This window comes from Globicephala melas, chromosome 17 (assembly GCF_963455315.2).
Source record: "Globicephala melas chromosome 17, mGloMel1.2, whole genome shotgun sequence".
In the NCBI taxonomy this organism is placed as follows: Eukaryota; Metazoa; Chordata; class Mammalia; order Artiodactyla; family Delphinidae; genus Globicephala; species Globicephala melas.
Genome location: NC_083330.1, coordinates 44,086,137 through 44,230,315, shown reverse-complemented (window position 1 = coordinate 44,230,315; position 144,179 = coordinate 44,086,137). Strand labels below are relative to the sequence as shown.

Below are 144,179 nucleotides of genomic sequence, written 5' to 3'. Positions count from 1 at the left end.
AACAGTGACAGACGGAGACATGTACAGGTGAGCTGTATGGTACCTCTAATACCATTAGTGACATTACCACTGGTGATGTGATACCTGAAATAGTGAACAGCCCTTGTTAAAATTCCAAACAAAAGAAAGTACAATTTTTCCCTCACTTTACACATGGTAGCATTCATGGACAATTCAGTGTATATTAAAACTGTACAGCAATGGGAATATATGTATACATATAGGTGATTCACTTTGTTATACAACAGAAGCTAACACAACATTGTAAAACAATTATACTCCAATAAAGCTGTTAAAAAAAAACCTGCACAGCCTATCTAGGGGCCTACCAATGTGCTCTCTCGGGACGGGGGCCAGGGTACTCTATCTTTGCTCTCTGTTCTTCTGCCTCTTTCCAGGTCACCAGTATCTCCCAGAAAGGAGCTTATATACCCTTCTGGCCTGTGATTTTGGTGGTTGCCATCCAGGGGACTTCTCTAGATCACCTGGCTCTGGTGGCCAGTGGGGTTTATGCTTGTGGGCCCCATAGAACTGTAAAAATGAAGAGTTCTTAACTGGCTACCACTCCCAGGGAGAGTAGAGCAGCAGAGACGCGACAGACTGAGGAGCCCAGTCTTTCTGTGAAAGAGGCCTATTAGCTTATTTTCATAGCTATGACCTGAGGCTCAGGATTCTAATCAGACACACACCTAAGGCCATCCGTAATCCTCTCCAAAGGCCTCAGAGTGTGGGTGCTATCTTTGCGTTAAGTTCTCTGCCATGCCTCAGAGTGCAGGTACTCTTGGCAGTGCCCCAGTTTTTACATCTGTTACCCTGGTTTTTGTGGTTGCCACCCAGGGGACATGCCTATATCACCTGTCTGTGGTGGCCAGCAGGGCTTTTGTTCACAAGTTAAATAAGATTGTAGCAAATAAAAAAGCTATTCTTAACTGGTTATAACCCCAGGGCTCAGTGCAAAGGGAGCAGACAGAAACAGCCATCTTAGTCTTCCCCCAGAAAAAAAAATTTACATACTTTAAAAGCTGCAGCCTGAGGATCTACTCTTCAATCAGCTTGAATCTAGGTGCTGACTGAGGTCATCTCCTCTGAGACACTGACAGGTCTTTGCACACTCTCAACTACTAGGAGCCACTTAAAAAAAAAAAAAAAAGGCTGCACAAAGGTTTGAGGACAAAAAAGAGCTAGGCAGGGTTGAACAAAAAGGCTCACCTCCAATACGAGGTTATTCCTTTAAGACTGGAAGTGGTGGTTGCTTTATCTAATGCATAGAAACCAACACAGAGAGTCAAAGCAAATGAAACAGAGGAATATGTTCCAAATGAAAGAACAAGATAAAACTTCAGAAAAAGGCCTTAATCAAATGGAGATAAGTGATTTATCTGATAAAGAGTTCAAAATAATGGTCACAAAGATGTTCACCTAGCTGAGGGGAAGAATGGATGAACAAAGTGAGAATTTCAAAAAATACATAGAAAATATAAGATATTACCAAATATAAGTCACAGTGCTGAAGATACAATAACTGGACTGAAAAATACACCAGAGGGGTTCAACAGCAAACTAGATGTAGAAGAAGAAAGGATCAGTGAGCTCAAAGAAAGGGCAGTGGAACTTACCCTATCAGGGTAGCAAAAAGAAATAAACAATGAAAAAGAATAAAGCAAGCTTATGAGACTTATGGGAAAACATCATGTGGACAAACATTCACATTATATGTGTCCCAGAAATAAAAAAGAGGGGAAGAAAACTTATTTGAAGAAATAATGGAGAAAAACTTCCCACACTGGGGAAGAAAACAGATATCCAGATTCAGGTATCCCAGAAAATTCTAAATAAGGGGAACTCAAAGAGACCTACATGAAGATACATTACAATTAACATGTCAAAAGTTAAAGACAAGGAGAGAACCTTAAAAGCAAGAGAAAACAACTTGTTAAGTATAATACAAGGAAACCCTCATAAGACCATCAGCAGATTTTCTTTTAGCAGCAACTTCACATACCAGAAGGGAGTAGAACAATATATTCATTCAAGTGCTGAAAAAAACAAAAAGCCAACCAAGAATACTCTACCAGGCAAAGTTGTCATTCAGAATTAAAGAGATAGAGTTCTCCAGAAAAGCAAAAGCTAAAGGAGTTCATCACCAGTAGACTGGCCTTAGAAGTTAAAGGGACTCCTTTAAGCTAAAATAAAAGGGTGCTAATTAGTAACAAGACATGTGAAATTAAAAATCTCACTGGTGAAGGTAAATATTAGTAAAATTCAACATAATCTAATGTTGTAAAGGTGGTGGGTTAATCACTTATAAAGTGTGAAGGTTAAAAGACAAAAGTAGTGAAACTAATTATAATAATTTAAGGGATACACAAGAAAAAAAGATGTAAAATGTGAAATTAAAAGCAAAATGTAGGGGTGGGGAGTAAAAATGTAGAGCTTTAGAATGTGTTCAAACTTAAGTTATCAACTTAAAATAGATTGTTATAAGTTGTTTTCTATAAGCATCATGGTAAACACAAAGCAAAAACATAGTAAATACACAAAAGAGAGAGGGGAATCTAGCATACCACTATAGAAAATCATCAAATCACAAAAGAAGAAAGCAAGAGAAGAAGAAAGGGACAGAGGAACAACAAAACAGCCATAAAACAATTAACAAAAAGGCAATAAGTACATGCCTATCAATAATAAAATATAAATGACTTAGATTCTCCAATCAAACAACAGAGTGGCTGGAGCAGAAGCAAGAAGAACAGAAGCAAGAAGAACTACAGAAGCAAGAAGACAGCAGAAGCAAGAAGGATTACAATCCTGCAGCCTGTGGAACAAAAAACACATTCACAGAAAGGTAGACAAAATGAAAAGTCAGAGGGCTACGTACCAGATGAAGGAACAAGATAAAACCCCAGAAAAACAACTAAATGAAGTGGAGATAGGCAACCTTCCAGAAAAAGAATTCAGAATAATGGTAGTGAAGATGATCCAGGACCTCGGAAAAAGAATGGAAGCAAAGACTGAGAAGATGCAAGAAATGTTTAACAAAGACTTAAAAGAATTAAAGAACAAACAAACAGAGATTAACAATACAATAACTAAAATGAAAAATACACTAGAAGGAATCAATAGCAGAATAACTGAGGCAGAAGAACGGATAAGTGACCTGGAAGACAGAATGGTGGAATTCACTGCTGCAGAACAGAATAAAGAAAAAAGAATGAAAAGAAATGAAGACAGCCTAAGAGACCACTGGGACAACATTAAATGCAACAACGTTTGCATTATAGGGGTCGCAGAAGGAGAAGAGAGAGAGAAAGGACCCGAGAAAATATTTGAGGAGATGATAGTCAAAAACTTCCATAACATGGGAAAGAAAATAGTCACCCAAATCCAGGAAGCACAGAGAGTCCCATACAGGACAAACCCAAGGAGAAACATGCTTAGACAAATAGTAATCAAATTGGCAAAATTAGAGACAAAGAAAAATTATTGAAAGCAGCAAGGGAAATCAACAAATAACATACAAGGGAACTCCCATAAGGTTAACAGCTGATTTCTCAGCAGAAACTCTACAAGCCAGAAGGGAGTGGCATGACATACTTAAAAGTGATGAAAGGGAAGAACCTAAAACCAAGATTACTCTACCCAGCAAGGATCTCATTCAGGTTCAATGGACAAATCAAAAGCTTTACAGACAAGCAAAAGCTAAGAGAATTCAGCACCACCAAACCAGCTCTACAACAAACGCTAAAGGAACTTCTCTAAGTGGGAAACACAAGAGAAGAAAAGGACCTACAAAAACAAACCCAAAACAATTAAGAAAATGGTCATAGGAACATACATATCAATAATTACCTTAAACGTGAATGGACTAAATGCTCCAACCAGGCCTGCTCCACAGGCTTGCTGAGTGGATACAAAAAGAAGACCCATATATATGCTGCCTACAAGAGACTCACTTCAGACATAGGGACACATACACACTGAAAGTGAGGGGATGGAAAAAGATATTCCATGCAAATGGAAGTCAAAAGAAATCTGGAGTACCAATACTCATATCAGATAAAATAGACTTTAAAATAAAGAATGTTACAAGAGACAAGGAAGGACACTATGTAATGATCAATCCAAGAAGAAAATATAACAATTATAAATATATATGCACCCAACATAGGAGCACCTCAATACATAAGGCAACTGCTAACAGCTATAAAAGAGGAAATTGACAGTAACACATTAATAGTGGGGGACTTCAACACCTCACTTACACCAATGGACAGATCATTCAAACAGAAAATTAATAAGGAAACACAATTAAATGACACAATAGACCAGAAAGATTTAATTGATATTTATAGGACATTCCATCCAAAAACTGCAGCTTATACTTCCTTCTCAAGCACGCACAGAACATTCTCCAGGATAGATCACATCTTGGGTCACAAATCAAGCCTCAGTAAATTTAAGAAAATTGAAATCATATCAAGCATCTTTTCTGACCACAATGCTATGAGATTAGAAATCAATTACAGGGGAAAAAATGTAAAAAACACAAACACATGGAGGCTAAACAATACGTTACTAAATAACCAGGAGATCACTGAAGAAATCAAAGAGGAAATCAAAAAATACCTAGAGACAAATGCAATGAAAACACGATGATCCAAAATCTGTGGCATGCAGCAAAAGCAGTTCTAAGAGGGAAGTTTATAGCTATACAAGCCTACATCAAGAAACAAGAAAAATCTCAAACAAACAATCTAATGTTACGCCTAAAGGAAGTAGAGAAAGAAGAACAAACAAAACCCAAAGTTAGCAGAAGGAAAGAAATCATAAAGATCAGAGCAGAAATAAATGACATAGAAACAAAGAAAACAATAGCAATGATCAATAAAACTAAAAGCTGGTTCTTTGAGAAGCTAAACAAAATTGATAAACCATTAGCCAGACTCATCAAGAAAAAGAAGGAGAGGACTCAAATCAATAAAATTAGAAATGAAAAAGGAGAAGTTACAACAGACACTGCAGAAATCCAAAGCATCCTAAGAGACTACTACAAGCAACTCTATGCCAATAAAATGGACAACCTGGAAGAAATGGACAGATTCTTAGAAAGGTATAACCTTCCAAGACTGAACCAGGAAGAAATAGAAAATATGAACAGACCAATCACAAGTAATGAAAATATGAACAGACCAATCACAAGTAATGAAATGTGATTAAAAATCTTCCAACAGACAAAAGCCCAGGACCAGATGGCTTCACAGGTGAATTCTATCAAACATTTAGAGAAGAGCTAACACCCATCCTTCTCAAACTCTTCCAAAAAATTGCAGAGGAAGGAACACTCCCAAACTCATTCTATGAGGCTACCATCACCCTGATACCAAAACCGGACAAAGATACTCCAAAAATGAAAATTATAGACCAGTATCACTGATGAATATAGATGCAACAATCCTCAACAAAATACTAGCAAACAGAATCCAACAACACATTCAAAGGATCATACACCATGATCAAGTGGGATTTATCCCAGGGATGCAAGGAATCTTCAGTATACGCAAATCAATCAATGTGAAACACCATATAAACAAATTGAAAAATAAAAACCATATGATCATCTCAATAGACGCAGAAAAAGCTTTAGACAAAATTCACCCATTTATGATAAAAACCCTTCAGAAAGTGGGCATAGAGGGAACCTACCTCAACATAAAAAAGACCATATATGACAAACCCACAGCAAACATCATTCTCAATGGTGAAAAATAAAGCATTTCCTCTAAGATCAGGAACAAGACAAGGATGTCCACTCTTATCACTATTATTCAACATAGTTTTGGAAGTCCTAACCACGCAATCAGAAAAGAAAAAGAAATAAATGGAATACAAATTGGAAAAGAAGAAGTAAAACTGTCACTGTTTGCAGATGCCATGATACTATACATAGAAAATCCTAAAGATCCCACCAGAAAACTACTAGATCTAATCAATGAATTTGGTAAAGTTGCAGGATACAAAATTAATGCACAGAAATCTCTGGCATTCCTATACACTAATGATGAAAAATCTGAAAGAGAAATTAAGGAAACTCTCCCATTTACCATTGCAACAAAAAGAATAAAATACCTAGGAATAAACCTACCTAGGGAGACAAAAGACCTGTATGCAGGAAACTATAAGACACTGATGAAAGAAATTAAAGATGATACCAACAGATGGAGAGATATACAATGTTCTTGGATTGGAAGAATCAATATTGTGAAAATGACTATACTACCCAAAGCAATCTACAAATTCAATGCAATCCCTATCAAATTACCAATGGCATTTATTTTTACAGAACTAGCACAAAAAAATCCTTAAAATTTGTATGGAGACACAAAAGACTCCAAATAGCCAAAGCAGTCTTGAGGGAAAAAAATTGAGCTGGAAGAATCAGACTCCCTGACTTCAGACTGCACTACAAAACTACAGTAATCAAGACAATATGGTACTGGCACAAAAACAGAAACATAGATCAATGAAACAAGATAGAAAGCCCAGAGATAAACCCACGCACCTATGGTCAAGTAATCTATGACAAAGGAGGCAAGGATATACAATGGAGAAAAGACAGTCTCTTCAATAAGTGGTGCTGGGAGAACTGGGCAGCTACATGTAAAAGAGTGAAATTAGAACACTCCCTAACACCATACACAAAAATAAACTCAAAATGAATTAGAGACCTAAATGTAAGACCGGACACTATAAAACTCTTAGAGGAAAACATAGGAAGGACACTCTTTGACATAAATCACAGCAAGTTATTTTTTGATCCACCTCAGTGGATCAAAGAGTAATGGAAATAAAAACAAAAATAAACAAATGGGACCTAATGAAACTTAAAAGCTTTTGTACAGCAAAGGAAACCATAAACAAGATGAAAAGACAACCCTCAGAATGGGAGAAAATACTTGCAAATGGATCAATGGACAAAGGATTAATCTCCAAAATATATAAACAGCTCATGCAGCTCAATATAAAAAAAACAAACAACCCAATCCAAAAATGGGCAGAAGACCTAAATAGACATTTCTCCAAAGAAGACATACAGATGGCCAAGAAGCACATGAAAAGCTGCTCAACGTCACTAATTATTAGAGAAATGCAAATCAAAACTACAATGAGGTATCACCTCACACCAGTTAGAATGGGTATCATCAGAAAATCTACAAACAACAAATGCTGGAGAGGGTGTGGACAAAAGGGAAGCCTCTTGCACTGTTGGTGGGAATGTAAATTGATACAGCCACTATGGAGAACAGTATGGAGGTTCCTTAATAAACTAAAAATAGAATTACCATATGACCCAGCAATCCCACTACTGGACATATACCCTGAGAAAACCATAATTCAAAAAGACACATACATCCCAATGTTCATTGCAGCACTATTTACAATAGCCAGGTCATGGAAGCAACCTAAATGCCCATCAACAGATGAATGGATAAAGATGTGGTACATATATGCAATGGAATATTACTCAGCCATAAAAAGGAAAGAAATTGTGTCATTTGTTGAGACGTGGATGGATCTAGCGACTGTCATACAGAGTGAAGTAAGTCAGAAAGAGAAAAACAAATATCGTATATTAACACATATATGTGGAACCTAGAAAAATGGTACAGATGAACCGGTTTGCAGGGCAGAAATTGAGACACAGATGTAGAGAACAAACGTAGGGACACCAAGGGGGGAATGTAGTGAGGGGTGGTGGTGGTGGTGTGGTGAATTGGGAGACTGGGATTGACATGTATACACTGACGTGTATAATAAAATGGATGACTAATAAGAACCTGCTGTATAAAAAAAATAAATGAAATTCAAAAATTAAAAGTTTGCCCCCCCCAAAAAAGAGTGGCTGAATAGATACAAAAAAAAAGACTCATTACATGCTTCCTACTAGAGCTTCACTTCAGATATAAGGATACACACATGCTAAAAGTGAAGGGATGAAAAAAGATATTCCATGCAAATGGAAACCAAAATAAAGCTGGAGTAGCTATACTTAGACAAAATAAACTTTACGATAAAGGCTGTAATAAGAGACAAAGGGCATTACATAATGCTAAAGGTATCAATCCAATAAAAAGATATAACATTTTTAAATGTTTATGCACTCAACATAAGAGAACCTAAATATAGAATATTAACAGACCTGATGAAAGAAATAGATAGCAATACAATAATAGTAGAGAAATTTAATACTTCACTTTCATCAATGGATAGATCATCCATACAGAAAATCAATAAGGGAACATTGGTCATAAACAACACGGTAGACTAGATAAACTTAAACACTTAGAGAACATTCCATCCAAGTAACAGAATACACATTCTTCTCAAGTGGATGTGGAACATTCTCCAGGATAGATCATATGTTAGGCCACAAACAAGTCAATAATTTGAGAAGATTGAAATCATGTCAGCATCTTTTCCAACCACAATGGTATGAAACTAGAAATCAATTACAAGAAAAAAACCTGGAAAATTCAATAGTACGTGGAGATTAGACAACATGCTACTGAACAACCAACGGTCAAAGAATAAAAAAATACCTTGAGATAAATGAAAATGGAAATACAACATACCAAAACCTATGGGATGCAGCAAAAGCAGTTCTAAGTGGGAAGTTCACAACAATAAATGCCTACATAGAGAAACAAGAAAAATCTCAACTAAAACATCCCAATGTTGTATCTTAAGGAACTAGAAAAAGAACAAATGAAACCCGTAGTAGAACTAAGGAAAAAACAAGGATCAGAGTGGAAATAAATGAAATAAAGCCTAAAAAGACAATAGTAAATATAAAAAAAACCTAAGGTTTTTGAAAAGATAAAACTGACAAAACATTAGCTACGTTCATCAAGAAAAAAAGGACTCAAAATCAGAAATGAAAGAGGAGATGTTTCTACTGATACCACAAAAATATAAAGGATCATAATTACTATGAACAATCATACACCAACAAATTGGACATCCCAGAAAAAATTCCTAGAAACTTACCAAGATTGAATGATGAAGAAATAGAAAATCTGAACAGACCAGATAGTAATAAGGAGATTGAGTCAGTAATTAAAAACTTCCCAACAAAAGTCCAGGACCAGGTGGCTTAACTAGTAAGTTCAACCAAACATTTAAAGAATGCCAATCCTGGGCTTCCCTGGTGGCGCAGTGGTTGAGGGTCCGCCTGCCGACGCGGGGGACATGGGTTCGTGCCCTGGTCCGGGAAGATCCCACATGCCATGGAGCGGCTGGGCCCGTGAGCCATGGCTGCTGAGCCTGTGCGTCCAGAGCCTGTGCTCCGCAGCGGGAGAGGCCATGACAGGGAGAGGCCCGTGTACCGCAAAAAAAAAAAAAAAAAAAAAAAAAGAATGCCAATCCTTCTCAACTATTCTAAAAAATAGAATGTACACTTCCAAACTCATTTCATGAGGCCAGCATTACTGATACCAGAATGAGACAAGAACACCACAAGAAAAGGTCAATATCCCTGATGAACATAGATGCAAAAATCCTCAACAAAATATTAGCAAACTGAATTCAACAATACATTAAAAGTATCATACATGATAAAGTAGAATTTATTCCAGGGATGTAAGAATCGTTCAGTACCCACAAATCAATGTGATACCACATTGATAAAATAAAGGATAAAAACCATATAATTATCTCAGTAGATGCAGAAAAAGATTTGACAGAATTCAACATCCATTTATGATAAAAACTCTTAACAAAGAGGCTATAGAGGAAATGTACCACACATATATGGTGCATTTAATAAAGGCCATATATGACAAGCCCATAGCTAACATCATTCTCAACAGCAAAAACCAAAAACCAAAAACCAATAAACCAAAAAAAAAAAAAAAAAGTGAAAAAATTTCCCCTAGAATAAGAAACAAAACTTTTCCCCTAAAATCAGGAACAAAGCAAGAATCCCCACTCTTGCCACCTCTATTCAACATAATATTGGAAGTCCTAGCTACAGCAATTAGTCAAGAAGAAGTAAAAGTTATCCAAACTGGAAAGGAAGAAATAAATTGTCATTATTTGCCGATGATACGATATTATGTACATAAAATCTTAAAGATACCATCCAAAAACTTGTTGGAACTAATAAACGAATTCAGTAAAGTTGCAACATCTATACACTAATAATGCACAGTCAGAAAGAGAAATTAAGAAAAATCCCATTTAAAATAACATCAAAAAGAATACCTAGGAATGCATTTAACTAATGAAGTAAAAGACCTCTATACTGAAAACTATCAGATATTGATGAAAGAAACTGAAGACACAACTAGTTGCAAAGATATTCCATAAGAATGGATTAGAAAAATAAATATTGTTAAAATGTCCATACTACCCAAAGCAATCTACAGTTTCAACATAATCCCTATCAAAATTCCAAAGGCATTTTTCACAGAAATAGAAAAAATTCTAAAATTTGCATGGAACCACAAAAGGTCCTGAGAAAGAAGAACAAAGTAGGAGGCATCATGTGCTCTGATTTCAAATTATATTACAACGCTCCAGTAATCAAAACAGTTTGGCATTGACATAAAAACAGACACACAGATCAATGGAACAGAATAGAGAGCTCCAAAATAAACCCACACATATGTGGTCAATTAGTTTATGGCAAAGAAGTCAAGAATATACAGTGGGGAAAGGACAGTCTCTTCAATACATGGTTCTGGGAGAACTGGACAGCCACATGCAAAAGAATGAAACTGGACCACTAATTTACACTATACCCACAATTAACTCAAAATGGATTAAAAACTTAAACATAAGACCTGAAACCATAAAACTCCTAGAAGAAAACATAGGCTGTAAGCTCCTTGACATTGGTCTTTGCAATGAATTTTTGGTTGTGACACCAAAAGCAAAGACAACAAAAGCAAAGACAAATAAGTGGGACTAAGTCAAACTAAAAAGCTTCTGCACAGCAAAGGAAACCATCAATAAAATGAAAAGGCAACTTACCGAATGGGAGAAAATAATTGCAAATCATATAATCTGATAAGAGGTTCACATCCCAAAATATATAAAGAACTCATACAACTCAAGAGCAAAAAGAAAAAAATCTGATTAAAAAATGGGCAGAGGACATTCTTTTCCAAAGAAGACATACAGATGGCCAACAGGCACATGAAGACATGTTCAACATCACTAATCATCAGGGAAATGCAAATCAAAGCCACAACGAGAGATCGCCTCACTTCTGTTAGGATGGTTATTATCAAAAAGACAAGAAATAGGGCTTCCCTGGTGGCGCAGTGGTTGAGAGTCCGCCTGCCAATGCAGCGGACACGGGTTTGTGCCCTGGTCCGGGAAGATCCCACATGCCGCGGAGTGGCTGGGCCTGTGAGCCATGGCTGCTGGGCCTGCGCGTCCGGAGCCTGTGCTCCACAGCGGGGGAGGCCACAACAGTGAGAGGCCCACGTACCGCAAAAAAAAAAAAAAAAAAAAAAAGACAAGAAATAAATGTTAGTGATGGATGTGGAGACAAGGGAAGTCTTGTGAACTTTTGGTGGGAATGTAAACTGGTTCAGACACTATGGAAAATAGTATGGTGTTTCCTCAAAAATTAAAAATAGAACTACCATATGAATCTGGCAGTTCCACTTCTGGGTATTTATCCAAAGGAAACAAAAACATTAACTTGAAAAGATATGCACTCCCATGTTCAATGCAGCATTATTTACCATAGCCAAGACATGGACGTGTCCGTCAATGGATGAATGGATAAAAAGATGTGGTGTACACACACACACACACACACAGAGGAATAATATTCAGCCTTAAAAAAAAGAAGGAAATCTTGCCATGTGGCAACATGGATGGGCCTCGAGGGCATTATGCCAATGAAATAAGTCAGAGAAAGACAAATACCATATGCTTTTACTTATTTACGAAATCTAATAAAGGATAAAAGCCTGAGCTCACATATACAGAGAACAGATGGTGGTTGCCAGAGGCAAGGGTGGAGGGTGGACAAAATGTGTCAAAAGGTACAATCTTCCAGTGATAAAAAAGTCATGGGAATATAATGCGATGGTGACTATAGTTAATACTATATTGTATATTTGAAAGTTGCTAAGAGCATAGATCTTAAAAGTTCTCATCACAAGGAAAAAATGTGTAACTATGTGTGGTGATAGAAATTAACTAGACTTATTGTAGTGATCATTTCACAGTATATATAGGTATTGAATCATGTTGTAATGTTATGTCATTATGTTATATACATCTCAATTAAAGATAACCCCATTATATATATAAAGTCATTTGCAGAGTCTAGACTCAGTTCATTATAGATAGGCTTTCCACTGACATGAATGTCCAGTGGGATGTTAGAAATTTGTGTAGAACATGAGAATTCTTCTTTGTATAGGAGTGCCCCGTACTCTGCAGGATGTGTAGCATGAAACTCAAGCACTAGCTCCCCACCAACTCCAACCATCCCCACAGATTTCCAAGATGACTTCTGGGGGGGTGCTGCTGCCCCCCACCCAAACTCCTCTCATTGAGTAGCACTGTTCCAAGATGGTGAACTTTACGCTAGGGCTGCCTGCGGTCCTCTCTCCCAGCTTCATGGAAGCAGCCATTTGTGGAAGCTACATATGAAGCCAACGTGGAGAGGATGGCAGAACAGAGAGGGGGCAAGAGAGAAAGGCAGAGTCCTCAAGATATTATTTGAGCTCCTGGATCCAGCTATGCCTGAAGGCAGTCTAACATCTATACTTCCCCCTTCACATGAACATTAAATGTCCTTTATGTTGCGTTTGGTTTCTGACATGTGCAAACAAAAATTTACTCTAACACATGCTTCAAAAGGCAGTTGTAGACCAACTTTTTTTTTTGCTTGTTCAGTTTTATTTTATCATTACTACTGACTTATTTTTTTTCTCCTGCAAAGTAGGAATAGAAAGGGAAGGGGAACTCTAGGGTGTTACGTTCCACTAGGTCAGACTTAGTGAAGCGTGTGAGCAAGTGACTCTACCTTCACTTTTTCTCATGGAATTGATCTACACCCCGCCCCACACCCCCCCCCCACACACACACATGAACTCTAGCAGGCATATTCATACACTATGGTCACGTTCTCTGGGTATAACTGATTGGACCAGGGATGCACCACTCAAATTCCCTTTCCCTGGAATTTCAACCCAGGGCCTGGTGGACTGAAGCACTGTCTCCACGGCTGGAACTCTTACCAGGTAACAATGAGCACTAGGGTCGGGGAGGGGGAGAGCTATAAAGCAGCTTTATTCTGCCAGGTGACTTCGGGAAATAGGGGAAACTGATTAGCAGATACATAGAAAGAAGAAAAGAGACAGTTTCAGGAACGTTCTAGTTCCAAGATCCACTGCTTCCCAAGATCCAACTCTAGTCTGCTCTTGGGCTCTTTAAGAAGCCCTGTATCTTAAGTGGATTCACTTAAGTGAATTTCCAGTCTTTGTTTACATCTCCAGTGGGTTTCTATTACTTGTCTCTAAAGAATTCTAATCTAACACTTTATTCTTATAGGTATTCTAAGTTCTCTCCTCACATCAAATCAGATCACCAGGAAGCCACACTGCATGGTGAGGGTAAGGGGGTGGGTCGTCCCTGCAGAACCAGGGGGTTGGGAGAGGTGGTGGGGAGCTAAGTGTTGCCCTTGGCTTTATTTTTAATTTTTTTTTCAGAGTTTCTTTCATTTTTTTTTAAAACATCTTTATTGGAGTATAATTGCTTTACAATGGTGTGTTAGTTTCTGCTGTATAACAAAGTGAATCAGCTGTATGTATACATATATCCCCAAATCTCCTCCCTCTTGCGTCTCCCTCCCTCCCACCCCTCTAGGTGGTCACAAAGCACCGAGCTGATCTCCCTGTGCTTTGCGGCTGCTTCCCACTAGCTATCTATTTTACATTTGGTAGTGTATATATGTCCATGCCACTCTCTCTCTTCGTCCCAGCTTACCCTTGGCTTTAATCAAAGGTCAACACAAGAAACAACCACAGGCTTTCACAATCAAATCTAGAAATCCAGGCTCTGAGCCTCATCAGCTGTCTCTTTGGGTAAGTTACTTAACTCCCCTGATCTTTAAACTTGGGCAATAATGACAACCTACCTCCCAGGGTTGCAATGGCAGCTCAGTGAGATGAAGACAGAAATGTACTCAGCACAGTCGTCTGTGCTCAGTAAATATTTCTCCTACGTCCTCCCCTTTCCTCTTTGCCACCTTGCTCTTAGCTGTTAACCAGTTCCTCAGTGTCGGCACAACAGGTAATACCTCTCTTGCACTTGAATTTTAATCTGAAATTCTGACAAAGCACAGAATGATAGAGGAGGACTGGGTCTTAAAGGTTATCTAGTCCAATCCCCACCCTGTTTAATTTAAATTTTTTTTAATTTTTAGAAGGTTAGAGTTGCATATAGGTTAGAGAGTCAACTAATTCTATAAGGCTTATGAAGGCGAACAGCAGTCTCTAGACCTCACCACCATCTTACCCTCCCTAGAGGCAATCTTTCCTTGTATCTGGCTGATAACCTCCATGCCACCAAATACCACGCTTGTAATGCCACATGTTTTTCGGGATCAGGCATCCTCTATTGACCTCTCACTATAGAAAATGAGGATCTGCTCCCTTATGTTGCAGATCAGGAAGCTGAAGTGGTTCAAGACCAGTGACTTGCCTAAGGTCTCACTTAGATAATTTGAGGTTGAGGTCAGAATTGTTTTTTTTTTTTTTAAAAGCTTCTAAGCATTGTCTCACACTCGATGCAAGTTTGAGAGTCGCTGCCAAGGCAGTGACAGCTTCGGAGGTGGAACTTCAGCATTCAAGTCTTGGCTCGGATGCCTCTGGCTATGTCCTCTTGAGAAAACATGTTCTGAGCCTCAGTTTCTTTATCTCTAAAATGGGCACATTTTTAAGGACTTACAGGAATAAAGGGGGACGACATGGTCAAATGCTGTGTGAAGATGAGTGATGATTGCGAGTTCCAGCTACCAAAGCATAGGCACAGTAGGGGCTTCCCAGAGCCTCATTTTCCTCATCAGCACAATGGGCCTCACCTGGCCCCATCTTACCTCCTGCTCCTTCACTCCAATTCAATGGCCTTATTTCTGTTTCTCCAACCGAACTAAGGGCTTCCTCACACTTGCCCATTTTTCTACCTTAAACACTTCTCTTTCTCACTCTCTTCACAGGCTCTTCATCTGACTAATCCTGACTCACACCTCAGGTCTCAGCTAACTGTCCGTGGTTCAGGGAAGCCCTAGCCTTTGCCCCTGACTCAGGGATGACCCCCCCCCACCCTTCCCGGACCCCATGCATGCTCTGTGCTCTATGCTTGTCCTGCATAGAACAGATCGTGCTTAGAATCTATTGTGTTTTTTTCTTGCTGAATGTCTGAGACTGTATGAGCACTGAAACAACATCTGCACGATTGCCAGGTACCCACAGCCCGGGCACAGGGCAGACACATGGTAGGTCTCCACTAAACATTCTCTCTCAGCTGAATACCAGTCCATCTTGCTGGACCAGCTCACTGCTGGAACCACCAGCTCAACCTTGCTCTTTCAACTCCCCGACTAGAGATGCAGAAAAGCTGGTTGTCCTCAAGTTCATGTTTATTTCAACAAAAGCTGAACAGGAAGACAGGCTCAGCAGGCAAGGCATACCCAGGCAGGTTATTGTTTACAGGGTGTCCTGGTCTGGCTGGTAACGCACTGCCTTCATCGCCAGCCATGGACCTGTGGCTCTCATTTCCCTTGAAGGAACCAAATCTTCTTTATATGACTCCTTAAACAATAGAGGGTCAAGTGGCAGGGAGAGCCCAGCTCTGCTGCAGAGCTGCGGGGCATCACTGCAATTCACATAGTATCCTTGCAACTGAGGAACGCGAGCCAAAAAGAATCAAAAGCAGCAACACAACTTTTCCGAAAACGCATTCCAAGAAAGCCCTGTACCCTCAGAAAAGGGTGGCTTGAGTCATTTCCAGTTGTACTGTTGGGAAAAGAGTTGTCTTTTTAAACTTTCAAATACAAAGATACTATTCAGTGGCAATCATGTGTTCCTGATTTTTGTTGATTTTCAGAAGTCAAAAGTATTCTTTTAAAAAGATAAGGCCAACCGTGTTATGATATTCTATCATTGGAACAGAAATTGCTAGTGCTAAACAAATTCATACCTAGAAATATTTTCCATTCAATGAACACCTGAAATAGATGTTGTAAGGGGACTTAAGCAGGTGGTAGGACCATTTAGATGACAAATGATGGCAGTTATTAAAAGCCTGGGCACTGGGCCTCCCTGGTGGCGCAGTGGTTGAGAGTCCGCCTGCCGATGCAGGGGACACGGGTTCGTGTCCCGGTCCGGGAAGATCCCACATGCCGCGGAGCGGCTGCGCCCGTGAGCCATGGCCGCTGAGGCTGCGCGTCCGGAGCCTGTGCTCCACAACGGGAGAGGCCACAACAGTGAGAGGCCCACGTACCGCAAAAGAAAAAAAAGCCTGGGCACTGAAATACAAGGTACAAGTGCCGTATCCCCACCCCGACATATGACAGGGGTGGCTAAGTTTTGGTAACAGTTAAGCAGGACAGTTGAGAATATTGGCTCTAGAATCACGCTGTCTGGGTTTGAATCCGGGCTCTGCCCTTTAACACCTGCAAGACCTTGGGCAGTTTACTCAACCACATAGAGCTTCAGTTAGCTCATCAACAAAGGAGGAGCAGAAGAGCACCTGCCTTATATTGTGTGATTGGCTGAATGACTAAGTGATTTGAGATATATATATATATATATATATAAAGCACTTAGAAGGGTGTTTGGCCCAAAGTAAGTACTCAAAAAATAGTAAGCTCTTAAGTCAAAAACTAGACACAACCCATGTGCCCATCAGCAAGCCAATGGATACATTGTGGTATATACATACAATGGAATACCACTCAGCAATGAAAATACAAACTATTAACACACACAAGAAGCTGGATGAATCTCCAAATAACCGTGCCGAAGGAAAGAACCTAGACCAAAAAAACTACATGATTCCATTCACACAGAACTCGTGAAAAAACGAACACATCTATAGTGACAGCACATCAGAGGTTTCTTGGGACTGGAGAGGTGGGAGGGAAGAAAAAGGGGCACAAGGGAGCTTTTGATGGTGATGGTTATGTTTACTGTCTTGACTGTGGTGATGGTTTCAGGAGTGTATGCATATGTCAATACTGATCAAATTATACACTTTAAATGTACGGCTTGTATGTCAATTATGTCTCAATAAAACTTCTTAAAAAGAAGTCAGCCATTACAATTTCCCACTAATCCCACCCTTGCTCACACAGTGCCCCAGGTGGTCACTAATGGATCAGAGCCACTCAATTCTAGTCCTATTTGTTACCCCTGGTTTAGATGAGCTTTTCTGATTCTCTCCTACTTTTGAGAATTTACGATTTTGTAACTTACTAGTGCTCTGACCTTAGACAAGTCCCAAACTCTGAGCCTCTGTGTTTTCCATCAGGAACATGGAAATTATATCTACCTGCCTGTCTGGATAGTTGTGAAGGTGGAATGTGGAAATGTTCATCAAAGTGCTCCAAAACACAGTACAGTGTTAGGCAAACACGAGGGACTGACACGTGCTGTATCCGTTTGAATATCTGATGTATTTGCCAGGACTTGCTCTGCCAGCAGAGCTGGATACTAAGCACCTCTTAAAGCAGTCCTCTTTACAAATACTACTTGGATTTATGGTTTTTGTATGAATACCATTTTAGCTCATTTTTATGTTACTCATCAGGCTGTGAAGAGGAGGGATTCAGAGGTGTCAGAGAGTCTTGAGGGACCCAGGCCAGGCCACCTGGAGAGGTATGGCCAGTGTTAGCTGGATCATCTGATACAGGAATTTTCCAGGTGGAGACTCTGCTACCTATCAAAGCTTATTCCTTCTGGCCAGGGCCCCTTGCCCTTTGATGAGTTAAAGTTGGCTGCTGAGTGGTGTAGCAGGGCCTGGTTTGATCCCCTTGTGTTAGAAAAAGACGATTGTTTAGTGTCACTCCAGAGAGCCTGCAGGGGTGTTTGCAAGAAACAGCACTTGTTAGAAGACCTCATTTTACGGGTGAGAGGGAGTTTATAAACCGGGAGTGAAAAACACTGGAAAGATGCAAACTAAAATTGTACCAAGTATGTGCCAAGAGGTATAAACAAAAACACTAACGGTGGTTACACTTTGACTTAGGGTTAAGCTTTTTACTTTCTTCTTTCAGCTTAACTGTATTCTCTAAATTTTCTACGAGTGGACATCACTTTTTCAATAAGAAACTTAAAAAAAGAGCCAAACCAAAGTATTTCTGGTATGGAATTGCTACCTTTGTTCAGAAAAGGAAGAAACATTCTTGTTACCTCTAACCAATAAAGATAACATCAGCTGTAAACAGAAAAAGAATTAAAATGCCTAAGTGTGATCTGTCAGCTCAGACATCCGCCTCTGAAAGCTGTACCACTGGGTAGTTTCAGGAAGGTCCTGCTATGCCCCTTGACACCCAAATGAAAAAGATAATGCTGTCCCCAAGCCTCCTTATGTCCCTTAATGCTAGATCTTGCTCTGTAATCCACACGTAAATCTCAATTCATCTTGAACCCACATGTTTTCTACCTGTATGACTCAGCTTGAGACTAATCCTATTGTATCCTGAATTCCCCCAAGACTATTAGTCACTGGGTCCCACCAAGAGTGATGAAACGCTGTCACCGGTTCATGGCCATCCCTGCTCAAACCGAGACCAGAAGCCACCACAAAGAACTTTCTAAAAAGTATGGTCATCCCAGGAGCATTTCATGTGTCCACTTTGGCTATGCCCCACCATTGTCCTTTTGGTCTTACATTTCACTGCAGAGCCCAAACAGTCGAATTACAAATCCTGGGATTTACCAGCTGTGTAACTTTGGGTGAGATACTTAATTTCTCTGTATCTCAGTTTCTTTACCAGTAAAATGGGCACAATAATATCTCTTTCTTAGGACTGGTATGAGAATTAAGTGAATTGATGTTGAAAGTGCCCTGAGTAGCGCCTGGCACACGGTAAGTACTCATACATGTGAACAATTTTTGTTCCTGCCCAGAGCCTCTGCTCAGCTTTTGAGCATCCACTCACCTCCCTCAGTAGGTCCCCAGCAGCATGGGAAGCGAATCTTCATTCTGCAGATGGATGAAAAAAGACTTTGAACAAAATCCCAGGCGATGCTTCACAGACTTCAGTTTTATCTCAGCAAGCAGCTTGGGTGAAGCTCTTAATGCAGCCTCCTAGGTAGCCGTCTCTTCAAGACTAGACATCATCTTGCACAAAGCAAGTTGGAGCCAACCTCAACCTTCAGAATCCTAAAAACCTCTGAGGGGCTCTGACTGTAATGGCTTTTATTCACCCTCCCGTAACGTTCACACCTGGGAAGTTTTAAAAACCGGATGCCCACGATGTATCCTCCAATCAGGATCCCTGAAGGTGGGACTTAGGCTTCAGGATTACAAGCTCCCCAGGTGATTCTTCTAATGGGCAGTCAAGGCTGAGAAGCGCTGCCTGGGTCTAAACCAAATGTCATGGGTTTATGAATGTTTTCACAGTAGTAATGGGTCACAGGTGGTGATTAATGTGTGTTGATATTTAAAGATATGCGATGCTAATAAACTGGCAAGATTGGGGGCAGAAAAGGTTCAGGAATGGAGCCCTTTAATGAGACAGGCTGGGACTTGGGAGCCTTTGCTGCAGTGCTTGCACCTGGACAGACAACTCTTTGAGCAACAAACTCCATAAGATGTTACGGATAAAACCCGAACGAACGTTTTGGCCAACCCAATACAAAGACACTATAAGGGACTAAAAATAGCTGCCTGAATGCTCAGTTAGGGCAAATTATGAACAACAGATACAAAAAGACAAAAACCCAGCTTCCACTTCTGAGGAGCTAAAGCAGGGGCTGCGCAGGATCCCTGCACACGGCACCACCTGGGGGCGGGCAGACCACCTAAGCCGCCCCTCTGGCCTGACCCACCAGTCCTCCCCCACCCCCCCCAATTAAGGGACCAGCCCACCCCGCCTCGGGGGGCAAGCAAGGGCACCTGTTACTGGTTTTCCCTCCCTCGTGCTGCAGCAGGAGTCCCAATAAAGCCTCGCCTGAAATCCTCATCTGGCCCCTTAGCAATTTCTATTGATTAAAGGGTCCAAGAACCTAGATCAGTAACGTTAAGATGTCAAAGCTCCATAGTATTTGATCTCCTTTTCAAAAGATGCTTGGTTTGGGGGATCCTCAGGTAGTACTGCTTGTATTCTTGTAATTTACAGCGCTTTAGGGGAACAGTTCCCTCTTGTTTGCTAACACCTGTCCTGCTCTCAGAACCTCCTACGTGAACCCAAAGGCAGGGCTGGGCAAAGGCAAAGCTGAGCCTCGCACTTCTGACATGGCCCTCACGGAGGAGAACTGATGTATAAAGGGGAAATGACCAACCCTCCCGCACATGCTGAAGGTGCAATGGGAGCTGCGCCTGGAACATAGAGAGAGGGGGCTATGGAGAGCCTCTGAAGAGGTGAGAGGAGGCTGGAGGAGGCCATGAGGGAGGGACGAGGGGTGTGTGTCCCTAAGAAAGTTTCTCAACCACACTGTGCCTGTTTCTTCAAAGGTCAAATGGGGATAATAGCATGTATCTCAGGGTCACTGTGAAGACTGAGTTAATACCGTATATGGAAGGTAGATAGTGCTTGGCACTGAGAAAACCCTTACAGGTTTAGCTGTGCTTATTATTATCATCAATATTAAGTAGCAGCGGTTATTCAGACTCTTCTACAACCTGGATTAAGTTTTCCTTTGAGAAACTTTTGAGAGGCAGCAAACTCCTTTCCATTGTACCTTTTGGGTCATGCTTTGGATGGTCTTTGAACTCTGATGTCCAAGGTCTGTGTTTGTGTCATAATCATGGTTGCCATCTACACCACCTGTAATAATTTAACAGTATGCTTTCACTTGATATCCCATTTCTCTCCAAAAGGTCATTTGTTCTTTATCCCTTTCATCAAAACATCTATCTTTACCCCAAAAGCTGCGCTGCCCTTAGGGACAGTTGCCAAAGTGCGTGCTTGTGGCCTGCCCCCTCTGGACCTCACACAGTGTCATGGCAAGCGTCTCCCATGGTCATCACGGGTGTGCCTGGTACCTAGAATTGGTCAGGCTCACAAAGGACATATGAACCAGGCTTGCAGGAGGCCGATGTACCAGCCAGGCTCTGATTTATTGAACTACCAGTGGGAGGCCACTTCTCGGTGATAGGATACTGCAGGCTGGGCTCTCCAGGGCACCGCCCCCTTGCTGGCAGCCCCAGAAACCCAAATTACTAATCAGAAGTTTGTGTGGTGACGTCAAGTCAAAGCAGAGGAAACTGGATGGTCTTGAGTGACACCTCGTCCTGTCTGTACAAAAGCCTGATAATTGTCCCCTGTCTCACAGCTCCAGCAATTAGGCTCCCCATAGGTACAGGATGTAAAAATCACTTCCTGCCCTTGACAGAACTTGAAGGAGGGACAGGAGCAGGAGGCTGGGCTTGTTGGCTGCTCTTCCACGAACCAGAGGCCTTAGGACTCTACATCCTTTTGCAGACACTCACTTCAGTACAATTGGCTAGGTTATAGCTCTAATTTCATTCATTCCAGAGCAAGTCTTCTAGGTGCCTTGACCATCCCTACCAGGTTTTTATGAAGTTTCCACGAGCCCACTTCTCACCCTCTGTGCCTTTACCAGGTGACCGCATCCTCTCCTGTGGCACTGGCCTCCACCTGTATTCCCATCTGTGGTCTCATCCCCCCTCTCCAGCCTGGATATCTGAGCCCTCTAACTGGCTCTCTCTCTCCAGCACATCCAACTCAGCACATCCAAACTCGACTTGGGCTTCCCCATCCCCTATCTGCTCTTTCTCCAGATGGCGGCCCCACTGTCCATCAAGCCTCGACCGCCCAAACCCCAAGGCAGTCTTGGGTCTCCTTTACCTTCTTTTCTTCACCTCCCATGCCCCATCAGTCTGAGTCCTGCAACTTTCCCTCTTCCCCCGCTGCCCACAAATTTTTTTTTTTTTTTGCGGTACGCGGGCCTCTCACTCTTGTGGCCTCTCCTGTTGCGGAGCACAGGCTCCGGACGCGCAGGCTCAGCAGCCATGGCTCATGGGCCCAGCCGCTCCACGGCATGTGGGATCTTCCCGGACCGGGACACGAACCCGTGTCCCCTGCATCGGCAGGCGGACTCTCAACCACTGCGCCACCAGGGAAGCCCCTGCCCACAATTTGACAGAGTATTGATTTATTGCAAGGTATGAGGTACACTGACATGCCATCCTTTTGTCTGGTGAGCATCACTAGTGAATAAAGCAAGTGTTGGATGTTTGCTCTTGTGCCTTCATTTCTTCAAAATTCAGTCTCTAGTTCATTTTTTCCATAGGCTTAGCTACCAGACTGGGACAGAGCAGGGTCACATCAGTGGATGGTTTTTAGAAGCAACCCTTATCCATGAAGAGAGGATCCAAGAGAAAGGAGATAAAAGCCTACAAATTCCTCTAAAATTTGGATCAAGTGTAACTAGCCAAACTTTGCAATATACTGTGAAAGGATGACAAAGCAGTTGAGGGTCAAATAAAAAGTTACCAGTGCCTTGAATGTATATCCCTTGGCTGCTTGAGAACAAGAGCCATTTCTAGCTAATTATATAGTTCGTGCTGTACTCCTTCATATCTTACATCTATCCCTGTGGACACTGCCCTGTCTTCTCTGGCACAATGACAGCATTTCCTGGGACATCAGCTCCTCAGCGTGCGAACAGGGAAGACCTAAAACAACTCCAGGTTCCTCTGCTGTAGACTTCTCAGAGTCCTCTCTACACTAAAGCACCATGTCAACAGCCCAGGAGGGGATTGTCACAGCCGTGTCACCCCAAACTCTTAAAGCGGGGCACCCAGGTTTTGAAGAGCACCTTACAGGACCTGAGATCTAGAATCTCTTCTCGCCAAAGACATCCTTGCTGGTCTGCCTGTAGTGGCGCAGTCACCAGAGTGATCCATCTGAAACACACCCACTGTACCCTCTCCCTGTTAACAAACCTTCAGTAGCTCTTCAGCTACAGGACACACTCCAAGCTTCTTGGCCCGATGGCTACGCCTTTCAAATCTCGCCTGCCTCCATCTCCAATTCAACACCTACCGCTTCGAGGCTCCCCATCACAATAAATTCCTTGTTTTGTTTTGGTTTAGTTGCTTGACTTGGCTGGTTTGTTTCTCCGGATCATCCTAGGTGTTTGCTGCTCCGCCTTCCTGGGATATTCTCACCAGTTAACTTCTCCTCATCCTGAAAGGACCCCGGCAAACCTCCTCTCCTCCAGGAAGCCTCTCCTAGCGTCCCCGCTCTCTTCGTGCTGTTGCTGTGCATGGGGCGTCCCTCTGTCCTTGAACTCACGACAATGCTGGTATTTCAGAGTTTGTGTGTCTGTCCCCTCTGACCAGGCAGCGAGGCCTCGCAGTCAGTCCCATCCCTCCGTCCATCCCAGCCCCTGACGCAGTGCCTGCACGGAGGTGCCGGAGCAGAACGGAGCCTCTCAGCAGCGCGTTCACAGGCCCCCTTGAGGCGCTTAGCTCTGCAACACCTGATTCCCAGCAGTTTCATATCCACAGGGTAATCTCTTCCTGATGTCAGTGCACGAAATCTGAAGGCCCTTGACTTTCTAGAGTTCCTTCCATTAGCAGGTCCCGACTGAAAAGTTATTTTGGTTTGGAGAAATGCTGGGGAGCAAGGGCTCTGGAGCCAGATCACCTGAGTTTCATCCTGACTCCACTCTTACAAGCAGTGTGACTTCAGACAAAGGTTAAACTCCTTGTACCTCAGTTTGGTCTCCTGTAAACAGCAGTGACAGTTGCACCAAGCTCATACAGTTGTTACAGGGGTTAAGTGAGTTTGTATGTGGAAACACGTAGAGTCACACCTGGCCCAGAGTGAGTGTCACTTAAGGGTTAGCCTGTGTTGTTATAATTTTCACAGGGAAATAGTTCCTCGCTTCTTCCAGTTTCTGGTGACCTCAGACATCCTTTGACTTGTGGCAGCAAAACTCCATTCTTTGCTTCTCTCCTCACATGGCCTTCTATGTGCATGTCTATGTGACCTTTTCCGTGCCTTGGAAGGACACTTTAATGGGATAAGCCACCCTAATCCAGAAGGATCTCATCTCAACTCTTACCCGAAATGCATCTGCACAGATCCTGTTTCCAAATAAGGTCACATTCAGAGGTTCCAGGTATACGTGAATTTTGGGAGAACACTATATCCAACTGATTACAGTCAGTCTCTGGGTTTAGGTGTTCCAGCTCAGAAAAGCACCCAGGAACCATGGATATTTCATAACTACCCATCAGTAAAATTTTGCAGCTCTTATGTTTTCTCAAGTTCCAAAGGACCCAAAACACTCAACATAGCCCAATACAGGTAGAGTCAAGACAAAGACAGACACACAGCCCAAGCTCTCCAGTTTACCTTTCTGACTCACCTGTCTGAACCTCAAAGGACTAAAGAGAATGCTGACAAATGAAGAAAAGTAGGGTGGGAAGATTTCATTCCACACCCCTTGTCTTATGCCTCTTATACCTTGGTATATTTGCTCAAAAAAGCTGCCCACCAAACCAGAAACTCTTGCATGTTTGCTCAAGTGCCTTTGTTCTCATGGCTCACGGCTTTGACTTCTGGAGCCCAAAGACTGGGCTATAAGAAAGGAGGGGGCAAAGAGCACTTATGCCCACACTGGATGGGTCCCTGCAGTGTACATGAGAGCACCAGCCATTAGGAACCACCCAGCTGGCTCTCTAGGGGACCCCACGACACTGCGCATCCCAGAGGCCCAAGGGCGTGAAGGACTCAGGAGAGGCAGAAAGCTAAACCTCATTATCCACACCCTCAAAAGGGTGTGGGTACCATACAGCAAAGGACCAAAAACTTACACAACGTAGATAAGGGGCTATATGCAAATAACATTTAAAAGGCTTAAAAAGCAGTAGACGGATTGCCACAAGCATGATGCCAAAACGAAAGAAGCAGAATCAGCAGCCGTCGACGCCGTAGCAGCAGTCCCCCCACCCCTCCCCACTGCCAGAGCAGGAAGAGCCGGGAGATGAGGATGAGTCCCATTGGACCCCCCCAGCATTTTAGGCCCTCCCCCAGGGCCAGTGGAAAGACCGGTGACCCCAAGTCAGACAAATTCGACCGCCCTGTCTGCCGACACTTTGCCAAAAAGGGCCACTGTCGATATGAGGACCTCTGTGCCTTCTATCACCCAGGCGTCAATGGGCCTCCTCTGTGAGACTGTGCCTTCCCATCCACACTGGAAGGAGCTCTCTGACCTAGCGGCCATATACTTCCCTGTGGCTACCGTGAGGCTGTTCCACCCGCCGTCCTCAGTCAGTCCAACCCCACCATCATGTCCCTTACTTGGGATCCAGAATCGTGTTCCATCACTGGTGCACGGTGTGCACCCTTTCTTCCGATCCGGCCTCTAGAGACTCACCTCCCGGACCCTATCTTTGCTCCATTCAACTGCCTCCTGGATCCTCTTCCCCCTCGCCAGCTGACTGTGGAACAAGAAACCTCTTTGGCGCCATGTCTTGTGCATCTATCCACCCAGCCCTCGGTATTGCCCTGGATTCCTAGAGCCCTGGAGCATTCCTACCATTCCCTTCTTCAAGCTGCTTGTTCTAAGTCCTTTTTATGTGACACCCCCTCCCCCCGCAATGTTGTCAGCTGCTCTGTGCCACTCACCAGGTTGTCTGACCTGGGGTCAAGTTGGGATGACTGGTGCAGTTACTCCTGAGAGGCCACGCTCCCTGCTTTTGGATTTTGTGGTTTCTGTGTCAGCAGCGTGATCCCCACCACTGTGGTCTGTGATCACTGTACCTTGTGAAACTGTGCATCCCCTCAAGGCCTTTCTCCTTGTCCGCGGCATTTCTGTGACTTCCCAACACTAGAGTAAGTTTGTCTGCCAAAATGCGTGGGGCTGTTAGTGCCCTCTAAACCTTCCCCACCTCCTGACATGGGAGAAGTGTGTCCACAAGACTGCCTCCCTGGTCCTCCCCATTCTCCCGGTGTCAGTTTCTCTGGGTTTGACACAGGCCCGAGAGAGGTCCTCTAAAAGCTTGGATGGGCCTACCCTATCTCCTCTCCAACCCATTTTAGTTAGACTACATTATTGTTAGGCCACCAGCCCTTTCATTTGAATTCAGTGAATCTCCACTTGGTCTTCCTGTGGGGGAACTTGGCGACAGTACTTTTGCCCTCTTCCAACCGTCTTCCCCTACATCCCTGGCACTGGTTATTTCCTGTGAAAATGGCAGTGAACAGCTTCAGTTTTGAGCTGGCCCTGATGAAATGTGTCGGGAGTTGTGTAGGCAAGAGGGAGGGATGAGAGCTGTTGGAGAACTGAGAATTAATTTTTTTCTTTTTAACATTTTTTATATTAGTAATAAAGGCAGTGGGAACAAAAAAAGAAGTAAATGGTGTATATGTTTGGTAATACTACGGATCACACTACAGAAATAGCCTTTAAAAAAAAAAATCTATAAACTAGGCTGTAGGTTCTATGAGGTTGGGATACTGAATCTGTCACGGTAGTGCCCAGCCTACAGGAGGCATTCAATAAATAGTCCTTGACTGAAGGAATGTTAAGCTTTTTTTGAATGCCTACCATGTGCCAGACACAGAGTAAATTAAAATACCCCTTAAAAATAATATAGAGTTGGGGCTTCCCTGGTGGCACAGTGGTTGAGAGTCCGCCTGCCAATGCAGGGGACACGGGTTCGAGCCCTGGTCTGGGAAGATCCCACATGCTGCAGAGCAACTAAGCCTGTGCACCACAACTACTGATCCTGCGCTCTAGAGCCTGAAAGCCACAACTACTGAAGCCCACGCACCTAGACCCCATGCTCCACAACAAGAGAAGCCACAGCAATGAGAAGCCCGAGCACTGCAACAAAGAGTAGCCCACGCTCACTGCAACTAAAGAAAGGCCTCACGCAGTAACGAAGACCCAACGCAGCCAAAAATAAAAAGTAAATAAGTTAATTAATTTAAAAAAAATGTCCATACAACTCAAAGCAATCTACATATTTAACACAATGCCTATCAAAATTCCCATGGCATTTTTCACAAAAATAGAACAAACAATCCTAAAATTTGTATGGACACACAAAAGACCCCAAAGAGCCAAAGGAATCTTGAGAAAGAACAAAGCTAGAAGCATCATGCTCCCTGATTTTAAACTATATTACAAAGCTGTAGTAATCAATACAGTATGATACTGGCACAAAACCAGACACACAGATCAATGGAACAAAATAGAGAGCCCAGAAATAAACCCACACATACAGGTGAATTGACTTACTACAAAAGAGTCATATAATGGGGAAAAAACAGTCTCTTCAATAAATAGTGCTGGGATAACTTGACCACTATCTTACACAGTACCTCCCAAATTAACTAAATATGGATTAAAGACTTGAATGTAAGACCTGAAACCTTAAAACTTCTAGAAGAAAACATAGGTGGTAAGATCCTTGACATTGGTATTGGCAATGAATTTTGGATGTGAAACCAAAAGCAAAGGCAGCAAAAGCAAAAATAAACAAGGGGGCTACATCAAGCTAAAAAGCTTCTGCACAGTGAAGGAAACCATCAATAAAATGAAAAGGCAACCTACCAAATGGGAGAGAATATTTGCAAGTCATATATCCAATAAGGGGTTAACACCCCAAATATATAAAGAATTTATACAACTCAATAGCAAAATTAAAAAATCTGATTTAAAAATGGGCAGAAGATCTTTTTTTCCAAAGAAGGTGTACAGATGGCCAACAGGTGTAAGAAAAGGAACTCAACATCACTAATCATCAGGGAAATGCAAATTAAACCACAATGAGATATCAACTCACTCCTGTTAGAATGGCTATTATTAAAAAGAGAAGAAATAACAAGTATTATTGAGGGTGTGGAGAAAAAAGAACACTTGTGCAATGTTGGCGAGAGTGCAAATTGGTGTAGCCACTGTTGAAAACAGAGAGTTTCTTCAAAAAATTAAAAATAGAACTGCCGTATAATTCAGCAATTCCACTTCTGGGTATTTATCCAAAGGAAACAAAAAACACTGACTTGAAAAGACAAATATGCCCCCATGTTCACTGCAGCATTATTTACAATAGCCAAGACATGGAATCAACCTAAGTGTCCATCAATGGATGAATGGATAAAAGAATGTGAAATGTGAAATTTGTAGTGAGTATTGGTGTTGATAGTGGTAGTTATATCATGGAATATTATTCAGCCATGAAAAAGAAGGAAATCTTGCAGGGGGTGGGGTGTTGGTGGGCACAATGGGTGAAGGTGGTCAAATGGTACAAATTACCAGTTCTAAAATAAATAAGTCATGGGGATGTAATGTACAGCATGATGACTAGAGTTAATAACACCATATTGCATATATGAATGTTGCTAAGAGAATAGATCTTAAAAGTTCTCATTACAAGAAAAAATATTTTGTAACTATGTATGGTGATGAATGTTAAGTAGACTTACTGTGGTAATCATTTCACAATACATATATGCAAATATCAAATCATTATGTTGTACAACTTAAACTAATGTAATGTTATATTTCAGTTATATCTCAATATATAGAATGGGCTTAAATAGATATTTTTCATAAGAAGATATACAAATGGCCATCAGGTACCTGAAAAGGTGCTCAACATCACTAATCATTATGGAAATATAAAACAAAACCCCAATGAGATATCACCTCACACCGTTAGAATGGCCGTTATCAAAAACAAAAGAGATAACAAGTGTTGGCAATGGTGTAGAAAGAGGGAACTCTTGTGCAATGTTTGCCTGAAGGTAAAGATATAGCTACTATTGAAAACATGGAGATTCCTCAAAAAACTACAAATAGAACTATCATATGGTCCAGCAATCTCACTTCTGGGTATAAATCCAACGAAAATTAAGTCATATCTCAAAGAGATATCTGTACCTCCATGTTCATTGTAGTATTATTTACAATAGTCAAGACTCGGATACAACCTAACTGTCCATGAATACACACACACACACACACACACACACACACACACACACACACACTCCATGGAATATTATTCAGCCATAAAAAAGGAAATCCTGCTGGTGCAAAAAACATGGATGAAACTTGAGGGCATTATGCTAAGTGAAATGAGTCAGACAGAGAAAGACAAACACTATATGATCTCACATATGTGGAATCTAAAACAAAACAAATTCATAGAAACAGAAAGTAAACTGATGGTTGCCATGGGCTGGGGCTGGAGGAATGGGTGGTGGTGCTCAAAGGTATAAATTTCCAGTTATAAGATGAAAGAGTTCTGGTGATCTAATGTACAGTCTGGTGGCTGTAGTTAATAGTCTGTACTATGTACTTGAAGGTTGCTAGGAGAGTAAACCTTAAATGTTCTCATGAAAAAAACAATGTAGTCCTATGAGGTGATGGATGTATTAATTAACTGTATTATGGTGATGTATATATGTGTATCAAATTACTACGTTGCACACCTTAAACTTGCACAATGTTATATGTCATTTATATCTCAAAGTTGGGAAAAAAATACTCTAGCCAAAAAATGCTCACTGGCAATGAGTGATTAAGAGCTGCCTGTCAGGGGCAGAGATCGGGGATGGAGGAGGGCAGGGACTTACACAGAGGCCAGTACTGTTTTAGTTCAGATTCAGGTGTGGCATTAGTTAAAGGAAGGAAATGGCCTTGTTTGGACATAGCCATGGGGTTGAGCCAGGGCCCAGCCCCTTCACAGGTAGAAGTAAGTTCCCAGGAGGAGGAGCCTGACCAGGATGCTCTGCTTTGCTGCCTGAAGACTGGACCAGATCCCAGAGCATACCTGATTAGCCTCTAGTCAAGGGGACACTCAGGGACACCCCTGCCTTGCTAGAGAGCGGCCCTCCAGATCAAAGATGGCCCATAGGCAAAGGATGGAATGAAAATCCTCTTGAAGTGGGTAGTGTGATTAACGTGATTTCATAGGAGGACAGTGCCGTTTAAGAATCCACTAACATGCCCGAGGCCCCTGAGCCAGAGGCCGCTGAACTGGGATATGAATTCCTGCTGCCATTCTCTTAGCTGCTGCCTTATACAGTCTCCCTAACTTTAAGGCCCTAAGTCTCGATTCCCTTTTCTGAAAAACCAGAAGAGTCGAAGTTTCCTAGCTCAGAGTTACTGGGGAAATTAAATGGCATCATGTACATCAGAGCCTGGCACCCAGCAAGCCTGTGAGAATGAATGGGGGGCTCAGCGGTGCTGTTCTCCTTCCCTCGTCTCAGATTCCCATGTCAGGCCCTCAGCTCTCACCCAGTGGTGACCTGCATCTTTAAGGACTTTCCATGATTCTGATGAAATCCTAGAATAAACTATTCAGACCTATGAAAAAGTGATCTGTGACCTTGGAAAAGTTACTCCACTCTCTGGGCCTGTCATTGGTAGGATGTTGCTTTTACTGTTTACCTGAAAGGGTTACAGGAGGATTAAAGGGCAGGAAGCACAGAGAGAGCCCAGTGCCTGCCTATGACGGACACACATGTGACTGCTGCTTCCCTCCAGCCTCCTTCCACCCTGATGACCACCGTAAGGCGGGAGGAACGCCATCTTGGTTTAACTAAAATAACAGAAATAGGATTACTTTCCACAGCAACTAAAAATGAGAGACTGTTGAAAGAACTTGGGATGGTTAGTCCAGAGAACAAAGGGTTTATATGAGCGCAGCTAACTGGGTGCTGACACCTATTTGAAACCAGGGCTCCTTGGGGATCAAGAGTTGCCCAAACCACTTCCAGTTGATGAGGTTTCTGATATATTAAGGGGAAAACAATTGTTGAAGTTTCTCGTATATTAAGGAAAAAAACGATTTTTTAAAAGGAAAAATATTTAGTATTTAAAAAATACTAAAGCAGGGTTATAAATGCTGCGGCATACCTTAAGTGTTACATTTAACAAATGTTAACACATAAAACTGAACCTAATAGAAATGTTCTAGTCATAGGGTAATTACTAGATGTATGCATATTTTGAAAACCTTAATTCACAGTGTACTGCAGGCAGTGTTGGCAGGTAATGGGACAGAAAATTTTTTCAACCCTGTCAGGGCACTGACTTGCAGAAAATGTTAACATTTTGAGTTTGAGGGTCGGTCTGAATGTGATCTGTCTCTGTCTCTCATGCCAGACCCAATGGAAGGCAGACTGGACATTCTGCAGGGCACAGAGATCAGAACGCGGCCGTGGGGCGGGCACTTGGAGAAGAGGGGCTTCTCCTCAGCTGTGCCTCCCTCACCCCTGACCCCCAGCAAGGAGCCTGAGCCGAGATGCTGGGGCAGTGTGGGGAGTAGTTAGTGAATTACTCATCAGGCAGGGGTACGGGACATCTATGCAGCTGGAGCAACGATTTTTAACTTTTGTGGGTTCGAGGAACCTTCTGAATATCCGACGAAACCCTGGACCTTCTCCCCAGAAGAATTCCATCACCTCACCCATCCACGCACAACTTTCCCCAAAGAGCCTCCAGGAGTCCATAGACCCCAGGGTGAAACCCCTGGCCCGAGGGAGGCACTGGCACTTTCTAGAGTCTCTCTACCCTGAATTGCGTCTCAGGCCCCGCCTCGCACCTGGGAGCACTGCCTGGGGCGCAGGCCTGCCTGGGGTCTGTGCACGGGGCCCCGGCCCTTGGCCGTGGCCGCGCTCATCTCCCTCCCTTCCCGGGACCCGAGTGGCGCAGCCGGAGCGGGGCGGCAACCAAGAGGCCGGCCCCACCTGCGGACACTAGAGGCGAGGGGGCAGCGGGAGCCCGGCCCCGCCCCGGACCGCGGGGCCAGCCTACTGCACCCAGCGCCGCGGGGCTCGCCTACTGCACCCAGCGCCGCGGGGCTCAGAGCAGAGCACCGCGCCGCCGCCGCCACAGGTCCGGCTCCCCCGCCGACTGCGGAGTCCGGATTCTCTAACGGCGCCGCCGCCGCTGCCACGGGTCGGGTTCCCAGCGCCGTTCCGGAGCCTCCGCCCAAGCCATGAAGATGCATTTCTGCATCCCAGTGTCCCAGCAGCGGCCCGACGCGCTGGGGGGCCGCTACGTGGTGCGCCGGGGGTCGTGGTCCGACTGGGCAGGGAGGAGGAGGCCGGTGCCAAGGCGGGGGCGGGAGCTCACCTCGCCCGGCTAATCCGGACGTGATGACTCTGTTTGCAGTTGTACTCGGTGTACCTGGACGGGTTCCTGTTCTGCAAGGTGCGCTACAGCCAGCTGCATCGCTGGAACGAACAGGTGAGCGTATCCGAGGCGGGTACCAGCCCGCCCACCTGAGGCAGGTGAGGAAACGTGCGCCCAGGGGGCTCTGGGTGCTTGACTCTGGCAGGACACTGCACCTCTTGAGGGCTTCGGGCTCTTAGTCCTGGTCGTAGTAACAATTAATTGTGAATTGCTTGGCACACAGCTCAGTGAATACATGATATCGCTCCTAATCACCTATAGCTGTGAAATGAGGGAATAGGGCGCAGGCAATTATCCCAACCCGTTCCAGCCCGGTGATCCCCACCAGCCCCACCTGGGCTCTGTCTCAGTGCCAGCTGCTCCCCCAGGACAATATCCCTGTTCAAAATGAGCAAACCAAGTCTAGATCAAGGCGTAGTCTTAGGAATCTTGTACATGGGTATTTAATCTCCTTTCTCCCAGAGTTTAATTTCCCCCTCTTTAAAAAGGTGTGTCTTTATTTTTGTTTTCAAACGAGGGTATTCATAGGTTTCAAACAGGGGCGGTCTGGAAACCCAGGAAACAGACGACTTATCAAGTCAGAAGGCCATTTCTCACTCTAGTTTCTCACAAGTCCTGATGGCATTTTCTTCCTGGAGGTAGACTGATTTGTTAGCCTGCCCTAATGGGTTTTATTTTCCTAATAAGGAAGTGTTTTAAGTCTTTAAAGTGGGTTAGAGGAGTACGTGGGAGTTTGAAATGAACTCCGCCCTTCCCCCACACTCATGCACAGTGTTTTTTTGGTTTTTCTTTTTTTAAGATTTTGTGTACTGATTATAAAGAGCACATACCTAAAGTTGAAAGAAAGAAAGAGAGAGAGAGAGAAAAAGAAAGGAAGAAAGAGAGAGAGATGGAGGGAGGGAGGAAGGAAGAGAGGAAGGAAAAGAAGATGCTTGCCTAGGCAACAGCCATTAACATTTTTGGGAGAGTCCTTTCAGACAATCCTGGTTTCTAGTGAGTAGATACATCACGTTTCCTTTAAGACCATTTTCTGTTGATAGACAGCTCAGTTCCATTGTTCTATTAAAAACATCATTGCAGTGAGCCTCCTTGCTCATACATCATAGTGCATTGGAAAAGTCCATTTTCAAGGTATGACTAAGTTTCTTTGGAGTCAACAAAAACAGGTGTAATGTGGTTGTTAGTTAATTTTTGTGCTTGTCTTTGAATCGGTAGCACCTAACACAGTGCCTGTGACCTGGTAGGTCCTCAGGAATGATTGTCAATGGCTGAATAAAAAGGGCATGGATTCAGACTTCTGAAGGATGACAAGCTACTTGTGACCGAAACATGTCTGGGGAGTTGGGAGGACTGCACAGGAAGGCAGATGCGGATCTCGAAGGAAGAGAAAGTACAGGTCGTTTAGGCATTTGGAGGAGGAATTTGAGGGTCATATCCCGCCCTCATCTGTCTTCCTGTGTGTGAGGTGTGATCAGGGAGGTGACTATCACAGGGGAAAAGCAGGAGACTGCCGGGAGGAGCAGGGTGGGCATGGGATTGACTGACCACTCTCTGGCTGGACACTTCACCTCTTCTCTGATCTTCAATTTCCCTTTCAGAAATAATCAGGTAATTGGTTATGGATGTCAACTTCACAAGGCACTTATGAAGATTAGGGTCCAGTTTCTCCCAGAGCGTGGCACATAGTTTACGTGCTCAGTAAACATTTACTGACTCAGATGCTTGGAGAATTCCTGAATCTGGTCCTTATTAACCAACAGACACAGGAAAATGCTTGTTTTCAGGAAAATTCGGACCTATCCAATCTTAGAAGGTCCAGAAGTGGAGATATAAAGCCAGTTCTTTTGACCTTCTATTTTGGAAACCATGAACAAGAAACTGTCTGTTATTCACTGCAGTGGACTTTTTTTTGGTTTTTCTTTATGTTTTTGGCTGTGTCAGGTCTTAGTTGCGGCACGTGGGATCTTCGTTGTGCGTGCAGGCTTCTCTCTAGTTGTCGTGTGTGGGTTTTCTCTCTCTAGTTGTGGCACGCAGGCTCCAGAGTGCTTGGACTCTGTAGTTTGCAGCACGCAGGCTCTCTAGTTGAGGCATGCGAGCTCAGTAGTTGTGGCGTGTGGGCTTAGTTGCCCTGCGGCATGTGGCATCTTAGTTCCCCAACCAGGGATCGAACGCTCGTGCCCCGCATTGGAAGGCAGATTCTTTACCACTGGACCACCAGAGGAGTCCCTGCAGTGGACTTTTACATATGGAATTGCCACAGCCCAGTGCCCTCTGTGAAGTATACAAGAGATATTGATGAATACTTCATATCTGTCCCAGGTTTTTCAAAATTCTAAAGCGGGGATTTCTTTATCCAGTTTCTAACTACCTTACACGTGTCATTGCTTCTCTTTTCTGTACGAACAACTTCATTTTAAAGAAACTATTTAGATCTTAGGAGGTGGCTATTGGTATTATTATTAATTTAAAACAATAACTAACATCAGTTACTCTGTGCTAAGGTTGGTGCCAAGAGCTTTCCATGTCATATCGTGTTTAAGTTTTACAACAGTCTTATGAGTTAGGATTATAATTAGCCCCTTTCAACAGATGAGGAAACTGAGGTACAACTTGCCCAAGGTCATACTGCTAGTAAGTGTTGGAGCCAGGATTTGATCTCTAGAACCTGCTCTAACCCATTACATTTTGTGGTTCCTTATCAAAGTTGACAAAATAAATTGCATCAGAAAAACAATTGCATCCTAAACTACCATCCTGTTAGGCATAACATAATAAAATTCCCCAATTTTATGTATTGTGTGATGAATTTTGATAAATGTTTACAATTACCACCACCATAATCAAGACAGAGAACAGTTTCCACACGCATAATGTTCCCTTGTCCCCTTGCCCTTGGTCCCCTTCCTCCACCTCTAGCCCCAGACATCTGATTTCTGTCATTAGAGTTCCAGGCACAGGATTTTATTCCACCTGTCCAGGAAGCCCCTGTAAGTTTGGTATTGCAAGATGAAGAGTCCAAGTAAGGTTGCTAGATTTAGCAAATAAAAATACAGGATCCCCAGTTAAATGTGAATTTCAGGTAAACAACGAACACTTTTTAGTATAAGAATGTCCCATGCAGTATTTGGGGTACTCTTAACTGGTCATCCTCTATTTTATCTGGCAACCCTAAGTCTGAGACTGAAGGGTTGGGTGACTTCTCCCAGCCACTTCTCAGCTAGTTTTTATTCTTCCTATTCCATGGAAGATGTGAAATGCCTCAGAATTCTTAATCTGATTTAATACTAAGCACTATAAAAAAGGGAAACAGTATAAAGGCCCCATCTGTGTTTATGTGTGTGTGTGTGTGTGTGTTATGTGTATGTTTGGTGAGTATAAGTTCATTTCCAATTGATTTTTTGGGAAGTTCTGCATCACAGTAGAACAGAAATTTCATCTTAATAGAATTAACTGATTTACTTAAGAATATTTACTAAGTACCTATTAAACACCAAGCACTATGTTAAATTAAGTGAAGACTCTGACTTTAGCACGTGTGATTTTTGGATTTACAAGTTGGATTTCTGTTTTGTATATTGGAGAACTCTGCAACGAAGGAGGAAGAACCTGGCCCAGGTGAAGTGGTCCCTGCTCCTCTCAGCCAAGCTGTGCGGAGGCTAATGCCCATAAGACTGACCTGAGGAGAGATGGGTGTGTTTCCCAGAGGTCAGCTGCGCCCTCTGAAGCCCTGTCCCCACTGAGGTTCCCTTAAGGTCTGGCGGCTCCCCTCGCTGCTGAGTGCTGCCCATCTCTCTGCTGTGTGAACTGCCTGACCTGACTGCTTTCTGTGCCTTTCGATGAATAAAACCAGTTTGATCTATGCCCTTGTCTGTACCACCTCCCTCAAGGGGACTTAAAGAGATCTGTAAAAGAAACCTTTAACTAGCTCATTTTGGCCATCCTGTGTGAGTGACGCTAGACTCTATGGAAAGGATGCTTGCTTCTTTGAAAACACCCTGCTAGTGCCAGACGTGGCAATGCAGACAAGCCATGGGAGCTTGTAAAGGATCCTTCAGTGGGAGAGGAGGGCTACGCACCGCCTCAGTCTTCCTCCCTGCCGAGTGCTGACTCAGCCTCGCTTCTTCCCTTCTTTCACCTAATCTCCCCTCTTTCCCCCACTCAGACCCTCTGTTCTCATCAAGCAGCCCATTGCCTCTGCCTGGCTCACTTCCCCCTTCTGGGAAGACCCCTGCTTTCTGGCCCATGGGTTAGGGACCAGCCCTTTCTCAAGGTTCACCTTAAGCCTCACCTCCTCTGGGAAGTCCCCCTTGATTGCACAAGATGCCTTTCTCTGATTCCTGTGCCACTTTATGTTTAGACCTTGTCACGTTCCTTTTGTGTGTGTGTGAAGATCTTGTTTCCCCTGTTTATTTAGTTGAAAAACCCAAGGCTGTAGGCATAGTGTATCCAGCACAGAATCCTGCTTTAGGAGATGCCCAAGAGATTTGATGGAGGAGGAAGATGGGAGGAAAAGAGGGCAAGGAGAAGGACAAAAGAGTAAAAAGACTGTGTCCAAGTTCTGCGCTGTAGGATCTTGGTTTAAGTCACTTCAGCTGCCTGAGCTTCAGGTTACTCATATTGTCAAGTAACCTTGTTGCCAAGGTGGAAGGATGTGAGATTGCCCTCGTTGTCAAGATGGGAGGATGACAATGTTAATGGCAGCGATGATCATCTACCTCACAGGACTGTTTTGAGGAAGAAATAGAATAATATGCAAGACTAGTGTTCTTTGGTACAGGATATCACAGTCCAGATTGCTTTGAGCTTGTGGCCCTTTATCTGGAGAATCTGAGATTTTTATTACCAGGGGCCTTGGAGAGGTGGGATGAATGAGTCAACAGTAGAAAAAGAGACTGTAAAAAGGACAGCATTTGTGACTGTAATTCTACTTGTCCCAGGTCACCACTGTGGGATAGGAATAGGGGGCTGTGAGTGCATGGGATGGGGAAGGAGGTGACATTTTCAATTGGCCGGTAGAGTTCTCTTCATGTTAAGAGGCAGAACTGTATGATGGAGAAATTAGAACAGGAGATTGTGCTGGGATTTAAAACATACGCTATCTGATCATGGTCTTTCAAAGCAAACAAACAAGCAAAAACACCTCATAATAAATGAACAGAAGAGGTGTGTTTTCCTTTTGATCTCTTGAAACAGTTTTTGAAAGAGTGATGGAGCTAAACTCTAATGCCAGATAATTCTTAGTATGTGAGTGCTTTTAATAGCTCAACTGTGTGCTATTTGAGACGAGTGGAAAAGACTGTATTTTGATAGAGTTGAAGAACTTGTGGAGTCGGTGATTGACTTTTGGTGGACTTAACTGCTCAGTTTATTGTGTGTTTATCTCCCCACTTAGACCAGTGCTCAAGAAAGGAGGGGAAAGATTCCTTGAGAAGTCAGCTCAGGTTGTAAAACCTGCTGGGAGAGTTTTTGCTCTGGGTTGGGTATTAGGACCTTAATCCTTGTTGACTTTTTCCCCAGCTCTTGGCCTTAGGGCTCCCCACTCCGGATGCTCCCCTGTAGATGGGTAACCCAGGCAGCCCTACTGGCTCAAGGCTGCTGTGATTCCAACCAATTTGGGAGCATCTGCTACATTTAGGAATACATGCCAAGGAAGACAATTGCCTTTTAAAGATCACTCCCCAGTTCATCAAGAAATAATTGCATGCAAAGAAGACAAATTTCTGCTTCTACTTCATAGAATTAGCAGAGATGGGGTGCATAAATTCCAGGTCGTTTGAGCAGCCCTGCCTGGGATGGTGCTGTAACTGGGGGGCCTTTGGACCATCTCTGTCACAGCAGGAAAACTTCCTTGAATTTAAAAGAAATGTATCATTGCTCTAATATTTTATACTACTAGATTTAGAGGAAAGATGGCAAACTAAATGGCTACTGGGGTCAGGCAGGTAATTTAAATGAGAGGCACGGATCAGGTGAGAGGCAGTGGTGGGTGGTGGGAACAGCCTGAGAGAATAGAAACTTGGTGATTCCAGACCTTCCGATTCTTCAAGAGAAGCCGGAACATCAGTTTTTCTTTTTTTAATAAACATTATTTTTGTGGCCCAATCTTAGATTTATTTTAAAAAATCGTGAAGATAGTACAGAGAGTTCCCATCTACCCTGCACCCAGTTTCCCTTGTTGTTTTCCATGAGTATTATACTTTGGTTACAGTTAATGAAGTATTGATACCATGTTATTTATTCAGACTTCTTTAATGTTTACCCAATGTCCTATTTCTGTTCCAAGATCCCACCCAGGTCCCACATTACATTTAATTGTCATGTCTCTTTAGGCTCCTCTTGACGGTGACAGTTTCTCAGACTTTCCTTGTTTTGAATGATTTTGACAGTTTTGAGGAGCGCTGGTCAGGTAGTTTGTGGAATGTCCCTCTATTGGAGTTTGTCCAATGTTTTTCACATGACCAGACTGGGGTTATGGTTTTGAGAGGAAAACCACAGGGGCCAAGTTTACCTTGGTCACCGGGCTGAGGTAGTGTTTGTCAGGTTTCTCCATATAAAGTTACTTTTTCCCCTCCTTTTCCACAGTGTGCTCTTAGGAAGGAAGTCACCATGCACAGCCCACACTTAAAGAGTAAGGATTTATGTTCCATACTTGTAGGACAAGTATCTACGTACTTGTGGGATAAGTATCTACGTACATTATTTGGAAATTTGTCTATTCTCTCCAATTTGTTTATTTATTCAATAATTTATTTATTTTTAAAAATACATTTATTTATTTATAGCTGTGTTGGGTCTTTGTTGCTGCGCGCGGGCTTTCTCTAGTTGCGGCGAGCAGGGGCTACTCTTCGTTGCGATACATAGGCTTCTCATTGCGGTGGCCTCTCTTTGTTGAGGAGCACGGGCTCTAGGCGCGGGGGCTTCAGGAGTTGTGCCTCGCGGGCTCTAGAGTGCAGGCTCAGTAGTTGTGGCACACGGGCTTAGTTGCTCCGCGGCATGTGGGATCTTCCCAAGCCGGGCATCGAACCCGTGTCCCCTGCATTGGCAGGTGGATTCTTAACCACTGTGCCACCAGGGAAACCCCTAAAATCGTAATTTTTTATACACGGGTTTTTAAGTCTTCATGGGAGGGATCAGCCTGCATTCAGTCTTAGCTTTTAAGGTAAGTTGATCAAGTGTGGGTCCCAAGAGCGGGAGGGCAAGTTCTTGCTAATTAACAATCATCATTTTGGTGAGTTAACATTTTTCTGGAGCAGTAGGAGGAGCAGTGAGGCAATGGATCAAGGGGCTTAGAAAGAGGAGCCTTAGGGACCAGGCCACGTAGGGCCACAGTGGACATTCTTAGTCCTTACATGTCCCTCACACTGCCCAGAACAGTGAGCAGGTCAACCACATAACAGGGCAACAGGGACATCCTGAGGTGGGTATATAAAGAAGATGGACAGGACATTGGAAACAAATCACTGCATATGGCAGTGGAGCCAGTGTCAAATCTGGGGTGACACCAATGACCCAGTACAGAGTGCCTGGCTTAGTGCTGCTGTCCCTGTGGAGAATTTCCCAAGCAGGAGGGTGTTTCCGGGAAATGTGTACTGGTAAAAATGAAGCTGGAGACCTGGTGGCGATGCAGATGTCAGGTGTGGGTAGTTCATGGTCAGGACACAGCAAATGGAGGCCCTGCTCGGATGGGCAGGAGAGAAGCCAGTGGACGTGTGCAGTGTGTAGATGAACCACTCTCATCAAAGCCCTGGCAGTAGTGACGCCTTGTGGAAGTCCCTCAACCTCTCTGAGCTGGACACCCCTCCTTTCATAAATGGCAATAATAATAACTGAATCACAGCACTGGTTTGGTTGGGTAGATAAATGGAGTCAGTCACAGGAAAGTCATCAATATTGGTTCCCAGAGAAAAGATAATCCTGTCCATCAGCACGGGGCTGGGGTATGAGCAGGGCTCCTGGTGTGGGGATCGGCTGGCAGAAGTGTCAGGATGGACAAGGTGTTCTTTCAGTCCCCAAACCTGGGTGGGGGGCAGGGAAGGAGTGAAGTGACCAGACTCCCGATATCCTGAACCAGGCAACCTGGCATTGAAGCCCAGATCCCTGTCCATTTCTGGGAGATCACAAACAGATGACACATCATCTCTGTGCCTCAGTTTCCTCTCTAGAAAGGGTCCATTAGCTGCACAGGTTCTTCTTATTCTCTTACCACCTGAAACTCCTCCAACATCACTGCCGGCCATATGTGTGATATTCATAAGGCCCTTTCTCCAGTGTGAACTCTCTGATGTTTAATCAAGTGGTACCTGTGGGTGAAAGATTTACCACATTCCTTGCACTCAAAAGGCTTTTCTCCAGTGTGGATTTTCCTATGGATGCAGAGGAGCTGTCTTTGCTTAAAGGCTGTCCCGCATTCAGTGCACTCATAAGGCGTTTCTCCAGTGTGAACTCTGTGATGATCATAGAGAGAGGATCGAGTAGTAAAAGACTGCCCACATTTACTGCACTCATAAGGCCTTTCTCCACTGTGAACTCTCTGATGACGAAGAAGGCTAGAGCTACCAGTAAAACATTTCCCACATTCACTGCAGTCATAAGGCCTTTCTCCACTGTGAACTCTCTGATGATATTGGAGGCCACTCCTAGCAACAAAACATTTCCCACATTCACTGCACTCATAAGGCCTTTCTCCACTGTGAACTCTGATGATACCAGAGGCTACTCCTGGCAACAAAAGATTTCCCACATTCACTGCACTCATAAGGCTTTTCTCCAGTGTGAACTCTCTGATGTGCAAGGAAATTGGATTTGCAGGCAAAAGATTTTCCACACTGGGTGCATCAATAAGGTTTTTCTCCAGTATGAACTCTCTGATGTTCAATTAAGATGCACTTTTGGATGAAAGATTTAGCACATTCCTTGCATTCATAAGGCTTTTCTCCACTGTGGATTTTCCTATGTGCTCTGAGGTGCTTCCTTAGGCTAAAGGATTTCCCACAGTCACTGCAGTCATAGAGCCTTCCGCCACAGTTAACTCTCTGATGTCCAAGGAGACCAGATTTACAGCTAAAATATTTTCCACAATGGCTGCATTCATAAGGCCTTTCTCCAGTGTGAACTGGCTCATGCTGAATAAAGTTACATGTTTGGATGCAGGCTTTCCCACGTTTGCTGCACTCACAAAACCCTTTACTAGTAAGGACTCTCTCATCCTGAACAAGTATTTATGTGTGACTGGAGGCTTTCTTGCCTTCTCCCCAGCTGTGATGACCTGTTCCACTGTGAAAAACAGCTTCACACTCCTTACTGTTCTGTTTCTTCCTGGTATTAGTGGCTGTGGCTGAAGTCCCATGTTGGCCACGAGGTCGTTCCCAATCTCCATGTAAGTAGGTAGATTCCCTATTGTGTGGATTGTGCAGCTCTTCCAAAATGAGGGTCTCCCCATGTCATATCACATGGGATTCTCTCTAATATGCGGCTTCTGGTGCTCTTGAAGGTTTACAGTGAAATAGAATTGTTTCCCGCATGCCCCACATATGTATGCTTTCTGCCCCCTATTTGTTCCTTGCTCCTCAGCCAAGTGCAAAATGTCTCTCAAGACTGGGGTGCACATCTTACAGGGCTGGGTCTTCTCAGGAGACAAACCTGCCCTGGGGGTCCTCATCTGTGACACTCCTTCTGCAGATACGCTCTGTTCAGAAGGTGTCTCTTCATCCTCAACTCCAGGAAAAGAACCTGCAGGAATTCCCTGGCAGTCCAGTGGTGAGGACTCAGAGCTCTCACTGCTTTAGCCTGGGTTCAATCTCTGGTCAGGGAACCAGGACACTGCAAGCCTGAATCCTTAGCTGCAACTTTGGGGCTACTGGTGTTAGGGCACTAAGGAGTAGGGATGCACTCTGGCTAGCCATAGTAACCACAGCACATGACCAAGCAGTTGAAGAAGAAAGCAGTATCCATGGTCCAGATGTGAGAATGACACAGCAGCCCCTAGGGAAAAGGAGAAAGGCAGAACCTAGCTCAGAGGATAGGGGTGGGTGTGAGGGCCTTACCCAGCATGCATACAAGTGCAAAGTTCTCCACCATGACATCAAGGTACAGGTGTATCTGAACCTCATCAAGAAGACACCATTCCTCCCAGGAGAAGTATACGGCCACATCCTCAAAGGTCACAGTGCCCTGAGGTGGGTCGGTCAGTGCAGGCGCCGCCATCAGATCCTTTGCGCGGAGCGGCAACAGTCCAGCAACTGGGTCAGACTTGGCATGGTTACTCCCCACCTATTCAATAATTTATATCTATGTAGACTCCTAGATATTTAATTTATACTTTAGGTTGTACTTCAGTAAGACTTTATTTTATTGTTCAAATTGTTCCAGCTTGTCCTATGGGAGCTCTTTCAGTTTGCTCCTGTGTTTCTTTGACATACCCCTATTGTTGACTTTTGTTTGTTTTGTCCACTTTCTTATTTTCTGGTGTACAAGATGCCCCAGGCTCACCTTGTATATTTCCTGCCTTGGTCCTAGAGTCAACCATTTCTCCCTGGAGCGCTTGTTGCTTTTTGGAGAATGATATTAGAAACCAAGATCTGGGCACCAGATGTGTTCCCTGCTACTGCAGTGTCATTGCTTCTAGCCCCTCTCAGCTGACACAGCAAGAAAATATATGTGTATATATGCATGTCTGTAAATACTTCTATGTGTAACCATCTGTATGTATATTAAGTTAAACATGAGTTCATACCAATATCTCTGACAATAATCCATTACCACATGGCTTACTCTAGCCTATTCCCTTTACTTACCTGAAAACTCTCATTCCAACAGTGAGAAACCTGACTCCCACTATCTGCCATCCATTTACTTAATTATTCCATTCTGTACACACATATAATGGTGTTAGAATTGTTAACCTGTACCTGTGTAGGAAACAACTTTATCAGCTAAAGCGCAATACTTCTGTACAGCTTCTTTTGCCTTTACTGTTACAGACTCCACTCATTTGCCAAGTGACTTAGGTCAGCACCTTTTCTCTCACCCCCTTCATTGCAGTTGTTTCATATATTTGTAATATAGTTAAGTTGTTTACTCACATTCTGCATTCCATCCTGGGTTTTTCCCCACTTCCTAAATGATTTTTTAATATATTTGGACACATTAAAGTTGTATTGTAAAGTTCAGTAGATTTGACAAATGCAGAGCCTCATGTATCCACAATGACAGTATCATACAGACTAGTTTCACTGCCCTAAACAATTCCATGTGCTTCACCAATTCAGTACCCCCATCCCAAGCTCCTGGTGATCATTGATGTTCTCACTCTCTCTATAATTTTGCTTTTTTTCAGAATATCATATAATTGAAGTCATATAGTATGTAGCTTTTTCAGACTGGCTTTTTATTTATCAATATGTATTTAAGATTCCTCCATGTCTTTTTATGGCTTGACAACTCATTTCTTTTTATTGCTGGGTAATATTCCATTGTAAGGATACACCAAAGTTTGTTTATCCATTCACATACTGAAGGACATCTTGGTTGCTTTCAGCTTTTGGTGGTTATGAATAAAGCACCATTTGTATGCCGGTTTTTATGGACATAGTTTTCAAATCTGTTGGGTAAATAACTAGGAGTGTGATTGCTGCACTATGTGGTAAAACTATGTTTACTTTGTAAGAAACTGCCAGACTATCTTCCAAAGTGGCTGGACCATTTTGTATTCTCTCCAGGGCATAACTTAAAAAAAATTTTAATTGCAAAAATAAATGTTGGCATCAAATGAAAATTCTTTAGTAGTCAAACAAACAACCTAGCAGACCAAACAAAACAAATCAGGGAGCTGTATCTTCCCTACAGGTAGGCAGTTAATAACATTTCTAGGTGTTAGATCAACACTGTCCAATAGAACTTTATGTGCTGGTGGAAATGCTCTATATCCTTTGTGTCCAATTCAGTAGCAACTTGCCACATTTCCAGTGGCTATTGAGTATTTAAAATGTGGCTTGTATGACTGAGGAACTGAATTTTAAATTTTATTTTATTTTAATTTAAGTAGTCACAGGCAATTAACGGACATCTTATCGGATGGTACAGTTCTGGGCCACTCTAAGGATTTTGACTTGTACTTGAGTGAAATGGGATGCCATGAAGGATTTTGCACAGGGAAGAGGAATGATCTGACTTACATTTTTAAGTTATAACCTCAGATTCTGTATTAGGAATAGACAGAAGGGGAGCAAGGGCAGAGGCAGAGAGATCTGTTGGAAGGCTACTGCAATAAACTGGAAGAGATGACAGTGGTTTGGGCCAGGGTGATGGCAGTGGGGGTGGAGAGATGTGGTCAGATTCTGGATGTATTTTGAAGTTAAGGCCTATGCAAGGTAAATATTTGCCAAACACACACTGTATTTTTGACAAAGGTCATGGAATGAAAGTTCTTATTTGTTTGCAGTCTCATTTCTATTAGATCTGCTTTCATTTTCTTTAAGCCACTGAGCCTTCCTGCTCCAGAGGTACCATGTTAAAATCTCAGTGGGTTTCTTACTGGTTTCCTTTCTCCTATTTTAAAGAGAATGTTGAGGTATCTTATCTTCAAGCTATCACTGTAAGCGTAAGGCTAGAATGAAGGAAGATGCATTTTTGGTTATCTTAATTTAAAAATTATTTTTGACGCATCCACTATGAGCTTGCATAAAAATAATTTCCGCCATGGTCTTGGGTCATATGTGGGTGGGGAGGAGGAAGGGGCCTGGTTGGGTTTCTATCAGGATCATATGTCAGCATTATAGGAATTCTAGAACCCAGCGCTGTCCACTAGAAATATAACGTGAGCCACGTATGTAATATAAAATTTTCTGTTAAAATTTTCACATGTTAAAAAGCATAAAAAGAAACAGGTGGAATTAATTTTAAGAATATATTTTATTTAATCCAACAGATCCAAAATATGATTTCAACAGGTAATCTATATAAAAAATTATTAACGAGATGTTTTGCATTCTCTTCTCTCTGTACCAAGTCTTCACAGTCTGGAGTGTATTTTACAATTACAGCACATCTCAGTTCGGACTAGCTGCATTGTCAGTGGCTACCAAATTAGATAGCACAGCTGTAAACATCTGCTGTTATGTTCAGATTGGGTGGGGGGCATGGTGGGGGAATTAAATTCCTAACTCTCATCATTGACATCACAGATACTATTGGGGAATTAATTAAATATTAATATTGTATGATGTAATATTAAGATTGTATTGTATGAATATTGTATGATGTGACTGGTGGGCAGTTTTGTAAAAACAAATGAAAAATTAAAATGTACACCATATCTATCAAACTCAGACTGGAGTTGTCAGTCCATGATATTTCTAATAGTGTTCTAGAAACCTTTCCAGAAATAAATTGCTCCTTAAGAAAATCGAGGTATCTCCTTTTGGGCACCAGGAAGGGTTCATTTTGAATAAAGTGCTGGAGAGAGACTTGCCCTAAGAGGAGGCTTTGGTATCTCACCAATCCTGAATTTCAGGCGCTTTGCCTTAACCGTGTGTTTTCTGGATCTTTCAGCTGAGGCGGGTGTTTGGAAATTGCCTGCCACCCTTTCCACCAAAGTACTATCTCGCAATGACCACGTCTATGGCTGATGAGAGAAGGGACCAGTTGGAACAGTATTTGCAAAATGGTATGTATTTGGATTTTTTAAAACAGATTTATCAGGATGTGAAAGTCACCCATTTTATATATTTACTCAGTGGTTTTTAGTGTATTTACACGATTGTGCAACCATCACCATAATCTAATCTGAGAACATTTTTACCGCCCTGAAAAGAAATCTTATACCTATTATCAGTCAATCCCTGTTTCTCTCCTCCACCAGCCCCTGTCTTTATATACTAATTTATGCCTTTATAAATTTGCCTGCTCTGGATATTTCATGTAAATGGAGTCATAAAATATGTGGTCTTTGTATTTGGTTTAAAAATGCTTTGTTTAGATTCACCACCCCGCAGCCCCTGCCCCCGGGGGCTCTGTGTTGGCTTTGATTGTAGAAGTCAAAGAAATATCTCTGGATTAAGACTGAACAAACGGATAAAATGAACTGCTTACGTGAAAGCTCTCAGGAGATAGCGGAGATGTTTACTGGCAGTGCCAGAGTTGGTTATTCCATCTCTGTCTTCCCCAGGAGCCATGCTAAGGCACAGGGATACTCGGAGGTCTGCTCTGGCCCTGTGAGGCTGGCAATACAGAGGTCCTGGCCCACTGCTGGGTTCCTGAAAAGTGTTGTGCACAACAGGACTGAGCTCTCACAAACAGAAGGGGATGGGGAGAAATAGAAACATTAGCATTCAAATATTTAAAGGTTTAAAAAGCGGGAAATGATATAGACATAAAATGTTTTAAAAATATAACCCGTCCAAAGAGTATAAAATGAAAGGTACATTCCCTTCCACCTCAGATCCCCAAGCCTCTAGAAAAAAACACTATTACAAGTTGCTTGTGTATTTCTCAGAAACCATCATGTGTATTCTAGTGTGTGGGTACATCCCTGCTGCTTAAACACAAATTGAAACTTACCTTATACACGTTTCTGTATCTGAGTATTTGAAACTTTTTATTCTGAAAGAATTTCTGATTTACAGAAAAGTTGCAAAATTGATGCAAAATTTTCTGTATTCTCTTTACCCAGATTTCCCAAATGTTAACATTTTATATTTGCTTTATCATTCTCTCTCACTTTCCCATGTCTCTGTTTGTATTATGAATGTGTGCATACATATATATTATATATAATTTTTTGAGATGCTTGTTTTTCATATACAAGCCAGTTTACCCTTAAATACATCTATGTGTATTTCCTAAGATCGAGGACAACTCTTCTGTAACTACTGTATAGTTATCAAAATCAGGCAATTAGCATTGATATAATAATGCTATCTAATATAGAGACCTTATTCAAACTTCACCAACTACCCCACTAATGTCCTTCATAACAAAAGAAAAAAGCTTTTTCTTCTATATGCTATTTTATTCCTTTTAAAATATTACTCTTACAGGTCATTCTAGGTGAGAGATTATAGATTTACCTCATTATTTCTCAGGGCTGCACATATTTTTTTAAACATAGTAAATAGAAATTCTAGAAGTCATTTATTTTCCATTCATCTTTTGTAGTGGAGACTATACCTCTTTTAGACCTGTTAAATAAACGCTTTCAAGCTCAAAATGTAATATCTTTTGAATTTTCATTCCTTCTTGGTTTGTGTTCTCATATCTTCATGAAATACTCCTTTTAACAGCTGACCTTTTCCCAAATGATCACACTGCTTAAAGGGTCACTTCTCCAGGCCTGGCCTTTATCTGTAGTCAGGATGCTTTGTGAATCCTCTTGGAAGGTAAAGGAAGGAGACAGTGCAGCATAGTGCTGTGACTGTGAACACAGGCTCTATTCAGACATAGAGTCAAGTCCCAGGTTTGCACCTCCCTGGCTGTGTGACCTGGGGCAAGACACTTACCTTCTCTGAGCTTCAGTGTCTTTATCTGTAAAATGGAGATACTATTTACTTCAGGCAATCTTCTTTTGTTGTGCAGATTAAGTGAGCTAAAATATACCAAGTGCTTTGGTAGTACCTGGTACTTAACAGTTGTACAGTAAATACTAGTTGGATGAACACTTTTTCAATAGCTTTCCCCATCCCCAATGATTATATTGATTAGTTTGCATACATGGCACACATATTCCAGAAAATATATATTTTCTGGAAATTATATATTGACAATTTGACAAAAAAGACACTCAATCCTTTGTCAATTATATATATATATTTTCTGGAAATTATATATTCCCCATCCCCAATGATTATATATCCCCATCCCCAATGATTATAATGATTAGTTTGCATACATGGCACACATATTCCAGAAAATAAGACAAGAGCTTCTTCCCCCTTTAGAAAAGAGGGAGTACCTTTTATAAAAAACAGTTTCTCCTGTTACAGAGACACTCTCTCTCTTAGTTACTTTATTTTGAAAAACATGGCATCGTTTGGGAAGCACTACCTCAAATGACCTCAGTCAGTGCTAGTTTTGAATGCTGGTAGAAGTTGTTTGACAAAATCAGTAAAACAGCACCAAAAAGAAAGACATTTAATACAGATTTAGAAATTGGATAAGTTTAGCTCAAGTGCAGGGTCCAGGAGAGGACTTGTGGGGAGGAAGATAAGAAGTGAGGAAGCCGCTGAGAAGCACTTCACGTGTGAGTGTGAGGTCCTCAGGGGAGAGCCTTGGCCCATCTGCTCGGGCCACAGCGCTGGGTATTGGTATCTGGAGCTTTAAAACTAAGGGGCAAATTGCTCTTATAAGTATAGAAGAATGAAATTTTAAATATCTGACAGCCTTATAATTGCTTTTTTTTTGGTAACCTCTTGAGAGCTCCCATCGTGAAAAGAGGTCCTCTTAATCAGTGTTTCTTGGTTGATTTAAAATTTTCAAATTACCAAGCATCCTGCTAAAGTGGGAGTCTAGGTCCAAGTTTTTAGATCTTATTGCTACCTCGTATTAACCCCATCATCCTTCTAGTAGGGGCAGCTAGATAGATATTGGGCCAGGGGTGTGCATGAACAAAGTAGGATTCCTGGAAACAGTCAGCCGGATTGGTGTGATGGGTTCATGCTGCCTGCGAGGCTGCCTGGAGGAGGCGGGCTTTGTAGATTTTCTTGAATTTGAGAAGTCACAGGCTCCATCGCCTTCAAGGAGGCAGCGGTGCACTGGCAAGGCCTGGAAGGCTTCCTGGAGGACAGAGCAGTTTAACAGAGCAGTCAACCCAGCCCAGTGGTAACCTGGCTCGCTGTCCCTGTTTTTCAGTAACCATGGACCCAAACATGTTGAGAAGTGATGTCTTCGTTGATTTTTTGAAACTGGTGCAGCTGGTAAGCTTGCTTTTCTTGACTAAGGTCATTATTTCACTGCAGAATATGTCTCCATGTGTGCTTTTCTGGTCATCAGCCCTACAGAGCCTGGATTCAGATAAAATACATTCGTTTGGAGTAACAGGAAAATGGTTCCTATTTTGTTGCTTTGGAAGTTGAGATTCTAGATGGAAAATTAAGTGTGTCACTTGACCTTTTGCCCACTTTATTTAAGCAGATACCTTTTTTCCTGTAGCTTAAGCATTGTGCATCTCAAAACTGGCCGTGGAGGAGAGAACGTTTTACCATTAAGGGCCCCCATGACAATTGTGGGACCCTACTTTTGTAGCTGGGACTTCCAAGCGTGCCACAGTGAAGACCTCAGGACAGCAGTAATAGCCATGCCAGCTATCACTTGTATATTCTCTGCTCCTGACTTTATCGTAAACGGATCATGGAGAAAATTCAGCCTCAACAGAATGACAGACAGCACCTCCCTTTCCTTTGTTGGTCTAAAGAACAACTGCCCTCTTGTCCCCTAGAGGCTGGAACTTGGCCAAGTACATTTGTTTAGCACGGCACCCATTCAGGTGGTACACATAGGAACATTTTTATGCCTGCATGTACATTCTTTTTTTTTAATATGTAGATTTAATTAATTAATTAATTTTTGGCTGCGTTGGGTCTTCGTTGCTGCGCGTGGGCTTTCTCTAGTTGCGGCGAGTGGGGGCTACTCTTCGCTGTGGTGCACAGGCTTCCCATTACGGTGGCTTCTCTTGTTGCGGAGCATGGGCTCTAGGCGTGCGGGCTCAGTAGTTGTGGCACGCGGGCTTCAGTAGCTGTGGCTCGTGGGCTCTAGAGCGCAGGCTCAGTAGTTGTGGTGCACGGGCTTAACTGCTCTGCAGCATGTGGGATCTTCCCGAACCAGGGCTCGAACCCATGTCCCCTGCATTGGCAGGTGGATTCTTAACCACTGCGCCACCAGGGAAGCCCTGCGTGTACATTCTTGACTGAATGGAAGAGCTTCAAAAGGATTGAAATTGCACAATGACGTGATATTACTGAACTGGCTCCTTAGGTCAGGGAGGAATGATACCTTGATCAGACGTGTAAAAACTGGGAGCAAATTTGCATTTACTCAGTTGTTCAAGTGTGTTGACAAACTTACTGGTCCAGCCAACTGAGAAATGCCCCTAGAGTCTCCCCTCCCATTGTATAATTGCTCGTACTTTCACATACACTTAATGGTATGTGTGTATATATATATGTACATGTATATATACTTTTCTTTTCTTTGAAAAGGTTGTTTTTGAGGCAGTGCTAGTGGTAACATTCCAACAGCACAAAAGGGTCTATGATGAAAGTAACCTCGCTTCCACCATGGGTCTCCAGGGCCCCCCCTCAGAGACAACTGTTGTTTACAGTTTAATGTATGTCCCTTCCACGCATTTCCATGCACATGCAAGCATTCCTATGTATGCATATCCTTTTTTGCTTTGCAGAGAAGCACACACTCTACCCACTTTCTGAACCTTGTTTTTCAAAGTTTACCTCTTGCAAATCATTCTATGCGAATGCATGGAGGTACAGTCGGCCGTGGTTCTGTCATCTTTGTGTGCATTATGGTTTTTACTTTCAATGCTTTCTAAAAATCATTCAGAGGGTGGCAGTGTTTTGGAGCTTTGTTTTGAGTGTCTTTTTTTCCTGATAATTTAAAGGGGTTTTTTTTTTTTTAATGTGTTTTTCTTTCCTCCTTTCTTTTTAATTGTGATATAGTTGTTTTACAATGTTGTGTTAGTTTCTACTGTACAGCGAATTGAAGTAGAGTTCCCTGTGCTATACAGCAGTTTCTCATTAGTTATCTATTTTATACATATTAGCGTATATATGTCAATCCCCATCTCCCAATCCAGCCCACCCCACCTTTCCCCACTTGGTGTCCATACATTTGTTCTCTACATCTGTTTTATTTGATTTTAGTGCTCTCAGTATTTTTGTATCGGTATAACTGCACAGAAACCTTTTGCCCCCGCTGCATTTTGCAGCGTCTCTTCCTGCTTCTTCTGATGAGATTTTCACTTTTGCAATGGCTTTATTTTTCGCTCCTGTTGCTTCCGTGAACTTGGCCAGCTTCCTTTCACGTCTATTCGCTTACCTCTTTTTGGAGACCTTGATCTGTTCTTTGAGGTCGGAGTTCAGAGAAGCCTTATTTTGATTAACACAGCCATTGTTTTCATCTCCTTGGTGGCCTCACTTTTGGGGGGGATATATTTTTCACCCTTAGTTGGTCATGTTTCTTTCCTCCTTTCTTGCGGGATTTTTGCCTCTCGTTCTCCCAGGTGATCCATCAACTTTGAAAGGGGTGCATTCAGTAAGCCAGCTGGCCCACGGTGTTGGAAGTTGCTGGAGCTGAGCTGGTAGAACCTGTCTGCCGTACTTCTGGATCTTGCCTCTCCATCTCTGAGGACTTTCCCACTAACACTTTGCCCCAGACCAGAGCGGCATGTCTGCAGTGAAACCCAAACCACAGTTTCTCTTATCAAGATCACATCTTCAACCATCCTGCTGACTAATCAGCCTCAGAACTGGCTTAGTGGTTAGGAGTGCAGGCTCAAAGTGAGATGGCCAAGGTTTAAATTTTGGCTGCCCTACTTTGGATTTGTGTTTACTTGGTCTCTTTGTATGTCAGTCTCCCCTTCTCTAAAATGGGGAGAATGGCTCCTCTCTTAGTGCTGTTGGGAGGATTAAGTGAGCCAGTGCTCTTAAGGCACTTAAATGTAATCTGGCCAATGTTATAACACTTATGTGGTCCTCCTGCTATTACCAATGCCAGTCCTTTTTCCTCTTCCCAGCCTGCTGAGAGATTGCTTCCGGCAAAGATGGCGGGCCAGCACATCTCTCCCCAGACACTAGGTGGTGTCAACTGGGCCCAGAGTTGTGCTCCCAGACCTGCCTAGTGCTTCCTGATGAACTGCTTTAACACAGCTTCTATGTGGCTTGAGTCCTGCCCGCTGCATCTTTGTACCTCTGCTTCCCTTCTCCCTGACCAGACCCAATTTTCACCAGAGACAGCCCCTCTGAAAACCCAGTTGTCCAGGCTTGGGACCATTTTCAACTTCTTCAAAGATGGCGAGGTGTGGGTCTGCCAGACCATTCAAGTAGCCCAAGGAGCAGGGATTGGGAAGTTTCCCCACCTCAATATTATACCGACCCCACCTAAATATTTTCACTGCCTTTGATAAGTGCCTGGCCTGCAGTTTCCCAGTGGTTATTGCCAAATAATCACACGCTCACGGGCGTGGCTCTCCAGGGCTCAGCAAGTACAAGCAGATCTTCCTGTCTCTGGGCAAGGACACACTGTGTGAGAAACGTGAATACATGTGACCGCGTAGGAGCCTTCCGAGGAGCCTCTATCAAGGATGGCCAAAGGCAAGCTGCAGTCATCAGAGGGGGTTGCCTCTACAGGGCATTCAGTCTGGGCCAGACCCAGTGCTTTCTGTGTGGTATCTCATTTATCCCTCACAACTTGTTGAGGACGGTGCTGTTAGTGTCTCTTTTTCAGGTTAAGTAATTTGTCCAAGGACCCACATCTTCATAAGTGGAAGCCCAGCGAGCCTGGATCCACTGACGTCATGAGATATTTCTAGAGTGGTGGCAGCCCCCCAGCCCCGCCCCCTGCCAGGTACCCCTTGTTGTGTGTGTCTAGCCTCCACCCCCCGCCCCTGTCCCCGACTTACCATGCTCTGTGCTTTTGCCCTGCAATTGCCTCTGAGATGAAGGGACTTTTGAAAAGGCAAAACCAAAGTCTTTAGACTAAAGACTTTTTATGTTCCTGGTTCTTAATCTAAAGTGTGGAAAGCATGTTTGAGAAAAAGGAGACTAAGAAGGTATTTGGAATGGCTTTTGTATACTTGGGAAGTTAGGGGCAATTTATGTATCTGGGAAGTGTTGCCCACCATAGCTCTGGGGGCTCTAGGAAATGACTGTTTCCCCATTTCCTCTTAAGAATGTTTTCCGTGTCCCTTGGAGTGAAATGATTAGGACCGATTATTAAGTATGATAGAAATTTAGAGGTTGGCGAGTCCAAATATGGATTTTCTTGGATAATAAAGCTCAGGATAAGCACCGCGGCTACCAGACATTCTTCTGCCTCAGAGCAGAATATCAGTAAAGCACACTGATGGAGCTTCTTCGATAAATTAAACAATTTCTCAGGGTGTTAAACATTCGATGTGAAAAGAATTAGCACATTTCAAAATGTGTTAAAGCAGCCCATGGTATTGGAGGATTTCGAGGTTTCTTAAAAATAAATGCATTCCGTTTACTACTGTGAATTGTGTGTTTTAATTCCTGATCTGCCCTAGATCAAGATGAGTTAAGTTTTGTTTTCCTACAATCCGAACCCACCACTTTGGTTTTTTTTCCTCTCATTGCGTTTTTGTATGGCTTTTACATTTTATAAATTATATATGTACAAGTAAAATTCAAGTATCGCAAATAGAGCCACATTCCTCCTTGATCACCACTCCAAATGTTTTATCTGTTGTTCACTTGCTTTTATTTCATAGTACAAAGGTTTTTCAATGGTTTATTTCTCCTATTTACCATATTGTTCTAAAAATGTTTATTTATTTTTATTTTTTTGCGGTACGCGGGCCTCTCACTGTTGTGGCCTCTCCCGTTGCAGAGCACAGGCTCCGGACGTGCAGGCTCAGCAGCCATGGCTCACGGGCCCAGCCACTCCGCGGCATGTGGGATCTTCCCAGACCGGGGCACAAACCCGCGTCCCCTGCATCGGCAGGTGGACCCTGAACCACTGCGCCACCAGGGAAGCCCCCTTTTGCCTTTTTAAATAAAATCCTCAAGTGTCTGATTTCAGGGCCATCTATAATCTGACCCACTCTACCAATGCAATCTGCTTCCTCACTTTTCTTTTGCAGAAGAATTTAATATGGATATGCGTTTCTATTATTTTAACTGTTTATATAATTTAGATATCTATTGGTCTGCAATATAGTTTGAGTTGGGAGTTGCAGTGAAGTAACAAATTAATGGTAATTTTTCCTTAAATCATATCCAAAGGCAATGACATCTTTCCGTTCATTTCAAGAGTGTTTTTCCTCAGAGGTAAGAAGTGTTTTTGAGGCCAGATACCTTTAAGAACCTAAGACCTAGGCAAAGGTATACCTAGAAAGGGACTATTTGCAACAGTTGCTCTGGGGAAACCCCTGACCCTTGACTACTCTGCTAGATATGGGGTCTTGGGAGCCCTACTGTTAGCAGTTATCATAACTGCGGGGAAGTGGGGAAATCTGCCAGAATTCCCCCAGGAAGGTAAAAGTGAAGAAAGTGTGGCTGAGGTTGTGTAGGGAGAGCTCAGGGCCTGTGCTATGGAGGCGGGAAACCAGTGCCCCTGACATGCTCTGGGAGGGCTTGGAGTGATTTTCACAGGATCCCAGGAGGTGGGTTGTCCCAGCACTGGATGCTTGAAGGGAAAACCTGGCAGGTGGTTGGTTTAGCATCTGCTGATTTGGAGGCTAGTACTGACAGGGAGAAGCCACAGGACTGTTTGAAAAGTGACCAACACAGTGATCAATAAGTGGCAGATTGACTCAGGCAGACAGACACTTACTGTACATGGAGGGGGCAGCATAACATGGTCCCTTATGCTGGTACTATGGTAGTAACGTGGCAGCCATATAACTTATCCAAACTCGGACACTTTTGAGAGTGGAGGCGGCACTCTGAGTGTTATGATACGTTAGTCTGCTCGGGCTGCCATAACTGGGAATCTTAAAGAACAGAAATTCCTAAAACTGTGAGAAATAAATTTCTTCTTTGTGCGTGTGTGCAGAGAGAGCAAGCTCTGTGGTGTCTCTTCCTACAAGGAAACTAATCCCATCATGAGGGACACTTAACCCTAATCACTTCCCAAAGGCTCCATCTGCAAACACCATCACATTGGAGGTTAGGGCACGAACCTGAATGGGGGAGGAGGGACACAAACATTCACTCCAAGGCAATGCTGGACCAGCCAGGAGATGAGTCCAACCTAGTTGAGCCCAGGCTGTAGAGTCTCGAGGAGCTGGCCTTGAATCCTGCCTCTGCCACCAACTAGCAGTGTGTCCTGGAGGAGTAATTTAACCTTCGTAGACTTGTACTTCATCTGAAAAAGGGGGCTTAATGAGTGTATATCCCTCATGGAGTTGTTATGAGAATTACACGCGCTACCCTCAATATATGTGAAGCAGTTAGCACAGAGCCCAATTATCAGTATCGTGATCTAACAATATATTTGTATGTAATAAATAGTATATTTACTCATAAATGAGATGCTATCTCTACAAGTTGCCTGTATGTGTGGATATAACACCTTCACAAACTGCTGCTTTTGTGGACGAACCCTTTGAATTTGGGAAGCAGCAGCATTTCTCTTCTAAAGTACTTAGGTTCAGAATCCTAGACATTTAGTGATTGTAAGTAAGTGGGTTCAGGGCAGGCGTGGTTAAGACGTAAAGTCAAAGCTTGCCCTTGGATAACAAAATTAGGAAAAAATAAGCCTGTTACTAACATGATGGACCTTTTGAGGTACTTGGGCAGTGCGATTGGGTTGTTGGATTTCCCGGTTCCCTACAAAGCCTGGTGCCTAATCCTCTGTGTCTGTGAATGGCAGGGGGTGGTCAGGAGGACTAAGGAGGGCGAGGTGCTGCCTGTTGAGGGGAAAGGGGTCTCACCCGGTCAGCTGACCTGAGCCCCAACCCCGTGATCTCCCAATAATCTTCTGATCAGTCATCAGGATCTTCCCTCCCCCAAACCGATACCAGGAAGGAGGTGACCTGGATGTAAATTTTCTGGTCACTAAAAAGAGATACTGCCTCTCCCCCCATCCCCCCCGCCCCCATCCCCACACACTGTGTTGCTAATTACTAATATTCTGGCTTATATAGCAGGCTCAGAACACAGAAAATGATCTGAATGGCTCTTTTCTCATTTCTCCCAAGGATGACACATCACTAGTGCCGTTCTAAATGCCTAGGAGAGAAGGGAACGCACTGCATGCAGAGGCTGCGTCAGGGTTTAGTCCATCGTGGAACCTGAGATGAGAACGCCGTGACCGGGATCCGCCTCCCAGAGACAAGCAGCTCTGTAGACTGACAGGGTCCCATTCAGAGGCACTGAGAACAGCCACCCCCAGATGCAGCTGCCCTGGAGGCCCGTGTGGGCAGCCACTGGCCCTGCCTCCCCGTCAGGGTCACTCTCTCTGAGGAAACTGAGTGCCGACCTCAGCCTCGTGCTTTCCTGAGCTCGGACGGGCTTCCCCTGTCTGTAGCATGTCTCTGACATCCTAGAATGCTCTATCCGAGAGGTTCACAGGTCCCCGGATTCGCAGTCCCCTCTGGCACACACGCATCCCCTCACAGAAGGCCAGAATGCGAGAGTGCAGGCAGGGCTGTGCTGAGCTGGGGTGTTGGCCCCTTAGCTGGGTGCCCATTCACCAGATAGAGACCTGATCCCCACACAGGCCTCAAAGTTTGCAGCTTCAGAGTTTTGCTGCAGCAGAACCATAAATTAGCGCATATTACAAATTTTTAGGGACGCCTGGTAATGTTGAACATAAGAGTTAAAATCTGGGATGGCCAAGAGTCACGTGGATGGTTTTCTCAAAAGCTTTTTCCCTAAGGCAGGTGCCTTGTTTATTGGGAAATTATTCAAGCTGCATGTCATTGCTTTGCCTGAGCTCCTCTCCACCCTCTCCTCACCCCCACCCCACCCCCAAAACCAGTCCCCCAAATCTCTGCACTTGGCTTGCATTTGCTTTGGATACTGTATGCCCCAAGGGCCCACCGCGAGGAAGATGACTGTCTCCTGCGTCCATGTGCCCCACGGAAGGGCGCCACAGCTCATTGTGCTTCCTTTTGCTTTTATAGGACACATTTAGCATCACTACCGAGAAAGCGTCTCTGGATATATTTCTGCCCGATGGAAGGAGCATTAAAGTCGAAATTCTAACATCAGATACTGCTGAAAGAGTCCTGGAGGTAAATTCTATCCAAATTCCAGCCCCAGAACTGAATTTAGGAATCATTCTGTTTGAAGGCAGGGACTAGGATACAGTTACCTTCCAGAAGCTTCCTGCCTATCATTTTACTCTGGATGACTTATCTGTAGAGATGCTGGCTTCTGCTGACAGACTGATGGAGGAATCTCAGCTACAGCCGATCCCCAGGGTCTCTTTGGGTTTTTTCCCCCCTCTGTGGGCATCAACTTTCCAGGTCCTTGCTAAGGCTGTTGTTGGTTCTCTGGAACTCAGCCAGGGATGTGTCCTGCACATATGCCAAGTGCTTTATTACGGGATATCCCTACTCGGGAGCAGGAAGGAGGGTGGAGCCCAGATGAGACTACCCAGGTGGGCTGGTGACAACTTCTGGCAGACAGTGACAGTGGGGTTGTCAAAGCCAGAAAGAGTGGTCCCTCCTCCCTCACAGGGGAAAACCCCTGAAACCAATGCCCAGCACTTCTAATCCTGGGTCCACAGGACCAGAACCGAGTTCTGGTCAGTTCTCTGAGGACTCAGAGGACGAGACCCAGAAAGCATCCTTCCTTCTCCAGATGCAGCCATTACCAGCTCTGTCCCTGAGGCCTTTCCTTCCTCGAGCTGGGCTTCAGAGAGGACTCCGTCTTCTCTCGCCCACACACTGCTGTAGGGCCAGCTCCCAGGTCCCTTGCCTTTGGAGGGTTTTAGTTTGTCAACTTAAATAAAAAGGTAAAATGAGGCAGCTCAAAATTGTCAAGAAGATGAGCGTGTTCAGGAATAGCAGAGGAATTGCAGCTGGGGACGCGAAAGCTGGAAAGGCTGCCGGCGTGTCCACTGAGGGTTTGGGGGAGGCTTTATTTATGGGCTGGGAATGTAAAGAAGGGAGAGTTCAGTTAGAGTCTACTAAAATCAAAACAAATGGAGACCAGATTTGAAAATTCCCCCAGCAGACAAAACCGGTCCGGTCACACAAACAAAGCTGAATTCCACTTATTTTGTGAGACCAACCTGACCTGGGTCATATCTTGTTTGGGTCTCTGGAAACCAGGAGCAAAATTTCCCAAGGCTGATATGAGGCAACCCCGGACTCACTCTCTATCATTTAAGAAAATTGCAATATTATCTGTTTTCTGTGAATTAGGCATTTACGGGAAATCAGCCTCTCAGTCCTTAATTCTTGTCTTCCTGAGGCACACTTGTGGGGCTTTCCATCTTATATCCTCCAGTTCCATTTAGATTGAATTTCTTTCACAAATTCTAATCCTCCAGAGAAACATTCAAGGGAGAATAAGAAGTTATAAACAGGAGGAAGTCGGAAAGTTTCTAGGACCTTTCCAAGGACGGAAATCTCTTGTGCTAGGGTCCCGGTGTCTGCCGCCTTCTGAGCCAATGACCGGAAGTACTCCCTGCTGGGCGCCCAGCTCTTGATCCTGCCTCTACCTGAGACTGTGGGACCTTCCTCCTGCATTATGGCTCCCCTTCCCAGCCTGGAGATCTGAGCCCACCTACGCCCTCCTGGTTGAGTCCCCAGATTAGGAAATACTCCTTCTCTAGATCTTGCTCTGCTTGAGAATGATTATTTTGCACCTTTCTTCCTACTAAAGTCACTACATACACCCTTTTCTTGGCTCCAGGATTGTGACCTGGTTGCCCGGTATCAGCAGCCACCTGGTTGCTGAGGCCATCCGTTGAGAAGTTACCCTGGGTCCTCCTCCTTCACCTCCCAAAACCGACTGACACTACATCCCAAGTCTCTCTCCTCTTCATCCCCACGCCCCTAGCCGCTCCCAAACTAATCTCCCTGCTTCCAGTCTTGCTAAGCTGTACTGATTTCTAGAATGATCTTTCTAGAAATTATCAAGGGCCCTTGATGCTTAACACTTGAGTGGATTTATACCAAGAGACCCCAAAACACAGTTCCCTAAATTGCCCTCCCAGGACTTACAAAGTGGGAGATAGACACATAATAGAAAGAGGAGGAGACAGTAATAGTGAGAGTAGGGACCACAAACTCAGGTACTCTGTGGCCAGCCAGGTAAGTCAGAGGTGCAGCTGTAGGATATAAGCTCATTTGGAAATGGTTGGGCCTACAGAGAACCGGAGAGCAGCTGCCCTGCCCAAGGACACCATTATTGACATGTTTTACACACACTGGGCTCGCCGGCCAAACTAGACATAACTGTAGCTGAAGTTGGCTGCTGGTGGGAGTATGGGGTCTCCTATCTGCTGGGGTTAGGACAAGTCCCAGATTCAAATTACAGAGCTGCTCCATGTGAGTTTGGGTAAGTTATTTAATTTTTTGAAATGATGTCTAAGTAATTATAGCAAGAGCTCACAATCCATCAGCAGTGGCGAGTATGGTTCTTATCATTATTAGTATGATGTCAGAGGGAGTGCTGAATAAGTATTGAGTAGGGCAGTAAGTCTAGGGTTCCACAGTGCCACTTGTTTTGTCCAGTTCCCCTTGTAACTGATGGCAGAAGTTGAATGAGGTACATTAACCTCAGAAAAATGTACTTCCCCTCTTCCATCACATTGGCTCGTGAGAAATTCAAATCCATAGCATGGACATCATTAGCACTGGAGGTAAAATGAGGTAAAGGAGTTTCTATATAAGGTAAAGCGAGCACTTGGCCAGGCACAGATGTGAATTCTCTTCCAGGGGCTGGGAACTTCTCTAGCTGACATAAAAATGTAACGTACATTTTGTAATTAAAAATTATTGTCCGGGGCTTCCCTGGTGGCGCAGTGGTTGAGAGTCCGTCTGCCGATGCAGGAGACACGGGTTCGTGCCCCGGTCCGGGAAGATCTCACATGCCGCGGAGCGGCTGGGCCCGTGAGCCATGGCCGCTGAGCCTGCGCGTCCGGAGCCTGTGCTCCACAACGGGGGAGGCCACAACAGTGAGAGGCCCGCGTACAGCAAAAAAAAAAAAAAAAAAAATTATTGTCCGTATCTTCTCAAGCATACTTGTCACCACGCTCACTTTGCTTCTCCAGCCATCCTGATGGGCCCTTTAAGGACCAGCAACAAACTAAAATCTCGTTTTTGCTTTCTGTGCATTTGTGCTAATGTAGTTGTATCGGTGGTGTTCGTGTTTTGAAGCATCATTAACATTTGCTAAGAAGGAAATACTATTGTGTCTCTTTTTGTACTGCTTCCTCGTCCTCGAAAGGTGTCTGTATTTATGTCTTTATAAATTATAGAAAGTGTCTCCGTTCCCACTCCTCTCTCTTCCTTGGCATGTAAGCTTGCTGTTTTCACTGAATGAGTCAGAGAAGAGAGAAATCTAATTTGAGTGGGCATGGGTTCATATTTACTCTAGGAGAAGATGACTTTGCAATCTGTTACCCCTGGGGCACACTCAGCCCCACACACAGAGGTGCCCTGTGTTTTGGTTCAGGGTTTTGCTTTGTTTTGTTTTTGTTTTTGTTTCGCAAGGGCATGGGGAAGAGAGTAAGGTAGAAAGGAGAATGGGGATAAACATCGAGGAAAAGTTGTGAAAAGTTCCCAGGCTCTTCTTTATTTTCAGAGCTATACTGAGAACACCTACTCATACCATCCACCTAATCAGACTGTCTCCCAAGGTAATTTACAGACCTCGGACAAGAAAGTGCCCCTTTCAGCCTTGTACAACTGCCACCTTGAGAACTTGGAGCCATGGTCAAAGGGTCAGCTCACGCACAGAGCCATACAGGTGGACCCCCGCGCAGAGGGTTGCAGAGGTGATCTAGCGAATTCAGACTAGGCATGCAAAGAAGTCACAGAAACCCAGCCTTAAAGAGGGGGTGGGCTGGCCGAGCGGAGAGGGAAAGAGCCTGTGGAAGCATGAATGTTCCTACTAAGGGAGGGTGAATGGATGTGAAATGTTCCGAGATTACAGCCTCATGACCAGTTGGTAAAAACGAAAACACTGGTGTTGAAATGAAAGCTGTTTGAGGTAAAGGTCAACGAGGAATATGAAATGAGGGCAGCCTGTGCCCGGGATCTGAGGTTTCACTGAGCAAAAGCCACACCAATTAGACTTGAGTATCACAGCAGACATCAGAGAGAAGCAGGCCTGGAGTGTCATAGGCGGACATTAGCCTGTACACTTTTATATGCCAGCCAATGGTGGGGAACATCCCTTTTCCCAATATCTGGTAATCCAGCCCCCAGGGAAGGTAGATTGGAGTGTGGGCCCCAGGGGCAGGTATTACAGAAGGGCTGATGATCCTGGAGAATGGCTACTGCCCTCCAGTGGACAATAGAGACCAAACCAATCTGGGAGACGAGTCCTTATCCCAGATGGGACAAACCAGTCTCAGCTGGGGCCAGTTCATGTCTATTGTTGGGGGGGACTGATTATTATTTTTTTCACTGTAATTTTTTAAAATTTCTAAATTTTCTAAAATGAGTATATACCTTTTTTAGATTCGGGAAAGATTTCTCTTACTCTCCACTGGCCCCTTAAAGCTCTTTTTATTGATATTTACAGGCGGACACTCCTAACTTTTCCCTCCTTTTTCTCATCTTCGGTTAAAGGTGGTATCACACAAAATTGGACTGTGTCAGGAGCTGCTGGGATACTTTGGACTATTTCTCATTCGGTCTTACAAAGAGGGCAAGCTGTCTGGTAAGGAGAGCAGGAAATGCAGGCAGCCTGAGATGGGGTGGGCAGGTGTGGGCAGGCACTCAGCCAGGAGGTGCGGGGTTGCAGCTGAGGGGCCAGTCACCCCCCCCAGGGGAACGCCCCAGTGTGTGGTCTCTACTACGACTCTCGGCCCCCGAACCGGACATTTGGGGATGCGGGCTGTGCCTTTGTTCAAGGTGAGCTGGGGCTGAGCAGCTCCAGAGGGGCAGCGTGGTCAGGAAGAAGACATCAGTTCTCTCCAGTAACCACACTTCCTCTCGTGCCTCCTGAGCCCCAGCGCTGCCGTCCGGTGCACCTTTATCCCTGCACCCTGGCGGCTGCTCTCCAGCCACGCCACAACCCCCTTGTGGATGGAGTGCTGGACTCCGGGCATCAGCAGATCCCATCAGACCTTGTTAAGGAATATCTCCTTGTTAAGGAATATTTGCTATGAAATGTGGATGATATAAATAAGTTCTTAGGTTCTTTAAAAATACATACATGCAGTGAGATAGAGACCAATGACATTGTTTCGTATAGCTTTTGCTTTTCTCTACAGTGCATTTCTAGATATTACAACTTTTTTTGTTGTGAGATGGCATCAGTTGTCTTCAGGTAGTTTACATATGTCCTCAGAAGCTGTGGGGAGGTGATCTGGAGGTGGAAGTTAGCTTGGCCACCAGGAGCTGTGCTGTGCTGGAGAAGGCACTGGACCTCTCTGAATCCCAGTTTCTTCATCTGTATCACAGTGAAAATGTCCCCTACTCAAGCCATTGGTCTTTTATGAGGATCAAATGCTACTTATTTTTTAAATGAACTTCAGAAAGTTAAAAATCACATATAAATGCAAGACAGTATTAATTATTCTTCCAATAGTAATGCTCTATTTTATCATTTTAAAGCACTGCACTGTATGAAAACTATCTGTGCTGTTTCAACCAATAAGACTCTTTTCCCTTTCTCTAGTCATTAAAAAATTGGTGGACTTTGAACTCCCTTATGTTAGCCTTCGCAGTTCTGAAGTGGAAAACTTCAAGGTTGGACTCAGGAAGTGGTGAGTAAGCTTTTACTGTGACAGAAGGTTTCTCAGGATATCTTAGCTTTGCAGATCAGAGCTTGTCAGAATCTCCCACATCCAGCTCACAGCCTGACAGCTCCAGGGAGCTCAGGAGCTTGGGGAAGGTCCAGGAAAGCAATGAAGAGGAGAAAGGAGCGAATGAACCAGAACATTTGTCCTAAAGAACAGGATGTTGAGGATGACTTTCACTGGTCTCAAGTTAAAAGCTTGAGGGATATTATCATGAGGGTGGCAGCCATGAAGGTAAGGCTGTGGGTAGGGGGATTGGGGATTGAAGCAGGTAATGGTGAGGAATTATAGGTCGTGTGTTTGCTTTGGAATAGAGGACTGACTGTATTTAATTGAAGGACTTTGTTGATGATTACAAGCAAGTCTGATTTATCTGTTGAACTGTGGTATTCCCTGAAGGCAAAGAGTGAGTGGACTCAGCTGATTTGCAGGGAATTTTTTTTTTTTTTTTTCCATGCCGCACAGCTTGTGGGATCCTAGTTCCCCGACCAAGGATTGAACCTACCCCCCCCCCCGGCGGTGAAAATGCAGAGTCTAAACACTGGACCCCCAGGGAATTCCCCCACAGTGAATTTGAACTCTACATATTTGGTTTATATTCCTAAAGGATTCCAGCAATACATGCTTATTTACTAGAGCCAGACATATTTTCCTCGGTTGATAGGACACAATCTAGGAAAAAAATCTGCAGTATCTTTGCAGAAAATACTTTTATTTCTGTCAGAAACAAGGGGTCCTCTGAAGAACAAACAAAATAACAATGGGGGAATGGGAGAATGAATCTGTAATTCCCAATGTTTATTACTGTGGCTGTATTGGATGGCTTCTTTGGCTCACTCTTTGCCCAGCCCAGTTAATCTGTAATCTGAACACAGAGGTTTTTAAAGAAAGGCATGTTGACATCGAGGAATAGTAGATATCTTGACCTTGTGATGCCTTGCTAGAGCTCCAGGCTGTGGCTTTGAATTTTGGAAGAAGATTCCCAGCAAGGCTAGAAGTTCATATACTGCTATTCAAAAGTGTTCTGAGAAATGGTCAAAACCTGTGGCATGGAGCCCTGAGAAGGGGAAAAGGTTGCAGTTCTGTCTGAGAGTTTAGAGAGTAGTTATTCTTCTGGAAGCTGCCCATAATAACAGGTGACTAAGCATAGTTGTTCCTGGGATCTGAGTATGTGAACCGCAGGGTTTAGCTGAACTTTAGTTATTCAAGCTCTCTAAGCCTCAGTTTCTTTATCTGTAAAATGGGAAATAATAATAATAGGGTCTATCTCATAGGATTATAGTGAGAGTTAAATGAAGTAATCCTATATGCTCAATCAATTTTGGTCATGCTTATTATTGTTATATTGATGATAATAATGATGATAATAGTAGCCACCACCACCCCCCAAATCCCTGGGGCTTAGACTGTTTTGTCCATGGGCTCTCCAGAGAACTTGAGATCAAAGAAGAGATGAGGATTCTGTCCCTCACCTTGAAGCTTGAATTGGAAATTGGACTTTGCCTATGTCTTCATTAGATAGATAACTTCTGGATCATAAGTGCAAGACAAAATGTCTACCCCATCACCAGCCTGTATCTCAGATCCGGGCAGGTTGCCTTTGCTCCTGGGGACTGGGAGGAAAGGAGGTCCCACTTCAGCTGTTAGAGCTGAGGATGAGGTCACTGGAAGGGGAGAGCCTGGAGAAAGGATCGCGCAGGTGCCTGGCCCTCTGTCCAGAGTGAGGTCTTATTGGGTTGGAGCAGGGAGGCTCGCTTGACTAACACTAGCTGTGGGATTCCCAGCTGGAGAGGCCTCGCAGTGAGACCTAGTCAAGTTTTAGGGATTTTTCTCTGTCTGTGAATTCCCTGGTGCATCTCTCCAAAGATGCTATAGTTCCTTCCAGACCAGAGGGTACCTGCCCTCGCCTCACAGGGCTGCAGTCTGGGGTGGGTCTGGGAGTTCTCCAACTCTGGTGCAACAGTGGCTATTCTCTGCCACACAGGGCACCTGGGGAGAAGGGGTGAAATAGCTAAGTGGAATACAGGGAGGAATACTTCAGCTTCTCCTCCCCAGCCCCTAGAATGAAGCTGATCTTCAAGCGACATTTTCATCCTTTTCCTGGTCTGTGCCAATCCCACTGTCTCTGCCCCCTCCACTGCTGAGTGCCCTGATTCTGCTCACCTGTGCCTTCATACTGGTGATAGACCAGCCCCGGCACACCCTCTCTTGGTGGTTTCTGTCGGTCCTTAGCATGCCACTGGGCTCACACAGTACTTGTAACTTCACTTCATGCTGACGACTCTAGAGCTGTTAGACAGACATGAGGCCCTGCTATTTGCAAGTCCCTTTGCCAAGGTCCAGAGGGGCAAGTCTGAATAGGACCCAGCACTGATCTAAGGGGTCTTCACACCTGGTGTCAAGATCAGCTTGATCAGAGCAGCAATCAGGATAAACTCAGCGTGCTGAGGAAGCACGGGGCGGGGGGCGGGGTTTGCTAACACAGACTTGAGGAGGAGGGACCAGAGGAGGGCACATGAGGATGAAGCTTGTGGGAGAGGCGGGTAAGGCCGGGAAGGAGGCTGCTGAGGCAGGTGGTCTTCGGGGTGGAGGGAGAGAAGAGAAAACAGGGTTGGAATGTAGAGTGTGGGGGAGGGGAGAGAGGCCAGAGATGTAACTGGAAATGACATTGGGGTCTTGGGAGCAACCAGGATAAATGCTCTAACTCCTGGGACTATGAGAGTCTGAAAAGTTACTTGGGAAAGACCACTCCAGTTAGAATGTGGAGTGTGGGACTGAGGGAACACAACCAAGGCAGAAAGTCTGGTGAGGAGGTCACCGGAGCAGCTCAGGCAAGAGATGACGTGGCCTGGGCACCGAGCAGTGATATAGATGTGGGTACAGGGCAGATCGTTATGCCAGGAATTGCGGGTGGGGAGAGGGCGTGAAGACTTGGTGGCCAAGAGGGGAGCTGGGTGTGAACAGTGATGTGCACCATTCCCTTCAAGATTTTTTTTTTTTTTTTTTGCATTTCTATTCTCAGAGCCCACCCGGTAAGCTTACAATATGAGGACGATAGGAAACAGAAGAGATGGGAGGACAGTTGAAGACTAGGCAAGCAGAGGGTTGTGGCTCTGCTAGAAGAGGGGGCCTTGGTTCAAGGCGTCGAGGACCACCACTTCACAGAGCATGTACTCCCAGGTGTGCCCATTAGCCGTGTCATGAATTAACTGAACGCTCCTGAATCATGCAGGTACCTGGACCCATCCCTCGACTCCAGGCTGATGGACTGCAGAGCAGCTGTAGATTTGATCTACATGCAGGTGAGGCGAACCAAGAGCTATCAGAACACCAGATACTATAGGCCTTTTGAGTTTGAAAACATTACAGAACCCGTGTGGCAGTTCAGAATTCTACCTCCATACCTAGAAGAGGCAAATTCATATAAACAGAAAGTAGAATAGAGGTTACACGGGGCTGGGAGGAGGGGAGGTGTTATTGTTTAATGGGTATAGAATTTTTGCTAGGGATGATGAAAAGGTTTTAGGTATAAAGAGTGGTGATGGTTACACAGCATTGTCAGTGTTTTTAGTGCCACTGAACTGTATACCTATAGATGGTTAGAATGATAAATGTTATGTATATTTTAACCACAGTAACTGAATAAATGGAATATAAATAGATGAATATTCTTAAAGGAGTAGAGTTTAGAGGGAAAAGAATTCTACCCCATTCTAACAATCTCTCCGAAGCGGCAGCTGATACTCCATCACCTAGGCTAATTTACATGAGAAGGGAAAGGATATCCCTGCTAATTTAAAGTCACGCATGGTCCCTAAATCTCACTTTAGCATAATCTTCTTTTTCCCTAAACCAACAAGTAGCGTACCCACCCCTGGGGCCAGCCTCATGGGCAAGTGGCCTGTGGGGCTGCACTGCCCCTGCCCTCCGTGCTCAGACGGCCCCAGGCTTGTTGAATGCTCTGCTGTCACATCTTGAAATTCTTAATTTTTTAACAAGGGACCCTGCATTTTCATTTCGTACTAGGCCCTGCAAATTATGTAGTCGGTCCTGCCTTACCCCTGCCCCTCAGTCTCCAGAAAAGTAAATTTAGAGTTTGGCCTCCTTTCCTTGTCTGACTTAATGTGGTGAAGGCTCTGCTCAGCCGTGCTCAGCAGAGGCTGCCTCTGTGATGCACCCCTGGTTACCCCCATCTCGGCTCCTGCCTGCTTCCCCAGCTCCCCGCCACTCTTCACCCTCATGAGGCAGCATCTTCGGAGGCCTGATTCTTTCCCAGGCCTGGCTAGCCAGTTGTGGGAGGGAGGTTTGGAAACTTCTTTTAAGGTGTTCCATGAGGTCATCCCTCAGTTTGTTCTCAAGCAGCAGAATGGTGGGTCGAACTCCTGGCCTGTTCAAACCCTCCCACGGTTTTCTATTCCCTCAGACTAAACCCCACATGCTGACGTACTTGCTTTATCTTCTCCTTAGCATTTCCACCATTTCACTATATGTAACATTTTTGTTTACTGTCTCTGTCCCTACTAGAATGATTTCTCCATGAAATTGGGAATTTATTTTGTTCACTGCTGTATCTCCAGAAACTAGAACTATTCCCAGCATGACCTTAGCATTAAGCCTCCTGGGGGGCCCCTCATAGTACTAACTGTTCTAAATGCATTGTTTCATTTAAGCTTCATAATAATTCTGTCAGGCAGTTGGTACCATCTGCATTTTTAAGAAAAAGAAAAAATAACGTTTGCTGACAAAGGATTGAGTAGGCTTAGACGTGGAGGATTTAGAAAAGGGATTTAACACATTTGCAGGTGGCTTTTATGTAGTGCGGTTCTAAGCTGCTGTAGTCTGTGGCTTTTCATAAACTAAGGAGGTAAAATTGAAGAGAGGGGAGAAGTGTCGGGTCAGACATTACTTTTAATGAGCTTTGCAAGGGGACAAGGAAACATTGATAGAACCTCCTGCAGTACTTTGGTTGTAGCAAAAAAGTGAAAGGCTGGATTTTGATGCTTTGGTTTATGAAAGAGCATAGAAGAGGAAAAGTACATACTTCCTTAGGTGACTTCTGGTTTTGTTTTAAGCAATTACATTGCTTTAATTGGATTATTTTAAGCAAGTCTTTATTTTGGAGTCATTTGTTATGCAGCAATAGCTAACTGATACATAGCTGTTCATACTGTTTTCCCTTTAGTTGGATTAGGTGTGTTGTTGACATATGTGTTGAGTCTAATTGTCATTTAAACTTACTTCGTAGAGTATGATTCTGCATGGAATGGGAGTTATTGCTTACACAGAGAGGCAAAGAGTGGGTGGCAGTGTTCCCTTTTATACTGGAAAAGCAAATGTTCATCTTTGAAGAAATGACCGCAGTTCCATGTTTCACATTTTCTTGCAAAGCAACAACCAGGTGCTTTTTGTTCCCAGAGAGAGGAAACTGATCCGTTTTATACCAAGATTAAGCAAAAGGACTGCCTAGCACAGGCTGAGTAGTGCTGCTGAAGGGGAGAGAATTTGCCACATGCCTCAGAAGAAATGAAAGCAATTACCAGCCGGGAGAGACTGGCATGAGCAGTTCATGCACTGCACAGGACTGCCACATGGCACTGTGTTATAATTCAATTGGCAGTGTTTTTTCTTAGCGTCACACAAGACCATTGTATTGTAAAATCAACGGAATCGTCAGCTTGACAAAATAGAGCATGATTTGTGTATATATCTCCCCCACTAGACCACCAACTCCACACAGGGACCCTGGCTTTTTCAGCACAGGGCAGAGAACCTGGGTATATGACTGAACAGACACAGCAGACCCCAGCAGCCAGAATGTCACAGGACTCACAACCTTAACACACATTTCTCCTTAGGTGATTTTTTAAGAGATCAAGACCATCTAGTAAATGATTTCCACAAAAATCTTCTAAATTCTAAGAAGGCAAATCAAAATATCACTTATGAAATAGTTAATGTTCACTATGGTATTTTTTATGGCTAGGATATAGTTTTGAGCTCGTTTCATATCCCACTTTGATCCATGTATACCCATGTTCAGTGTACTTACACCCCTGTTACATGAGCTGGAACATAATTTACCATTTTAAATGTTTACTGAGGCTCTGCGCCACTGTATTCTTGCTGTTATTATGATACATTATTAGTGTCTGGTTTATTTGCCAGCACATCCTTCATTGAGAATGCATCACCTAATTCTAATATTGTTTCTGTGGCATGGTTTCCAGGGATACAGAGTAGTGAGAATTAGAACTGCTAGCATCATAATACGATATTTACCTGTCTTCATTAAGGAGTTGTAAACCAGAGAGATATCGATGGTGTCTCCTCCTCTCATAGCTGGGGGAAAGATGGCTTCATGGAAAGCACACTGAATTGTAGTTTCAAAAACGCATTCTATCCCTTGCTCTGTCACTGGCTCTCTCTCTCTCTGGGTGACCTGTCACTAGCTCTCTCTCTCTGGGTGACCTTGGTACAGTCACTTCATCCTTCTAGAACTGGAACTACAATTTCTCCCTGTGAAGCGATGAGGCTGAACTAATAGTCTCTAAGTAAGTTTTCTTCCAGCTTTAACAGACTGACATTCAAACCTTAGCTCTTTGCCTGGCAAAATCTTCAAAAAACTGTAGTTGATGTCATAATAACCTGTGCCATTATCATTCCTTGAATTCGAGCAGAGCCACTGAGAAATGGAAAGGGGGCCCCAGGCCAGCAGGAGGGAGGGAACCACAGTGCTGCCTCCTTTGGGAAGCCTACTTGCCTTCCCCCTCCCCACCCCCATGGTATTTTGTTCTGCCCTCCATTATGGTACCTGCACCTGGTATTGTGAATACTGGTTCACATAGTTATCTCCCTAGGTAGACACTGAATGGCCAAGGGCACAGACTGTGTCCTGGGTGCTTAGGATATGTGAGTGAGAAGCAATCATTCTTTTAAAAAGTTAATGGAGGGCTTCCCTGGTGGCGCAGTGGTTGAGAGTCCGCCTGCCGATGCAGGAGACACGGGTTCGTGCCCCGGTCCGGGAAGATCCCACATGCCGCGGAGCGGCTGGGCCCGCGAGCCATGGCCGCTGAGCCTGCGCGTCCGGAGCCTGTGCTCCGCAGCGGAAGAGGCCACAGCAGTGAGAAGCCCGCATACCGCAAAAAAAAAAATAAAAAGTTAACGGAAAAATTTCTGAGGAGTTCTGATAAATAACAGTGCCATCATAATTAACCATTAAGGAATACTCTCAATATTTTTTAAAGCAAGCGTGTCCAGTGATGTCCCACAAGCCAAGTGGGCTCGCGCAAGGTGTTTCCTTCCTCCTTCTTTATAAAAAAAATTTTTTTAATTAATTAATTAATTTATTTTTGGCTGTGTTGGGTCTTCGTTTCTGTGCGAGGGCTTTCTCTAGTTGCGGCGAGCGGGGACCACTCTTCATCGCGGTGCGCGGGCCTCTCACTGTCGTGGCCTCTCGTTGCGGAGCACAGGCTCCAGACGCGCAGGCTCAGTAGTTGTGGCTCACAGGCCCAGTTGCTCCGCAGCACGTGGGATCCTCCGAGAGCAGGGCTCGAACCCGTGTCCCCTGCATTGGCAGGCAGATTCTCAACCACTGCGCCACCAGGAAAGCCCCTCTCTTTTAAAATTTGACATTTTAAACAAAATGGAAGATTGCGTATAAAAGTATAAGTTTCTGGATTTTCTAAAAAATACTGAAGGCTCAGTCAATTCTGGGCCTACATTCAGCAGGGCCACCACTGGCCCATTTACAATTTGTGCACATTAGGAAAAGGTGCCCCTTCCCCCAGGCAGGCCCAGCCCTGCATCAGGGCCCATGGTACGATACGGGGAGTGTGGGCTGACCACTAGCCTCCCAATACCCCCATGGCTCAGTGCCCTTGTATGGGCCCAATCTGCTCCCACATCCCTGGCCTTGCTCTGCTCAGCCTCAAACACCCAGAGCCAAGTGGCTGATGCCTTGTTTAAAAAGGCCTGCGCTCTCCACTTCTCACTACAAAAGCCTCTGCAGAGGGCACTAGCGTATGTGTGATTGAAGCTCATGAAAACCTTGACTTACGTGATTTCACGCAATTTTAAAAATTAGGTTCCGCATGAGTCTCCATCAGCCAGTCTTCGGGGAACCATCTAACTGAATAGAGACATTTATCTAAACTTGACTCTCTCATTGCCTGGAGTGAGGTACTGTATATAATACATCTGAGTGATGACTCCTGAAGTCATAATCAGGGGCAAAGGTTTTCAAAGGTATAAAACAAAAACAGTTATGTTACCTCTCCTGTAGGACATGTAAATCTCTGTGTTTGAGACTCCCAGATCTTCTAATGATGAATGATGTATCTTTGGTTAGTACTTACATACTAACCGCCATGATTGCTATTTGCCTTGTATTTTTAGCCATGTTTCTCTTTGACATCGTTGCCCTGTTCTAACAGTCCTTACAGGGCTCTAAGATCAAGTAGAATTCTGGAAAGAAAAAGGTGTTTTCTTCTTCATACCCATGCTGATTCCATTCTGGTGTGGTATCTAGGTTCAGTTTTGAGAATAGTTGGCAATGAGGAGAAAGCCTTGGGGTGTGTAGCTGCCTACGTGGTCAGAATTCAGTGTCTTGGGCAATAGGAGGAGGGATTGGTGGAGTGGTCAGATCTGGGTTTTAATCCAACCCTTGCCACTTACTTACTGGGTTGTCTTGAAAGTCATAACTTCTCTGGACCTTGATTTTACCCATTTGTAAAATGGGGGTAAATGTTCCTAACCCACAGAACAGTTTGGAAAAAGTCAATGAGAAAACTTATGTAAAACAGGTTCTCAACAAATAGTAGTTATTCTTCTTCTCCTCTCTAAATCCATCTCCTTTCCTCCAACCTAAAGAACAACATCAAAAATTTATTCAGCTTTTCTTTCTCCTCTTGGAGATACGGCATAACCTGTCCTTCATTGATACGAGGGACATAACACATAGACTTACATTCAGACTAAGATATAAATAAGTGCTGATAATTGGCAAAGAATTGTCTGCAGTTTTGCTGTATGTAAGACACTGGACAAGATAAACTGAGGTAAAGGACTCAGGCTCTTTCCTTGAGGTGTTAACAGCCTGAGGACCACTGGAAAACTCTTTTAAAGCATGATGGCAGCATAGCACAGGCTAAGTGTATGCAGCTGATGAGATGGAAAGCTGATCTCAGAGCCTGCCCTGGGGCCAGGCGGGATAAAGGGGTAAGGGAGGCTGGGTGCCAGGAAAAGAAGGGAAGAGTACAGAAGAAATTGCTGAGGGCTTAAGTTGTCTTCAGGTGATTTCTCTCTTTAAGACCAGTGTTGTTCTGCTTAAATCATCAGTGCAGATTAGGAAACAGAACTGAACAGCCCATCAGGGAGGTGGAGTTTGGGAACACTAGCTGGTGGCAGTTACCCAAAGCTGAGCAAAAAGGGCCTAACAGTATATTCATTTTTAATTGTTTTTCAATTGTAAGATTGTTTTCATCTTATAAAAATATGCAAATATGGAAGAGCTCAAAAACAAAAGTAAACATCATCCCAAATCTTAAATCGATCATACGTATAAACTCAACTTTTTTGATGTGTTTATTTCATATACTACATTTCGCTCATATGTACATCCATTTTCTTGACTCCTAAGTGTGGATGCAAGGTCTTTTGGCTTTTGTTTTATATATATTTTTTGTTTTATAAAAATCAGGATCTGGGCTTCCCTGGTGGCGCAGTGGTTGAGAGTCCGCCTGCTGATGCAGGGGACACGGGTTCGTGCCCCGGTCCGGGAGGATCCCACATGCCGCGGAGCGGCTGGGCCCGTGAGCCATGGCCGCTGAGCCTGCGTGTCCGGAGCCTGTGCTCCGCAACGGGAGAGGCCACAACAGTGAGAGGCCTCCGTACCGAAAAAAAAAAAAAAAAAAATCACGATCTACTACTATGCCCTTATTTTGTAACTTGACATTTTTTCATGTATCAATGCATCACAGACTTTCCTCATGTTGTTAAATATTCTATATAGTTTTAAATGACAGCATAAGCTATTATTTGGTTGTACCTAAACTCAATCACCTATTTTTGGGCATTTCATAATAGTACCTATTTCATAGGGTGGCTGTAAGGGTTGACATTTTTCTTTATGCAGGGGGGGCGGGGAGGAGCACTAAAATAATAGAAATTTATTCTATCACATTTCCATAGGCCAGAAGTCTGAAATCAAGGTGCTGGCAGGACCATGCTCCCCCTCAGGGTGCTGAAGAAGTTTCTGTTCCTTGCCTCTTCCATCTTCTGGTGGCTCTGAGCATTCCTTGGCTGGAATACTACTCAGCCATGAAAAAGATGAAATCCTGCCATTTGTGACAACATGGATGGACATGTTGTATTTCACTCAGTATTTTGCTGAGTGAAATAAGTCAGACAAATGCCATATGATTTCACTGAAATATAAATGAAATAATCAATAAATAATATGATAAAATAAATGAACAAACCAAACCAAACAAAAACACATGCATAGATACCGAGAACAAATTAGTAGTTACCAGAGGGGAAGGGGGTGGGATTGACTTTTGTTTTAGAGCAATTAGAACATTGCCTGACACATAGTAAGCACTATACATGTGTTTGCCACTATTAATAGCTGGAAAATTTTCAGTATTACAAACAATAGTAGTAATAGCCTTATCAGTACATTTTCCCCACGTCTATGTTTGTCATGCCTATAGGTGGTTTTAGATTTATATGCCAAGTCACCTCCATAAAATTTTACCAGTTTAAATTGCATCAGATCTATATGAAACTTCCTGTTTCTCCAAACCCTTGCCAACTCTGAATATTATATATATGTTTTGTCTTTGCCAATTTGAGAGGCAAACAGATTCTTTGACTACTAGTGAGGTTGAAGCTATATTTGTCATTTGGAATTCCTTTTTATTAATTGCTGATACGTATCCTTTGTCCATTTTCCTATTAGGGATGTTTACATTTTTACTGTTGCTTTACATAAATAAGATCAAGTCTTTGCCACATATGATGTAGTCATTTCCCTTGGTTTGCCATTTGCTTCTTAGTTTTGTTCTTGGTGGTTTTAGATACAGAAGTTTTTATATTTTTATGTAATTATACATTCATTTATATGACATTTTATCTTTGTATCTTAGAAAGGTATTTCCTAGCACAAGATCAGATAAAAATACCTTTTATTTTCTTCTGGTTCTTTTATGGTTTTTACATTCGAATCTTTAACCTATCTGTGTTTATTGGATTGGGTGGTGTGGGGAAAGAGCAAATTTTATTTTCTTTCCTAAGTGCTACCACTTGTCCCCAAACCATTGAGAAATTGCTTCCCATATCCAACTAATTTAAAAAGTAACCTTTATAACATGCTAAATCCTTATATGTGTCCACTTGGGTCTGTTTTTATAGCCTTTCATACACGAGTATGTTTTTGTCAGATTAATTCATTTCTGTTAATTTTGCTAATTTTACAACTTATATTGTTTTAAGGCAATACAGGACATTGAAAAAGAATGGGCCAAACCCACAGAGGTGCAGAGGCAGAAATTAGAGGCTCTCCAGAAAGAAGACAACCAAGCTAAGGTGAATGAAATATTGCACCAAGAGAAATCTCTTGGAAGGTAGTTAAAGAAACAGACTGGAATTGAGCTGTTTCTGTAATTTATAAACCCGTGAAGCACTAAAAATGGGGCCTTTTTAAAAATGAGAATACCTTCATTGATTTTTCTTTTCATAAAATTAATAAAGGCTTATTGTTTAAAGATTCTAAAAAATACAGACAGTATATTGTGAGTCCTTTGCCAGGTTCATTAATATAGACCTTTAATATCATTTTTAATGACACAGAGTATTCCATTTTATAGTTATGTTATCATTTAGCCAACCGATTTCCTATTATTGGAAGTCAGGTTGTTTCCAGGATTTGCCTCTATAAATCACGTTGGCAGCAAACACCATGAGGCCCAGGGCTGAGTCTAATTTATACATACTCTGTGTGTTCCCAACACCTGGTACGGTTCCTGGCTGAAAGTCCCTGAACACAGCAGCCAACATCCTCTGTCTTTGAATACATGTTCTATTGTTCTTTAGGATATATTTCTAAATATCCATTTTAAAAACTTCCATAAATATGGTACCAACTCACATTCCCCCAAGCAGTGTATACAAGTCTGACAAGTCATATTTTAACAGAAGAAATGGCCTTTGCTTCATTGTGTTGTGTTTTTTTTTTTTTTATCCTTCATACTTAACCAGTGTTCGCCACCAAAGCACTGATTTTGAAGAAAATGCCAACAAATTTAGATGACTCATTTATACTTAGGTTGATATAGAAAGTAATTCTTCAAAATCTACCATGAGAATTTTAATGATGAGCTGCAAAAAAGAAAAAGCATATACTGCCATGATTTAGTATTTCCCCCCTTAGTATTCCACCCCAGCTTTGTCTGAGAAATTTTGAAGTTCAGTTTCTCTGTGTATTTGTAAATTTTTATAATTACAGCTTCTATTTTGATGGACAGCATATTGCTACTACTTTGGATACAGTTACCAATTCTAAGGACATTTCTGCTCTATAAACTTCTTAATTTAGTAAGAATGCCGTTTTTAACCATGCTGCTTTGCTCTACCAAAATTTGTATTTTTGCCACAAAACAAATTTTCTTTTCTTTAAAAATGTTTTACTTATTTATTTATTTGGCTGCGTTGGGTCTTCATTGCTGTGCGTGGGCTTTCTTCTGGTTGTGAGTGGGGCCTGCTCTTCCTTGCGGTGCGCAGGCTTCTCATTACGGTGGCTTCTCTTGCTGCGGAGCATGGGCTCTGCTGCGGGCTTCAGTAGTTGTGGCTCGTGGGCTCTAGAGCGCAGGCTCAGTAGTTGCGGCACACGGGCTTAGTTGCTCCGTGGCATGTGGGATCTTCCCGGACCAGGGCTCGAACCCGTGTCCCCTGCATTGGCAGGTGGATTCTTAATCATGGCGCTACCAGGGAAGCCCTAAATTTTATTTTCTATGTTGAATGTTTTACCTGATTTTATCATAATATTTTGATAGTGGTCTTTTAAAAACCTCACTTTGAGTGTATGAATTTAGTCCTCTAAATTTTCTTTGCATTTTGTTCAAAATCAATGCTTTAGTGGTTGGCCAAATATAAAGAATAAAAAAAGATAACACAATGAAGCAGAGGCCATTTCTTTTGTTAAAATACGTCTTGTTTGTCAGACTCGTCTATACTGCTTTGGGACAGGGTATGTGTGGGGTTTTTTTTCATTTGAAAAAATATTGAACCATTATTCAAGTTAACAAATGATTTTCTCTTGAAGCATCTGAGAATACTGCTATAAAACCAGCATTATTTAAGTGTTTGTGAAGTTCTGCTAATGGAGTGAACACATTAACAACTATTGCTTAATTTTATGCACATGTACAAGAAAACTTGGAATTGAAAATGAGTGAAATTAATCTAAAGGAGCAGTCATTTGCTCTAAACCAGAGAGAGGCTAACTATGGCCCATGGGCCACTGTTTGTGTAAATGAAGTGCATGGGCACACAGCCACGCTCATTCATGCATGTATCGTCAAAGGCTGCCTTTGTGCTAGAGTGGAGGAGGTTAGTAGCTGTGATAGAGATCATATGCCACACAATTGAAAATATTTACTACGTGGCTCTGCAGAAAAGTTTACCAGGGCTTCCCTGGTGGCACAGTGGTTAAGAATCCACCTGCCAATTCTGGGGACATGGGTTCAAACCCTGGTCCGAGAAGATCCTGCATGCCGCCAAGCAACTAAACTCTGTGCCACAACTACTGAGCCTGAGCTCTAGAGCCTGTGAGCCACAACTACTGAGCCCATGTGCCACAGCTACTGAAGCCCGGGCGCCTAGAGCCTGTGCTCCACAATAAGAGAAGCCACTGCAATGAGAAGCCGGCACCACAATGAAGAGCAGCCCCCGCTCGCCACAACTAGAGAAAGCCTGTGTGCAGCAATGAACACCCCATGCAGCCAAAAATAAATAAATAAATAAACTTTTTTTAAAAAAATAGTTTGCCAAACCCTGATCTAAATGAAAATACATAACCATACCTTCAGCAGTTACACATGTTAAATTATCTTTTTAAGGCTTTTTTTTTTTTTTTTTTTTTTTAGGCCACGCCATGCAATATGCGGGATCTCAGTTCCCAGACCAGGGATCAAACCCATACCCCCCGCACTAGGAGCACAGAGTCTTAACCACTGGACCGCCAGGGAAGTCCCTTTAAAGTACTTCTTAAAACAACTAATTTTCAGGAATTCCCTGGCGGTCCAGTGGGTAGGACTCTATGCTTTCACTGCCGTGGCCCATGTTCAACCCCTGGTTGGGGAACTAAGATCCTGCAAGCTGTGTGCCACAGCCAAAAACAAAAACAGAACTAATTTTCAAATAGATCATCCTTTTAGATTTCTGTCCTCTGGTTTTCACACAGTCAGTAATATCAGTGCACCTCCTTTGAATGGCAAATGCCAGCCAGCATTTTGAGCATAGTACTTATTCATCAACAACTTTCTTGAGTTGTTAATTTAATTTAGTTTATTCTTTTTAGTTTATAAAAAGAATAAACTAAATTAAATTTATTTTAATTTAAATTAATTAAATTAAAGATTTATACCACATAATAAAAAAGAACTTTTGTAGTAAAAGCCATGAAACTATTCTAAATGCTCTGCGGCAAGATTGCTCAGCCCCGGTCCCCACCCACACAGGTAGGTAGCATCTACTTACAACCTGTCATTTCTGTTGTTCCCCACTGACCCAAAGGGAGGCCCGGCAGCTTAACGCATCTCCTAAGCTGAATGCATGGGCTTCAGCACAATGAGCTGGTCCAACATGTGGCCGGGAGGGACAGTAGCCTGGAATCCTCTGCCACCTAGTAGCAAGAGTCAGCTGTCCCTCACCGCATATGTCTCAGCAGGTTTCCCTTTATCAGAGAGCGCTCACGTAGTCCTTGAAAGGGAGGTGTAAGTTACCTTGCTTCAGGGAAGGATTGGGAGAAAGCCAGGTTGTCCCTGGGTGGTCCTTCTGACTTAACCATGTGGTAAAGTGAGAACTACCTATTCATTCGATTTCCTTCTACTCATTTCTTCCTTCTTCATTCACACATCGAATATTTTTATTTCCACTATGTCTGAGCACTGTAACAGGAGCAGGGAGACAGTGGTCAACGAGGCAGGACACACCATGAACATGGGCAGCGTTTGTTGTCAGCACAAGGGGCATTGTCTTCATTTGTATCGTCCAGAAGAAAAAGGTGCTTTCACTGTGACTCCATTCCATGCGTTACATTAGAATGGTAGTAGCTTCTGACATGAGATTTTCATCTGCTTCAAGCAGTCTTTTGCTTCCTCCATCCCCCACCCCCGCTTTGGAGCAGTTTTTGGAGCTATCCCAAGAGGTGTGGCACTATGGATACGTGCAGCTGGATCCCTGTACCTGTGACTACCCAGAACCCGGCTGTGGGACTGTTCTTTCTGTTGGCAATAATGAGATCAGCTGCTGCATAACCCTGCCTGATAACCAGACCCAGGATGTCACTTTCCAGATGAACAGAGTGAAGTGCTGGCAGGTCACTTTCCTTGTGAGTATCTTGGCAGCTTGCCTTACCCATGATTTAAAGCCTCCACCCACGATTTTAAAATCCTAGTGTTCTCGATGACAACAGTGGTATTGGGGACACAGATTTGCCATTCGAATCAGTACCTTGAGTGGACTGGCCTCTAAGCCACAGTAAACATCACCTAGTGGTAAAAACCTGTCTATTGTCTGGTACAAGTTCCCCACCCTTGCTGTAGAGACAACCGTCTTCCCACCTTCCACCTTCAGGCTTCTTTACTGCTTGAAGGGTGTTTAAAGTAATAACGAGTAGCAATAACAGGTACCATTTATTGAGCACTCAGTACGTTCTCAGTACCCACAAGATCTCTATGCTTGGAAACTGAGCGCTGCCCATCAGAGCTATTTTTAAGGAGCCCTGGCATCATACCTACCTTGCCATCTCCTCCCAAGAGAAACCCTTCTGATCAGACTTATTGAGTGCCTACTTTGTACCAGGTGCTGTGCTGGGCAGTGCCACATCTGCTATTTAATTAAGTTCTTAAAAATAACCCAGTGAGCTAAGAGGGATTATCCCCTTTACACAGGCAATGGAGGTTAACTAGTAGAGGATGGATGCTACTAGAGCAACCATGATACCCAGTTGCTAAATCCATGAAACCCACAGGGATTTTTTAGCTGGCTTGGTACTAGGCCTGTCTGTGGCATTTGATACAGTCAACCACGTCTTCCTTTTCAAAACTTCCCCTGCTTCCTCCCCTAATTTTGTGGGCTGCCTCTCCCTCTGACTACTCCTGAAATGCTGGTGATTCCTGGGGTTCCATTTCTAGCATCTTTCCTCTACATATTCCCTGAAATCAATTACAGATGACTGGTTAAAAGTCCAGTATTTCCTACTGCATTCTTGACATCTTCACCAAGTGTTTCATAGACACCTCAAACTCAACCTTTCCCCAAACCAGACTCATCTTTTCCCTCTCATGCCCATCCTAAGGTTCTTCCTCCTGTGTTCCCTATCTTGATAAAGGGAACCTCTACCACCACTCCTTAATTGCCAAACCAGCAATCTTGAAATAATCTCTGGCTTTTCTCTTACCTTACATAGTTTCTTTAAAAAAAAATTTTATTGACGTATAGTTGATTTACAATGTTTCAGGTGTACAGCAAAGTGATACAGTTTCACATATATATATGTATATATTCTTTTTCAGATTCTATTCCATTATAGGTTATTATAAGATATTGAATATACTTCCCTGTGCTATACAGTAGGTCCTTGTTGTTTATTTTACATATAGTAGTGTGTATCTGTTAATCCCAAATTCCTAATTTATCCTCCCCCCACCTTATATCTGATATAGAGACCTATCTATTCTGTGACCCTGCTTTCTCTCAAAACTCTCCCTTTCTCTCTGCCCTCACAGCTTGGTCTCAACATTTCCTGCCTGGATGAAATCCACAGCCTCCTAACCCTTCTTTCTGCGCCACTCTTTCCCTCTGGGGGTCAGAAAAAAATATATCATATGATTTCAGTCTTTTTGAACTATGGGAACTTGTTTTGCGGCCCAAAGTTTGGTCTATCTTGAAATGTCCAATGTGCACTTGAAAAGAATGTAAATATATGCTGCCAGTATTGGGTAGAAGAGTCTATAAATGTCAATTATGTCAAGCAGTTGATGGTGTTCAAATAACCTCTGTCCTTACACATTTCTCTCTACTTGTTCTGTCAGTTATTGTGAGGAGTGTTAAAATCTTCAACTATAATTGTAGATTTGTCCATTTCTTTGAGTTTTATCAGTTTCTTCCTTCTTTTCCTGCCTTCTTTTGACCGAGTGACTATTTTATGATTCTACTCATTTGCACCATTGGTTTTTTTTTTTTAGCTATACCTTTTAAATTTATGGTGATTTAAGGGTTTGTTTTTTTTTTTTTTTTTTTTTTTTTTTTTTTGCGTTACGCGGGCCTCTCACCATTGTGGCCTCTCCTGCTGCGGAGCACAGGCTCCGAACGCGCAGGCTCAGTGGCCGTGGCTCCTGGGCCTAGCCGCTCCGTGGCACGTGGGATCCTCCTGGACTGGGACACGAACCCATGTCCCCTGCATCGGCAGGCAGACTCCCAACCACTGTCCCACCAGGGAAGCCCGTAGAGATTTTAATATATATCTTTAACTTATTACAGTCTACTTTCAAATGTTACACTATTTCACAAAAAGGGTAAAAACCTTACAAGAGTGTACCTCTATTTGTCCCTTCTGTCGTTTGTGGTATTTGTTGCTATACTTTATTTCTACATATAAGCCTCATGCTATGTTATAATTATTTTTGCTTTAAACAGTTAATTATTTTTTAGGTAAACTTTTAATTTTGATGTAATTGTAGATTCACATGCAGTTGAAAGAAATGGTACAGAGATCCTGCATACGCTTGACCCACTTTTCTCCAATTATTACATCTTACAAAACTATAGTACGACATCCCCACCTAGGGTATTGACATTGATACAATGAAGAGTCAAGACATTTCCATCATCACAGGGATCTCTCACGTTGGCTTTTTATAGCTGCATCCACTCTCTCCCACCCCCATCCCTCCTTAAACCCTTGCAACCACTAATCTATTTGACATTTTCATATTGTATCATTTCAAGAATATTATATAAAACTTTTGGAGGTAATGGATATATTTATTACTTGATTGTGGTGACGATTGCATGTATATGTGCATATGTCCAAAGTCTTCACATTGTGTCCATTAAATATGTGCAGTTTTTTGCATATCAATTGTACCTCAACTGAAAAAACAAACACACATAAAACAAGGTTATGTATTGATCGGTTGATGAAAATGTTGTGACCAGAGGTTCACAGGAACCTAAACCTATATTTCCCCTTAGGCTGTTTTTCAGTACCCACTAATTTAGTGCTTATGGTATCATTATAGAACACGACTACTGTGAATAATAAGAATGGACTGTGTTTAGGAGGTAAAAATATAAATAAAAGCAAGGAATTGATTACCTTAAAAAATAAAATAATATTACATGAATATAATCAAGCATTATGTAGCTTTTTGGGATTTCCTTTACTTAGCATAATTCTTTGGAAATTCATTCAGCTTGTTGTGTATTTCAGTAGTTTGTTTCTTTTTGTTGCTGAGCAGTATTACATGGTAGTGAATGACTAAAATTTGTTTAACCACTATCTGGTCGTTTCCAGTTTTTAGCTACTATGAATAATGCTTCTATAAATATTCATGTATAAGCTTTTGTCTGAGCACAGGTCTTCATTTTTCTAGGATAAATGCCCAGGAGTACAATTGCTGGGTCATGTGGAAGTTACATATTTAATTTTTTAGGAAACTGCTAAACTGATTTCAAGGGAGCTGTGCCAGTTTACATTCCCACCGGTGATCTATGAGCAATCCAGTCTCTCTGAATCCTCCTCAGCAATTGGGTGTTTTCACCATTTTTTATTTTATCCACCCTGATAAGTGTTTAATGGTATTTAATGATTTGATTTGATTTGATTTTCTCTCATGGCTAATGATGTTGAACATCTTTTCATGTGCTTATTTGCCATCTGTGTATCTTCTTAGGTGAAATGTCTTCATATCTTTCACCCATTTTCCAATTGGACTGTTTGTTTACTGTTGAGTTTTGAGAGTACTTAAATTTATTCTAGATACTAGTCCTTTGTTGGATATGCGGTTTGCAAATATTTTCTTTCACTTTGCAGTTTTTCATTTTCTTAATAGGGCCTTTTGCAGAGCAAAAGATTTTAATTTTGATGAAGTCTAATTCATCTGTTTTTTTATTGTGTTTCTGGTGTCAAGTCAGAATTCTCTGCCAAACCCTAAATCCTGAAGAATTTTTCCCCGGGTTTTTTTGTTGGGTTTTTTTTCCTAAAAGTTGTATAGTTATAGGTTATACATTTAAGTCCATGACCCATTTTGAGTTAATTTGCATATAGGGTGTGAAATTTAGAACATGGTTCCCTTTTTTTGCCTATGGAAATCCAATTGCCCCAGCACCACTTTTGAAAAGGCTATCTTTTCTCAATTGAACTGCTTTTGCACCTTTGTCAAAAATCAGTTATGCACATTTGTGTGGGTATATTTCTGGATTCTCTGCTCTGTTCCACTGATCTTTGTGTCTATCCCTCCACCAACACCACACCATCATTCTCTTCCTTTGTAACAGTTTTAGTGAGATATAATTCATAAAGCATGCAATACATGTGCTACCCTCCAGGAGGGCAGCATTTCCTGACAGTCCTACCTAGAGAGCCACAGCGAAGACGGAAAGTTTTCGCAAGGGAATTTGAAACTCCAGTACTAGAAGAGAAAGGGATAGATGCTGTATAGCAAAAACCACAGGGGCTTTCTCCAGGCTTTCAGATCTGGCCCTACCCTGCTTCTCTAAGCCCCTTTTCTCACCACCCCCCATGCCTCACAGGCTGTGCTTCAGCCACACTCCAGTGTGCCAGGTTCCCTCAGGCCTCAGTGCATTTGCACTTGTTTTTTCTTCTACCAGGAACCACTTGTCACCATCACCCCCCTTCCCCCCAAAAAAACATACAACAAACTTGGATAATTTCTACTTCTGCTCAAATAACACCGCCCCCTCCCCGCACCCCACCCCCCCACAGCCTCTGCCAGCCTTCCTTTACATCCTAGTCTGGATTAGGTGTCCATCCTATTTACTTCCATAGACCTGTATTCATTTCCCTTATAATATTGATACTTATTATATCACACTATGATGATTTGCTTTAATGGCTCCCAAATAGATTGAATTTATAGTTTCTTGAGAACAGGAATAGTCTCACTTGTTTTGATATTTTGCCCAGCACATAATAGCCACTTACATTCCTACTGAATATCAAATAATATCTTTTCCTTTATAGGGGACTCTGCTGGATACGGATGGGCCCCAGCAAACTCTCAACCAGAACTTAGAGCTCAGGTTTCAGTATAGTGAGGAGAGTCACTGGCAGTGGTTTGTTCTTTACACCAAACAGGTAAGTTCTTAGGGCAGAGCAGGAAAACCTTCTGTGCTAAAATGCTCTCTTGCACTCCGGGGTGGACAAAGCCCTAACCCAACTGGAGCAGAGTACTAGAGTGTGCTACACATGCTCCTTTGAGCCTGTAATGTCATTTATTTTGTTTTATTTTACTAGTCACCAAAGCTTTCATATCACTTAGAAATGAATTTAGTTACCAAGTAGCAGAAGACTTGACAAACAGTGACTTAGACCATGGGTCATTAAACTTTTTCTCAAAGAACCAGTTGGTAAATATTTTAGGTTTTGAGGTTCATATGGCCTCTGTTGCAACTACTCAACTCTATTGTAGCACAAAAGCAGCCACAGACAATACATGAATGAATGGGTGTTTCAATAAAACTTTATTTATAACTAGAGGTGGGGTGGCTAGATTTGTTTGCCAACCCATGGCTTAGACAATACAGATATTTGTCATCTCATTTAATAAGAATACTGGAGGCAAATGATTGGCATCTCTATAATTCTTTTGGCATTTTCCAAGTAGATAAAAACTATCCCTTTTATCTGGAAAGCAAAAGCCTTACCCCAGAAGCCCCCCAGTAGACTTTCCATTTTGTCTCATTGGCTGGAACTGGGTCACATGAGCACTCCTAGCTGCAAGGGAGTCTGGGAATCAAGCATTTGGCATAGAGGAACTGGATTCATGATCAGTTTAGAATAAGCATCACTGCCTAGAGCTGGGTACTTCCAAAATCAGTGTTCTGTTACGAGGGAAGAGGGAACAATGGCTGTTGGGTAGCAGTAATTAAATTTGAAGTAAATTTGAAATAATTGAAATAAAAAATCCATTAAAAAATCTAATTTTCTAAATGCCAAATCCAATTGAAAATTCTTTTTACCGAGATAAACTATTTCAATTTGGAGTCAAAATTACAAAAGTTCTAAAATGAAACCAAAATATCAAAGTAATCTTTGCATCAACATTATATTCAACTTGAGTCCCTGGCGATCATACTCACTTCTGTGTTCCATGGAGCATTCTGGTCTCAGGCACAAAGCTCCCTTTCAACTCCCTACTGGTACAGTGCTGATCAGGAGATAATAGACATCAATGTCCTCTGAAAAACACAAAGTACTAAACCAACATCCTAAGTTAAAGAAATGTCTACCCAGGTTCACCTTAAATAGAAAACATTCTTAGGGAAATGATAGTATGGTTTGCCAAGGCGAGATCTGCAGTCACTTGGAGAGACACAGAGAGATTTTGGCAGTGAAAGCACGCCCTTCCGCTAGAATGTTATGTGCAGTAGTTAAATTTTATTATGGTCTTTTAATCTAGTTTGAGGCAAATGAGTTTAAGCCACTATAGAGAGGTGCAATAAACATTCTTTTAAAGGATTCCTGGTAAGGTCTTATTTCCTTTGGAGTGTGGGTTTTTTGATATGCACCCAAGGGCTACTTCTGCAAAAGACAGAAATGTGGCTTGTGTGCCTTGCAAATACAAATGAGGGCTGGGGCCCAAATCGTTCCCGATCCCTTTAAACGGAAGCTCAGTCCCTTCATATTTAATAAACCTTACCTGGCTTATAGCAGAATCCTAACCTACATATTTCTGTAACTTTGTATAGGAGTTCAGTGACCATCCTTGAGCACAAATTTATACTGAAGTTCTATAGCCTCAAGCTTTGAGCTTCAGTTGTCTCAAACCTCAGTCGGGCTGAATAAGAAAAGAACAAGCCAAGAGTTGAGAGCAGAAAAAAGAGGGGAAAAAAAGGATTTGTGGGAAAGGAGCAAATGGGAAAATCACAGGGAACCTTAAATTTGGCACATGGGGTGAAGTTCCTGGAAAAAGGAAGCCCCGGTTTTTGTGCAGCAAGATGGATGACACGTGTGTCTTAGCACTAACAGTGATGAGTCAGCAATAAGCTACAGGTGATGTTGGCGGCAACTGACAGTCTTGACAGTGAATGATTAAAAATACCAGAAAATTTAAAAATGAAGAGAAACAACTAATTTTGTCTTTAGTTCAGTAAAAGCCATAAGGTACTAATATATTCTTTCAAACAGGTTAGTATGTATGCCTAATAATAGGTCTCTCGGTCTTTATGCATACAGTTAAATATAAGGTTGACCATCATCAGTTGATTTATTGCAATTATAAGCAGTTTTTATTATTTGTTGCTCATAGACATGAGCTGTTTACAAAGTAATAGAAAAAAAAATGGGATGTAAGGGGAGAGTTTTGAAAGGGAAAAAGATTGATAATGAGATCCTGGTCATTTTTAATCTGCCTTTTAAAAAATTACTGCAAATATATCCATGTAATTGAGAAAATTTATGGTTATTTGCTAATTATATCTTATGCAAATTAACAAAAGTTAAAGAAGAACTCTAAATTCTTAAAAGCATACTGTTGTAGGTCAGAGCACAAAATCTGCTTTGCTGTATGAAGAGGGAAGGAAGAGAATAAGGATCTCTTCAATTGAGAGAGTTCTTTATTTCTTAGGCTTTTTTGCTGAGTAGCTGCTTGAAAAAGATGATCTCAGAAAAGATGGTAAAGCAAGCTGCAGAGAATCCAGAAATGGTAAGTGCTCTTATCTGTGTATATGTTTCACTTGATTTCCACCATCAGCTGACACTAAACTACACTGATGAATTCCCTGGGCCAGCAAGTCTGGTCCTCAAGGGAAGAACCCAACTGCCCAGAAGTGAGCTTCCCTGCCTTCTGGGAGCTCAGTCTTCAGAATGCAAGCCATGTTTTCCAAGGAGAAGTCGTCCTTGGATTGCTGAGAACTCTCTAATCCTATACTCTGTATCCTTGTATTTCTGCCTTCCCCCAAACGGAAGACTCCAGATTTACCACAAAAGCAGCATCATAAAGACAGCATCTTAAGAGGTCTTTAACACAGCAGCGATGAGCTTACATAAGCTCTGCAGTTTTGTCTCTAGAAAGAACTCACAGCCTCTTAAAACTTCCACTGTGCCAAATGAAAATGCCTTTAGCAGTTTGGAGAAGCCATTGAGTAAAAGAAGCTCTCAAGGCTATAATTTTTCCTCAATGTAAAATTTACTTTGTTTTTCTAGTCTTCATCTCTTCAATAAAGGCCTAATTACTCACTGAAAGTGTTGGTGCTATAAAGAGAGTTCCTGAGATTTTAAACTTTCTACTTGCCTTGTCACCATCATTAAAAAGCTTGTCCCAAATAAGATAGTACAGTTTGGTTTTAAATAAAAAAATGATTACAAATACTAATGCTTGGTTGATATTTATAAACATAATTCTCTTGCAGAATAGTACACTGGTCTTTAAAAATACAACAGAGGGGCTTCCCTGGTGGCTCAGTGGTTGAGAGTCTGCCTGCCGATGCAGGGGACACGGGTTCGTGCCCCGGTCCGGGAAGATCCCACATGCCGCGGAGCGGCTGGGCCCGTGAGCCATGGCCGCTGAGCCTGCGCGTCCGGAGCCTGTGCTCTGCAACGGGAGAAGAAAATATTTGAAAACGTTCCCTAATGTTTTCATTTAATTTTAGTGTTTTATAAAAGGGTGGATAATACCATTAGTTTAACATTGATCTTTACTTGACTTAGCAGCTTTTTTCTAAGAAAAAACGTGCATTTTATACTTACTTCTCTTTCTTCTAGAACTGAAAATATTTTCCCAGGGAAGATAAAATTCACTGCCCCTTGGTGTTTGAACGCTTCAAAATGTACTAGAAAGTAGCAAATCAAAGCAATGAAAGAATCAAGGATGCTTTTTTATTTTTTAATTAAGCACGTGTCTTTTTTTTTTCTTTTTTTGCACATGGGCTTTCTCCAGTTGTGGCTAGCGGGGGCTACTCTTCATTGTGGTGCGCGGGCTTCTCATTGTGGTGGCTTTTCTTGTTGCAGAGCACAGGCTGTAGACACGCGAGCTTCAGTAGTTGCAGCACACTGGCTCAGTAGTTGTGGCACGCAGGCCCTAGAGCGCACAGGCTTCAGTAGTTGCGGTGCACGGGCTCAGTAGTTGTGGCTTGTGGGCTCTAGAGCACAGGCTCAGTAGTTGTGGCACATGGGCTTAGTTGCTCCACGGTGTGTGCGATCTTCCTGGACAAGGGATTGAACCTGAGTCCCCTGCATTGGCAGTGGATTCTTAACCACTGTGCCACGAGGGAAGTCCCAAGGATGCTCTTTTTAAAAGAGTAATAAAATCTAACCTCCTAGGCAGGATGGACCCTCTTAGGCTCCAATTTACATATTTACATATATATATGATAAATATGTATAAACATAAATATATCATGTCATTATACATATGTGTGTGTATATATATGTAGGGAGAGAGAGAGACAGATACAGAGAGACAGAGAGAGAAAAGTAATTAAAGTAGCCCCATTAAAAGGGAGAACTACTCTCAAACGTGGTTCAGTAAAGTGTAAGCTATTTGATGCAGGAAATACTTGTACAGTGAATAGCAAAAGAGTTTGCTCTATAATAGGAGAAGGTAGTAGTCTATTTAAAGTTTTAAAGAAAAACAAGCACACTACCACATTCCTTGGATTTACACGCAAATTAAAATCTATAGTTATCCCAGTGGCTGACAGCAAAATCAGCATGGTCGTCGATAAAACTTGTACTGCTTTATCCAAATATTCAAGTTTTATTTCCACGAAGTCTTTATTTCTTCCCTTATTTTGGTTCTTAGAAAGAAAAGTTAAGACCCTTCCTCTTGAAAATTGGATGTTGTAGGAATAGTCCACATTTTAGTCTGGAATTTCATGTACAAACCCCTGGGTAGAATGAGATCCTGGAAGGGAAATAGAACAGACAGATCAGCTGTTTGAACTTCGACTAAGTTCTAGACCTCCTCACAAAGCACAATTGATGAGAACAAGTCATTTTATGGAGCTTAAAGTAGCCATATAAATATTTGACTGTGACATTCACTCATTTTCTAGGTAAACACATAACGTCTGAACTGACACCTATCGCTTATAGAAGGCTTGTATGGACTAAGAAACAGAGGTCTCTAATTTGCAAGGCAGAATAAATTCTATAATTTGCAAGGCAGAATAAATTCTAAGATTTTGATAATTGTGAAGAATCGGGGGAAGGAAAGAGAAATTAAGAAAACTGTAACCAAATGAGCTCCATAAATAAAGCAGATGGTCCCTAGGGAGATTAAATAGTACTGTTTTATCCTGGTAAGAAGGAAGGAGTGAAAGAAGAAATTTAGTGCTAACAAAGTTAATTAGCTTAGTTAGCTTTAAGCAATGCTTTCAAAGGTAAGACTTGAACAATTTATGAAGAGATCATTAAAATTTGAAGTCAAAAAATGCACTAAAGAAAAATGTAAACACCCAACAAAAAACATGTTAAATTCTTCAGACAGTATTAATTGAAAACCAGAAAGGGAAAAAGAAGTGTAACATTCTTCTTAGAGCTATGCTCCTACAGAAAAACCTAAATTATTTTTTCTAATATTTGCTACTTGTAACTAGAACAGAATTAAAGGATTATTTTATTTGAAAATAAAGTCTATTAGTTAGGAGTAGATTTGGCTTCCTGTAACAAAAAACAAGACAAAATAAGTGTCTTGGAGAAAATAAAAGTTTGTTTCTCTCTCATCTAAAAGAAGCCAAGAAGTAGGCAGTCTGGGGCTGGGATGGTGACTCCATGATGTCACCAGAGACCTTTCTGGTCTACCGTCTTCAGTGGGTCTGAATCTCTAAATTGGTTTTCCGAAAAATGGCAAAGAACAGGTAGCATTCTGATTCCAGCTTGCCTCATACCTCCCATCCCCTCCCCAACTACCATTGCCATAAATATTTCTCTCTCCACTCCTCTTTCATTTGGGGCAAGATCAGACTATGTAAAAGGCCATTGGATTCAGAGATGGGTGCTTTGAAGTGTGCTTCTGCTACGTGATGAGAATGGGAAACACCAAGGGCAGTGCTATCTGATGTCCCAAGAATGGTAGCCTTTGCATAGCTGGTCCAGTTCAGAAAACGGAAAATGTACTGACATTACAGTCATCACAAGAATGGTCTGAGCACAGCAGGAGGACAGAGTTTTAGAGAGCCAGGGGGAAGTTACTGTGCAGGAAGGAAGGGTTATATTATTAACAGAAATTCTGTTGATGAGAGAGAGAGTGCAGGAATACTGCATTATGAAAAAAGGATTACCTTTTTCCCCCAACTTTATTACCCCAGTATATAAAATATATAAAGCCTATTGAAATAAGTCAAGGAAACTGATTATATCAGAAATTGCTTAACATTTGTAGTGGGTTCTATTTTATTTCATTTCTACATGGGGAGGGGGAGGGGAAGGAGACTAGGAGAGAGAAAAATTCTGGGAGGTTTCTCCTAACTTCTGTATTTCGTCACACAAGTCTACTTACAAACTATAATGTAATATCGTAAAATAATAATAATGAAGCACATAAGATATCAGAACATTAATTTCTCATTTACCAAGACCTAATAATGATTTTTTGAAACTATTGACATAGGCTTCAACTATATAACTATCTCTGTTGAGAATATTAACCTAAAGGAAGTCCTACGTATCCTTCAAAGCAATGTATTTTATGGCAAAATTAAGTTAAAAGATAATGCTCTTTTGCAGTGTCATGTTATTTATCCCACTTATCTTGTAATGTCCCACTCTATAGTCTCACGAATAATAAGCAATAATAAACAACTTAGTTAATTCAGCCCCTCATTCTGTCATTTACCAATGCCTATGTTTACCATACAGTGGCTAGAAACTGAGAATCCAGTGTTAAGAAGTTTATTTGTGGAAGGAGAAAGGCAATTAGTACAGAAACATTCAGGATTACAGAGTGATAAGATGAGATACGCACATAATGCATAGTTGTTTAATAGCTGTTCTTTTCTTTTTCTATAAGGAGAGTCTAAGAGCACTTTCCCCTAAACCCTGGCTAGGAGACTGACCTTTGTGTGCTGTGGCCTTGCCCTCTGACCTCCAGCCTCCGACCGACCGCTGTCACCCAGGGGGAAACCCAGTGAGGTTGGAGAGTGGGAGAAAATGGAGACTGGGGTATTTATTTCTCCAACTCTGTCCCAGCTGGGTCTCTGGGGTTGGCCCGGCCCTCTATTGAGGGCACAGCTCCTGTAGGTGACCTCTCCTCCCTGCTGCAGCGGCCACTCTGGTTCCAGTACCAGCTGCTGCCGTCGCCCCTTCAGACCTAGAAGCGGTAAGAATTACTCCCACGCTCCCTAGCCCCTCACTGCTAGCCTCTGAGGGCTCCCACACCCCGTCACTGATTCACTTGAATCTTCCCCACACCTCCATCAGGCAGTTCCTTTTAGAAACTCCCCTCAGCTGCCCCAGGAGTGGGCCATCTGTTTTCTGCCGGGCCCCTGGCCGTTATAGTAAGTTTACCTTATGTGCATGAGATATATTCAAGTATTTTAAACTTTGGTTTGATTAATGATGCTTTTTGATTAATCAAAGCCCCATCTGGCTTTGGTTCAGCATATGGATTGGAGCTCTGTGGCTTATTTGTGGATTCAGGAGTTCATTTCGTGTGAAGTCCTTTTAAAAGCTGTGTTAAATCACAAAATCCACAGGCAGCCACCAATGTTAAACATTAAGCTTCACTTCACTTTTGGGGACTCAATTTCCGCAACGCTGAGATACTGGCAAACGAAGGGGGCCTGTGCAGACGATGAGCAGGTGTCCTGCTGACTGGCAGCCTTCGGGACCATTAAGAGGATTATTGTGGAAGGAGAAATGTGCTGGTTAAATAGATTATTTGTGTGCTCGCTTCTCCGGCTGTGCTGACTGACATTTCACTAATCTGTTTAGCAGATTGAAGTTCCAGAACAAGGCAAAAGTAAAAAACACCACAGTCAACAAAGCCAGGTCTGTGAGTAAAATTATGTAATGGATATATTATAATTCTGATAAATCTGCCCGTTTTTCCCCTTTAAGTAACCAGTCATTCTACTTTTAAAGTTAAGCCAGAATTGCCTTTCACAGAAGCTCCTCCATATACGCTGGTCCAGTTGGACAACCATCATAGAAATAGTATTTTTTACCGTGGCACCCAGTTGGGTGAGGAGAAATACTTTCCTGAATTTATATATAGAAAACTTCCAAGAAGCATACAAAATTCTTCAGTAATTTTCTTCCACACTCCATACATTTTTTAAAAATCCTCTTTCTAGTTTGTATATTTTAGTTTCATCGACTTTCTGTGGTGAACTCTGTATAAAAGAACTTTTAAGTTTATAAACTACTTTTTCAAGCATTTGGGTCTGCTGTGCAGATAGCAATAACAATAAATATCATAATAGAAAGCATTAATAGACACTCATTGCCAGGCACTGTTCGAAGCACTTTTCTGTGGATTAATGCATTTATCCTTACCGTGATCCTGTAAATCAGCTGAGGAAATTGGGGCACAGAGAGTTAGGTGACTTGCTCCAGGCTGTATCAATGTATCAATGTATCAATGGCAGGAGGAAGCAGGCAATCTGATTCCAGAGCCGTGCCCTTAACTAACTCTTCCTTTCAAGGTTCAAATCCTAGTGTGGGTGAACAAAATAAAGGTAGCCTCTAAGTAGCGTTTGAATGGGATTTATTATTGGTCCAGCTCCTGTCACAGAGTCTGCTGTGTATATAAAGATAGTATATAAGTACAGTATTTATAAATATATAAGGTCCTTCCTTGAGTGAATGAGCTCAGAGAAAAATTTAAAAAACAGATTAAATGCAGAGCTGTCCCTCCTACATAATAACAGCATTTCTGGCTGCTTACATCAGAGACGGGAGGTGAGAACTCCACCAATTCCTGGCTGTGTGTCTTCAGGCAGATCAAAAAACTAAATGTGTATAAGGGACTCCTGGGGTACTTACTGAAATGCAAATTCCTGGGCCTCACCCCAAAAGATGGATTCAGTAAATCAGCATTTATAGCAAGAACTCCAGTGGGAAACACTGCACCAAGCTTCAGCTTCTTTATCTGTAAAATCACTCCGTCACTTAAATTCATCCATTTCGGCAGCATAGTGACGGCATAGAGCTGTGGTTCTCAACCCTGGCTGCATATTGTCTCCTGGAGAGCTCGAAACACTAATGATGGCTGGGCTGCACCCTCAAAGATTCTGATTTAACTGATCTGAGGGGCGTGGCAGCAGAATTTTTTAAAGCTCCCCACGTGGTCTAAAGTACAGCCAGGATTGGAACTATTATCCTAAAACAGTGGTTCTCAGAGTGGAGTCCCTAGACCGGAAGGGTCACCATCCCTCGGGAACTTACTAGAAATTCAAATTCTCAGGCCCCCAACTTACTGGATCAGAAACTCTGGGGTTGGAGGCCAGCAATCAGTATTTAGCAAGCCCTCCAGTTGAGTCTGATGCATGTTTGAGTTTGAGAGCCACTATCCTAGAACAACAGACAACACAATAGTCAGCATGGGTGAGCAGCAATGCTAAAGGAGGCAAACCTCCCTCATGCTCTGAGCAGGGCCAGCATGTCGGAAGGGGGCCTGGTGTCCAATTATATTGAATTCCAACTTATTTTAGCCAACCTTTATAGAGAGCTTATCCTGAGCTAGGCACTGTTATAGTTGCTTTCCACATATAACTCATTTAATCTTCACAGCAACCCAAGTATTATTATTATCCTTGGTTTGTAGCCAAGGGAACTGAAAACACAGAAAGGTTAAGTAACTTGCCCAAGGTCACACAGCTCGTAAATGATGGAGTTAGTATCCGTACCCAAGCAGTCTTTATTTGTTACTTAACAAATAAAGTTTATTTGTTCCTTTAACCACTCTGCCATGGGGCCTCTCTATCAAGACAAATATCTCAGAGAAAAAAAAAATTTAGCTGCTCTGCCTGGTGAGCTGCCACACATTTATCTCACCAGGGCCAAAGCCCACTCTCCATGGCCCTGTCTTAGAGATTTTATAAACACTGAAAGCCAACTGTTCACTTACTGAAGGTTTGCAGCAACCGTAACTTCTTAAAATATTTTAAAATAACTATAATACTTTTTAAAACTTTGTGTGCACTAAAGGTTTTGGGTGAAGTTAACAATTGAAAGTCACATGTCTTTAAGAGAGGGGAAAAAGACAAGAGAGGCAGAGTTCAAGTGTTACCTGGAGAGATCCCAGTGCCTGGAAAGGTGCTCTGGACACGCATACCCCTCCATACGTGTAGAAAGCACTCTCAGCACTAACAGATGTATAGCTACCTCGGAAACAAAGCTTCTACACGATAAAGCCATTTAAAACAACCAGTGCTTAACAGATACAACCTTTTAGTTGCCTTTTTTATATTAAACTTTGGCTTTTTAACTATTATTGTTGTTATGGAAATTATTTCCTCTCATATATATTTCTAACCTCTCTGTTTACTTCGTAACAGAAAGACTATTCTAGTTTTCTGCCAAGAAAAAGCAAGATTAAGACAGCTGAAGTTGACTGTGGTTTGGGGACCATAAAGGAAGAAGGTCTTTGAAGAGAAAGTCTAACTTTTTAAAATGTTCTCAAAGGCTGTCTTGACCATGAGAGAGCTTGGGGGTTGAAAGTAGGCTTCCTACCACCAGTGGAAGAAATGTGACTCCTTCCCATTTTTTTCACATTAAGATGGACCATATTCATCAAGACTACTTCAGAACTCTGCTCATCTCAAGATTAAAGGGAAATGCAAAACGAAGTTATATAGTTTGTTTTTAGTGACTTATATGTGACAAATGGCAAATCTGAACCAATTAGTACAAAGCTCGTTGGGGTTTTTTTCCCCTAAGATAGATATTTACCTGGCTTCATGAAACCTTTTATATGTTCTGATATTGCATGAATGAAAGGCTTAATATAAAACACTAAAAATGCATTTTGGGTTAAGATCTGAGGGCGTGACTCATCAGCTGTGGCTCTAAGAAATGGAATCATTGAAAAAGAATTCTGGACTTCACTAATCCATCACCAGAGCAAGGAGTTGATGAAATACTGATTTGTTTCCTTATATAATTCTGAACCTACCAATGTGGATGTGCTCCAAGTAATAGGCTGCCCAGTTCTCTGTTTCTCCACTGTTGTAGTTGTATTCTGTTCTTAGAATACTGAATTCAGCTCAATAGTCATGACACTATTTTGAATATTTTTATTTTGGAAACCAATGGGGCCCTGCACTTGATATCAGATACCTTAGCTTTAAAACTATGTATACTTTTCTCTAGACTTTTTCTTATCCAGTTTCAGTTCATCATTAATTAATAGAATTATATATAGAACTAAGATTGCAGGAAGGGAGAGGGACAGAAGAATCAATATAATTAGGTAAAGTGTGATATTATAATGTTCTTTTCTAACTGGGTTGTGTAACTATATAATAAATATGAAATATATTCTAGTGAACATAGAATTTATTGATGAAAATTCTGTGAATCATTTTTTGAAGTGTAGAATCTGTTAAAGCCCTATAATATTTATAAAGCAATGTCTCTAGCCATAACTTCTAGCGCCGTAAAGTTTTATATTTATATTTTAGGCTGTAGTGGGACATTTTTGCAAGGGGGAATCATAAACATCCCAGATCACCCGTGGTGAGTGTATTAATGGGCTAGGATACATTTTCAGATTAAAATAGAAGCTTATCCTCTATTTCGCCAGTTTAGCAATAGTCAAAGTCTATTTAATAGCAAATGCCTACACTGTATAAGAATCTATTGAAGACCCTAGGAATGCAAAGAGAATTTGTATTTGGGGTGAGAAGATGCATATATTAGATTGAACCATATGTAACTGCTGTTTTGTAGGTCAAAAATAGTTGAATGTTACCCATTTCATATGTTGCAACTTGACACATAATTGCGAGTAATCCAAGACAGCATGGAGTAGGTGTCCAATGTGTAGTGTGGACCTGTGTGTCATAGGAAGTTGGTGGGTGGGGTGAGTAAGGAAGGCCTGAGGGGAAGAGGGACTTTGAAGAAAGAGTAGAGACAAGTAGAGGCAGAGATGGGGGCACACATGTAAAAGGAAAGGATAGACACTGATGGGAGAGTGAGTACAGTGTTTAGGGAAGGATAGGCAACTGTGCTAGCAAAGTTTGAGATTAAGGGAGTGATTAGGAGATAAGAGGAAAGAGGGATCTGTATATATGCGTACACGACTGCAGCATCCCTATAATATAATAGAGCGATTTATCCCCATTTGAAGATGGCAAAAATTGAAACGTTGAATTTAATAGTTTTTTTCCCAAGACATTGAGATTATCATCAATATCAGAATAATACAAGTGAAGAAAAATACAAGGGATGAAGTACATTCCACAGTATATAACATGAAGAATAAAGGAACTGAGAGAGCAGAAAATAAAATTCCTCAGCAGCTATGCAAGAGAAGAAGGAGCTGTTAGCCCCTTTGGGGGTTACTGGGCCTTTCTCTAGATGGCGTTGGGAGTTTCAATCACTTGTGGATTGAAGCACTTCCATCATTGAGTAAAAAGCCTAAGTTCCACCTGTCAGAGCGTCCTGCCCTGCTGCAGCCTCTGAGAGAAGATGGAGAGTGAGACCCCGTCTCTGCTGGGGGTGATGCCTTCACTCTTCAGGTGCTGTTGCTGGGTCGGGACCTTCCCAACAGCACAGCCATCCAGCAGACATCATGCAGGGCATGAGTTATAAAGGTAGGCAACGGTTGAATTCCTTCAAGTAACTCCTAAGGGATGCGACATGGCTTTGCAAATTAGCATATGGTTTAATCTATAGATTCACCCCTCATGGTCCCCACTCAGCCAGATTTTCTCCTGCTACATCAACATTCACCAACATCACTTCTCTCCACGTGTAGACATATGTATTCATTTCTGCTGAGGTTTAAACTCCTAAAATAACTGTCATAAGCACTCTGCCCGCGGGCAAACACACTTGGGTTTCAAAATTTCACAAAAATAATTATGAGAAAAAAAGGACACAGATAATTAAATTGTAGTTAGGCCCAGAGGTCCGAGCCCCTTTGCGTCCCATGGAGGGAAGCACGCGCGGGCTTTGTTTGAAGAGCTGACGTGCTTGCCAAAGCCACCAGTATGTGGTGAGCTTATGGCTTGCACAGGTCCCCATGTGGACAATCGGGAAGCAAATTTCATGTGAAATATGTAAACTAGAAATTATCTTACGTTCCCCCTCAGAGTGATTTTAAGAAGAGCTAAGGGATCTTAATTTGCAGAAAACCAAATAGGTTACCCAGACAACTGCTCTACAGACCCCATCAAATATGTGCTCATGTGGACAGATGGAAAACCCATTAGGAAGTACAGCCAACTCTGTGTTCCCACATTTCCAGGAGAGAAACCACATTTGGTGCAAGAGCAGTGCAAAACCACTAGGGTCAGTGCCTTTAAATCAACTGAATGTCTAACCTCTTCTAAAATATTACACAAGCAAAGCCCATATGGTTAGCTAGAGACGACCCTACAAAACGTACATGTGCTGGGCTTCCCTGCTGGCGCAGTGGTTGAGAGTCCGCCTGCCGATGCAAGGGACACGGCTTCGTGCCCCGGTCCGGAAAGATCCCACATGCCGCGGAGCGGCTGGGCCCGTGGGTCATGGCCGCTGAGCCTGCGCGTCCGGAGCCTGTGCTCCGCAACGGGAGAGGCCACAACAGTGAGAGGCCCGCATATCGCAAAAAAAAAAATTTGTGAAGATGAAAATGAAACCACAGGATCAGTGTTTTGAGAGAAAGAGAGTGGAATTGAGGCCAGTTCTGATAAAATTCACTTCCTGGAGTATATTTCAAGACTAAAAAGATGTGCTTTGCTTCTGTTTGAATGATCACCAGGAGTTTGTTGTGAGACTGAGATGAGAGTTAAGATCCCTCAGCCTAAAATTTCAGTTTGGTTTGAGCCCCTGGGGTGAGCTAAGTGTCATTCTAGGGCTGAAGCGGACCCTTTAACAACACAGATTGCTGGAATCTTCTAAACTGCTTGTTATCTGGACCAAGAAGACATCTCAGAGCCTTCTGGGATCAGTCTGAGCCCTTCCTTGGCTTTTCTTTGGCCAGATGTAACAATCCCTGAACTAGCGTGGTTTCTAAGGAGTGAGAATATTAAAGGGTTAGAAAGGAAACCCAGCGCCAGAAAGGAATAGAAAAAGGCAAAGCTAGCCTGGACTTTCCCATGTTATCTCCTTTTACCCTTCCTTGTCCGCTTCCGAAAAAATTTACAAACCTTTGACTTGATGAGTTTCTGGTGCTTGTTTTGAAGTATAAAGGAAATGATCAAATATATGGACATCATAATTTCTTAGGCACCTTGCAGAGTTTTTATGGATGTTTTCTATGATACGCAACAGTGCTGTCTGGGCAATCAATTCTTAGGTGGTTTGGAATCCAAGTTCTCACATAATCCTACACCCCAAGTAAGATGACCCATCACATGCCTAATAGCTCGTATCTCATCACTCAATGATCTTGAGATCTGGTGGACACAGGCATAACTTCTCATCAAAGAGCCCCTGTAACCCAGATGCCCAGACATAGTCTCGGCAAGATAGTCTGATTTATGCCTAGTGATGGTACACTGGCTACTCAAAGACTCTTAGCCTATTGAGGGAACTCAGAAGTGATGCATGAAATTTTTCTACCGTTTTCTTGAAATACTTAAGTACCACAGAGGATGAGAGGCATGATAGTGGAGTGGAAGATTACCCCTCTGACTTGAATTCTGAGTTTGCTTCTGCTTTGAGATAGTAATGTGAGTTTAGGCAATTTACCTATGTGGCCCTTAGTTTTCTCATCTGCAAAATTAGTTGTTAAGAGCCTACATGTGTGCTGCTTTCTTGTTTTGTTTTGTTTTGTTTTGTTGGTCAACTTGGTTAATGTGGGAACTATGTCTCCCAGTGCCCCCTCTCCGGTATGATTCCAGTTTAAAATTAGCACAAGGAGGACTTTCCAGGAGAATTGGGAGACAGAGCAAGGCAAAGGCCGTTATCTTCTGACAGTCTTTTCACAATCAGATACAGTGACATGGAAAGGCAAGTTCCTGGCAGTTTCTGGCATGTCCTTGTCCCCCTCCACTTCATGTCCAGTCCTTCTTGCCTTCTAGCCCCGCTGAGCAACACAGCACAGGCCCACCACCAGATGCTTGGTGGGGGACTCACACAGCAGTAGCTGGCTGCACAGAGGCAGCAGGTCCTAAAGATCCCCTTTGTGGTCCCACTTCAGCGGGCCCCCTCAGGCAGACTAGTTTGTAACTTTTTATATAAGCCTCCAGCATCTCCTTCCAAACCTTCACTTCCTGGACTCCTCCCCCAGTTGTGTGAGACGGAATGCCTGCAATAAATCCACTATCCTGTCACACAGATGTTCTCCCTCCCTGACTGAACCCACCTCTCACCAGTCACATTTAAAGGCTTTGCAAAGCAATGCATTTGCTTAAACCTTTGCAAAAGGTTTTCCCTTGCTAACGATCAGTTACTTTACTTTTGGAAGGGAAGGTTAATTAGAGCTAGGCACTATATACATTCCCATCACATACATTATTTCATCTAACGTATGTGTGAAACCCTGTGTGGTTCTGCCATGTGTGGGTAAATGCAAAGAAAAATAACAATTGGGTTTTCAGCAAGTAGCCAAACTCGTTCCTTATTCCCGAGGGGTCTAGCTGTTATTATTATTTTTTTTTTTTGCAGTACACGGGCCTCTCACTGTTGTGGCCTCTCCCGTTGCAGAGCACAGGCTCTGGACGCGCAGGCTCAGTGGCCATGGCTCACGGGCCCAGCCGCTCCGTGGCACGTGGGATCCTCCTGGACCGGGGCACGAACCTGTGTCTCCTGCATCGGCAGGCGGACTCCCAACCACTGCGCCACCAGGGAAGCCCCTAGCTGTTATTTTAACTCCAGAAATTCAAGGAGACCTATGATGTTTTCTTTGCAATTAACAAAAGACAAGAGATGTCTTTCCGAAAGATTTGCTTGATACTTCATTTCCAATTGTACTGTCTGCTGAAGGAAAATTTTCCTTAGTTTTGCAAATACAATGCCTGAAACACATACATGATTCATTTTTTTTTTTTGGTGGTTTAAATGCTTAAACTGTTGGAGAACTGAAATGAACCTAACTCTGGCATAGATAAATATATGCTACCTATCTCTAATCCTGTGACATGCTCACTCCATGGTTATGCCTTGAGAGCGCTCAGTGTCGTTAAAAACACCTGATACTTGTTAGCCTGGTGTAGACTAGAGACTGGGGGAAGCCAAGCTTTCTGGGAGCATGTCTCCCTCTGATGGTCATTCGTTAGTACTACCAAAAACTGGAATGCCTTCTGGGAAACAGAGCTCAAAACCAAGAAATGCCCTTTCCTTTGTAGATAATGGTGTGTTTTTTAAACACCTCTCCATTCCAACACATCTCTTTCTACTGAGACAACTGGTTACACTGGGGTGGTTGCTAGATCACTCTGAGTCTCTTCTGATAAGCGTTCTATTACAAAGTGGTTTTTTTTCTGTTTAAAAAATTGAGGTATAGTAGATATATAAGTTACAGATGTACAACACAGTGATTCACAAATTTTAAAGGTTATACTCCATTTATATTACAAACGTTATTTATCAAATATTGGCTATATTCCCATGTTGTACAATATATCCTTGTAGCTTATTTATTTTAACAATGTTTTTGAAAGACTTTTCTGCATTTTCTAAGACTGAAAAGGAATGTATAATCAAGATGGCCCAAACCCTTCTTTTCTTTAAACAGAAGAAAACCTCCTTAGAGAAAATCCTATGCCAAGCAAATATTTTCTGTCATTCTTACATTCTTTACTCCTGTGGTTGTATCTGACACGGTGGCTCTTAACCCTGACTGCACATTAGAATTCTCTGAGCACCTTTAAAAACTATGGATGTTGGGCCACACTTCTAAACAATTCTGACTTGGTCTCGGCTAGGGTGTTGGTATTTTTAAAGTCCTGTAGTGACTGTAATGTGCTGCCAGGGCTAAGAACTGCTAAGCTAGTAATCTTGAGTACCAACCATGTGCCACTCATTGTGGTGGTGCTGAGGATTTGATGGCAGGGACACAATTCAGCCACACTGACCTTCTGACATCACTATTCCCAGGCCACACATGCTGTCCCCTCTGTCTGAAACACTCCCCCTGTTTGTTGTATAATTAATTCCTCATCCTGTGTATCTCAGTTAAATATCACTTATTCAAAGGCATTGCTGCCCTTCCATCTAAATTAGGTCCTGGACAGTTTGCCCTCATATAACATCTCTCTTCTTTTACTTCATAACACTTATCCCAGTTATAATTACAGGTATTCCTCCCTGTTGGAACTCTCAAAATCAGAACTCAGGACCAAACAGATTTTGGTAATGAGGAAGAAAAGGTAGATTTACCTGAAGGAAATGGAGTTTAATCTTCAGGGCCCTTGTGGTGGGCTGAATAACATTCCCCTAAAGGTGTCCATGGCCTAATCCCCAGAATCTGTGACTATGTTAACTTGCATGGTAAAAAGGACTTTGCAGATGTGATTAAAATTAAAGACCTTGAAATGGAGGGACTGTTCTGGATTATCCAGATGTGCCCAACATAATCCAAGGGTCCTTATAAAGAGGCAGGAGGGTCAAAGTTAGAGAAGATGCAAGGTTGGAAGCAGAGGTCAGAGAGCTGAAAAGATGCTAAGCTGCTGATTTTGAACATGGAGGAAGGGGCCATGAGCCAAGGATTGTAGGTGGCCTCTAGAAGCTAGAGAAGGCAAGGAAACGGATTCTCAGAGCCTCCAGAAGGAAAGCAGCACTGCTTACACTTAACGGTCTCTATATTTTTTCAGATCAAACAAAAGCAGTAGTTCATGAAGGTGGAGAGATTCATTTGAACAGAAGTAACAGAACAGGCTCTTGGATTGTTTGATAAACCAATTAATGAAAAGGAGGTAACTGTATGAACACACTAGGAGAAGGCTGAAATTCTTTGCTGATTTGACACAATTTACAGGCATCAATGAAGATATAATAAACTTAACACAGAACCTCAAGGAGGACATCAATGACAAATTGGTTAATAAATGTCATCAATTCAAAGAGTATTTAATATTTATGATTAGTCACTGCACAAGAAAATGTGAAATGCCTGAAATCTTTTTTTTTAATTAATTAATTTTTGGCTGCATTGGGTCTTCATTGCTGCGCATGGGCTTTCTCTATTTGCGGCGAGCAGGGGCTACTCTTTGTTGTGGTGCGCGGGCTTCAGTAGTTGTGGCTCACAGCCTCTAGAGCACAGGCTCAGTAGTTGTGGCACATGGGCTTAGTTGCTCTGCGGCATGCGGGATCTTCCCGGACCAGGGCTCGAACCCGTGTCCCCTGAATTGGCAGGCAGATTCTTAACCACTGTGCCACCAGGGAAGTCCCTGAAATCTTATTCTTATGTGAAAGAGATGTGATAGAGGTTTTCTCAAATTTGACAATAATCCTAAACATTTACATGACATTTTCAGGAGCAAACTGTTAGACTGAGTAGTAGCCATTGAATGGAAGGACTTGAGACCCCCTAGAGGGTGGCTTGGCTGAGCGAGTATGCTAGAATTCAGGGGAGGGAGGACCACTGTGCAGGTCAAGTCTTCTTGGCTGTAGGACTGGAGTTGTTGGTTAAGCCGAAAAAAAAAAAAAGTTTCCAGTAAATGAACTTCCCACGACCTGCCACCTTTTTAGTTCGGGCTGGACGCATGTTGCATTTCGTCTGGGAATTCTAAAAAGTGGGATGTAAGTATTCAAACCCTTTTAGAAAAAAGCTCAGGGTCATATTTTAGAATTAGAGCAGCCAGTCGGTAGTTGCTATTACTAATACATCAATTTGGATTATAGAGAAGACTTACCTAAATTAGGCCAGCAACTATTAATTGTAGCCTACAGCTCTTGGTAAAACTGTCCTTGCCTTTGAAGCCTGCATTTAGCTTAGGGGTGGGATGTTTCTTTAGAAAAAGACGTGAAAAATGCAAAATGATCCTGGACTCAAATCGATGAAACCTCTTTCAGTTGTCTTTCTCCTCTCCCCCGTCGCAGTTTTGGTACTTTGCCTAGTTCACCGCGGAATCACTGAGTTTCTGATTCAGAGCCGGCAGAGCCGCCGTGCGGGCTTCCCGCCTCCAGGGGGAGCACCAGCCGCGGCGTAGTGAGGCCGCTCTGGCCAGCTGGGGCCCCGACTCGTCTCAGTGGTCAGCCCTTCCCCTCCGCCCGCCGCCGCAGGCGCCGCCGCCGCTGGGACGGTGCTGCCGCTGTTACCGCTGCTCGGCCGACTTGAAGGTACCTGGGCCTCGGCCCGCGAGCGGCCTCCGGACGGAAGCCACTGACACCTCTCCCGCCAGCCCCGAAGCACTGGAAAGCATCGGCCCGGGGCCTGGCTGCAGGGAACCAGACCCGTGGTGGTGCGACGGGTGGCTTCCTGGCGGGTCTGTGCCGCTCGCGAGAGCTGGGAGGGCCTGCGAGGGTTCTGGGGGTTTTGTGGGTAAAGGCTGCGCGGTCGGCCGCGGCGGGCGGAGCTGGGGCGGGCGTGCTCGCGGGGCTTCGCAAGGTCGGAGGTCCGAGCCGAAGCCCGCGGCCGGCTTCTAGGCGCCGGTCCCGAGAAGGTGCGCTGTGTCTTGCGTTGGCACAGATAGTACGTGGCCGTTTACTAGGCGCCCGTAGTCTAGGCGTAAACAGAAGCTGCTGAGAGGTGAGTGGACTGTCCCGATGGCACACGACCCCGGGTGTCCGGGTTAAAAGACAGCATTGCCTCTTATTCACATGCAATGCTGGAAGCAGATTGTCTTCCAGTACAGTGCTCTGCCTCGAGAAAAACACGTTTATTCTTCAGAACGGTCCACAGTGTTCAGAATTGGCTACAGAACATAACGAGGTAAAAAAAATATACCATTGAATAGTAACCCTTCTCACTCTTTAAAAAATGACGGTGGTACCAAGGAACTCTTAGCTTAAAGAGCTGTATTATCAGTGATGTAGAAATTATAGTAATAGCTCTCTTCAGTGCTTACTATATGTCATTGTGCTGGGTGCTTTAAAACCTAGTACCTTTATTTAATCCTTGTAGCAACCGTAGGAAGTACCATTTCCATTTTACAGGTAAGGAAACTGAGGAACAGAGTCTGAATTTACTTGTCCGAGGTCAGACAGCTAGTAAAGGGTGAGATGGGATTTGAACCTCATTCATCTCCCTTACTCCAGTGCTTCTGCTTGTTACCTATCCAAACACGTTCCCTAAGACTTTTATTTGCTTATTAATTTGACTTGAACCAGCTTGAACTGATTTCTCTCAGGTTTAATTTTCATGGCTAAATGCAAGAGTCCTGTACCAACTTATTTTTAGTTTAAAAGGAGTTTAGGGCTTCCCTGGTGGCGCAGTGGTTGAGAGTCCGCCTGCCGATGCAGGGGACACGGGTTCGTACCCCAGTCCAGGAAGATGCCACATGCCACGGAGCGGCTGGGCCCGTGAGCCGTGGCCGCTGAGCCTGTGCGTCCGGAGCCCGTGCTCCGCAACGGGAGAGGCCACAACAGTGAGAGGCCCATGTACCGCAAAAAAAAAAAAAAAAAGGAGTTTAATGAGAAAAATGTTTACTCATTAAGGAGAATAGTGATAATAAAGTTAAGCATGAACTAGGGCCCTCACTGCTCTGATGCACTTTGATTTGAAGTAGAGTTGGATTTATTTGGTTGTTAATGAGCTTCATTACTTTTCTTCATTATTTGCATTTTGATACCATTTGTAGTGAGTTCACTTTGCCTTTGCAATATTAGGTACAGTAGTGTTGAAGGGAAATGAAAGATTTTTCGATGACAGAAAGTTAATATTTTAGAGGATGTAGGAAAGACTGAAGTAAAAAGGAATTAAGAGGTTTGGGGCATGTTATTTAGAGCAGATTGTGTTACTATATGGAAGAGAAAGATTTCCAGTTTCTGTCAATGTCAGAAGGGAAATGGTATTTCCGTTTGTGGAAAGAAGTTAGATACTGTAGTGTCCTAAACACTTAGCCTTATCAGGATTTAAGAGTTTGCATATTAAGCATTCCCGTAGCAAATGTACACTGAGTGCCTCCCAGGGCCAAGCACTGTTCTAAGCATTGGGGATGCAAGAGGAACAAAAGAAAACAGCATTCTTGTCCTCCGGGAGGTAACATTCCACTGGAGGAAGGTGGGGATGGAGACAGTAAATAAAATACTTTATAAAAATTAAAATATATCCAGTCAGATGGTAACAGTTGCTTAGAAAAAAAATAAAGCAGTGAAGAGGGATAGGGAGCACCAGAGAAGGAGCAGAAGCAGTTTTTTTTGTTTGTTTGTTTTTGTTTTTAACATCTTTATTGGAGTATAATTGCTTTACAATAGTGCGTTAGTTTCTGCTTTATAACAAAGTGAATCAGTTATAAATATACATATGTCCCCATATCTCTTCCCTCTTGCATCTCCCTCCCTCCCACCCTCCCTATCCCACCTCCTAGGTGGTCACAAAGCACCGAGCTGATCTCCCTGTACTATGCAGCTGCCTCCCACTAGCTATCTATTTTACGTTTGGTAGTGTATATATGTCCATGCCACTCTCTCACTTTGTCACAGCTTACCCTTCCCCCTCCCCATATCCTCAAGTCCATTCTCTAGTAGGTCTGTGTCTTTATTCCCGTCTTACCACTAGGTTCTTCATGACATTTTTTTTTCTTAGATTCCGTATATATGTGTTAGCATGCAGTATTTGTCTTTCTCTTTCTGACTTCCTTCACACTGTGTGACAGACTCTAGGTCCATCCACCTCACTACAAATAACTCAATTTCATTTCTTTTTATGGCTGAGTAATATTCCATTGTATACATGTGCCACAACTTCTTTATCCATTCATCCGATGATGGACACTTAGGTTGCTTCCATCTCCTGGCTTTTGTAAATAGAGCTGCAGTGAACATTTTGGTACATGACTCTTTTTGAATTATGGTTTTCTCAGTGTATATGCCCAGTAGTGGGATTGCTGGGTCATATGGTAATTCTATTTGTAGTTTTTTAAGGAATCTCCATACTGTTCTCCATAATGGCTGTACCAATTCACATTCCCACCAACAGTGCAAGAGTGTTCCCTTTTCTCCACACCCTCTCCAGCATTTATTGTTTCTAGATTTTTTGATGATGGCCATTCTGACCAGTGTGAGATGATATCTCATTGTAGTTTTGATTTGCATTTCTCTAATGATTAATGATGTTGAGCATTCGTTCATGTGTTTGTTGGCAATCTGTATATCTTCTTTGGAGAAATGTCTATTTAGGTCTTCTGCCCATTTTTGGATTGGGTTGTTTGTTTTTTTGATATTGAGCTGCTTGTAAATTTTGGAGATAAATCCTTTGTCAGTTGCTTCATTTGCAAATATTTTCTCCCATTCTGAGGGTTGTCTTTTGGTCTTGTTTATGGTTTCCTTGCTGTGCAAAAGCTTTGAAGTTTCATTGGGTCCCATTTGTTTATTTTTGTTTTTCTTTCCATTTCTCTAGGAGGTGGGTCAAAAAGGATCTTGCTGTGATTTATGTCATAGAGTGTTCTGCCTATGTTTTCCTCTAAGAGTTTGATAGTGTCTGGCCTTACATTTAGGTCTTTAATCCATTTTGAGTTTATTTTTGTGTATGGTGTTAGGGAGTGTTCTAATCTCATACTTGCACCTGGCCAGTTTTCCCGGCACCACTTATTGAAGAGGCTGTCCTTTCTCCACTGTACATTTCTGCCTCCTTTATCAAAGATAAGGTGACCATATGTGCATGGGTTTATCTCTGGGCTTTCTATTCTGTTCCATTGATCTATATTTCTGTTTTTGTGCCAGTACCATACTGTCTTGATTACTGTAGCTTTGTAATATAGTCTGAAGTCAGGGAGCCTGATTCTTCTAGCTCCGTGTTTTGTTCTCAAGATTGCTTTGGCTATTCGGGGTCTTTTGTGTTTCCATACAAATTGTGAAATTTTTTGTTCTAGCTCTGTGAAAAATGCCAGTAGTAGTTTGATAGGGATTGCATTGAATCTGTAGATTGCTTTGGGTAGTAGAGTCATTTTCACAATGTTGTTAAACCAAATAAAGAAAAAGAAAAAGTCTTTTCTTATGCAACAATTAAACTAAAGCGGATGTCTCCTAGCAATAATGGATTCCAGGAAGCAGTGGAGTGATAGCCTCAAAGTGCTGAGGGAAAGTAAGCGTCAGCTACAATCTTGTAATCACATGAACTATCATTCAAAAATAAACTCAAAGTCACTTTAAAATTTCCAAAGACTGAAAGAGTTTACTACTCATGGATCCTCATTAAAGGACTGAAGGATGAACTTCAGTCAGAAGAGTGAATCTACAGGCATGGGATTTTTTTAAAAAGAGTGGTCTGATTGATAAAATGTTGATAATTTAGTTAACCATTCTTTTAAAAATTGGGTTTTTTTTTTAAAGGTAAAATTAAACGCTAGACAACAATCATGAAATGGAATGTTCTGTAGTGGTTATAGTGGACTCAGAATAAAATTTCTGGATAATTTTAGAATTTGAGAATAAGAAAAATTATTAGCATGTATGTCAAAATAACATTTGTTAGTAATCCTACATTCAGGTGGAATAGGGAATGGCAAATAATTGTTACTATGAAGACTAAATTTCGGAGACTTGCCATACAAGATACCAAAAACTATTATAAAGCCAGAGTAATTAAGACAGTGTGGTATTGACACATATATGTCCCATAGACTGTGGGAACAGAATAGAGATACACATAAACAGAAATTTGTTATATGTTAGAGCCACATTGTCCAGTAGCTACGACTACATAAGGCTTATTTAAAATTTAAATGTATGGTACCTAGCATTAATAACTGCAACACTGGCTCTCAGCAGTCTGGTGTTCTCATATTTAGTGCTATTTTAAAGTATTTTTGAAGATATATCTTTGTGGGGTTTGGGGATATTTTTTAAAACCTTATGTATATATGCCTTGGGACATAGCCAGGGAATTATATTTTCTAATTTCAAACTGAATGCTGCTACATGTGTTTTAAAAAAACTTCTCTTCTGTATTTCCCTTATCTCGAGAGGAGAAAGAAAATTGTCACATCAAATCTGTTGTAAAAATAATCCTAACTAATTCAGAAACTTTCCAAATAAGCAAAATTTAAAATTGAGAGTACTGAAATTGATTGAGATATCCCTGATGAAATTAAGAGATGGCAAATTGGAAATGTTTTCTCTGACACAGCTAAAAGCTCATTAGCAATAATAAGATTGCAGTTTCTGCAAAAATAAAGAAGTAATTAAAAGAAGAGAGGGACCTCAAAGAAAAGATCAAACGATTTGAAGATGGAGTCAGAAGATGTGGAATTATATTACCATTATGTTGCCTCAAGTTAATATAGAGAGATTTTTCAGCAGCTGGAAAAATTTGCACAAAAATATGCTCACAACTCATTTGCAGTGCTAGTAATGCATTTGTAAAATTATGCTGTCAGAAAAAATCAAATTCATTTTTCGTTTTCAATTTTTTGGGATTCTTGCCATTTTTATTACTTCATGTGGTTTATTTTTAGATAATATTTCACTTTATTTTTCTGCTGCATTGTATTAGGATGATAGTGTATGCCCACTTATATTTTTACCAGTTTATATTTTTATTTGATGCTCTGAAATGTTATTAATGTTTTTGAGGTGTATTGAACATTTAATTTTACTTGTTAAAACATGAATTCTGAATTAAAAAAAATAAAATAACCAGTATTTATGCTAATGTTTCCATATTATATAAAATAAGTATTGAAATATCCATACTTTCATTTTGCTTTAATATTTCATTTCTAGCTAACATGTGCCTGCTATGGAAGGAGGTAACAAATATTGGTTTATTATTTCTAAGTAATTCCTACTTCTTAGACATCAAAAGACTTTCAAGAAGTAGTCATATGAACATGGTTTCCCTTTTTTTGTGTGTGTGAGGTTTTTTTTTGAAAGTTTTTCAGCTTTATTTGAAATCAGTAGTAGACAAAGTAAAACAACATTTTATTATTTTCACCTAGAAGATTAACAAAGGTCAGTCTCACCATGTTGATGAAGAGTCACTATCTCTCTCTTTTTTTTTTTTTGGTGTTTCATGTAACTTTTTAAGAAATTTTATTTTATTGAAGTATAGTTGATTACAATGTGTTAGTTTCTGGTGTACAGCAGAGTGATTCAGAGTGATTATACACATATATATACATCCTTTTTCATATTCTTTTCCATTATGATTTATCATAGTATACTGAATATAGTTCCCTGTGCTATACAGTAGGACCTTGTTATTTATCTTTTTAGTGTAGTTATGGTCTGTGGCCACCTTCAGTGGGTGTCTTCATTCCTAAATGGTTGTCACCATTTAGACCTTACGTATGCTAATTTCCAGACTCCACTGAACGTATGTTTGAATGCATACTTTACATTACATTTGTACCATACATTCATTTAACCATAAAAGTATGAAATGAGCACTTAGTTTGCAGTAGGCACTGCTAGACACTGTGGATCATGTTATCAAGACAGGCAAGCTCCTGCCCTCAAAGAACTTATTTTCAAATGGAGATATACAGGAAATGATTAACCAAATAAGCAAATAGTAAAATTATAGATTGTGGTAAGAACAGGAATGAAGTAAACCGGGTGATGTGAAAAGTAAGTTGTGGGGATAAGTACCTTTGAGCTGAGACCTGAGTGCTGAGAATGAGCCAGTTAAGTGAAGATCTATCTTCACTTAAGAGGAAGTACATTCCCGTAGAGGGGAGAGTAAGTGCAAAGGCCCTAAGGTAGAAAAGAGCTTCAGGGAGCATGAAGGAGGCAGGCGGGGCTAGAGTATAGAGAGCAAGAAGCGGGGATGGTGAAAGCTAAAATTGGGGAGGTAGGCAGGAGCGAAATCATTCAGGGCTTTTGTAGGCCATGGTAAGGGTTTTAAATGTTATCTTAAATGTGTTGGGTTGCCATCGACTTATTTAAAGCAGAGGAATGACATGAAGTGATTTGTGTTTTTGAAAGATTTTGTTTACATGTGGAAAATGAATTGTAGAGGGGTGAAGGTATAAGTGGAGAATGGTTAGGAGTTTATTGGAGTAGGCTAGATAAAAGGTCATACTTGGACCATGGGAATCACTAAGAAGTTTTTTTTAGCTTGGAAGTGATGTTCACAAAGAATGAAATGAGAAAATGAACATGGCAACCTAGTGTAGATTGACTGGGATGGGGGTGATAGGGGAGAGAACGAGACTGAGAGACCAATTGGGAAAGCATTGGAAAACTTCTCATATAAGGTTGTTTGTCAGAATGCAAAGTAAGAGTTGAAATAGTATAAATGGAAAGGAAAAAATTTGAGAGACAACGAAAGAAGAGTTGACAGGACTTTATGTCTGATTCAGTGTCAGGAGAAAAGAAGGCATCAAGGATGGTGATTAGAAACGTGGTTTACTAGAGTCCCATCTGTATATCTTGCCTTCACCTCAACATCATATCTGCGTACACACACACACACACACCAACAAAAACTCTGTACCACTGACAGAAATTTGGAAGTGTTTCTGTTGGGGGGGGAGCAGTGTGGAGTGTTGGGTGTTAGATGTGATGCGGAAGTGGAAGCAAGATATCCAGATGGGTCTGTGTATAGAACTGCCTTGTGTACTCACATTCCAGTGTACAGTACTGTTACTATCTCTTTCGATTTCTCTGCTCACTCTGCCCTTTCAGAGCACCAGATTCTTAAGAATTGCCTCTGAGTTCCTGCAGGGCAGAAATCTTTTTACCTGTTGTTACCAAGATGGGGAAATACTTTTGCCCTTAATTCAGGCTGAATTTCTTTAAGGGGAACTTTCACTAGGAAACTAAGCAAAAAATCTAGCATTTTATATTTATATATTGCATTATAGTTTTCAAAGTCCTTTTGTAGATAGGGCAGATATTATTATCCCAATTTTACAAATGAGGAAACCAAGGCTCTTAGAGACTGACTGCTTAAGATCGTACCGTAGAAAATGGCAGTTAGGACCTAAGATGCAAATCTTTTGATTAATATGTAGCCCTCAGTGCCTATCATAAAGAATAGTTCTTGATAAATTCACAGAGCAAAAATCTCTTGATTCAAGTCTTTAGGTCTGCCTTTACTGTTTATAGCTTATGATCACCTAACTGGTTAGGTTTCTAGCTTCAATCTTACCTAGATTGAGAGGGAAGTGGTACCTTTAGGTTAGCAGAACCCTGACACTGAAATTTGATAGAATTCTTCATTTTTTCTGGAAGTTATTTTTTAGTCTTTTATCCAGTTGTCAGTCCCCTTAGGCCTTCCCCTCTGACCTTACACTTACACACATTGTCTTTGCTTCTATATGTCATGGTCCTCTGGATGGGGAAGGCACCTTCTTCCCTGGTGGAAATGGGAGTGAGCCTTAGAAGTGAGTGAGCCTTAGAAGGAACCAGAAGCTGGCTGAAGAGATGGACAGTTGTACAGACAGATTTCTTCCTGCTCGAGGTAGCCAAAAGGGGGCTAAAGAAGAGGTTGAGAGATGTAAATGGGAGACATTTTATAAGGCGTGATAGAGTAGAAAGGGTAAAAGATAATCCAGAAATAGTTGTGCTAAGAGAGAGTTCAGGGTTAGGATCTGGGTGGTGGAACCAAGTTCCAGAGGACAAAGTCCAAGGAAGGGAGCCTGAAGTGAAGTGGAGATAAAGATATTTGACATTGAGAAATTTGAGGAACTCTTGGGTTAAATCTTTTTTAAGTGATAAGTTACACACAGGAAACCATCCAATAAAATATAATTAAAAACTAAAATTTGGGCCAGAGAAGTTAGAAGGCAAGTGGTATGAAAAGGCAGTATATACTGTAAAAAATTTTAGGTTCATTTGTATTTGTATTACTGGGGGGGATGGTGGGGATGTGCTAGAGTATCAATAAATTTAACAGTTACTTTGAACTCAAAAGTTTGCCTTTAGTTTGTTTTTGTATCTGTTCTTATGCTTTTCTGTAGTTTTAAATGCTAAACATTTCATTTCCTAGATCATTTTCCCAAATCCAAAGCTTGTGAATTCTGAGAATGTAATTTGCTTCATTTATCTAAATATAAGAAATTTATCCTCCCATCTATTGTTTGAAGACCATGAAGTAATCATCTTTTCATAGTATTTTAAAGAATAATTTTCCTATCATAATTATCTTTGCTTGACAATGCAGTTCTCTTGAGTACAAGGACAAATGTTCAAAGTAGCAATTGTTCAAACTTAAAAAAAAAAGACTCTTCCTAACAGTTTTATAGTACGTCATGACACTATCTACAGTTCATACAGAAAAAAAATTTTGAAATGAAGACATTTACCATATTATTCCCAGTTTCTTTAGTATTTGTCACAGACCAAATGACAAAATACTAAATCATTTTAAGAGACTGAAAATAAGGACCAGAAGGAAAATGAGGTTTGTATTTGCTAAACCTAACAAACAATTTTAATTGACAATGTTAAGAAAATCACTCTGCTGAGAAGACATTTCAGTGCATCTGGAAGAGCCATGTATCTATTAAAACTTGAGACCTTAATCACTGACCACTCTTTCCCATATTGGTCACAATGGCCTGGTAGGTCTTTGGGCAGTCTATAAAAATAGTTCCATGGGAAACTGATACAGGGATTTGCCAGCCCCTATTCCTGTTTCTGAAAGATACCCTAGAACCTGATTACACCAGACCTAAGTAAACTGAGCCAACTCACAGATCCAATGTGTGGGAGCCAGGTCTCAGTCAGGAAGAGGATTGCTGTGATGCATTGTCCCTCTATTCAGAATTGCTGTTCTACTGAAGAAGCTACCAGGACTGCTGATTCAGTTCCACTTTACAATACTGGCATTTCCCACTTCTTGCCCCACATCTTAGGATCGTAAGTGGCAGCATGAGGAAGACTCCAGCCAAAAATTACAGCTTCTGCTTGTAATCCTATACTTATTTTTATCCTCATAAGCTGGGCTAAAAAACCAGAAAAAACCTAGTGGGAAAAAAAAAAATCCCTATTTCTCTTTCTTGAACCTAGAGCCGTTTCTAAGCATATAACTCACTACTTTCTTTTCTCAGGGTATCAAAAGATGCCTCCCGAAATAGGTTACCCACAGTCCAAAGGAGAGACAGCAGGAAAAGAACCAAAGGCTCCCTTTAAAGCCTCAGACGCTCCTCAACTTTCTTATTAGAACTCTGTACTCACTTCCTACCAAAGGTCTCATCCTTAATTCTTATTTCCAGTGGGGAGAAAGAGGAAATTACTACCCCATATGGTATCTATACAAATAAACATGCCATTTTTGAAGGTTCGGCTACGTGAGCCCCTTAGGCCTGTCTTTAGTCACTTTTTCATTGCGCATTCTTATTATTTACCAGGGTCCCTAGAGGTTGGAATGAGTGGAGTAGGATGTGGGTCTAATGATGATGTGTAAGGAGTTCCTGATTTTTAAGGGTCTACCTAGGCCATAAGTGTAAGCATCATGGAGCTCTAGACTAGAGTGATTTGCATAGCCTTACCAGCAGTCAGACCACACCTCAAAGTCCACTAGGTCCTCTCTTGGGTTGTATAGCTTAGGGAGGGTCCTGTGTCACTAGAACGGGTGTTTTATATTAAGGATGCAATACATGCTAGCTTCCATTTAGCACATAATTCAGAGCATGAATGGGAACAGATTATAGGAGAACTGTGAAAGCCTATTATGTTGAAGATGATGTACCTTATATTTCTACCATAGATGATGAATAGGGCTAGAACCTTAGAGGTGAGGGTTGGCATGTAAAGTTACAGCCTCTCTGGTTCTCAGTATCCTTATTTGTAAAACAGGGAGATTGGGTTCGATGATCTAGGTTAGATGATCCTGGATGGCCCTTCAGCTGTAAAAATTTCATAGAAATACTTAAGTTTCTCCTAAGAACACAGTCTTGTGCTTTCAGATTATTTGAGGTGAAGTCTGGTTAAATTTTGTGAACTATTTAGGAAATAAGGAATAATTTACAAAAGTTGTAATTCCTATATTTTAAAATAACACCAAAGAAATGAATAAGAAAGTCATTTTTGTAGCACTTTAACAATTCTGTATAAATGAAGTCTGATAAGGTGGGTTTAATGAGGTTTAGATTTTTTTAAAGGCCTGGAATCATATTTATGCTATTTATTTGCTTGGTAAACTGGTCTTTTTTTTTTTTTTGTCTGTGTTGCACGGCTTGCGGGATCTTAGTTCCCCAGCCAGGGATTGAACCTGGGCCAAGGCACTGAAAGCGCTGAGTCCTAACCAGCGGACTGCCAGGGAATATTCTCTTCTCTTTTCTTTTCTTTCTTCATTGAGATATGATTGGCATACAACATTATATTAGGTAAACTTTTCTTTTTTAAGGAAAATTGAACTTCATCCCAATTCTGAACAGTTTCAAAATTAGTGAGAATTATAATAAGTGACTGTGAAATGGGACAAAGGGAAACTTCAAAGGCCCTCACTCCTCTTGCTTGTTCTAGATGCTCACATTGCTCTTGAAGCCCAGGTAGGCCACATGGTGGCACCATTAGTTCATGTAAATAAAATACAGCTGTGTCTAGGAAAAAACTGATTTTAAAAAAAATCAGATAACTTTATTACAGAAGTACTACATGTGCATGAAAGACTTCACATTGCAGTGGGCCCACAACTGGAACAAGCCACCAACCAGGATGGGTCACCAACCAGGATGGGCCACCAACCAGGATGGGCCACCAACCGGGATGGGTCACCAACTGGGATGGGCCCACCGTACCCCAGCGGCTGCCTCCTTGAGAATGGATGGTGGTCCACTGTCTCCATGGAGCTGGAAACAAGACATGGCCACAGCCTGAAGTAGGACTGTGGGCAGCTTCCAGTCCATGCCTAAGATGGCCTTCGTCTCATTTCCCCCTCAGTGGAGATATGATCTGCTGCCACAACTGCTTTTCCCTCCTCCCCTGAGACGTAACGTCAGTGAGGTCAGAGGCCCAGGAATTGTGTCACCTTCACCGCAGGACTGAGGGGTCACTCTAGGCAGGTAACATCAACCTGCTGCTTCCTTTCCAGAACCTCTGACTGCCTCGGGCGGGACATCTGACTTTCTGATTCGCCAGGTTGTAATCCTTCCATTAAGGTGCCTCTTAATTAATGACACCCGTTTGCTGGTTTGAAAATAAATTAAATATTGACAGATTCAAAAAAAAAAGACTTCACATTGACCTCTCAGTGCTTATTTAATGTCTTTATTATATAATTACAGATTATAAATTGGAAACTTCTATGGGAGGAGGTTCCTTGCTAAGAATTTTAAACACGGTAAACAGTAAAACTTTTGGAAAATACTGAAAGGCATTAGAGTAAAATAAAATATCCAGGGCTTCCCTAGTGGCGCAGTGGTTGAGAGTCCGCCTGCCGATGCAGGGGACACGGGTTCGTGGCCCTGTCCGGGAAGATCCCACATGCCGCGGAGCGGCTGGGCCCGTAAGCCATGGCCGCTGAGCCTGCCCATCCGGAGCCTGTGCTCCGCAACGGGAGAGGCCACAACAGTGAGAGGCCTGCGTACCGCAAAAAGATAAAAAAATAAAATATCCAAGATAAACAATGTTCTCTTTGTGAAAAGTTAATTTTTATTTATTTTAAACCAGTATCTTTCTGAAATTTGAATTGTAACTAAATTTAAATAATGCAAGAAATAATAAGTAATATAAATATTGCAGGAAATATGTATCAGAAACTCTTGGTTGGTGTGTTTTGATTTCCTGATAGAGAAATAAAAACTTAGGCAAGTGTTTTCTCACTATCCCAACAAGTAAGAAATAGTTGAGAATAACAAGTCCAGGAATGTAGTCACTCCCTGTAAAGTGGAAAGTATTTCCAAATATTTTTATTTTTCTCACACTTAAAAAAGTTTACTTTGTGTGAAATGATTGCAAAGAATTAATCAGAATATATGTGTTAGACTGATGCTTCCTGTAAAGTAAAAAACATTTCCAGGTATGTTTTTGTCTGTTTTTCCGCAGTTTAAAAAGTTTACTTTTAATGAAATAATTCTGAGTTAATTCGGAGTGTGTGGGCTAGTCTGATGTTTCCCTTTATATAACCTTTGATGAAAAGATTTGCTAAACTACTTCATTATGTAAAAAGAATCTTACAAAAACAAACTTAGGGACTTAGTTTTTTCACCCATAAAATGAGGATAACAATAGTACTTACCGTATAGGTTTTTTTCATGAGGACTAAATTAGTTATTACAGGAAAAATCCTTAAACAGTACCTGGAGTAATAATAACTTAATAAATGTTAAACATGTTGCTAAGCAGTTGTTTGCAGAGTAATAGCAAACATACAAATAAATCATTTTTCCTTTTTAATTATAAATAATAAACATAGCAATAAATATTTATAAACATAAATAAATCCTTTGTTCCCTAAGAGCACCACCTAAGTAATACCCGATTAGCCTACTTTTAATTATTATATGAACTTAAACACAACTGGCCTTTCTTAAGGTAGCATCTGTAATTCACACATTTGAAATTAACCTCCCCTTTAGTGCATTAAAACATTTTTAATTATGAAGTAATTGATAGCTTGGCATTGAAGAAATCACAAGATTAAAAATTTTACCAGATTCGACTTGGAAATACCATAAAACATGTGTTCTCCACAGATTTAAATATAAAGTAAACATGTTTCTGTGGTGGGTCCAGATTTATCTAAAAATTACTCTTTTTGAACTTCTGTTAATTATTTTTGAGCCTTGGAAGTAAAATTCAGAAGGTTCTACTTATAAACTTCCTCCTTTAAATGTTCTTCATGGTACTGCGATAGCCTGAAAGGATAGTATTCTCAATTCTTTTTTTTGTTTACTTACTACCATGCTTTCAAAAGGGGGGCTACCCTTTTCCTTTTTTTAAGAACTCAAATATTTACATATTTTTTGCCTTTGTTTTGGTAGATACCTCAAAGGTTGAAATATGGAATCCTACCCGTAAGATTTATGTGAATCTCAGACCCAAGACAATCTTCAAAAAAACAGATAAATAAGGATCCTAAATCCAACTTAGTTTAAGATGAACTGTAAACCAGGATGTTGGAAGTTTTATAGTGAGCAAAACGAGCATTGCATCAAGATTGCTATCACAGTAAAACCATTTGCCAATAAAAAAATGAAATTGGTTCCCCAGCCTTACATTATAGTCAGATCCATCTGTGTCACATCTTTTAAATACATTGCCTGAAAACCCATTGTGATAGTCAAATTTTGACCAAAAATATTATTTTAATATTCTCTTAGACATCTACATTTTGATTGGCTTAAAATGTCAGTGAATTTGAATTTGTGTAATAATTAGAAAAGTATAGGGAAAATTCTTTTTTAGTGTGCTAAGAAATTCAGTAAGAAAATTATGGTACATGCATACAATATAACATGACCATTAAAAATTGTAATAGAAGACTGGTAACATGGAAGCATGTTCACAGTATAATTTTAAAAGTTTAACATTAGTAAGTATATTATGAATTTAAAAAATATAGAGAGAAAAAAGCTGTGAGACCATAGCACCAAAATGTTAATGATAGTTATTTCTAGTTGGTAGGATTATGAGTAACTTATTTTCTTCTCTTTGTTCATATTTATTTTAAGAATTTCACAATGAACTGTAGAATTAGTCATAAGAAAAAAAATGTTACTTTAAAATCCTGTTACAATGAACTTAATTGAGTGTACATTCAGCAAAGAATTATTGGATTCTCTCACGTCTAGATTTCAAGAAATAACACGTCAGGCACTGTGTAATCTGCCAGGGTGCACAGACAGGTCAGACCCATTTTTTATCTTCTGGAGGAAGACTGTCAGGAATTTTAGAAAACGGTTCTGCACAAGTAACAAAGCTTTGTATGAACTGTTTTCTCCTGGTTATCTTCATAACTGTATAGAAGCTGCATGACATATTGCAAATATTATAGACTAAATTTGAAGTCCACTCTGCCACGTACAGTAATATGGCCTTAAACACATTAAGGCCATATTAAGGCCACTTTTCTGAGCCTTGCAAATTATTAAGACCACTCTATTAGAGAAGTATAGCTGCTGAAGATAAACAGACTGAAGAAATATATTATCGATATTTTGGGAAGGGGTTTAAATTATTGTTAAAATGTTTACTTGCTCACAGCTAAATTTCTTTTAGGTTGAGCTTTTTTTTTTACCCTTTCCTAATATCTGTGGAATCTGTGCAGTGCTTAGGTTTTAAGAACAGTAATTGTAAAGTGCAAGCAGTTAGGATTTAATGAATTCATTGGATGTTCTTGTTTTATGGTTCTTTGAGGTTATTTTATATTTTAAAAACAACTGTATCCTTTTAAAAGGGTAAGAATAACTAAGTGAGGTATAGTGAATCCAGATTTGGGGGTTCCATTTACTGTATGTCATTCTCAGATTTAGTACTTTGACATTAGAATATGCAGGCATTGAGATCTGATAGCACATCTCTTCAGGTGTGCCATTTTTCCCTTGAATTTTGTTGAAGTGTCTGGTGCTTTGATCTCTGACCAAAGTTGCTATATAGGCATAAGGCTGTCAGTCCATTTGAACCATTTGTAGCACTTAGTCTTGCCTTTCCCAGTGACCTTTCAAAATGAAAAATAAATCAATACATTCTGTATGGTTGGTGATATTTGGTATGGAAGACCAATTTAAAGTTATGTTATAATAAGTATATGTTAAAATAGAACACGGTTTCTCCATTTGTTCTTTTTTTTCCCATTTTTTTAAACATCTTTATTGGAGTATAATTGCTTTACAATGGTGTGTTAGTTTCTGCTTTATAACAAAGTGAATCAGTTATACATATACATATGTTCCCATATCTCTTCCCTCTTGCATCTCCCTCCTTCCCACCCTCCCTATCCCACCCCTCTAGGTGGTCACAAAGCACCTAGCTGATCTCCCTGTGCTATGCGGCTGCTTCCCACTAGCTATCCATTTTACTTTTGGTAGTGTATATATGTCCATGCCACTCTCTCGCTTTGTCACAGCTTACACTTCCCCCTCCCCATATCCTCAAGTCCAATCTCTAGTAGATCTGTGTCTTTATTCCCGTCTTGCCCCTAGGTTCTTCATGACCTTTTTTTTTTTTCTTAAATTCCATATATATGTGTTAGCATATGGTATTTCTTTTTCTCTTTCTGACTTACATCACTCTGTATGACAGATTCTAGGTCCATCCACCTCACTACAAATAACTCAATTTCGTTTCTTTTTATGGCTGAGTAATATTCCATTGTATATATGTGCCACATCTTCTTTATCCATTCATCTGTTGATGGACACTTAGGTTGCTTCCATGTCCTGGCTATTGTAAATAGAGCTGCAATGAACATTTTGGTACATGACTCTTTTTGAATTATGGTTTTCTCAGTGTATATGACCAGTAGTGGGATTGCTGGGTCGTATGGTAGTTCTATATGTAGTTTTTTAAGGAACCTCCATACTGTTCTCCATAGTGGCTGTACCAATTCACATTCCCACCAACAGTGCAAGAGTGTTCCCTTTTCTCCACACCCTCTCCAGCATTTATTGTTTCTAGATTTTTTGATGATGGCCATTCTGACCAGTGTGAGATGATATCTCATTGTAGTTTTGATTTGCATTTCTCTAATGATTAATGATGTTGAGCATTCGTTCATGTGTTTGTTGGCAATCTGTATATCTTCTTTGGAGAAATGTCTATTTAGGTCTTCTGCCCATTTTTGGATTGGGTTGTTTGTTTTTTTGATATTGAGCTGCGTGAGCTGCTTGCAAGTTTTGGAGATTAATCCTTTGTCAGTTGCTTCATTTGCAAATATGTTCTCCCATTCTGAGGGTTGTCTTTTGATCTTGTTTATGGTTTCCTTTGCTGTGCAAAAGCTTTGAAGTTTCATTGGGTCCCATTTGTTTATTTTTGTTTTTCTTTCCATTTCTCTAGGAGGTGGGTCAAAAAGGATCTTGCTGTGATTTATGTCATAGAGTGTTCTGCCTATGTTTTCCTCTTAAGAGTTTGATAGGGTCTGGCCTTACATTTAGGTCTTTAATCCATTTTGAGTTTATTTTTGTGTATGGTGTTAGGGAGTGTTCTAATTTCATACTTTTACATGTACCTGTCCTGTTTTCCCAGCACCACTTATTGAAGAGGCTGTCCTTTCTCCACTGTACATTTCTGCCTCCTTTATCAAAGATAAGGTGACCATATGTGCATGGGTTCATCTCTGGGCTTTCTATCCTGTTCCATTGATCTATATTTCTGTTTTTGTGCCAGTACCATACTGTCTTGATTACTGTAGCTTTGTAATATAGTCTGAAGTCAGGGAGCCTGATTCCTCCAGCTCCATTTTTCGTTCTCAAGATTGCTTTGGCTATTCGGGGTCTTTTGTGTTTCCATACAAATTGTGAAATTTTTTGTTCTAGTTCTGTGAAAAATGCCAGTAGTAGTTTGATAGGGATTGCATTGAATCTGTAGATTGCTTTGGGTAGTAGAGTCATTTTCACAGTGTTGATTCTTCCAATCCAAGAACATGGTATATCTCTCCATCTATTTGTATCATCTTTAATTTCTTTCATCAGTGTCTTATAATTTTCTGCATACAGGTCTTTTGTCTCCTTAGGTAGGTTTACTCTTAGATATTTTATTCTTTTTGTTGCATTGGTAAATGGGAGGGTTTTCTTAATTTCACTTTCAGATTTTTCATCATTAGTGTATAGGAATGCCAGAGATTTCTGTGCATTAATTTTGTATCCTGCTACTTTATCAAATTCATTGATTAGCTCTAGTAGTTTTCCAGTAGCATCTTTAGGATTCTCTATGTATAGTATCATGTCATCTGCAAACAGTGACAGCTTTACTTCTTCTTTTCCAGTTTGGATTCCTTTTATTTCTTGTTCTTCTCTGATTGTTCTGGCTAAAACTTCCCAAACTATGTTGAATAATAGTGGTGAGAGTGGGCAACCTTGCCTTGTTCCTGATCTTAGTGGAAATGGTTTCAGTTTTTCACCATTGAGGATGATGTTGGCTGTGGGTTTGTCATATATGGCCTTTATTATGTTGAGGCAAGTTCCCTCTATGCCTGCTTTCTGCAGGGTTTTTATCATAAATGGGTGTTGAATTTTGTCGAAAGCTTTCTCTGCATCGATTGAGATGATCGTATGGTTTTTGTCTTTTTTTTTTTTTTTTTTGCGGTACGCGGGCCCCTCACTGCTGTGGCCTCTCCCGTTGCGGAGCACAGGTTCAGCAGCCATGGCTCACGGGCCCAGCCGCTCCGCGGCATGTGGGATCTTCCCAGATCGGGGCACGAACCCGTGTCCCCTGCATCGGCAGGCGGACTCTCAACCACTGCGCCACCAGGGAAGCCCAAGATGATTGTATGGTTTTTCTCCTTCAATTTGTTAATATGGTGTATCACATTGATTGATTTGCGTATATAGAAGAATCCTTGCATTCCTGGAATAAACCCCACTTGATCGTGGTGTATGATCCTTTTAATGTGCTGTTGGATTCTGTTTGCTAGTGTTTTGTTGAGGATTTTTGCATCTATGTTCATCAATGATATTGGCCTGTAGTTTTCTTTCTTTGTGACATCTTTGTCTGGTTTTGGTATCAGGGTGATGGTGGCCTCGTACAATGAGTTTGGGAGAGTTCCTCCCTCTGCTATATTTTGGAAGAGTTTGAGAAGGATAGGTGTTAGCTCTTCTCTAAATGTTTGATAGAATTCGCCTGTGAAGCCATGTGGTCCTGGGCTTTTGTTTGTTGGAAGATTTTTAATCACAGTTTCAATTTCAGTGCTTGTGATTGGTCTGTTCATATTTTCTATTTCTTCCTGGTTCAGTCTCAGCATTTCTAAGAATGCCCAGTGCATTTCTAAGAATTTGTCCATTTCTTCCATGTTGTCCATTTTATTGGCATAGAGTTGTTGTAGTAATCTCTCGTGATCCGTTGTATTTCTGCAGTGTCAGTTGTTACTTCTCCTTTTTCATTTCTAATTCTATTGATTTTAGTCTTCTCCCTTTTTTTCTTGATGAGTCTGGCTAATGGTTTATCAATTTTGTTTATTTTCTCAAAGAACCAGCTTTTAGTTTTATTGATCTTTGCTATTGTTTCCTTCATTTCTTTTTCATTTATTTCTGATCTGATCTTTATGATTTCTTTCCTTCTGCTAACTTTGGGGTTTTTTTGTTCTTTCTCTGATTGCTTTAGGTTCAAGTTTAGGTTGTTTATTTGAGATGTTTCCTGTTTCTTAAGGTAGGATTGTATTGCTATAAACTTCCCTCTTAGAACTGCTTTTGCTACATACCATAGGTGTTGAGTCGTTGTGTCTCCATTGTCATTTGTTTTTAGGTATTTTTTGATTACCTCTTTGATTTCTTCAGTGATCTCTTGGTTATTAAGTAGTGTATTGTTTAGCCTCCATGTGTTTGTATTTTTTACAGATCTTTTCCTGTAATTGATATCTAGTCTCATAACGTTGTGGTCGGAAAAGATACTTGATGCGATTTCAATTTCCTTAAATTTACCAAGGCTTGATTTGTGACCCAAGATGTGATCTATCCTGGAGAATGTTCCATGAGCACTTGAGAAGAATGTGTGTTCTGTTGTTTTTGGATGGAATGTCCTATAAATATCAATTAAGTCCATCTTGTTTAATGTATCATTTAAAGCTTGTGTTTCCTTATTTATTTTCATTTTGGATGATCTGTCCATGGGTGAAAATGGGGTGTTAAAGTCCCCTACTATGATTGTGTTACTGTCGTTTTCCCCTTATATGGCTGTTAGTATTTGCCTTATGTATTGAGGTGCTCCTATGTTGGGTGCATAAATATTTACAATTGTTATATCTTCTTCTTGGATCGATCCCTTGATCATTATGTAGTGTCCTTTTTTGTCTCTTGTAATAGTCTTCATTTTAAAGTCTATTTTGTCTGATATGAGAATTGCTACTCCAGCTTTCTTTTGATTTCCATTTTCATGGAATATCTTTTTCCGTCCCCTCACTTTCAGTCTGTATGTGTCCCTAGGTCTGAAGTGGGTCTCTTGTAGACAGCATATATACAGGTCTTGTTTTTGTATCCATTCAGCGAGTCTGTGTCTTTTGGTGGGAGCATTTAATCCATTTACATTTAAGGTAATTATCAATATGTATGTTCCTATTCCCATTTCCTTAATTGTTTCGGGTTTGTTAATGTAGGTCTTTTCCTTCTCTTGTGTTTCCTGCCTAGAGAAGTTCCTTTAGCATTTGTTGTAAAGCTGGTTTGGTGGTGCTGAACTCTCTCAGCTTTTGCTTGTCTGTAAAGGTTTTAATTTCTCCATCAAATCTGAATGAGATCCTAGCTGGGTAGAGTAATCTTGGTTGTAGGTTTTTCTCCTTCATCACTTTAAATATGTCCTGCCACTCCTGTCCTGCAGAGTTTCTGCTGAAAGATCAGCTGTTAACCTTATGGGGATTCCCTTGTGTGTTATTTGTTGTTTTTCCCTTGGTGCTTTTAATATGTTTTCTTTGTATTTAATTTTTGATAGTTTGATTAATATGTGTCTTGGAGTGTTTCTCCTGGGATTTATCCTGTATGGGACTCTCTGTGCTTCCTGAACTTGATTAACTATTTCCTTTCCCATGTTAGGGAAGTTTTCAACTTCCCTAATCTCTTCAAATATTTTCTCATTCCCTTTCTTTTTCTCTTCTTCTTCTGGAACCCCTATAATTCGAATGTTGGTGTGTTTAATGTTGTCCCACAGGTCTCTGAGACTCTCCTCAGTTCTTTTCATTCTTTTTTCTTTATTCTGCTCTGCACAATATTTTATCTTCCAGGTCACTTATCCGTTCTTCTCCCTCAGTTATTCTGCTCTTGATCCCTTCTAGAGAATTTTTAATTTCATTTATTGTGTTGTTCATCACTGTTTGCTCTTTAGTTCTTCTAGGTCCTTGTTAAACGTTTCTTGTATTTTGTCTATTCTATTTCCAAGATTTTGGATCATCTTTACTATCATTATTCTGAATTCTTTTTCAGGTAGACTGCCTATTTCCTCTTCATTTATTAGGTCTGGTGGGTTTTTACCTTGCTCCTTTATTTGCTGTGTGTTTTTCTGTCTTTTCATTTTGCTTAACTTACTGTATGTTTCTCTGTCTTCTCATTTTGCTTAACTTACTGTGTTTGGGGTCTCCTTTTCGCAGGCTGCAGGTTCGCAGTTCCCTTTGTTTTTGGTGTCTGTCCACAGTGGCTAAGGTTGGTTCAGTGGGTTGTGTAGGCTTCCTGGTGGAGGGGACTGGTGCCTGTGTTCTGGTGGATGAGTCTGGATCTTGTCTTTCTGGTGGGCACGTCCACGTCTGGTGGTGTGTTTTGGGGTGTCTGTGGCCTTATTATGATTTTAGGCAGCCTCTCTGCTAATGGATGGGGCTGTGTTCCTGTCTTGCTAGTTGTTTGGCATAGGGTGTCCAGCACTGTAGCTTGCTGGTCGTTGAGTAAAGCTGGGTTTTGGCGTTGAGATGGAGATCTCTGGGAGATTTTCGCTGTTTGATGTTACGTGGAGCTGGGAGGCCTCTTGTGGACCAGTGTCCTGAAGTTGGCTCTCCCAGCTCAGAGGCACAGCACTGACTCCTGGCTGGAGCACCAAGAGCCTTTCATCCACACGGCTGGCACAAGGTGGCCATCCATGGTTTCATGTCAGCATCATCTCAGGCACAAACCTCCTTGTTTTTCCATTTTGTCTTTAAGTTACTTGTTGAAACAACTGGCCCGCGGTCCCAGGACTGTTGCGGCTTCGGCCACCGGGGCCCCTCCGGAGCTGGCATCCTCAGTGAGGCCTCCCTCCCCTTGGGCTCCGGGGCAGTTCCGTGACGGCGGAGGGAAGAGACCCTGAGCCGGGAGTTCCAGCTCTGCAGAAACGCGGGCTCCGTTCTCTCCATTAGTTCTTAATACTTATCTTAAAGTTCTGTAGATTGACCTACGATTAACATAAAATAAAATATAAAGGAAAGGGAGTATTAACTAGAACTTTCTTATCAAGTTGGGGACTCACAAGCTTTCACTAAAACCTCCTTATTGTTATGTGGGTTGAGACAAGTGCTGTTTCGCGTTCGGAGCTCTTGTTACTGAGATCTGGGTGACTGCCTTGTCCCAAAGGATGAGTGCCTGCATCCTCATGACGTTTCCTGGGCAGTGCCACAGAGCGTGGAGTTGGAGTTTTAAATACTAAGCTGTGCCAGCCCTCTAAGATCTGACCCCCAAAGTCCTGCTTTTAACAATCCCAGGGAATTAGCCTCTGAGCCAGTCATTGGACACTGTCCCTTATGGACACTGTCCCTTAGGAATCAGAACCAGGCCATGGTGAACAACCAGAGGACTTTCTGGGGCTTGACTATTCCCATTATTGGCTGTTCTTGTGGTTTTTCTTCTGCCAGGAGGAACCAGTTCTCTTTTTCTTTCCTGGAGGTCTTTACTCCCCACTAGAGGTTACCCAGTTGTTAGAAACTGCTGTGTTACCAGAGGATCAGTGCTCTATGCAAGCTAGAGCACAGTTGAGGACTATACCCAGCCCCAGGAGAGTAATAACTGTTATTTTTTGGGTGCTTAAGTCATACAGCTAGTAAGTAGCTGAATTGGGATTCTGACCCAGGCATTCCAGCTCCAGATACATTCTGGGTGGAGTAGCCACACTCTTTGAACATCTGACAGTAGAGAAACTGCCTCTCTAGAGTGCTGTTCACTCCTGAAAGTAGCGCCTCTCAGGACAGTCAGACTGTATCACGTCTCTCTCCCTTCTGCTTTCCCCACCTCTAAAGCAGCCTCCAGTATGCCCATATCCGTTCACAAGGTGACAGGCTCAGCCTTCTGTGAATCTTGAAAGATATCACACATTAGTGCCTCTAACTCTGCTTGTGGAATGGTTCTTATGACACATTCCCTTTGGTAAATACCAGGGCTTCTACCTGAGCCCTTCCAAATGGTAGGTCCTACAAACTCTTCCATAAATAATCTCTTACTCTCCTAGCACCCAGAGAAATGACTTCAAAGAAGACCTTTCTTCCTTCCTCCCTTCCTCCCTTCCTCCCTTCCTCCCTTCCTCCCTTCCTCCCTTCCTCCCTTCCTCCCTTCCTCCCTTCCTCCCTTCCTCCCTTCCTCCCTTCCTCCCTTCCTCCCTTCCTCCCTTCCTCCCTTCCTCCCTTCCTCCCTTCCTCCCTTCCTCCCTTCCTCCCTTCCTCCCTTCCTCCCTTCCTCCCTTCCTCCCTTCCTCCCTTCCTCCCTTCCTCCCTTCCTCCCTTCCTCCCTTCCTCCCTTCCTCCCTTCCTCCCTTCCTCCCTTCCTCCCTTCCTCCCTTCCTCCCTTCCTCCCTTCCTCCCTTCCTCCCTTCCTCCCTTCCTCCCTTCCTCCCTTCCTCCCTTCCTCCCTTCCTCCCTTCCTCCCTTCCTCCCTTCCTCCCTTCCTCCCTTCCTCCCTTCCTCCCTTCCTCCCTTCCTCCCTTCCTCCCTTCCTCCCTTCCTCCCTTCCTCCCTTCCTCCCTTCCTCCCTTCCTCCCTTCCTTTCTTCTTAGAGAAGGTGAGCACATTTAGACTCAATAATCTTTTCATCAGAATCTTTAGGCCTCTCTATGACCCAGACATTGCACTCCTGGCCATTTATCCCAGAGAAATGAAGACTTAATATAAAAATATGTACCTGAATGTTTTTAGAAGCCTTAACATAATGCCCCAAAACTGGAGATAATCAGATGTCCTTCAGTAGGTAGACAGTTAAACTGTGGTACATCTATACGTTGGAATACTACTCAGCAGTAGAAAAGAAACAAACTGTTGATACAGGTAACAACCCAGATAAATCTCCAGAGAATTATGTTGAGTGAAAAAAAAAGATCCTCAAAGGTTACATACTGTATGGCTCTATTTATGTAACACTCTAGAAATGACAGAATTATAGTAATGGAAGACAGTAGTGGTTTCCAGGGGTTAAGGAGAGGTAGGGGCAGGAGGGGAGTAGGTGTGGCTGTAAGAGGGCAAAGATCCTGGTGGGGCTGGAAATATTCTGTATCCTGACAGTATCAATGTCAATATCCTGGTTGTGATATGGTGCTACTATTGTTTTACTCTGTGTTACCATCAGGGGAAACTGGGTGAAAGGTACACAGGATCTCTCTGTATTGTTTCTTACAACTGAATTTGAATGTACAGTTATCTCAAAATAAAAGGTTTAATTTAAAAAATCTTTAGTCCTCTTCACCCTTTGGACAATAGTTAACGTGTCCCAATTTTTATTCATTTCTATTATTTCTTGGGGAATCTATCAATAGCTTTCTAGTGGTTTATTTAGGGTCTTCAGCATTTTCTTGGCAGGTTTCTAGTAATTAGGTCTAATGCATTTATATAGCATTAAGTTTGAAATCACATAAATTTGTAATTTGATCGTTTATTTTCTTATGTGACCTTGTCATATCAAAAGAAACTGGCAGAAAATGGTCTTTCTTATGGATTTAAGGAAACATTAGGATTACTTTGGGGGCACATAACTATATAATCGATAATTCTATCTCCAAATAAACAGCTACACTTGTCCTTTTCATAATATAAATCCTACTATCTTCAGAATAACCCCTGTACCATTTTAACATTGAAAAAGCCACATCTTAAATTAATATATTAGACTTTAGTCATGAAGACTCAGCTCTAGTGGGCAGGACATAAAAGGAAAATAGTAGGCTTGGGTGAATGCAGACTATTTGTTCAGGGAAATCAATTAAGTGGCTCAGTGATAATGAAATCTGTCTAAACTGGTATTACAGACTTGCAGAAATATAAGGGAACAGTTGAAGAGGGTTGGATGTTTTGCGTATTATCATGTCATCTTGATATTTGCTGAACTGTTGTGGGACTGGTCCTCACATGTAGTTTGTCTTCACTTCCAACCTCACACTGATAGCCCTTATGATACAACCCGACTTACGTATGGTAAATGGAGCTTTATAAAATGCCATTGATTATTCCCTATAAGTTTATTTAAAGGGACTTGATGACAGCGTAAATGACTAGTAAAAGTCATGAATTTCAGCTGGAACTATAAATTTGGGATTTAGACTTTATATCCCAAATTTACCACTTAGCATATTATCTGGAACATATTGGGCACACAGTAAATGTTTGCCTAACAAATTACTATTGATTTTTTGTGGTCCCTGCTGCCTGTCCGTGACCCCCTTGCTTCCACGTTTCCTCAAGAAAAGAGTGCAGTGGAACTGATGGGGGACTCTTCAAATGTCTGTCAGTGCCCTAAGGGGAAACCTGAGGGGGGTCCCAGTGAAAGTGTGAGTGTGGGGCTGCACCGAGATGCAGGAGGGGTGGGGTCAGGCATGTGGAAAAGACTGCAGATAGATTTGAGCCAGTTTTCTTTCACACTGAAAAGAAAAGGTAGTTGGACAATCTCAGGAGGAGATTTAAGTACCAGTATTCAAGACAGATTAGACATTTTTTTTCTTAAATGTACCTGTTTGGTTTAAACACAAGTATTGGTTGTTTTTAATTTTTTCCCCCACTGCAAATAGCATTTTATTTCTAAAATTGCTTTAGTGGGCTAACCTGAGATGTAGCCACCATTTATAATGGGAAAAATATGCATTCCAAATTCTGGTAAGTTAGAGTGAATTTTCAGAGCGCAGTTTCTCCTCTATTGATGGTAACATAATCTGACTCTCTTTCTTTCATCTTTCTGACCGTGCTTTCTTGTTAGTGGGCAACAGAGCTTCTCCTTATTAAGCCCTTCTTTCCTCCTTTTCACCACTTTATTACTCGTCATTGACTTTAGTAGCCTCATAAGTTGATGCCTTACCCATAGATTTTCTGGAAAATATCTACAGGTCCCTGTACCTTGCCTGTGTTTAGTAGAATAGCAAGTCCTTTTTCACACCACATCTTTGTTATAACTGAATTTTCTATTTATTATAGATCCTTGCTTGCACATTTCTGGATAGTCTGTTGAACCTTCTTAAGAATTCAGAGAAACTGCCGTGGGACCACGGAGAGAAAGATCTAATCTTAAGGCTTACGTGAGTATTTTCTACTGTGGACTCCCTCACAACATGTGAAAGCTTCAGTGAACTGTGGCCTTGCTTTGGGGCAGATTCAGTTCTATAGTCAAGATGAAAAATGTTATCTATCATTGGGCTTATTAAATTTGGAGGTTAGTAGCTTCTCAAGGGCACAAAGAAATCACAAAATAAACCATGCTTATTCTCACTTAAAAAATAGACAAGAAAGACTTGTCCTTTTTACTGAGCTGATGTTCGAAAGAATCCCAGTCTGCAAACCACAAGAATTCTTAACTGTTTGAACCAAAAATACCAAGTAGATTGTTTTTCATTATCTATACTTAGAGAATTTAACCGAAACACGGTACCTCGTGAAAAGCACTTGATATGTGGTATTTTAATTTTTTAAAAGCTTGTGATACCTCTGTCTTTTTTATGATCCAATCCAATGACTACTGTAGGGGAAAATAGGGAGATTACCCTTGAAAGAGAATTTTTGACTGTTTTTTTGAGAAACATCTTCCCATTCGGTTAATTTCTTTAAAAAGCATTATATAGTATCATAATCTGAGGTTTATCTTATCTTGATCCCTGTAATTCTTAATCATAAACATATTTTCCCGTTATTTAGAATTATCCTTAACAGCTCCTTCTCACCCTTTATATCCAACAGGTCATTGAGTTGTGTTCATTCTATCTAGTGTATCCCTCTCCAGTATGCCCCCTTCTCTCTGCCACTGCCTTAGATCAGGCTATCATCATTTCTTGCCTGGATCTCTACAATGACACCAATTGATCTCCCTGTCTCCAATCTTGACCCCCTCCAAACTAACCTCTCTGTATTGCCAGAAAGTCATCTTTCTGAAAGACTAATATACTAAGACCATGCCATTTCCTTGACTTAAAATCCTTCAATGACTCCTTATTAAAATTCAGGTATAATAAATCTTACTATGGACTTGTTAGGAAGATTAAACAAAATTCATTAAGACCCCTTAATGCAGTGCCTGGCTCGGAACAGGCTCTCAGTCTGTGTTAATGTTTCCCCCTTGCACGCATGGCAGCAGCAGAGCTTAAGGTGGCCCAGGAATAGAGGGACAGTGGCTCTGCTGGAAACCAGGCCAAAAGGAGTGGGGGCCAAGAATCTCACCGAACTCCAGAGCCAGGCTTTCCTAAATCCCTGGGAGGTTAGGCACAATAGATTGATCTAGCATCCAGTTCCATCTGTGTTCCAGGAAGACTTTGCCTGATAAATTATAAGCCAAGCTCATCTGTGACTAAGCTTTTTTCACCTTAGAGTAAGGGAGCCATCTTAACAAACACATCGGTCTCTGCCTTTGTGTTTTCTTGTTTGGGTTTGTTTTCTCTTTAACTTCTTAGTAAAGTTTCTTTTGTCAGGCTTTAACTTTTTCTTAAATGAACCAAGGAAGGGACAATTGCAGGTGGGGTGGAGACACACCCACACACGCACGCATGCACGCGCACGCACGCATGCACTGAGAGACCAAGAAATTGCTGAGGGCAGGGAAGTATCAATGAAGGATGTGTGGAAACACCTACTGGTGAACCGAGGCTACTCAGATGGGTGAAGTATTAGCATGGACACAGCTGGGATAGCTGCCTTTGTCCTGCCTCTGCATCCCCACAGAGACCTGTTTTTCCTCATCTCTCCATCTTCAGACAGGGGGAGTTTGGCAAAATCAGATATTTAGATAACCACAGAACAAAGCAGAATAGGATCAATACTGTAAAAAGGACAGAATTCTTAATTTCATGATACTTCCAGTTTTTAAATTTAGTTTGTTGCCTTCCTTAGCTTTTCTCTTTCTATGAAAAATTTGAAGTTTGTGCTCTAAACACATTTAGCAGGTCCTTATTGAGTGTGAATTAAGTTATTGTTTTTTTCATGCTGATTTAGTTAACTTTTGAGCTGATAATTCTGTTTTACCATATAGAATATCTCAAATACAATAAAAAGCAAATATATGAAAGAGAATTACTTTGTTTTAAATAAGAATCTCTACCAGTAGTAGCGTTTGTGTGTGTGTATGTGCGTGTATAGGTAGTTTTATGAAGTTTAAGGAACATACTGTCTTTGTCTTCTGATGATGTAATAAACTTAAATCTAAGCACTTCTATCTTTTTTTTTTTTTTTTTTTTTTGCTGTACGCGGGCCTCTCACTGTTGTGGCCTCTCCCGTTGCGGAGCACAGGCTCTGGACGCGCAGGCTCAGCAGCCATGGCTCACAGGCCCAGCCGCTCCGTGGCATGTGGGATCTTCCCGGACCAGGCCATGAACCCATGTCCCCTGCATCTGCAGGCGGACTCTCAACCACTGCGCCACCAGGGAAGCCCTAAGCACTTATATTTTGCTTCACTTTAAAAATATCTCAATCCAGGGACTTCCCTGGCCGTCCAGTGGTTAAGACTCCATGCTTCCAATGCAGGGGATGCAGGTTTGATCCCTGGTTGGGGAACTAAGACCCATGTGCCGCGTGGCGCGGCCAAAAAAAAAAAATCTCAGTCTTTTTATATGATGAAAAGTGAAATATGGCTTTATGGTAATTTAATTGCAATTTTGATTCAACAGATATGAAAAAAATGAGACATTTTAATGGAAAATAAAATATAATAATTGATAACTGTTGTTGTTTCTGTTTGGTGAGGTAATTTATTAGAGGCAGGAGGCCAAGAAGAAAAAGAAATAGCGCTTTTCTAAACGACTTCATTGTCTTGATTTAGTTGGCTTCTCTGAATCTTGTTCACCTCGTATTTCATTACAGGCACATTCCGTCACCACATCTGAACAATGTCCTACGTTTTTGTGAATGATTCCTCTCAGACTAATGTGCCCCTGCTACAAGCCTGTATTGATGGAGACTTTAACTACTCCAAGAGGCTTTTGGAAAGTGGCTTTGACCCAAATATTCGTGACACCAGGGGCAGAACAGGCCTTCACCTCGCAGCAGCCCGAGGGAATGTAGACATCTGCCAGTTATTACATAAATTTGGTGCTGATCTCCTGGCCACAGATTATCAGGGAAACACAGCTCTTCATCTCTGTGGCCATGTGGATACTATTCAATTCTTAGTTTCCAATGGACTCAAAATTGATATTTGGTAAGTTCTGTGGTTTTTGAAGTCTTGTCACTTCTTCCCATTAGTCTGTCAACCAATGATCTAATCTTGGAGTCCATTGATTTTGTTTCCTCACTGATTGAGCACAGCAAGTTCAGAAGGGTATTGAGGGCAATGAGTAAGCGAACAAGAGGCTGACTTCTAGATTTATGCTGAAGCAGTGTATGTTTTTCTATGAAGATAGTGGCTAGGTTCTGCTACTAATTAATTGTGTATTGTAAGACAAGGGCACTTGTCAACAATCTGTTGCAGCCTGGGCACTGCACATACTGTGTTTAGCTCATTTAATCCTCAGAATGAATAACTCTTAAGGTAGGTATTCATTTTATAGATGAAATAATTGAGACAAGCATTCTGAGTTAAATGACTTAACAAAGGTCACCCAGCTGGAATCTGAACCTAGTTCCACCTGATTCCAAAGCTTGTTTGCCTTCTGTCGTATAATATACCATGCTAGCTTCATAATCTCTCTGGGGCGCTCACAGTCCTTTTGATACTGAACAATTTGAAGAAGTAGTGGTTTTTTTGGTTTGTTTTAGTGATTCCGTCTCTTGAGTGGGAAAGATCAGGCCACTTTAAAAAGTGACCTTGACCTTTAAGCCACAGTTTCATGTTGCCCTAATTTATTGGTGCTCTAGTGTCCCTAAATTTGAATAAGACAGTAAATGGTTCTGCTGCTACAGAACAAGATGTGGTGGGAATTAACTATAGGATTCAGTGTTACTTGGGCTCTCTCCTGTTGTTAAATAACTAGGTGAACCAAAGCAGCTTATTTGATTGCTTTTGAGTGTGGGTGGTTTTTTTTGTTGTTTGTTTAATTCTTAGACATTTAAAAAATATATACACCCTTCTCATGAAATATATAAATGTCAGATAAGGGTGAATCTAGAATTTTCCAATTAATTTCTAGGAAGATGCCCTCCTTTTCTTTTATTTATTCTCATTTATCTACTCTTGCCTGTATTTTTTTTTTTTTTTCCTTTTTCTCTAAAAGGAAAAAAAAAAAGGTTAACTCAAAATTCAGGTTCCACCTCAACCGCTGGTTCTGCTCTGGGTTTTAATTTCGAGTTAATGGGGCCCATGCCTTCCTCACTGAGATCTACACAAATGGCTACTAACAGTATAATATAACCTCTTTATTTTTATGAACTTTTTAGCAATCATCAAGGTGCTACACCCCTGGTTCTGGCAAAGCGCAGGGGAGTGAATAAAGATGTCATCCGATTGCTGGAATCTTTGGAAGAGCAGGAAGTAAAAGGATTTAACAGAGGAACTCACTCAAAACTGGAGACTATGCAGACAGCTGAGAGTGAAAGGTACTTTGCTTTGATACTTTCAAGTAAAGTGCTTTGATACTTTCTTTGAACTTATATTAGTCCTTATGGCTCCAGATTACAATTGAAAAGCTATTAACGGAAGTAAAGTACTATGTGCCCACATGCACAGAATGTTCTGTTAGCCACTGGGCAAGGGCAGCCTGCTGTATTGGTAGTACAAGTGAAAAGAGCTGAATAAGAGGGAGGGAAACAGGAGTCTGAGAATTTAAGTACAGATCACAAAAAGAATGGAATTTCGAAAAAGGAGGAGAAAGATAAGTCAGGACAAGAACTTGGACAGTATTAGAAAAAACCAAAAAGCTACCTTTCAAAGGTAGGGAATTAAAGTGCTGAGGAAAAGTAAAACAGGAGGAGAGTAAGACAAGACTTAACACATACACAGTTCAGTGATGTGAAAGTGGCTTTTACGTGAGACGGAACAAATGAAATTTGGACTCCTGTAAGTAATTGAAGCTAAGATGTAGTGACTGACAGGGTCTCAAATATCTCATCATTTCTCATCTAGAAGCAGTTTAGAACGTAGTTCAGGGAGCTCTGGAAAGGTGACCAGGCATCTTTTCTCTGGCATCACGGGCTCAACAGGTAAAGTCTCTAGGCCAGACTTAGTTGAACTAGCATGTAGTTTGGTTGACCACCATGGAGTTTAAGCTTTCCAGGTATTACAGGGGAGGAAGGATGATGAGCTTTATAGTCTCCTCCCACAATTTTCAGTGGACTAGGGCCCTCAGTAGCTATTGACTCAGTAGCAGATTGACCAAGACTTGGAATTAGGAGTATATGGTCCACTTAGACTGTTGGGATCATTGTTTCTGTGAGTTCCAGATGAAATCCTCTGTTTTTCAGAGTTCACCCTTAATTTGATTCTTCTGTGCCCGTGACTCCTTTCCTCCCTCTTCGTGGACTGCCTGGTGTACTCCTTGGGGACCATTAATTCTACTCTCAAGTTTAGGATTATTTTGTTTGTTATAAATACTTATTATTGTCCAAAGAAATTAAACAGTTTTACTTCTAGAACAGTGCATGCTCCTTATGAGTTATCACTGAAGGCTGGCAAGTACATAAAATGAGAAGCCAGAGGTGCATTGCAAGCCCTTCTTTCATCTGTGTGCTCTGGATTGGCAGTCAGGATGCTATAAGCAATTCAATAACATTGAGTTATCTGTTTTTTATTAAAGATCATGTTCTTGCAAAATAACTTAAAATTTATTTTCAAAGCTACTTTAAGCTTCTTTACTGTGAAAAATGTCCGAGAATGTGCATTTTCTTGGTATATATTCAGGACTTTGCTTGGTATATTTTGTTAATAGCCAATCTCTTGGCATCTCTTTATTAGAAATATACTTCATTTTGCCTCAGTTGTGATTACTTATTAACTAAGAAGTGATTAGTCATTTGAGCAATGCAACATGAAGTATTTATTCCTACTTCTTTCACGTACCTGCCATTGCACTTCAGCATGAGAATTTGCATTATTTACGGCATTATGTAAAGCCTGTTCTTTAAAAATTGAATTATTAATACTTGTACTACCTAGTTGTCCTATCTTACTCCTGCCCTTCAGTGTCATCGTAGGAAGGTGTGGTTGAAGCTTAAATTAAAAAGCTTAAAGCAGCATCATTGGTTATTAGGGAAAATGCAGATCAAAACCACAGTGAAATACCACTTTATACCCAATAGGATGGCTACAATCAAAAAGATGGACAACAACAAGTACTGGCAATGATGTGAAAAAATTCGAGCCGTCATACATTGCTGGTGGGAATGTAAAATAGCATAGCTGCTGTGGAAGACAGTCTGGCAGCTCCTCAAAAAGTTACACAGAATTACCATACGACCCAACAATTCTACTTTTAGGTATACACCCAAGAAAATTGAAAACACATGTTCACACAAAAACTTGTACATGAATTTCATAGAAGCATTATTTATAATAACCAAAAGGTGGAAACCACCCAAAAGTCCATCGATGATGAGTGGATAAGCAAACTGTCATCTATCCATCTAGTGAAACATTATTCCACCATAAAAAGGAATGTAATACTGATATGTGCTACAACGCGGATGAGCTTTGAAAACATGCTACATGAGAGAAGCCAGGCACAAAAGGCCAAATATCATATGATTCCATTTATATGAAGTGTCCATAATCAGCAAATAGAAAGTAGTGGTTGCCAGGAGCAGGGGAAGGGGCAGTGGGAAGTGGCTGCTGAAGGTACAGAGTTTATTATAGAGGCGACCAAATGTTCTAAAATTAGATAGTGGAGATGGTTCTACAACTTTGCGAATTTACTAAAAACCACTGAATCATGTACTTTAATTTTTTAAATTTTACTTGTTGCTGTGTGCAGGCTTTCTCTAGTTGCAGCGAGCAGGGGCTACTCTTCATTGTGACACGCGGGCTTCTCATCATGGTGGCTTCTCTTGTTGCGGAGCATGGGCTTGAGGCACACGGGCTTCAGTAGTTGCAGCATGCGGGCTCAGTAGTTGTGGCACGTGGGCCCTAGAGCAAGTGGGCTTCAGTAGTTGCAGCACACGGGCTCAGTAATTGTGGTGCGTGGGCTCTAGGGCACGTGGGCTCTAGGGCGCACTGGCTTTAGTAGTTGTGACGTGTGGGCTCAGAAGTTGTGGCTTGCGGGCTCTAGAGTACAGGCTCAGTAGTTGTGGCGCATGGGCTTAGTTGCTCCGTGGCATATGGGATCTTCCTGGACCAGGGATGGAAACTGTGTCCCCTGCATTAGCAGGTAGATTCTTAACCACTGCACCATCAGGGAAGCCCCTGAATCACATACTTTAAAAAGATGAATTTTATAGTACATGAATTACATCAATTTAAAAAAAGTGAGGGAGGGACTTCCCTGCTGGCACAGTGGATATGACTCCATGCTTCCAGTGCAGGGGGCCTGGGTTTGATCCCTGGTTAAGGAACCAGATCCCACATGCATGATGCAACTATGGAGCTGGTGAGCTGCAACTAAGGAGCCTGCGAGCCACAACTAAGGAGCCCGCCTGCCACAACTAAGACCCTGTGCAACCAAATAAATAAATATTTTTTAAAAAATAAAGTGGGGGAAAAGTTTAAAGGGATTGGCTAGTACATGGCATTGTGGCATAGCTGTGTAATGATTAGCCTTTTCTAGAACAGGAGATAAAGCAAGATTTTGAATGTGTTTAGTATTTTCCAGTCCCCTTATGATTCCCTGAAACATAGCATAACTTCTTAAGGGCCTATCAGTCAAGTTGATGAAAAACATTTCCCCACACCCCCTTATATCCTAAGTTTAATTTAGTTCCTTTTTACTCTGTAGGTATGGGATGACAGAGACAGTGTAGGTGACACATGTACAAAAAAGATTACACACGCACACACAGACCATCATGCTAGAATCAGGTATTTCCTAGACAGTAGAAAACATTTCCTTGGATCAGGTTGCTATAGACAGTTCTGATTGGCAAAACTTCATGGGCTCCTAGAGAACGTGCAACTGAATTCTCATTTTACAGATCCCTACCCCACCCGCCACTATCCAAAAGTAGAGTGTTTCCTTAAGCCGAGATGGCATAAAGCAATTGCCTTAGGACTCATCTTACTAATGGATGCACAAAATAAATCGAGATAAAGCACAGATGCTCACAGACACAGTTCAAAGATATTGCAGCTGGATGCTGAGATGCTGAGTGTAGTTCCTGGGGAAGGAGCTTGGTGGTGCCACTCTTCCTGCAAAATAAACATTAAACACTGTTTTTGCTTTTCGCCTTTTTTCGTATAAAAGCAAAAATCCTCTTGGGATTACTTTCAGTTAGCAAATACTGGTAGTTTTGTAGATGTTTCTTAAAAGTGAGGAGGCATAAAGCAAACTTTCAAAAAATGGGGGATACCTGTATATCTAACACTTTTAAGTATGAGAGCATGTTGACTCAGACGTAGTCAATAAATTTCATGTAAGTCAAAATTAACCTCTCCTGAACTTCTTAAAGTTCTAATCTTATTTTTGAACTTGCTTGAGTTTTCTTTAAATTTTTGTGTTGTTGTAGATTCCCATTGAAAATGTCTTCTCCTATTCAGAAGATAAATATAAAAAAAAGTTTGGATGTCAAACAGATTGGCCCATTAAGAAATCACCTTCCCATGATTAGAGAAGACTCTAAATGCCAGTAAACGAAGTGCCTTTGTTTAACAGTGTCAAGAAGTAAAATAAAGTTGTAGGTTACCAAAAAAAAACACTGTCAATTTTGCATGATGAACCAGGCTCTTAAGACATTGTTTTGTGCTGTTTCCATTGTTCTGCCCCAAGATGGTTGGAAGAATATGAAGAGAAGGAGTTTAGGAAGGATAATAACAGCGGTAGATAGTTGATACCAGTGATTATGGTCATTGTGGCTTTAATCTAAATGATACCCTGTTGTTGGTCCTGCATGTTGTGACGTAATTGTGGGTGCTAATCCCTTAGAGCTTCAAATTCATCACTGTGCAGCCTTCCAAATACCAGTGTCAGATATACTCTATTTGTAGTGGTCATATTTCTCGCTTATATAGTTACAAAAACCTGAATCAGTGTTTTTATGGTATTTGTGCTACCTTATTTTCAACTAGACTCAGCCTTTATATAGAAGAGAAATAAACGTATATTATGTTATTGTACAAGATGGAACTAAAACCAGTAGGAGGAACCTATTAAGAGGAATTCCTAATGGTTAGCCCTGTCCAAGTGTACAACAGACTGAAGAGTAAGCATCCATTACTAGAGTATTACAGTTTAAAGAAGGAATTCCTTCATTGGTCAGATTATTGAACTAAATTAATAAAAATTCCTTTTTCACTTTAAGATTCACATACTTTATAGAACAGTTTTTTAGACTTGCCCGTCTTTGCTTATTTCCATTAACATGAGTTCTTAAATTTTGAATCATCATGTTGAATTCTAAATTTCAAATAACCAAAATGTGTTTTGCTTTAGTACCTGGTGGAAACAACTCATTTGACCTACTTCAAGACTTCTGCTTGGGACGTTTTTATTAGAAAAGGATTTTTAACTGACTCTTCTAGATACTAAACCAAGAAACATAATCATTACTGTTTAGCAGTTTATAGTTAAAGTTAGATTGTCCAGATACCTGCACGTATATAAATCAGTACACAGATGGGTGAGAATGTATATATATGTCAGTTTTCTTCTTGTAAATATTGTATTTTAAGGTTGGTCTTTTCTAAACGATGCAGTTCCTATGGTTTTATGTTTTTGAAATGTGTTGTTTCATGCCCTTTCTTTTCCCTTTGCTTCTCTCACAGTGCCATGGAAAGCCATTCCCTCCTCAATCCCAACGTGCAGCAAGGTGAGGGGGTCCTGTCCAGCTTCCGAACCACGTGGCAGGAGTTTGTAGAGGATCTGGGCTTCTGGAGGGTGTTGCTCTTGATCTTTGTCATTGCTCTGCTGTCTCTTGGCATCGCCTACTATGTGAGTGGGGTGCTACCCTTTGTGGAAAACCAGCCTGAACTGGTGCATTAGAAGAGCCCATGGGAGAGGAGGCAGATGCCAGTGTCCTGGCTTCCGTTGTTTGTTCTCAGTTTCTCAAAGTTTTCTCTCGGTGCAAGGCAGTGAGGGCTGTACATTTTTTCTTTTTGCAGTTTTACACATCGTAATCCTTGTAGAAGAACTAACTACATACTGTAGTCAAGTATACTGTCCTAAAGCTACCTCCACCTCAGCCTGACTTCTTAGGAAAGGCTCTGCGTAGCCTTGTCTGATAAAAACATGGAAGTGACTAAAGAATGAGAGATAGAGGATGAGACTAGGAAATCCTTGCTCCAGAAATCTTACCCTAACATAAGACCAACTAAAGTGAAGTGTTTGAAGGTTGTCTTATATGATTAGTTTTCGTTGGTAGTTTTGTTTTTGTTTATTTTTGCAAGAGTTGCTTTTCTCTTTTTATTTACTCTCTCTGGGGAATATCGGGGGCGGGGGCTAGGGGAGAATGAAGCATTCAGCTTAAAACTTGAAGTGCTTTTTTCAAATTCTGTGTAGAGGAAATCAGTATTTTTGGAATGCTTGGTTTGTTTTAATATTTTCAAGTCTAGTCACATACCAAACAGAACTTTTGAAAATGAGCTGTAGTTTCCTCAAAAATGACTGATTTGATCTTTATATTTATTTGTTTTTAGGATAATTTTGATTTTTTTCTAAGCTGCTTTGCTTGTTGTTGATATCTGTGACGAATGAACTTGAGAAGTTCATTTTGTTCATTTGTCAATTTCCCCTAGTGTTTATTTCAGAGATATTCTATTCATCAAAAATGCAGTCAGAAAACTTTCTCTACTCAGTAGTTAGCAGGGGAAAATAATTCTGATGTTTAAACGTCACTGTAATTCTGTAGTACTATTATTATGGTGAAAAATTCAGTTCTATAAGCTAGCTGTGTTGTCACAATTGTATCATAGTTCATAATTTTTTCATTTTATGTGCAATCCTGTTTAGAGGCCCTGTTAGAATTGTGGTGACAATCCCATACATGTCAGTTGTTCTCTGATGGCAAGAATGGATGGTGTATTTCTGAATTAACAGTGTTGAACTCTATTGTACTAGGTGTCATAAACTCTTTCTGAATGCTAATATTATGTAAATTGAAATATGGCCCCCAAACTGTATTGCAGCTTTTAGCAGTTGTTTGAAGGCCTCTTTTGTTAATGATTCTGCTATGTTTAAGTCATATTCTTGGGTTATTAAAAAAAGGATATGAAGACTTGAGAATTAATTCATTGGGTGTAGTCAGAAAATTATAGTGAAAGAACTAACGGTTTTATTTTTTAGAACATAAGTCATCTAAGCTACCGCTAATTGAATTGTTGCTAGAATTAGAAATTATAATTTAAAGCAGAATTGGTATTTCTGTGATTCTTTTTGCTTCTTAATATTTTCTCTTTTGCATTTATATATCTAGGATTGAGGCATTTTTCTTTCATGTGACTTTATCCTGTCTTAAAGAGCTGTTCTAAAATTCCTGATTTACCTGGCTGCCTCAGGATCAGCTCATAGCATCTTGCTTTTAGGTTAGATACAAACAAAATTAATCATACTTGGTGTAAATACAGCAAACCGTGGATGTTAGAATGGAGAACACTAGAACTCAAAATCAAAGTATATTCAGATTAAAAGCTTTGGAATTAGCTTTGCTTTTGTTTGTAACTCTAAACAGATGTGCAAAATTGGTTAACATGTATGTAAATATATTGCATTTTTTAAAGATTTATGTTTCCTTTCAAGTGCTGATTTCTTTGTATTCTATTCTCTGCATTCAGTATTCAGTAATACTACCAATAAACGTATTTATAATCTCTTAATCACAATCTGTTTGCTTAGGTATCATTGTTTTTCTTTTAATTTAGGATTTTTTTAAATGGGTTCCAATTGGCTGTTCATAAAAACAAAGTTTTTTTTTCAAACCTGATGTAATAGGTATATCACGTTTCACGTATGTTAGCCTTATAAATGTTCTGACACTAATTTGGGTGAATTGCTTTTGAATTTAAGCGTGATAATAACTACCATGATTAAGCACCTCCCAATTTTATAGGTCAGTTCACGTGCCTCATCTCATTTCATCCTTGTGTTCACCCCACCCCTGCTGTATTTTCCCTATTTTATAAGATGAGGAAACTGATACTAGGAGGTTTAAGTAACTTGTCCAATATCAGACAGCTAGGACATAGTGGAATAGGGATTCCGCATTCAGGCTCTATCCCCAATTATAAGTTTGCTTTTTCCTCCTGCCCTGCTGTCTGTCATGAGTCTGGCAGTGGAACCATCTAGAATCTTGCCTACTGCCATCTCAGCAACACCTGTTACTAAAATTTTCACTCCTGTTTCTAAATACTTATCTTTTCCTTCTCCTATAATGCACCATTTTTCCACATCCTCCCAGGATTACTAACCCTTCATATTGAAGCTCAATCCCTGGCATGTTCAGAAAACCTATCATAGTTAAACGTATCTGACTGCCCACTTCTCTCCCTCTCATTCCTCATCACTTACCGTACTCAGTAAACAGGTACAGTTGACCCTTGAACACTGCAGGGGTTACTAGCAAGTAGGGGCACTGACCACCGCACAGCTGAAAATCAGCGAGTAACTTGACAGGGGGCCCTTGGTATCTATGGTTCTGCGTCTGCAGATTCAGCCAACAGTTGATGATCTTGCAGTACTGCACTACGTATCTTTTTTTAAGATTTATTTATTATTTATTTATTTATTTTTGGCTGCGGCTGGGTCTTAATTGCGGCACTCGGGATCTTTGTTGAGGCGTGCAGGATCTTTCACTGTGGCGCGCAGGCCCTTTGTTGTGCTGCACGGGTTCCTCTTCTCTAGCTGTGGCGTACAGGCTCCAGGGCGCGTGGGCTCTGTAGTTTGCAGCATGTGTGCTCTAGTTGAGGCACAGGCTCAGTAGTTGTGACGCATTGGCTGCAGCATGTGTACTCTAGTTGAGGCACAGGCTCAGTAGTTGTGACGCATGGGCTTAGTTGCCCTGAGGCATGTGGGATCTTAATTCCCCGACCAGGGATCAAACCCACATCCCCTGCATTGTAAGGCAGATTCTTTACCACTGGACGACCAGGGAAGTCCCTGTACTACGTATTTAACAAAAAAAATCTGGGTATAAGTGGACCCATGCATTTAAAACCCTTGTTCAAGGGTCAACTGAATTTTTCTTTTTTTAAAGCCTGGTGGGATTTTTTTTTTTTTTTTGGCTGCGTTGGGTCTTCGTTGCTGCACGCAGGCTTTCTCTAGTTGTGGTGAGCGGGGGCTGCTCTTCGTTGCGGTGCATGGGCTTCCCATTGTGGTGGCTTCTCGTTGCAGAGCACGGGCAATAGACATGCGGGCTTCCGTAGTTGTGGCTCACGGGCTCTAGAGCGCAGGCTCTGTAGTTGTGGCGCACAGGCTTAGTTGTTCTGTGGCATGTGGGATCTTCCTGGACCAGGGCTCGAACCCATGGCCCCTGCATTGGCAGGCGGATTCTTAACCACTGCACCACCAGGGAAGTCCTCAACTGAATTTTTTTTTTTTGGTCTTTTTGATGATAAGTTTCATGAGAGCAGGGACTTCGTCTGTGTTTCCTTTCCTATTTGTTCACAGTGCACCCTGTAGAACTCTTTGAACACAAAGACTTTTTTTTTTACAATAACTGTATTTTTTCTTTTTCAGATTTAAACGTGCTTTTCACACATTTCCTCCAACAGGCTGCATGTGTGAATGTGCTGACCATTCTTCTTCCGCAGTATGCCTGCCACTGGATGGAAGGGCTAGAGTCTTGTGCCCCTGGCTTCTTTATGTAAGAGCATGCAGGCTTTCCACTAGGATAGCCTGCCTCACATTTACCGCAGGTTTTTTAGAAAAAGCATAGTTGCTCTCTATTTTACCACATGGTATTAGAAGTCCAGAAACAATAGTCACCTTTTGTTGTTGTTGTTGTTTTATTTTAACCAGACCTTAGTCTTTGACTTGTGAAATTGTTTATGAATGTATCAAAGTGCTTTCAGCTGCAAGAAGCCAAAATCCAAATTCAAAGTGGCTTAAACCATAGGAAATGTATTGACTTATGTAACTGGAAGCCCAGAGGTAGAGTAGACCCCAAGGGTGACATAATCCAAATCTAGCTCAGTTACCCTCTGCTTTTCGCACTGTCCTCCCGTTTGTTGTTTTCATCCTCCAGCTGGATCTGAGATGAGTCCAGAATTTTCAGGCCTGACATGCATTTGTGACCATGTAGAGAAGAAGAAAGAAACCATCTTTCCTCTGGTGTTCTCCTAGGAAGCTTTCCTGCCGAGTCCCCAGCCGACTTCCTCTTGGTTTCGTTGGCCAACATTACATTGTGTACCCTATTCTCAAACCAGCCAATGCCATGCACTGATTTACTAGGCCTAGCTTGATGGATCAGTCATCGGGGAGGGTGGGGTTGGTAGGATTAATGTAATTGGCTTGGACCAATTGTTTTAGAAATGATGGGAGGTGCTTCTGGCAGTAAGTGGGCAGGGCCCGTAGATGTTTTATGTCTTACAGAACATGGGGCAGTTTAGCACAACAAAGAATCATTCCACATCCCACATGATTCTTGAATGTTCTACTGGTCATCGATATGGGTGGTTGTTTTTTTTTTTTTTAAGTTTGTTATCTGAGCCTAAACCCTAACTCCATTTTACATTTTAAAGTATTTTTTCATACGGTTTTAATATACCCTGAATTTTCTAAGAATACAACCACAAGATAATTGCGGGGAGATTCTACTCTATTTTGTTCAAAGCTTGACCAGGAATTATACCTCTTCCAAGAAATCTTGTTATTGAAGGCGGTGTTACTGATGATAATTGAGTCCCCCATATAATTCTCTGTGTGGCTACTGATGACGTCACTGTTTCTTCTAGTGTAGCTGTGCCTGGGTCTTCACATATTGAAATGCACACTTTGTTATCAATTACTTTCCCTTTAATTTTCCTTTATACTACATGATTTATATTAAATCATTTTATTTCAGCAGTTGTTACTCACTTTTATCTGGGATGTATACTAGAGCTTCTTTTAGTCATCTTGGTATACCTTTTCCTAGTAGTTTATCTTGGAGGGTACACTAGGAAGTAGCATTTCTCAAAGTTAATAGAACACTGGGGAGAAGAAAAGAAGCCAGCATCTGGTTAAACCTTTTAAAATTGTTCAAGCTGAAATAATCCCAGCTGTGCTAGATGAAGTAGGACTTTGGGATCAGGCCCATTCCTTTGAGCTCTGAAGTCGATTCAAAACAGTTTTCTAGGGAGGATCTTGGCCTTGCTATGGGTACCTCCTTGGCTTCCCTCAAAGTACAGATAGGCTGGCACTCTGCTCAGTCGCTCATGTGTTCATTCTGTTCATTTTACATCACAAACGGACAGCTCCCCATAAGGCATAGGGGTCTATGCTCATTAGGCAACAGAGGTTTGGTCATGCTCCAGTTAGATGTCAAGGGATAATACAATCTGGAGTTCTTGTTGCCTAATACTCCTCAAAACTTAGCTGATAACAGTATTAAGAGAGTATTCCTTGGAAGCTCTTTTAGGTCAGCACTG

General features: G+C 41.8%; 2 protein-coding genes and 1 pseudogene across 7 annotated transcripts; 2 read left to right on the top strand and 1 right to left on the bottom strand.

The window, feature by feature from the left end:
* Positions 1 to 32,142: 32,142 nt before the first annotated feature.
* On the top strand, positions 32,143 to 94,855 carry SNX31 (sorting nexin 31). 3 transcript variants are annotated; one of them, XM_030863003.3, is made up of 14 exons: positions 32,143 to 32,256; positions 32,367 to 32,441; positions 45,936 to 46,050; positions 49,230 to 49,294; positions 57,202 to 57,312; positions 61,831 to 61,921; positions 62,885 to 62,972; positions 66,238 to 66,307; positions 74,499 to 74,591; positions 78,412 to 78,615; positions 83,494 to 83,607; positions 86,099 to 86,176; positions 91,405 to 91,461; positions 93,972 to 94,855. In XM_030863003.3, the coding sequence occupies exons 1-14, from the start codon at positions 32,191 to 32,193 to the stop codon at positions 94,062 to 94,064; spliced, it is 1,320 nt and encodes a 439-aa protein (XP_030718863.1). In that variant the 5' UTR covers positions 32,143 to 32,190; the 3' UTR covers positions 94,065 to 94,855. The 3 variants fall into 3 exon arrangements, with proteins under 3 accessions (XP_030718863.1, XP_069900098.1, XP_069900099.1); XM_070043997.1 differs by lacking the exon at positions 91,405 to 91,461; XM_070043998.1 differs by lacking the exons at positions 32,143 to 32,256; positions 32,367 to 32,441 and adding an exon at positions 32,447 to 32,485.
* Positions 40,636 to 42,590, bottom strand: LOC138842401 (zinc finger protein 211-like; annotated as a pseudogene).
* A 7,866-nt stretch (positions 94,856 to 102,721) lies between the features above and the next one.
* ANKRD46 (ankyrin repeat domain 46) lies at positions 102,722 to 140,435 on the top strand. Of its 4 annotated transcripts, none has more exons than XM_030863009.2 (5): positions 102,722 to 102,846; positions 128,540 to 128,640; positions 131,405 to 131,741; positions 132,917 to 133,075; positions 138,384 to 140,435. In XM_030863009.2, exons 3-5 carry the CDS (start codon positions 131,431 to 131,433, stop codon positions 138,598 to 138,600), a joined length of 687 nt encoding a protein of 228 aa, XP_030718869.2. In that variant the 5' UTR covers positions 102,722 to 102,846; positions 128,540 to 128,640; positions 131,405 to 131,430; the 3' UTR covers positions 138,601 to 140,435. The 4 variants fall into 4 exon arrangements, with proteins under 4 accessions (XP_030718869.2, XP_030718872.2, XP_030718870.2 ...); XM_030863012.2 differs by having other exon boundaries at positions 102,778 to 102,968; XM_030863010.2 differs by having other exon boundaries at positions 102,778 to 102,992.
* Positions 140,436 to 144,179: the final 3,744 nt, after the last annotated feature.

Bases quoted from the DNA above. Each gene is read 5' to 3' on its own strand.
- SNX31 (XM_030863003.3), top strand. From the start codon at position 32,191: ATGAAGATGCATTTCTGCATCCCAGTGTCCCAGCAGCGGCCCGACGCG. The intron at 62,973-66,237 runs GTGAGTAAGCTT...TGAATCATGCAG, and splicing joins AAGGTTGGACTCAGGAAGTG to GTACCTGGACCCATCCCTCG. The intron at 78,616-83,493 runs GTGAGTATCTTG...TTTCCTTTATAG, and splicing joins GCTGGCAGGTCACTTTCCTT to GGGACTCTGCTGGATACGGA.
- ANKRD46 (XM_030863009.2), top strand. From the start codon at position 131,431: ATGTCCTACGTTTTTGTGAATGATTCCTCTCAGACTAATGTGCCCCTG. The intron at 131,742-132,916 runs GTAAGTTCTGTG...TGAACTTTTTAG, and splicing joins GGACTCAAAATTGATATTTG to CAATCATCAAGGTGCTACAC. The intron at 133,076-138,383 runs GTACTTTGCTTT...CTTCTCTCACAG, and splicing joins CAGACAGCTGAGAGTGAAAG to TGCCATGGAAAGCCATTCCC.